This window comes from Mauremys mutica, chromosome 4 (assembly GCF_020497125.1).
Source record: "Mauremys mutica isolate MM-2020 ecotype Southern chromosome 4, ASM2049712v1, whole genome shotgun sequence".
Taxonomy (NCBI): domain Eukaryota; kingdom Metazoa; phylum Chordata; order Testudines; family Geoemydidae; genus Mauremys; species Mauremys mutica.
The window spans coordinates 148,868,113-148,969,109 of NC_059075.1; the positions used below are offsets into that span (position 1 = coordinate 148,868,113).

Consider the following 100,997-nt stretch of genomic DNA (forward strand, 5'->3'; position numbering starts at 1 on the left):
GGATTGGTTAGTTAAATTTCAGTAAAATGATTGGTTAAGGTATAGCTAAGCAAAACTCAGGTTTTACTATATAGTCTGCAGTCAATCAGGAAGTAAAGAGGGGGGGAATGGGAACAGGGACTGGGGGAATTAAAATCATGTTTTGCTAAAGGGGAAAATGGGAACAGGGGATGGGAACAGGAACAGGGACACAGACAAGGCTCTGACACTACAGAGCCTTGCCTGAGGCTATGTCTACATGTGCAATTGAACAACAAAACTTTTGTAGTTCAGAGGTGTTAACTTCCCCCTCCCCTCAAAAGAGAAAAGTTTTGTCGCAGCAAGTGCCATTGTGAATGGCGCATTGTTGGCAGAAGCACTCTCCTGCCGATAATGTGAACTCTGCTCATTGGGAGTGGGAGTATTTTGTCAGCAAAGGAGCTGACAAACAGTGGCTATCCTGCCCAACTTTTAGCAACATGGCAGTGCAGTGTACACATGGCCTTAGACGTTTTAGTGTTTTGTTTGATTTTGCTTGGTAATCTGCTTTGTTCTGTTGCTATCCCTTATGATCACTTAAAGCCTGCCTTTCAGTTAATAAACTTTTTTTTCCCACACTAAATCCAGTCTGTGCAATTCATAACAAGGGGGGGAAAGGGTGGGAAATTGTGCACATCTTCCTCCACATTGAGGGAGGGGGCAAATTTATGAGCTTATGTTGTACAGATTTCTCTACAGTGCAATACAATATTATTTAGGGTGTATTTTCCAGAGGGGAGCTGCACTTGAGTGCTGGGTGATTTCCTAGCTGAGTCTTCTCATAGACAGCTGTTTGCAGACTGTATGATTCTACAGTTGTGTGCTGCCAGAGGCTGCAGAGCCTAATTCAGCGAAACAGGGAGAGGGAACCCAGGCTAGTGGAGTAGGCAGGCTCAGTGAAATCCCAGTACACCAGGTGGCATCCCAAATGGGGGTGGGGGGTACAACCTGTCACAACATCTACTGGCTCATATCCGGTCAGTAACCTACCTCCACATGTTACTTTCTGTGGGCTCTCTGCCATGCGCTCGTTTGTCCAACTTTGCATGACTCCACGTTTTTTCCATCAGCACCCATAGCTGTCTGCAGAAATGTCCATCTGGATGTTAGAACAGCGTCTCTACAGAAAGTCTCTTCCCACACCTGGATGGCTCTGTCCTTGGATAGTAATTCATCAGTCATATACAGTGATTTGAATCAATTGCGTGGTCCATGGCTAGGGTTGCCAAGTATCTTTCTCTCTCTCTTTTTTTTTTTTAAACCAGAAAGTCCAGTCAAAGGGGATCTGCAGAGTTTCTTGTCAGATCTACTGACTGCACACCAAAAGTCTGGTTATCATGGGTGGGGGCAGGTGGGAGAGAGTCATCAACCCACGCCAGCCTATGCACACTCAGGGACACCTCCTATTTGTATCTTGTGGGCAGATAGTCTCCACGTTGGGGCTGCAGCTCCCATCCCATCCCCGGCGTAGAGAGAGCTCTGATGGGGAAGAGTGACGATTGAGTGACGAGAAATGCGATGGGACGAGAGAGGTGAAAGTGGGGGGAAGGGTCAGGGCATCAATGAAAGAGGCAGAGCAGGGGCTAGAGCCTATGGGGGGACAAGGTGGGGCAGGAGAAACTTCCAGCGCTCTTGCTGTAGTGTCCTGTTTTCAGAAATTAGAAAGTTGGCAACCACATGGCCAGTTAATGAAAGAATCCTAACAGCTCTACGCACCTCTGTACCAGGGCTTGATTCTTCCCTACATCTCACTGATAACACCAGTAGTGTCGCTTCATATGCGCTATTTCTGGAGGCATTCTGCATTACTGTGCAAGCTCAGAATTCATAGGCCCTGCAGATTTCTTGTCACTGCAGAATAATTGATTTTGGTGGGGAAGCACTGTAATTACACCTTTTGCCCACTAGGGGCTGCTGTGGCACCAAAAGAGAGGGCAGCTGGCTCACGGCTGGAGAAGAGGGAGGGGGTTAGAGGTTCTTTCTTCACAGCACTCTGTCCATGGGGCCAGGTGTGGGGGCAAGCGATATAGGGGGGGATGGACACAATGGGGCACATGGGGCTGCTGGGGCGGTGGTGGTCACAAGAGCCAGTGGGGCGACATTGAGCAAGGGGCTGAATGCAAGTGGGGATGCAGAGACCTATGGGGAGAGGATCAGAGGTGTCTGATTGAATGGGTGAGATCGGGGTGAAACAAGTGGAGGACGGATAGCTCAGTGGTTTGAGCACTGGCCTGCTAAACCCAGGGTTATAAGTTCAATCCTTGATGGGGCCATTTAGGGAACTGGGATAAAAATCTATCTGGGGATTAGTCCTGCTTTGAGTAGGGGGTTGGACTAAATGACCTGAGGTCCCTTCCAACCCTGATATTCTGAGGTTCTCCAACTCTCTATCACCCCCCTCCCCCACAAAAAAACAACCAACCCACCATTCCATACTTCTCCCAACAACTCTCAAAGTTCACTCCAGGCTCCTTCCCAGCAATTACTTCTCTCTCCCTGGCTCCCCCAAGCCTTTGCACCATGTCTGAGAGGCACGGGAAATACATTTCTACATTGGGGTTTCTATGAATTATTACTCAAAGTTCTGTGTTAATAGGTCTAGTAAGGAATCTATTTGTGAAAAATCACTCCCTGAATCTTTTTTAGTTGTTTGTACTGTTATAGACAGTTGCCAACAGGTATTTTGAAATAAATTACCAAAATAATTGAAATTAGCATAATTATATGGTATTATTTTGACAAATAAAATATGCAGAATTTTAAAATATGGTGTGCAAAATTTTGTTTTTTTGGCATAAAATGGGAAACTCTCTTTCTGCACCTGCCAGTCACATGGTTCATGAGGCCTCGTGTTCAGTTAGGCCTTAGAACATTTTGGTTGGTTCATCTTAAAGCTTTACACGTCACACAGGCTTTTCCCCATGACATCTGAAAAGCATCAGCTTGTTTAATAGCAAAGAAACACCTGGTTAGACAGACCTTTGTTACACATTAGGTACATAGTTCTTCATCGCATTTCTGTTTAAAGTAGACAGCATGAGCAGTTCCTGAGTCTTCTTTCAATCACACACACTGGGCTGTCCTGCCCCGCCCCTCAGCCCAATCCATGCTGAGAGAGGACTGCAAATCCCACCTCTAGATGTCACCCAGGAGTCACCCACAGCTGGAACCAGGGTAGGTGTGGTGGAAAGATCCTGGCTGGGTCCCATCTAGACAAGGAAGTGGGGTATGTGTCTTGGCTGCATCCTACCTAGATGGGGGGGGGGGGGGGGCAGGAGGGAAGGAGGGGGACAGAAAGAGAGAGACTTGGCTGGATCCCAGCTAGATGAGGGGAGGGGATATCCTAGGTGGATCCCAGCTAGAGGCAGGGGGTCCCTAATGGAGTAGGCTGTGACCATCTGCTCTAAAATCTCCCCACCTGTCTGCTCTTCCCCACACTGCTCTGCAAAGTCCTCTTCCCTGCCCCACAGTCTCTCTGCTGGGCATCATAGGGAGAGGACCACTCCCTGGTCTGCATCTGCTGGCGCTGTGCCAGGCCCATCGGCTGCCACAAGCCCCTCAGGCCCTGGCAGTGACACAAGGGTGTTGGTGTGAGTGACCTGGTGCCGGGTGAGGTTGCCCAACTGAGAAAATCATTTGCCACAATCAGCACAGCTGTACGGCTGCTCCCCGGTATGAATGTGTTGGTGTATTTTTAGGTGCGAGCTCTGTGCAAAGCTTTTGCCGTAGACAGTGCATTGGAATGGCCGCTCCCCAGTGTGCACAGTCTGATGTTTGGTCACTGCTTGGGCGCTGCTGAAGCTCTTGCCACAATTGGGACAGCTGTATGGCCGCTCCCTGGTGTGTGCGCGCTGGTGTGCTCTCAGGCTTGAGATATACTCAAAGCCCCTGCTGCAGTCAGCACAGCTGTATGGCCAGTCCCCCATGTGTGCGCGCTGGTGCATTCTCAGCTGTGAGATCTGTGCAAAGCCCTTCCCGCAGTCAGCACAATGGTGCGGCCGCTCCCTTGTATGTGTGCGCTTGTGTTTGGTCAGCACAGTGGCACTGATGAAACTCTTGCCACACTCATCACAGCTGTACGGCCGCTCCCCAGTGTGCGTGCGCTGGTGTATTCTCAGGGTTGAGTTGTGTGCAAAGCTCTTGCCACAGTTGGTGCACTGATACGGCCGCTCCCCAGTGTGTGTGCGCTCGTGTATTCTCAGGTGTCCGATCTGTGCAAAGCCCTTGCCACAGTCAGTACAGTGGTGTGGCTGCTCCCCGGTGTGCGTGCGCTGGTGTATTCTCAGGGTTGAGTTCTGTGCAAAGCTCTTGCCACAGTTGGTGCACTGATACGGCCGCTCCCCAGTGTGCGTGCGCTTGTGTATTCTCAAGTGTCCGATCTGTGCAAAGCCCTTGCCGCAGTCGGTACAGTGGTGTGGCTGCTCCCCGGTGTGCGTGCGCTGGTGTATTCTCAGGCTTGAGTTCTGTGCAAAGCCCTTGCCACAGTCAGCACAATGGTGTGGCTGCTCCCCTGTATGTGTGCGCTTGTGTTTGGTCAGCACAGTGGCACTGATGAAACTTTTGTCACACTCATCACAGCTGTACGGCCGCTCCCCAGTGTGTGTGCGCTGGTGTATTCTCAGGTGTCCGATCTGTGCAAAGCCCTTGCCACAGTCTGTGCAGCAATGTGGCTGCTCCCCAGTGTGCATGCGCTGGTGTATTCTCAGGGTTGAGTTGTGTGCAAAGCTCTTGCCACAGTTGGTGCACTGATACGGCCGCTCCCCAGTGTGTGTGCGCTCGTGTATTCTCAGGTGTCCGATTTGTGTAAAGCCCTTGCCGCAGTCGGTGCAGTGGTGTGGCCGCTCTCCGGTGTGCGTGAGCTGATGTATTCTCAGGGTTGAGTTCTGTGCAAAGCCCTTGCCACAGTTGGTGCACTGATACGGCCGCTCCCCGGTGTGGGTGCGCTGGTGCTGGGTCAGTGCAGAGGGGCTGCTGAACCTCTTGCCGCAGACAATGCAGTGATGTGGACACATGGGGAGTCTCTGGTGTGTAGCCAGGTCTGGTCTCTGGCTGAGTTTACCCCAGTGATGGACTGAGTCTTGTGCATGGATCCCTCTGTGGGCTGTTGGATCCTGCTTTCCTGCCGTGCTCTCCCCACACTCAGACTGTGTCCGCATTCCCCCCAGGATCCCGAGCCCTGCTGGAGAGAGCAGAGGCAATCCTGGTGTTAGCTCACGGTTAAGGTTACAGGTTTGTCAAGGATGGGAAAAATGTCACGGATGGAGCGATTTCCCCATTTCTCAGTGACTGTTTTTTGGATGGGTGCCTCACCCTGCAATGGCGGTGCCTGTCCCACAGGGCGGGACCAAACGCCTCACTCTGGGAATTGAGACCTGGCCTGCGGGGTTCCAGTGCCACTCAGATTTGCCCCTCCTTCCTGTCATCATGGTAGGAGGAGGAGGTCAAACTTCAGTGAACAGCCTTGCCACTCAGATCCACTCTAGCCTGCCCCAACCCCTCTGCACCAGGCTGGGGTCAGGGTTGCAGCACTGGGGGACCTGCTGGGCGGTTGGTGCCGCCTGGGCAGGGTGAGGAGGAGGAGGAATTGTTTTATTAAAAATCATGGAGCAGTCACAGTAAGTTTAGTGACCTGTGACTTTTACTAAATTTACAGTAACTGCTCTGTAATTTCTGACACGAAATGCCGTAACAAATCTGCAGCCTGACTCAGGGTGGTTGTACCCTATGTTGTTTGTACAGAGCCTGGTGCCTGTTCCCACGTACGCCATGCACCTCGTGAGTCTTGTTTTGTGCTTAAACTGTGGCCTGCCCGGGCAACAGGCAGCACCTGGAACATCCAGGATTTGGGCCCCTAAGTGCTAACGCAAGTGAAAATGGGTCCCTGGTTCATTTTCAGTCTGATTTTGGTTTTATTTCCATCAGAGGTTTTTATTTTCATAGAATCATAGATTAGGTTTGGAAGAGATCTCAGGAGTTCATCTAGTCCAATAGTTCTTGACTTTCTTTTTTCATGGACCTCTTGAAAATTCCTGAGGGTCTCGGTGGACCACTTAATGAACTTTCCAAATGTTGTTTGTGCCATTAGCTAACTATGGTAAGGCGCTTTGGATAAAAGCGCTGTATTAAAAAAAACAAAACCAAAAAAAAAAACCAACCACTATCTCGCTTGCATCCATATTAACTGCACACATAGCTCAGCTTTAAGATACTAAACAAATCTCTGAGTCAACTAGAAATATTCATTCTCTCATCACAAATATTAATACAATATTTTCTGATACTGAAAAGGAGAGTAAAAGCCATTCACTCAGGCTTACGCAATTTCTCTGAGATGTGTACTGTACATTTGATTAATACCTCACACACACAGAACAGTAAAAATAAATAATAAAGTGACACAAACAGCAAAACAAAAGCACAAACAAACAAGTGACAACACTGAAAATACACCTCTACCCCAATATAACGCGACCTGATAGAACACAAATTCGGATATAAAGCAATGCTCCAGGGAGGGCGGGGCTGCGCACTCTGGCGGATCAAAGCAAGTTTGATATAATGCGGTTTCACCTACAATGCGGTAAGATTTTTTGGCTCCTGAGAACAGCGTTCTATCGGGGTAGAGGTGTACAAAGGGAAGTCAAATATCAAGTGGTTGGTTATGGGTATTTTAAATGAGCGTTTAGGACCCACGCTGTGCAAATGCACCAGAGCCCTGTAGAAACAGGCAACGTTCTCCCGGTTTCACACTGTGTTGTGTGTGTCACCAACTCAAAACTCCCAGAGCACTCACTGAGTTTTTATAGGCTCTGGAGCACATTAACACATGGCTTGGAGTTTGCACACAGATCCCTGCTTCAAAGAACTTGCAAATAAGGTCTTTATTATACAAAACACCAAGCAGTAACCCCACCAAACTAGTGCTGCTTGCTACTTAGGAGTCAATGGGAATACTGTCAGGCTTAAAGGGAGCTATCCACAGACCACCTGAATGGAGCTCGCAGACCAATGGGAGCTTTGGGGGAGGTACCCACAGGCCAGAGCAGCATGGGGAGCCCTCTGCCCTCCCTCCCTCCGGGGCCCCAGGGACGTGGTGCCAGCCGCTTTCTGGAGTGGCGCGGGGCCAGGGCAATCAGGGAGCCTACCCTGGCTCCAGTGTGCTCCGCTGCCACCTCAGAGCCGCTCCAGGTAAGTGGTGTCGGGCCAGAGCCCACACCCCAAACCGCTCCTGCACTCCAACTCCCTGTCCTGAGCCCCCTGCCTGTACCTCAACCCCAAGCCTTGAGCCCCCTGCCGTACCCCATACTCCTCCTACACCCCAACCCCTTGCCTTGAGCCCCCTCCCTGCACCACTGCCCTGAGCCCCCTCCCGCACCCCAATCACCTTTCCGGAACCCCCTCGTGCACCCCACACCCCTCCTTTGCCCCAACCCCTTGCCCTGAGCCCCTTCCTGCACCCCGCATCTCCTCCCACATCCCAACCCCCTGCCCCAGACCTACACTCCTGGCCCTCCATACAATTTCCCCACCCAGATATGGCCCTTGGGCCAAAAAGTTTACCCACCCCTGGGTTAGATGGACACCTGTTAAGGATGATCTAGAAAGATAATACTTAGCCCTGCCTCACTTCAGGGGACTGGACTAGATGATCTACCAAGGTCCTTTCTAGGCCTACAATTTTATGATTCATAGATATCAAGGCCAGACAAGCTCATTTGACTCCAAACTCCATCTTGCTGCTGTGATTTTCCACACTAAGAACAAAGGGGCGCTTCCACGTGGCAGAGGGTATAAAAGGCCCTGGAAACCCCTCCATTTTGTCTTCATTCCTGCTTCCAATCCGTATCTCTGGAGTAACCTCTCTACAAGTGGAGTTTTGAACAAAGGACTGAATGACCCATCCATGCATTGGATGTAATTCCATCTAGCCTGAAACAAGCCTGAACCGAGAACTTTGCAATTGTTGTATGTATTTGATTCCATTTAACCAGTTTCAACTCATTTATATTTTTCTTTTTATGAATAAACCTTTAGATTTTAAAGGATTGGCAACAGCATGATTTGTGGGTGAAATCTGACTTGTATATTGACCTGTGTCTGGGGCTTGGTCCTTTGGGATCGGGACAACCTTTTTCTTTAACTGGGGACACTGGTTTTCATAATCATTTGTTCCTATAAGGCGTGCTACTGGTGGTGATACAAGGGAACTGGGCTATCTGAGGGAATTGCTTGTATGACTTCTGGTTAGCTAGTGGGGTGAAACCGAAATCCGCTCTGTGTGCCTTAGTAGTGAAGGACCCCCAGCCTTGGGCTGTGACTGCCCTGCTCTAACCAGGTCGTCCTGAATTGATACTCTCAGTTGTGTCACCCAAGAGCACCCCTTGTTACACTTCTACGTTAAGGAGCCCTCTGCTAGCAGCTGTGTAAATCAGAAGGGACTGGATTGTTATGATTTACCTGAGGAGGGGCTCTCAGGCCCTGAGCTTTCCCCGGAGTCCTCAGCATCCCAGATCCAGAGCTCTGCCTCCCCTAGCTCGATCCGGTGGATTAAGTCTGGTGTGGAATCTGAATAGCCTGTTTTGGGGGAAAGAATCTGTTTTTCACTAAAGTTTTGGGGGCAGGGAATCATTTATATGTTGGTGCAGCCCAGCACAACAGGGCCCAGATCTCAGTCAAGGTGTGTCTGCGCAGCACTGGGTGCGACGAGGCCCTGACCTCGGCCAGGTGTGTTCACACAGTACCTGGCACAGCAGGACACTGTTCTCAGTCGCTGCTTCAGAGGAAAGCCCAAGAGATCCCAAGTAGAAGAATAATGATATAAACTTTCCTTAGAGGAGATTTCTTCCCATCTCCCACCAGGCAAGTTTGGTTCATACTCTGAAGCTATGGAACCTTCTCAATTTGCTTTGGGGGCTGAGTCATGTGGCACAAGGTGGCTCCATTACACAGACCTATCAGTTCTTTTGCTTAGGATGCAGCATTGTTCGACTGTACGGTTGTTAAATTTATGACGTTCATTCTTTTGGGGGAGGTGTGGAGCTGTTACAAGCAGCAGGAGAGTTTTCTTCCTGCCTTATTTGTCTAGAGTTAGTTCTTGAGGCAGAGTTGCTGCCCTCCATGTCTGGGCTAGGATTCCTGGAAGCGGTTGTTGCTCATGTGCTGTTTGCCACCACCCCTGTTGCAGGACTGAGGTACATAATATGTTAGACTAAGATTAGATCCAGGCTCTGTAGCCCTGATTTTTCCTTTAAGAGGAAGCCAGCCTGAAAGGGGCTGACATTTGCCACCACATGGCAGCTGAGGAATCAAGGGAACCCATCAGAACTCATAGCTGTGAGTAAAAGAAGGGAAATTGGTCCTTACCCAAGGAAACAAGGGCCTGGTAATTCCTCAGCATCTGGTCCCGGTACAGCTGCTTCTCTGGCTGGGATAGGAGCTCCCACTCCTCCCGGGTGAAATACAGAGCGACGTCCTCAAACGCCACCTGGAGCTGCTGGCACAAGCGTTCCACACTCAGCACCTTCCGCCCCAGCCCCCAGCCCGGAGTCTCAGCAGGGGACGCGGTTTCTAGGGGAGCGACTCCCAGGGAGCCCCCCGCCCAGCACCTGTGACCCAGGGACACTCCCCCCCCAGCTCCCCCAGGGACCCGGGGCCCTGCTGGCCGGGACAGGAGTCGCCCTCGGCTCCCCACGGGGCTCTGGGCGGGGCGCTTGGAAGGGCCCGAACCCCAGGGCAGGGAACAGGCTCCGCCCCCGGCCTGTGCTCAGCCCCGCTCCCGCCCCGGCTCCGGCTCCTCTGCCCGGCCGGGGCCGCGCTCGGGGGAAGGGGCCGCGCCCGGCTCCGCGTGTCCGCCCGGCCAGGGGCCCCCAGCCCCGGGGGGGGCCCCAGCGCCGCTCCCCGGCCCCCGCGCTCCGGCTGCTGCAGCCCCCGGCCCCGGGGTCACTAGCGCGGGAGGGACCCGGGTCCCGGCCCCCCTCGGCTCGGCCCCCAGCCGGGACCAGCCAGTGCCCGGCCGGGGAGTCCCCGCCCCGCGTCCTACCTGCGCCGGCCCCGCTGCAGCCATCGCCGGGCTCGGCTCCGGCCCCGGCAGCGACTTCCCGCCCCGCGGCTGCTGCCTCCCCGGGGCCGCCTCTCGCCCGCTCCCCGCCCTGGGGCTGCAGCCGGGACCCGCCTGCGCACGGGCCGGGCTGGGACCCAGGGGGCCGGGCTGGCCCCGCTCCGCCCCGCCCCGCGCCTGCGCCTGCGCCGCCGGCTCCAGCAGCCGGGGGAGGCCCCAGCGCAGGGACCTTCTGGCCCAGCCCCCCGGGCCCCTGGGTCCCGAGTCCAGCCGCCGGGGGCGCTCGCGGCACCTGGAGCCCGGGCGGCAGAAGCCCGTAAGGGGGCAGCCCGGTCCTCGCCACTGGGCTGTGAGTAGGGCCGTGGGGAGTTGGCTACGGGGAGGGCTGGGAGCCCGGATTCCTGGGTTCTTTCCCAGCTCTCAGAGAGGAGCGAGGACCAGTGGGTACAAGAGGGCTCAGGCCAGGCTGCGCAGTAATGGTATGTCTACGTTTTGTCTTTCACAGGCACTTAAAAAAGCCCCCAAAGAAAGACACAAGTGGCAGTGTGAATGTGGCTTTGTCAGCAGGAGCGCCAGCACCGAGGCCAAAAGAGGGCATCCTGCCCATTGGGCCAGGCCTTCCACCCCCGATGGCCACAATAAATGGTCCAAGGTAAAACGCATCAAGAGTCTGCGGGATGCCAAGCACAGCTGGTGTAGCTGTATGTGCTACTTAGGCTGCACACAGCAGGCTCACACAAACAGAGCATGCTCAGTAACATTTGCTGAAGCCACTGCCCTTCACCCTGCCCTTATTAGCCATAAGATTCTGCTGACTGCTTTTTATGGGGGTTAACAAGGGGCAAATTGGAGGAGGGGAGTGGCCAGGGTCTGAGTAGGGTGTGAAAATTGACTGGTCAGGGGAGTCAAGCAGCTGGAGGCAGGGTTAAGGTAGGGGCTGAAGGCAAAATCAGGGATGCGGGGGAGGAGAGGGGGTAAGCCCAGGGGTGAGGTGGTGATGGAGGGCAAAACCCTGGCACAGGTGGGGGGGGGTAACAGTTGCCCCGATGGACTGAGACACCAGTGTTTGGCAAAAAATAGGGTAGGGGGAGGAGAGGGGCTTTTTTATTTCCCCTCGCACAGACTGGGCTTCCCAGGGCTGGGTTCTTAAAGGCATGGACGTTCCAATGTCTTGTCTTAAATGCACAGGTATCCCAATGCCAGGTCACTGCAGCTCCTCTTTGATGTAACTTACTGAGGTGCTGCAGCAAGAGACTTAATTCAGTGAAACCGGGCCTTCCCTACACCCCCCAGGCATTGGGATACCTGTGCACTTAAGAAAAGTCTGGAGGATGTCTGGGGAGCCCCAAGGAGGCAGTGGTGGCCAGGGATAATGGGGGCAATGCATGTGGAGCCTGGGGAGGCAGCTGCGTCAAGGAAAAGGGGGAGATGGGGCAGGGGCGGACTGGGGGAGGCAGTGGGAGCCAGGGGAAATGGGAAGATGAGGGGAATACAAGTGCAGTTCCCTGAAGCTGACAATATTTTATTTCATTTTTTCTAAAGGCCCTCACCCGGCAGCCTACTTCAATGGGCTTAAATCCAAGCACTTGAGCAGTTCCACTGATTTCAATGGGACGACTCACATGCTTATAACTGCAGCAAAGAATCCTGTGGCACCTTATAGACTAACAGACGTTTTGCAGCATGAGCTTTCGTGGGTGAATACCCACTTCTTCTTGCATCTGAAGAAGTGGGTATTCACCCACGAAAGCTCATGCTGCAAAACGTCTGTTAGTCTATAAGGTGCCACAGGATTCTTTGCTGCTTTTACAGATCCAGACTAACACGGCTACCCCTCTGATGCTTATAACTGAGCATATGCTTAAGAGTTTGCTGGATTGGGGCCTTAATGTTGGAATATATTATAATGAGTAATAATTAAGAACTGGAAAGTCACACTATTAAACTTTGTAACGTTAATAGCAAAAGTGGGTCCATTTTGAAGCTTCCATCCAAATTCAAGTTCCTAAACTTCAGATCCCAACCCAAGCCACTTCACAAGAGTGTTGGGATTTGAGTTCTGAAATGGCCCATCATAAAAATAAACCTGAGCTGTGAAGTTGAAATCTGCACCTAGATGTGATTTTCCTCAGGTTTCTGAGTGATTTGGATTCCGTGTCCTAGTTTGGGGTCCATCTCTAGTTAAAAGTGAACTGTAATGAGAAATTGGAATTGCAGGCAAGTTCAGACAGGTGACTGGAACATCCTGGCTCACTGGGCTGGGCACAGAGATTGAGCACAGAAATATGTTTTAATTTACATTCCAAAAATTATTTCAACCCACTCTCCTCCTGCCACGATTCCTGTCTTTCCAGCTTTGCTACTGATGCCCCCTGTTCAGCATTCTGTGACACCACAGATACCAGAAGAGAGACATCAGAGCCACCAGGAAGGTTAGCATGAGATTTCTGATACCTGTGATGCTCAAGAGAGCCACACTTTCCTTGTAAAGCCAGCAGAGAGAGCAGATTCAAATACAGAGGGAAAATAATTTTATATGGTTAAATTAGAACTGATTCCTGACATAATTATTGGGTGCTGATGTAACGCCGACAGACTGTTGTCAGCGGGCAGGGTTGAACTTAGGGCTTCTGGAGCTTAGTGCGTGAGCCTCTACCATGGGAATTAAAAGCTAATGGGCTGTTAGCTAAGGCTGTAGAGCAGACTCTTTAACTCTCTTTAAGCAGTCTCGGTGTCGCTAGAGGGGACAGAACAACACACCTTGGAGGTGTGTGGGTTACACTGATGTTATCACAAGAGCCCCCAAAAGATCATATCAAAGGTTTAGTTTGGAAATATCTCTGTTCTTCAAATTGACATAATACATCAGTGCGATCCAGAGCTGCTTCACGTGTAGTTCTCTTTTAGAACAGTCTGTCTGCTATTACGTAATTTAGTAAAACATGACTGACACTATGCCCCATATTCTTCAGAGAAATATTATTACACGATAATAGCATAACTGAGATGTATTTGATGTCAGAGGGGTTATGTGAGGTATCAGTGGAAAGGTTATGATTTACTGGATATGATTTTCCGATCGGTATCCATGTCTCATTTTGGTATCTGAAGTTAGTAATACTGACTGTGTATCAATTACAAGTGGGTTTTCACCTCGGGAACGCCCACCAGACAATGCAATCAGTCTGGATGGGCCATTAGGAAAAACACTAAGTCTTTGAAGATGCTAATGTCCCACCTTCCTGTAGACCCAGCAAACAGACTTTGAGTTGTGGCTGCGGAGTCATGTGATCATGTCACCTGATATGGGACTCCCAGATAAAATTAGTACTTTTCCACTGACCGGAGGTGGGTGTGGGGCTCACACTGGAAAACAAAGGATTCCGGCCGTATGTAAAATCTATTTAAGGCAAGAGAGTGACATAATCAGTGTTTGTTCTTCACTGAATCCCACTGCTGTGTGAAACAAAGACTGGTGGGAGGGGAGGGACAAGACAGGCTGAAGACAGGCTGGAAAGCGGTCCAGCCTGTGAAAGAAACATCGGACGTTTTAACCTGCAAGCAAGAGTTTTAAGTTGTCTTCAAGAACCTCTGCAATCTGCCCAAAATAAAATTTAGGGTGAGAAATGGATGCTTATAACCAGTTTCTTTAGCATATTGAGCTTAGCTTGCGTGTTTGTTTTATTTGCCAGGTAATCTGCTTCGATCTCTGTGCTATCCCTTATAACAACTCAAAATTGAGCTTTTGTAGTTAATAAACTTTGTTTTCTCTAAAACCAGTTTGTGAAATTCATACCTGGGGGGCAAAAGCCATGCATATCTCCCTCCACAATGAGGGAGGAGGTGAATTTCATGAGCTTCATGCCATATCGTTCTCGCTGCCAAGATGGTGTAATTTGGGGTTTACACTCCAGAGGGGTTGTGCACTTGAATGCTGGGCAATTCCTTAATTGAAGCCTTCGGAGGCAGAGCTGATTTCAGTGTCTGTCTCTTTCTGCAGCTGGGTGTGGCCCTGCCTGTCTGTGGGCTGAAGGAGGCTTGAGGGCCTGGCTCAGAAGGAATGGGTAAGGGAGCCCAGACAGGTGGAACAGGTGGGCTCAGTGGTACCCCAGTACATCAGGTGGGACCCGGGGGGGGGGAACCCGACACAATGACATCAAAAGTGGGTCTAGAAATCAAAACTCCTTTGTCTCGAGTACCAGCCCTGAACCCTGCAGCACACCACCAGAACCTTCACATTGTGCCCTTCCCTGCCACCGTCAGCCGTTACCAGTCACCTCTGCGCATCATCCATTTTAGTCGCCCAGAGGGTGTTAACTCAGATATGAAGCAGTTAGCTCAGGGGTAGGCAACCTATGGCACATGTGCCGAAGGCGGCACACGAGCTGATTTTCAGTGGCACTCACACGGCCCGGGTCCTGGTCACTGGTCCGGGGGGCTCTGCATTTTAATTTAATTTTAAATGAAGCGTCTTAAACAATTTTAAAACCTTATTTACTTTACATACAACAATACTTTAGTTCTATATTATAGACTTATAGAAATAGACCTTCTAAAAACATTAAAATGTATGACTGGCACGTGAAACCTTAAATTAGAGTGAATAAATGAAGACTCGCCACACCACTTCTGAAAGGTTGCCAACCCCTGAGTTAGCTTAACACAGGGGTCTCAAACATGCGGCCCGTGGGCCGCATGCGGCCCGCGGAGCTCTTCCCTGCGGCCCGCGGAGCTCCCCAGGGCCGCCCAGAGGGGGGGGCAAAGGGGGCAATTTGCCCCGGGCCCCGGGCTCCGCAGGGGCCCCCAAGAGAAAAGCGGAGGCTCCCGCCTCCGCCCCTCTCCTGGAGCCTTTCCCTCCCCCCCTTACCCCCCCCCTTACCCGAGCGCGTCTCCGTCCGAGCGCCTGAGCCCCGCCCCGATCCGAGCCGCGTGGGGAGGGGGCGGGGCTGGGAGCTCTGGGCTGAGCGCTGCGCTCGGCGTGGAGCTCACAGCCCCGCCCCCTCACCACGCGGCTCTGAGCGGGATGAAGCTCAGGCCTCGCCGGAGACGCGCTCGGGTAAGGGGGGGGGAAGCGGGAGCCGCCGGGGCTGGGCCGTGGGGGGGGGAAGGGAAGCGAGACCCACCGGGCCGGGCCGGGGGGAGGGGGAGGGGAGCAAGACCCGCCGGGGCCGGGCCGGGCCGGGCCGGGGGGGGGGGACGGGCAGCGAGACCCGCCGGGCCGGGGGTGGGGAAGGGAAGTGAGACCCGCCGGGGCCGGGCCGGGCCGGGGGGTGGGGGAGGGAAGCGAGACCCGCCGGGCCGGGGGGGGGGATGGGAAGCGAGACCCGCCGGGGCCGGGCTGGGCCGGGCCGGGGGGTGGGGGAGGGAAGCGAGACCCGCCGGGGCCGGGCCGGGCCGGGGGGTGGGGGAAGGGAAGCGAGACTCGCCGGGCCGGGGGGGGGGACGGGAAGCGAGACCCGCCGGGGCCGGGGCCGGGGCCGGGCCGGGGGGTGAGGGAGGGAAGCGAGACCCGCCGGGGCCGGGCCGGGCCGGGGTGTGGGGGAGGGAAGCGAGACCTGCCGGGGCGGGGCCGGGCCAGGGGGTGGGGGAGGGAAGCGAGACCCGCCGGGCCGGGGCCGGGCCGGGGGGGGGGAAGGGAAGCGAGACCCGCCGGGCCGGGCCGGGGGTGAGGAAGGGAAGCGAGACCCGCCGGGGCCGGGCCGGCCCGGGGGAGGGAAGCGGGACCGGCCGGGGCCGGGGTGGGAAGCGGGACCGGCCGGGGTGGGGAAAAGAGGGACCCGCCGCCGCCGAAGCGCAGCCCGGTCTTCGGTGGTGGGGGGCCCCTTCTGTTCCGGGACCCGCCGCCTAAGTGCCCCGCCGCCAAGCTACCAAACAGCTGTTGGTGGCGCTTAGCACTTTCCAGGAGGGAGGGGGGAGGAGCGGGGAGCCGCGCGCTTAGGGGAGGAGGTGGAGAAGAGACAGGGCAGGGGCGGGGCCTCATGGAAGGGGTGGATTGGGGGTGGGGCCAGGGGCAGCAAGGGGGCGTGTCAGTGATGCAGCCCTCGGGCCAATGCACTAGTCCTCATGCGGCCCTCGGGGTCATTTGAGTTTGAGACCCCTGGCTTAACACCACCATGTTGTCAGTTCAGTATATATAAATATATATATAAATATATATATGTAAATATAGTTCATTAACCAATAGGTAAATATGCAAAATGACTTTTTTCTACGTATCCATTGACACTGGCATGAAGGTGACTTCGCTAGCTCAGCCTTGCCATTTCAGTGACTGGTTCTAGAGACAGAGAGGGAGTTCACTCAGGTGATTCACTCAAGGTGCTGTGATCACCCAGAGAACAGGCAGATGGCTGATTTCTCAGCTGTTGCCCAACACCCAACTTTTGTCACATTCACCACCTTTTTCATGCAGACATTTTGACTTCAGGAATGACATTCTGAACAACATGGGACATTTTATATCATTTTTGCTGGGTAGTGCAGCCTGGTCACTGCTGGGCAAAACTGGCCTGGGCCAATCAGTAAATGACCTGTACTCATGGCAAAAGCTTGGAACATCCAACCAGGATATGAGTTGCGTCCATTCTCATTGTCCAAGGATCCAGGATGTAATCCAGACATGGGACGGGGAAGGGGGTAATGTCACCGCCTGCCCTGTAAGCTGGGGTGCCCAGTAATGTTTTGTTGCTGTAGCTCCCAACCCAGCCCGGCGGCCCACACACAAACAGCTTCCAGCACTCCGGTCTTACCCCGAGTGTCTGTGTGTAGCTGCTGCCCGCCAGCCACGCTCAGCTCACACTCTGGCTTTCACAGCCTTGGTTATTACTCCAGGGTGACCCCAACACACACACAGTCCCAGATTTCCCCCCAAAAATGTGTAGCCTGTATTGTCCAGCCTTTTCCTGGACAATCCTGATACAATAGGTCCATTGCCCCTCCAAGGGGATCAAGATATAACAGTTTCCCACCCCAAATAGAGATACCCACACAGGTCACAATACTGGACTCATTTCAATTAAAGAAGAAAACAAATTTATTTAAATCACAAAGGTAGATTTCAAGTGAGTACAAGTGATGAGGCATCAAAGTCAGAAATGGTTGCAAGAAAAAAAAAAAAGATAAAAACACTTCCTAGTACTAAACTGAACAAACTAGACTTGGGGCGAAGTGAAGTCCCTTAGCACAGGTTTCCAGTAGCATTGCTGACCAAGTTTTCAGGTCAGGATCAGTTCCTGAGGTCCAACAGCTGCTTTTCTTTTCTTCTTTTTGTCCTCTTAGGTGATAACAAGAGATGAACAGGGAGAAATAATGAGGTGTTTTTGCCCCTCTCTTTTATAGTTCAATCTCCCTTTGAAATGCCTTTTTTTTTTTTTAAGTGACCCCTAGACAAAGTTTTCAGCTGAGTGGGGAGACGTGAACTTTGGTGGCAAAGAGGTTTCATGCTGTTGTTTTCTAAATGCAGGTCTGTTTGTTCCTGATTGCCTCCCTTTCCAAAGAATGGCTACCTGATAGGTGATGGCCCCTCAGCTTTGAGGACACCTTGGCTGGAAGTGTTAACTTCTTTGTTTTTGAGAAACACTTTTATCCACGCCCCAGACGTGTCTGGTAAACACCCTTCAGTTGTGATTTCCGCTTAGACATAGTAGCTGACTGGTATTTTGAAATAAATCACCAAAATAATGGAAGCTAGCATGATTATAGTGTGTTATACTGACAAATAAAATATGCAGAATTTTTAAATAGGGTTTGCAGCATGTTTAATCTTTTAGCACAGCATTCCCCAAGGAGTAATGCAAAAGTCTCTGTGTGCACCTGCCAGTCACACAGTTCATCAGGCCTCATGGTCAGTTAGGCGTTAGAACATTTTGGTTGGTTTATCTGAGAGATTTACACTTCACGTTGGCTTTTCCCTATGCCATCCGAATGCATCAGCTCCTTTAATAGCAAAGACACACCTGGTTAGACAGACCTTTGTTACAGAGTGGGTACGTAGTTCAACTTTCTTCATCACATTTGAATTTAAAGTAGACGGCATGAGCAGTTCCTGAGTTGTCTTTAAATCTCATGCACCAGGCTGTCCTACCCTGGCCCCTCAGAGCAATCCACACTGAGACAGGAATGCAAATCCCAGCTCCAGATGTCCCCTAAGAGTCACCCCCTGGCTGAAACCGAGGTAGGAGTGGGGGGAAGTTCCTGACACAGTCCCATCTAGATGGGGGGGGGGTTGTCCTGGCTGCCTCACAGCTAGATGTGTGTGTGAGGGGGAGCAGAGGGGAATACAGACACGCAGCTAGAGGCAGGGGGTCCCTCATGGAGTAGGCTGTGACCATCTGCTCTAAAATCCCCCCACCTGTCTGCTCTTCCCCACACTGCTCGGCCAAGTCCCCTTCCCTGCCCCACACAGTCTCTCTGCTGGGCATCATGGGGACGGGACCACTCCCTGGGCTCCCCACTGGCTGCCAGAAGCCCGTCAAGCCCTAGCGGTGGCAGAGGGGCGTTGGTGAGTCAACTGGTGCCAGGTGAGGTTGCTCAATTGAGCAAAGCGTTTGCCAATCAGCACAGCTGTATGGCCGCTCCCTGCTGTGAACGCGCTGGTGTATTCTCAGCTGTGAGCTCTGTGCAAGCTCTTGCCGCGGTCAGTGCATTGGAATGGCCGGCCGTGGTGTGCGTGCGCTGAGGCCTCATCAGTGCATTGGTGCCGCTGAAGCTCTTGCTGCAATTGTGATAGCTGTATGGCCGCTCCCTGGTGTGTGTGCGCTGGTGTGCGCTCAGGTATGAGATTATGCACTGGTGCTGGGTCAGCTTGTTGGCATTGCTGAACCTCTTACCACAGTTTGCACAGCGCTGCGGCCGCTCCCCAGTGCGCGTATGTGTTGGTGGTTTGTCAGCGTATTGGCTTTGCTGAAGCTCTTGCTGCAATCGTCACAGCGATGCGGCCGCTCCCGTGTGCATGCGCTGGTGTTTTCTCAGGTGTCCGATCTGTGAAAAGTCCTTTCCACAGTCAGCACAGTGGTACGGCCGCTCCCCGGTGTGTGTGCGCTGGTGTATTCTCAGGCTTGAGCTCTCTGCAAAGCTCTTGCCGCAGTTGGTGCAGCAGTACGGCCGCTCCCCAGTATGCGTGCGCTGATGTATTCTCAGCTTTGAGTTCTCTGCAAAGCTCTTCCCACAGCTGATGCAGCAGTATGGCCGCTCCCCACTGTGCGTGCGTTGATGTATTCTCAGGTGTGCGATCTGTGCAAAGCCCTTGTCGCAGTCGGCACAGCGATATGGCCGCTCCCCAGTGTGGGTGCGCTGGTGTATTCTCAGATATGCCATCTGTGCAAAATCCTTGCCGCAGTCAGCACAGTGGTGTGGCAGCTCTCCAGTGTGTGTGCGTTGATGTCTTCTCAGGTGTGCGATTTGTGCAAAGCTCTTGTCGCAGTCAGCACAGCTGTACGGCCGCTCCCCGTTGTGCGTGCGCTGGTGTATTCTCAGGTGTGCAATCTCTGCAAAGTCCTTGCCGCAGTCAGTGCAGTGGTACGGCCGCTCCCTTGTGTGCGTGCGCTGGTGTGTTCTCAGGCTTGAGCTGTGTGCAAATCTCTTGCCACAGTTGGGGCAGCAGCGCGGCCGCTCTCCGGTGTGCATGCGCTGGTGTATTCTCAGGTATGCAATCTGTGCAAAACCCTTGTCGCAGTCAGAGCAACGGTACGGCCGCTCCCCTGTGTGCGTGCGCTGATGTATTCTCAGCTTTGAGCTCTCTGCAAAGCCCTTGTTGCAGTCAGAGCAACGGTATGGCTGCTCCCCGGCATGTGTGCGCTGGTGCTGGGTCAGTGCGGAGGGGTTGCTGAACCTCTTGCCGCAGTCAATGCAGTGATGAGGACCCCGGCCCATGGGGAGTCTCTGGTGTGTAGCCACATCTGGTCTCTGGCTGAGTTTACCCTGGGGATGGACTGCGTCCTGTGCATGGCTCCCTCTGTGAGCCGTGGGATCCTGCTTTCCTGCCGCGCTTTCCCCACATTCAGCCTGTGCCCTCTTTCCTCCTGTGATCCCGTGCCCTGCTGGAGAGAGCAGAGGCAATCCCCGTGTTAGCTCAGGGTTAAACTACACGTTCAACAAAGATGGAAAAATGTCACAGATGGGACGATTTCCCCATTTCTTTGTGATGGTTTGTTTTTTGGATGGGTGCCTCACCCTGCAATGGCAGCTCCTATCCCACAGGGCTGGACCCAACACCTTGCTCTGGACATTGAGACCTGGCCTGCAGGGTTCCAGTGCCACTCAGATATGCCCCCGCAACCAGTCATGATGGTGGGGGAGGTAGGCCAAACTTCAGTGGATGGCATTGCCATCCAGATCCACTGAGGCCCACCCCAACCCCTCTGCACCAGGCTGGGGTTAGGGTTGCAGTGCTGGGGGAAGGTGCTTCTTTGGGCGGCTAGTGCCTCTTGGGCAGGGCGAGGAGGGCAGGTTTTATTAAAAATCATGGAGCTGTCACAGTAAATTTAAGGACCTGTGACGTTTACTAAACTTATATAACTGCTCTGTAATTTCTGATACAAAATGCCGCGACAAATCTGCAGCTTGACTAAGGGTGGTTCTACCCAATGTTGTTTGTGCAGCACCTAGCACCTGCTCCCATGGGTATCGTTTTATGCTTAAATTGTAGCCTGCCCAGGATACAGGCAGTGCCTCGCACAACTGGGCCCTGGTTTTGTTTTCAAACAGATTTTGTTTTTATTTCAATCAGAGGGGTTTATTTACAGTTTTCACCATAAAGGTAGCAGTGATCGGTTGACTAACATAGTGAACATCATTGTCAATGGGGTAGGATCTGAGCCTAAAATAAGAAAATAAATAGTTATGAATTACTTAGACAAGTTAGATGTCTTCAAGTCGGCAGGGCCTGATGAAATACACCCTAGAATACTTAAGGAACTGGATGACGAGATCTCTGACCATTAGTGATGATCTCTGAGAACTTGTGGAGGATGGTAGAGAGACCTGAGGACTGGAAATATACTACCTAGCTATAGGCAAGGGAATAAGGACAACTCAGGGAATTATAGACCAGATAGCTTAACTTCAGTACCTGGAAAGATAATGGACCAAGTAATCAAACATTCTATTTGTGAGCACCCAGAAGGAAATAAAGTAAGAGCTAACAGTCAGCATGGATTTGCCAATAACAAATTATGTCAAACCAACCTGATATCCTTCTTTGGCAGGTAGCAAGCCTTGTGGATAGGGGAGATGCAATAAATGTCTCATATCTTGACTTTAGTAAAGCTTTTGATACTGTTTTACATGACCTTCTCGTAAACAAAGTAGAGAAATATAGGCTAGGCAAAGCTACTATTGTTGGGAGCAGAGAGAGCGTGTGTGTGTGTGTGTGTGTGTGTGTGTGTGTGTGTGTGTGTGTGTGTGTGTGTGTGTGTAAAACACATACACACACACCCATCCATGTAATATGTTACAGGCTTGTGACAAAGTGGGGATTTCCCCTTGTTATGTTGTAGGTAAGTCTTACTGTTGAGCCTATGTGAGTTTTACCATTTTGCATGAATGATATGTGCCTTGGTTTCCCTGTGTGCTGCACCAATATCTCGGTGGTGGGAATAGGGGTGTGTGACTTTGGCTAAGCCCTCTGGGGCAGGTAAGGCTGCTCCAGCTGTCTGCATGTATGCTATAACCGGTGCCCTTTGTAACCTGAGACCCAGGAGGGGGATACAACCAGGTGATGACCAAGTGACACTCTGCCCAGGAAGTGAGACAAAGACAAGGAAAAGACACAAGGGGTGGGGTCGGAGGTCCAGTTGCTGGGAGTCTGCTTTGGGGGACTGGAAGAGGGGGAGTCCAAAGCTTCTGGCCCAGGACTCCCCTAGATGGACTTGGCTGAAAGTCACTGATTTCTGTGCTAACAAGTTCTGTCCTATGCTATGTTCCTGTCAGCTAATAAACCTTCTGTTTTACTGGCTGGCTGAGAGTCACATCTGACTGCAGAGCTGGGGTGCAAGGCCCTCTGGCTTCCCCAGGAGCCCTGCCCAGGCGGACTCGCCGTGGGAAGCACACAGTGTGGAAGGGGATGTTGAATGCTCCGAGGTCAAACCAGGAAGGTTGAAGCTGTGCAAGCTTCTTGCCCTGGAGACGCTATGCTCAGAGAAGGAGGCTCCCCCAGAGTCCTGACTGGCTTCATACTGAGTAGTTCCAGAGCACTGGCCCGGTGACTCCGTGACAACTAGTGGCAGGAGTGGGATAAACTGCACCCCGTGGACAGAGCATCCTGTAGTGAGTGACTGGGGAGTAGTCTGTGGAAGCAGGGAAAGAATTAACAAGGATTTGAAGGGATCTTAATGCATGTCAGTTAGTTAGCATGAGTTAGGCTAACTGTGACCCTAATGACGTGAGATTTATAGAAGCGAAGATAGTGTGAGGCAGAGAATAAACTGTGTGAAAAGTTATTACGACCTTGCAATGATAACCAAATATTTTTCTAGTAGTGAGACAAATAAGATAGCAGAAAGGCTTATGTATAAACAAATGCAATTGTTTCTCTTTACTGTCTGTATTATTGTTAGTTATTGTCTGTAACAAAGGTATAAATGCTCGCTGTAATTGTTTACCAATTGAGAGAGACCTGTCCGGGACAAGGGGCAACCCTGTTTCCTAGGACACTCCCTCCCTCTATTGTAATTACTAGAGAAAGAATAAAGTATTTGATTTTGCTGCACCCAAACAAAAAGCGAGAACTGAGTTTTTCTCCGACAAGTCGAATGAAGGGGGATTAGCGAGAGACGGGCATGCTGAAGGCTCTGAGAGGTGCGGTTCCAGGAGGCGGAGGAGCCTATGGCTTTACCCCGAGAGAGAGTGGACCCCCGAGAAGGTCTGTCGCACTGAAGGGGTTCCTCCCTGGGATCGCGAGGGGCTGAGAGAGCACAGGCCTGTGAGTCCATGACCAAAGAAGGGCACAGTGGAGCCCAGTGTAATGACTGATATCTTAGAAAACATGTTTGAGAGACATGTACAGCTGTACAAGCCTAATGCCAGTAAAAAGCAAACGGCTATAGTGTGGCTGTTGTGGGAAGCTGTAAAAAAGTCAATAGCACGTAAGGGGGAAATCTGTGCGGAGTTACAAATATTACAAGAGAACAGACACTTTCAACCACACTTCCCTAGTTACAAACTATAGAAATGATCTCTGAAATACTAAGACTTGCCAGGAAAATTTGGAGTGGGAAGTGAGGCAGGCACAGATCATGCAAACTCAGTTAGAACAAATGGGGAAACAAAACAGGGAATTGGAAAAGAGAATGGTGGATTGGGAAAAGATTAAGGCAGACAAAGATAAATTAGACCATCAAGTGGAAGGTATGAAAGGGTTAATTCGAGCCCCAGAAAGGAGTAGATGTGATTCGGAATATTGCTTGGAGGTATTTGAAACTGAGGGGAGCAGATATGGATAAGTGGAATGGAAGATGCACAGATGACAGGAAAAATGTATCATACAGTAGAAAGCTATACCCAGAGAGAGAGGAGGATCTTTGTGGTAGAGAACAAATACTTCAGATAGATCCGGCAGCTGAGCCAGTAATATTGGGGACTCCTTTTTTTTAAGAGGAATCGGTTCGTTTTGGATTTAACTAATGCAGTTCTGTGGCTTGTGCCCGGCTGGATGGAAAGCGTCCTGACAGCAGGGTACATTCCAAGAATCTGGGCTGCAGAAGCAGTGAAGGAGATTATACTGGATCAACAGGATGTGGGTAAAGGAGTTTCCTGATGTATGGATTAGGAATAAAGCCAAATATGGTAAAAATCAAAGCATGTGTTAAAATCCTGGGGGACAGCGTGCCACCGCAGAGACAATATAAATATCCTGTGCAAGCAGAGGCAGGAATTCAGAAAATAATTGAATCATTAGAACAACAGGGAGTGATTGAAAAAGGGAATTCTGCATACAATGGCCCAATTTGGCCCGTATTAAAATCCGCAGGAGACTGGAGCTAACATTGGATTTTAATAAAGCTACTTGCCCATGGCACCAATAGTAACAGATCTACTTCAAGTGATGGCAAGAATACAAGGGTTCTCTGTCATAGATTTGGCAAATTGTTTTCTCACTATCCCATTGCATCCCGATTCTTGGGCCTGCTTTGCGTTGCCTTTTAAGGGACAACGGGACTTATTTAAAAATTCCGCAGGGCCGACACTGCGCTCTGGCTATTGCGCACCGACATGCGGTGTGAATGCTGGATCATTTATCCAAAAAGGATCGGGAGAATGTCACCTCATATGTAGACGACATATTCGGGGATGGGGGGGGACAGGGACTGAGGTGACTGAGCGGACTAAGAAAGTGTCGAAACTCATCCAGGAAACGGGTTTCAAGGCTAATAAAGAGAAAGCCCAACTAGTACAGAGGAGAGTGAATTATTTGGGGGTGACCCTAGGGGAACAAGGAATTCAGGTAGATCAATAAAAGGTGAAATCATTGATGAATTTAACAAGGCCAGAGGATTCTCATGCATTGAGGGTGATGTTAGGAGGATTTAACTATTTAAGGAAACATCTGGAATTTTGCCGCTATCACTGAACCCTTGTGGCGTTTACTAAAAAAGAAAGGAGCATGGGAGCGGGGCCCTGAACAAGAAAACGCTTTCGGTCATTTAAAACAAGCCTTGATGCAAGCTCCAGCACTGAAATTCCCAGAGATAAACAAGCCGTTTGTGATTAAGTTGGCAGCAACCCAACAAAGTCTAGCATTGGTACTAATGCAGGAAATTGACGAGAAGTTAATACTGGTAGCATACGAGTCTAGGAGATTAACCCCTATGGGGCAGCAGTTTGGGATCTGTGAAAGAGACTCTTTAGCTGCTGTATGGGCCAGTGAAGCTTTTAATTTGACTACTGGCACAGCCCCTGTTATAATGCAAACACCTCACTCTCCCGTGAGATATATTTTATGCAGGGGAAAGGAGTATTGAATGCCAGGATGGCCCAGTGGACCTTGATGTTAACTAACAGAGATGTTACTTGGTAGAATAACAGACAAGCCGTGATGTTACCCTATGCCCTCCTGACGGAAGGAGAGGAGCATGAATGCCCACTTCCAGAAACCGAACTGAAGTTAGCTGAAGAAGCACCCCCTGGTAGATGAAGTGTTAAGCCTCAGAGAAAAAGAGTTTTGTTTACAGCTGGTAGTTCATACCATGAGAACTCCAAGAAATATATGGGATATGCGGCTGTACAAATTGATGGGGAAACTATTTCTGGTTCTAGGAGTCTGACTTCAGTTCAGAGCTTTTAGTGATCTGCTTAAACTGAAAAATAATGTTGCAGAGTGTCTTTATGGATTCAGACTTTGTGATACAAGGACTGTTATTCTGGATTGGGAGTTGGAAAAAGAATAATTGGGAAACAGCTGAGGGGGAAAATTTGGTCCAAAAGAAGGATTGGAAATCTATGATTGGTTGAAAAAAATACCCAGGAAAATTAAGAGTAAGGCATTAAAGGTCACCAAAAGCGAGAAAGGAATGATTTTTTTTTTTAAATTAGCAGCAAAGGAACCTTTGGGAGTTATGGTAGTTACTAGAGCTCAAGTCATAAAACAGGAGGTTAAACCTGAGGAAAGATGGGGAAACTGGAATATACAAGGTGGCCATGCTTTGAATAAAAAAAAAAAACAGGAGAGGAAAAGTGAGTACCTGACAAACTTCAAAGAGAAGAGATTATTAACCTGTGTCACTCGATACTGCATCAAGGAATAGAGAATACTCTCTTTAAGGTAAAACAAATTGGAATATGGCCTCAGGTGCGAAAGGACATACAAAAGTTTGTTAAAAACTGCATAAGGTGTGCAGCAGACAGGAATACACCACTGAATTTGAGACCCGTGTTGCACCAAAGAATTGTGGGGCCATGGAGTAGACTACAGGCTGATCATACTGATAAATTGCTTAAGTCCCAAAGGGGGAATCAGTATTTATTAGTGATAGTAGATTCCTTTTCTGGATGCGTGGAGGCGATTCACACCAGAAATCATACTGCACAGACCACTGCCGAAAAGTTGTGGGAAGTATGTTTAGTAGATATGGAAAATTACGCAGGGGAGGTCTAGGGGGAGTTAAACACTATTTCACTAGGAGGGTGGTGAAGCACTGGAATGGGTTACCTAGGGAGGTGGTGGAATCTCCATCCTTAGAGGTTTTTAAGGTCAGGCTTGACAAAGCCCTGGCTGGGATAATTTAGTTGGTGTTGGTCCTGCTTTGAGCAGGGGGTTGGACTACATGACCTCCTGAGGTCTCTTCCAACCCTAATCTTCTATGATTCCAAAAGTAATTGATTCAGAAAATGGACCACATTTTGTAAGAGGAGTAATTAAAAGTTTATTAAAAGCTTTAAGAATAAAGCAACAACTACATATGCCCTATCATCCTCAATCATTAGGGACAGTAGAAAGGATGAATCAAACTATTAAACAAGCTCTATGCAAAGTAATGCAAGAAACTGGCAAAGATTGGAATGATAAATTGTGAATGGTATTGGCGGCCATCCGAAGTACTGATCTACTGGGTACTGGCTACCAGGCTTATCAAATTCTCTTTGGAAGGCCTATGAGATTGTGGAGCCCTTTACTGTACCCAGAAGAAGAGGAGGAGGAATCAGTTACCCAATGGGTAAGCGTGTTACCAATAGAACTTAAGAAAATGGAATTTAAACTGATTGACGCCATTGAAAAAGCAAGAGACTCTGTGGATTCTCATGTGGCTCAGGACAGTAAATTATGGAAAATCAGAGATAGAGTAATGTATTTGAAATTAGCATAGAAAAATAATGTCCTGGAGTCTAGATGGGGCTGGACCATTTTCCATCATGAATAAAATTTCATCTACTGTGGTGCAGATTAACAAGGGGGAAAAGGGAAAGTGAGTCCACACATCACAATTATATTTATGGCCTAAAGATTAAATAATGTTCCTTTCTTTTAGTTTATCTTACAGAGGGAAAGGAATGCCCAGTTGCATGGAGATTATCCTGTACGGATCTTGGATTTGGAGCATGCATACGGTGCTACAATTTTTATAACTGGTTTATTGTTTATGCTTGCTCTGCATTTTGTGCTTAGTAGAAGAATTGTGTTGTGTGCGTTATATTTTAGGAAGCAAAAAAATAATACCGGAGCTCGATTGAAGATAGAAGAGGTTAGTGTAAGTATTTAGAATAATACGTCCGGAAGCATTTAATATTATTCCTATGGAATAATGGCCATGACTTCAATATTGAGGAGCCTCATAATTCAAAAAGGGTGAAAATATGGGTTTTGGCTTTTAAGTTTTTTTGAATATTTGGGGAAATTTAGGGGTACATGGATATACATATGGGAGCACCCCTAGGATGGAGGTATGGATCAAAGGGAAAAATACATTAGACTATTCATGGGACAGAATGACGCGTGCTTGACATGAATACGTGCATTGCAACTTGGCAACCGAAGCAAAAACATACAGTCAAGGACTATTAGAACTATCTGTGCAAAAACAATCTTGTTTTGTTAAGAGAAAAACACGGAAAATGAACAGAAAAGGAAACACCACCAGCTGGACTGATATAAAATTGTACAAGAATTGGAGGAAATGGCACGCCTGGGATCATGGCAGCTTGCCCAGCATTGTCTCTTTGGAATTGTGTGGGTAGAAGGCCTAGTAAACAAAGGCAAAGAACTGAGGACGTGACAGAATGGACTATAAATGGTTGCCTGTGACTTCTGCAAATTGGAGTTGTTTAATGATCCAGAGCCCCATGTGGATACAGATGTGGTTTCCCTGGCTCTCTGCATCTTATGATCGGAAGGAATCTCAACTGGCCATCGGGCTCATTCTGACCTTTGGACTCTGGGATAATATGTTTGGGGTGTGAACATGGAGTGAGTAAGGTTTTGTAATCAATAAAGAGCATTTACAGTATTATACACCAACGCCGTGTCTGGTATCTGCCTGCTTCCCATCCCGTAGGGAGACCTCTACTGAGGGTCTAACACTCCTAGTGATGGAGAATCCATTGTGTCCTGAGGGGAGCTCTCCCAGTGGTTCATTCCCACCAAGATAAACATTGGCCCCTAATTCCCAGCCTCAATTAGTCTCCCTTCTCATAGACTTTAAGGTCAGAAGGGACCATTATGATCATCTAGTCCAACCTCCTGCAAAACGCAGGCCACAGAATCTCACCCACCCACTCCTGTAACAAACCCCTAACCTATGTCTGAGTTACTGAAGTCCTCAAATCGTGGTTTAAAGACCTCAAGGTGCAGAGAATCCTTCTGCTCCCAGCCAGTGGATCTCACTCTGCCTTTGCCTTCTACATCAAGGAGCCCTTCACTAGCAGGTGTGTAAATCAGAAGGGACTTGATTATTATGACTCACCTGAGGAGGGGCTCTCAGGCCCGGAGCGTTCCCTGGAGTCCTTGGCATCCTGGATCCAGAGCTCTGCCTCCCCTACCTCGATCCGGTGGATTAAGTCCGGTTTGGAATCTGAATAGCCTGTTTGGGGTGGAAGTTTTATTACTAAAGTTTTGGCTACAGGGGCTCAATTATATGTTGGTGCAGCCCAGCACAATAGGGCCCCGACCTTGGTCAGGGTGTCTCTGTACAGCACCTGGCACGATGGGACACTGATCTCGGTTGCTGCTTCAGAGGAAAGTGCAAGAGATCCCAAGCAGGAGAATAATGAAATAAACCTTCCTTAGAAGAGATTTCTTCTTATCTCCCACCAGGCAGGTTCAGTTCATACTCTGAAGCAGCAGCGTCTATGACCCGTCTCAATTTGCAGTGGGGGTTGAGTTTTAAATCCTTACTAGGGGAACTCTAGAATGGATGTTCCATAGAAATATCCCATTCTGCTAACATCCTGGCCTCTATGCTACCTTGTGGCACTACGTTCCATAAGACAACTGTGTGACACCGATTTTCTTTAACGAGTTGAAACACCACTGAACACCCATTACTCTCAGACTAAGAGATAGGGTGAGTAGAAAGTCCTCAACCACCTTCTCTCTCGTCATTCACTTACCCAACTCTTCCCTGAAAAATGTACCATGGGGGAAGATTTTGGAAGAAGGGACTTTGCTCCTTTGCCATCTTATAGCTGTTGAAAACAGTTTGCAGTATGTCATTAAGGCATCGGCCACATGTCATGGCAGGTATCACCAGGTGGCGCCATTCAGAGCTACCAGTTCTTTCTCATAGGGTGCAAGCATTGTTCAACTGCACAATTGTTAAGTTAATGTGCTATGTTCATTCTTTTGGGGGAGGTGGGGATCTGTTGCAGCAGCAGCACCATTATTTTCCTGCCAGATGCCGAGGTATGGAGGGAACCCAGACATTTCACAGCTGTTAAAAAGAAGCGCAATTGGTCCTTACCCAGGGAAACGAGGGCCCAATAATTCCTCAGCATCTGGTCCCGGTACAGATGCTTCTCTCGCTGGGATAGGAGCTCCCACTCCTCCCGGGTGAAATACAGAGCGACGTCCTCAAACGCCACCTGGAGCTGCTGGCACAAGCGTTCCACACTCAGCACCTTCCGCTCCAGCCCCCAGCCCGGAGTCTCAGCAGGGGACGCGGTTTCTAGGGGAGCGACTCCCAGGGACCCCCCCGCCCAGCACCTGTGACCCAGGGACACCCCCCCCCCATCTCCCCCAGGGACCCGGGGAAAGGGGTCGCGCCCATCTCCGCAGCTCCGCCCGGCCAATGTCCCCCCCTCCCCGGCCCCAGCGCCGCTCCCGGGTTTGCTGGGGGTGTCCCGGGGCCCCAGCGCCGCTCCCCGGCCCCCGCGCTCCGGCTGCTGCAGCCCCCGGCCCCGGGGTCACTAGCGCGGGAGGGACCCGGGTCCCGGCCCCCCTCGGCTCGGCCCCCAGCCGGGACCAGCCAGTGCCCGGCCGGGGAGTCCCCGCCCCGCGTCCTACCTGCGCCGGCCCCGCTGCAGCCATCGCCGGGCTCGGCTCCGGCCCCGGCCGCTTCCTCCGCCCGGGCAGCGACTTCCCGCCCCGCGGCTGCTGCCTCCCCGGGGCCGCCTCTCGCCCGCTCCCCGCGCTGGGGCTGCAGCCGGGACCCGCCTGCGCACGGGCCGGGCTGGGACCCAGGGGGCCGGGCTGGCCCCGCTCCGCCCCGCGCCTGCGCCGCCGGCTCCAGCAGCCGGGGGAGGCCCCAGCGCAGGGACCTTCCGGCCCAGCCCCCCGGACGCCTGGGTCCCGAGTCCGGCCGTGGGGCGCTCGTGGCACCTGCTGCCTGGGCGGCAGGAGCCCGTCAGGGGGCAGCCCGGTCCCCGCTGTGCCGTGGGGGGCTGGGAGCCCGGACTCCTGGGTTCCCTCCCGGCTCTGGGAGGGGAGCGGGGACTAGTGGGTACAAGAGGGCCCCGGCCAGGCTGTGCAGCGTGTGTGTCACAGTAAGAGACGGGTCGGGCTGTGTTTGTTGCTTGGCTGTGTGGTGTGTGTGTGTGTGTTACAGGGGATCACACCCCCGGCTGCTGTGTAATGTGTGTGTTAGAGGAGAACTGTGTGTGTGTATGAGCGTTACAGGAGCTCACACTTGGCTGTAGTGTGTATGGGGGGGGCTGAGCAGTATGTGTGTTATGTCCGTGTTACAGGAGCTCCCCTCCCAGCTGTGTAACCTGTGTGTGTGTTTCAGGAGCTCACCCCCATGTCCCTGCCCAGCGCCATGGGGAGGGCAGCTGCCCCATACAGGTGCCGTGTTCTGACCTCGGTGCTGGCGCTGAAGGAGCTGGTGCCCAAGCTGACTGTCCCTGCCCCCCACTCATCATGCCGGGCCCTGCACACCTCAGGTGCCTCCCCTGCCGGCCACAACAAATGGTCCAAGGTCAAGCACATCAAGGGCCCGCGGGATGCCGAGCGCAGCCGGCTCTTCCAGAGGCTCACCATGCTGCTGCGCTTCGCTGTGAAAGGTACCCGGTGGGAGAGGTGGCTCCTGGGTGTGACACAGCCCCAGCCCGAGGGAGCGCTACAGAGCCCTGCCAGCCCAGCCTTGACCACTAGCACTGACCCTGCTGCCCCTAACCCCAGCACCCCCTAACCTCTCTTCTCCTCCCTGGTTGCTGGAGCAGAGGATGCTGGTCTGTGGGGTAGTGTCTCTCCCCTTCTCATCCTTCCTCCACTGGACCTTTCCTTTGTCCTACAGCACCTCCTGTAAGGTGGCTGGGTCTGTGTTCCACTCTAGTAGCTGTTTCGCATAAGAGGGGGGCAGGCCAGTCCCTGGGGTAACAGCTAACAGTGGCTGAAGGGAGGAAGGGCCTTGGGACACGTGGTTTGGAGCAGGGAGGGTCACCAGGGACATCAGGATGCCTGGGTTCTATCCCTGGCTTTGAGAGGGGAGGGGAGGCTGGTGGGTTATAGCAATGGGGGCTGGGAGTCAGGACTGCTCTGGAATGGGATCCCAGCCATGTCTCCCTTATGACACCCCCTTTCTGTCCTATTGCAGAGGGGGGACCCAACCCTGATCTCAACACCAACCTGGCCAACATCATCGAGCAGTGCCGGAGCAAGAGCATGCCCAAAGCATCCATTGAGGCGGCCATCAAGGGAGGGGTATGTAGCCAGGTGCTGCCAGCTCAGGTTGGGGGGGCAGAGGGGCTCGTGGGCTGCAGCCTTGCTGCATTCTGTGGGCCGGGCCAGGCTGTGCAGAGGGGTGTTGGGAATCTTGAACGAGACTGGGCTTGTGGCTTCGGTGCTGGGCTGGGCTACAGGACTTGTGGTTTCTATTCCTAGCTCTGCCACTTGCTCTCTCTGTGACCTTGGGCAAATCACTTAGGTCATAGGGAATTGCCAGACTGGACACACCTCTGCTCTGATCCATTCCAGTGTCCTGTTTCCAGTACCAGAGGCTGCAGAGGCAGGTGTAAGAATCCCTCAGTAGCAGATGTGGGGATAATCGTCCTGCTTTGAGCAGGGGGTTGGACTAGATGATCTTCTGAGGTCCCTTCCAACCCTAATAATCTATGATTCTATGATCCTGCGTGAGGTCTCAGCTTGGTTGTAATATCCCTGCCAGAAGTTGTTTGCATTCATTATTCCAGCTCTGGATGTTCTTGTGGTCTGTAGAAATATCCAGTCCCTCTTTGAATCTTGCTAAATTCTTGCCCCCTCATCTCCACCCCAGAGCCCGTACCCCCAGCTGGAGTCCTCACCCCTTGTACCCAACCCCCTGCCCCAGCCCTGAGCCCCTCATCCCCAGCCCCACCCCCGAGCCCACACTGCCAGTGAGAGCCCTCACACCCCCGCACACTAACCCTCTGCCCCAGCGCTGAGCCCCTTCCACAAGAACCCATTGGCCCCACCCACGCCACATGAATTTTGTGCTGTCTCACATCACCTCCATATTGGTGCACGTAACAAAATTCATTCCGCACGTGGGTGGGAAAAATGAGAGGGAACACTGCCATGGGTATGTCTACACAGCAATTAAATATCTGTGGCTGCCCTGGGTCACCTGGCTTGACTAGATGAGAGGGAGGAAATATCGGGACACGTGGGGTCGGGGGACCTCTGGCAGAGCAAAAAAAAAAAAAAAAAAGGGCGAGTGCTGCCATTGGAGCAGCGTGGTGGGGGCAGGGTAGAGGGAAGGTGACTGCTGCCGGTGGGACAAACACCTAAATATCGGGACAGTCCCGATTTTATCAGGACGTCTGGTCACCCTAGGCTCGAGCTCATGGGGCTTGGGCTGCAGGGCTATGAAATTGCCACGTAGATGTTTGGGCTTGGACTGAAGTCTAGGCTTTGGGTGCTGTCAGTGATAGGAGACAGGGCTAGATGGACCTAGATCGTCGGGTTCAACGGGTAGTGATCAATGGCTCGATGTCTAGTTGGCAGCCGGTTTCAAGCGGAGTGCCTCAGGGGGTCTGTCCTGGGGCCAGTTTTGTACAACATCTTCATTAATGGTCTGGATGATGGGATGGATTGCACCCTCAGCAAGTTCAGGGATGACACTAAACTAGGGGGGGGAGGTAGATATGCTGGAGGGTAAGGATGGGGTCTAGAGTGACCTAGACAAATTGGAGGATTGGGCTAAAAGAAATCTGATGATGATCAACAAGGACAAGTGCAGAGGAAGGAAGAATCCCATGCACCACTACAGGCTGGGGACCAACTGACTAAGTGGCAGTTTGGCAGAAAAGGACATAGAGGTTACAGTGGATGAGAAGCTGGATATGAGTCAGCAGTGTGCCCTTGTTGCCAAGAAGGCCAATGGCATATTGGGCTGCATTAGTAGGGGCATTACCAGCAAATCGAGGGAAGTAATTATTCCCCTCTATTCAGCACTGGTGAGGCCACATCTGGAGTATTATGTCCAGTTTTGGGCCCCCCACTACAGAAAGGATGTGGACAAATTGGAGAGAGTCCAGCATAGGGCAGTGAAAATGATGAGGGGGCTGGGGCACATGATTTATGGGGAAAGGCTGAGGGAACTGGGCTTGTTTAGTCTGCAGAAGAGAAGAGTGAGGGGGGATTTGATAGCAGCCTTCAATTACCCAAAGGGGGCTTCCAGAGAGGATGGATCTAGACTGTTCTCAGTGGTGGCAGATGACAGAACAGGGAGGAATGGTCTCAAGTTGCAGTGGGGGAGGTTTAGGTTGGATATTAGGAACCACTATTTCACTAGGAGGGTGGTGAAGCACTGGACTGGGTTACCTAGGGAGGTGGTGGAATCTCCATCCTTAGAGGTTTTTAAGGCCCGGCTTGACAAAGCCCTGGCTGGGATGATTTAGTTGATGTTGGTCCTGCTTTGAGCAGGGGGTTGGACTAGATACCTCCTGAGGTCCCTTCCAACCCTAAGCTTCTAGGATTCTATGACCTTGGTGTTGATCCCATATGGCAAAGCCTACAATCTATTGCTCCAGAGGCCCCCCTCCTTTGCCCCAGTTTCCAGGTCTAACCGGTGCTCCACTCCATACCATACAAATTCAGAGTGTTTCTATGGCTCCAGGTTGCCGTCGGGGCCGTTGTGCCTATGTATCCAGAGGGGAAGCAGGAGCCATTCCTGGGTAGTACAGGAGCCACCAGTAACATATATCTGGGGCCTGGTGATGGATGGAGACTTGGCCTTTACTGTTTAGCCCCAGGCCCTCCTGTTGTATATTGGCCTGTTTGTTAGCCAGGGGCAGAATTTTGGGCTGGACTTTTGATGCTCTTCTCCTTACTAACTCTTTCGATCCTTACTAATATCTGTGAGCAAAGACCCTGGGTGTTACTTCTACCCAGCCAGATGGGCTTGTTAGTACAACGAGAAGAGAGAGAAAGCTAAGTGTTACTGGGTATGGTGGGGAGTATAATGTCTGAGCATAGGCTGGAAGGCTGCCTGGCACTTCTCTCAAGCCAATGTCAAGCAACCAGTTAGGAGGGGTAAGAGGGGATGTGGGGGAGGCATAAGAAACACTAAAGGCCAAAGAGAGGCCTGGCCTTGGCCAGAACACAACCTCACTCCTTACCCCTCCCATGGGATACAGAGGAGGTGGTACCACGACCCCAGACTCACGACCCTCCAAAAAGGGACATGACCATAAATTGTAACGGGTGAGACCAGGGGCGTGCACTGCAGGTATATTTGGGGCTGCTAAGGAAGTGGGAATAGGGAACAGGGACATCCAAGCATCAGAGCCATGGATATGCTTGCTTGAAACTAACCCCAATAAACATTGCATTGCCAGCAATGTTCCCTCTAACTTTTTTCCATCCATGTGCGGAATACATTTTATGTGCACCGAGGTATGTGTGAATGTGCGCCACCAGTAGAAACAAAAAACTATCTCTCTATATATAGTTACCATAAGGATTATTAGTCCAGCCAGGACAGGTTAGGCATTTTAGAACTCACTACTCAAAGAATTAAATTTAAGTGTAAGAGAGAATTAAAAATTATTAAATGAATAGACCAGTCAAAACACTAAAATAACACACTTTGAAAGAATAAAATTACAGAGAATATAAGAAGGGAGTACCAAGAAGTAACGGCAATAATACAAGTATGTGTTGGGAGGTGAGTGTGAAGGAGACTTTGTGTGTGTGTGTGTGTGTGTGTCACAGAGACTCTGGGTGTGTGCTTGCTGCTGGAGAAAGCCATGCACTGTCTCTTTAAGACAGTCCCTGAAAGCTCTCCTGTTCTGTCCTGAGCCCTGTTTCGCTGCCCCTGCTCTAAGGAGATGGGCTACAGGGGGAGGGTTAAGAGTGTGTGTGTGAGAGAGAGAGACAGACTGAGCGCTGGCTGCTGGCGAAATCTCAGGAACCGTGCACTGTCTCTTTAAGAGAGGCACCCAGCCTCTCACCATTCAGACCTCACACTGCAGCCGCTCCTAGTCCTGAGCCAGGCTGTCCCCTCTGCCCTGCTCTGCGGAGATGGGGTATAGGGGCCGGGGGAGCGGGACACCCTGACATCAGCACCCTCCTCTCCCCACCCCTGCTCGGCATCGCCAGCAGGAGCGTCTGGGGAGAAGTTGCAGTACAGAGCAAGGGGAGGGGAGGGGCACCTGAACACACATTGCTAGCTGTGCAGGCTCTCTAATCAGCTGGGCAGCAGTTGAATCTCTCCTGCGTGGCCGCCCAAGTGCGCAGCTCACAGGGAACACAGATTGCCTGCACTTCGGATTTTCAGTCTTCTGTTTTCTGACTGCATGACAAGACCCAGGGGAGGGGGTGAAGGGAAAGCCCCCTAACACCTCCCAAGACATAAGCCCAGCTGCAGAACTGAATCAGCCCCTTCTCGCTGCAGGACAAAGGGAAGAGCTCCTCGTACCTGCTCTACGAAGCCAGAGGCCCTGGGGGATCTGCGCTGCTCATTGAGGTGCTGACGGACAATGCAAAGCGAGCCTCCCAGGATATCCGGCTCATCCTGAGCCGCAATGGGTCAGTCCTTCCCTGCCGGGCCTGACAGTCCTGCATTTCATTCCACAAAGGCCCTTCCTGTGCTCCAAGCAATGACCAAACCCGACACTTCCGGGTCTTAAAACATGAGTGTCTAGTGGTTGAGATAAACACAATGCATTAGTTCAAGGCAAGTATCTGGCTAATGCTCTCTACAGCCTGGCCACAAGTGGGCGACATAGAACATACAGTCTACATGGGGGTCAGGGCTGGTCTGTACATGAGGTTCTAATAAGCAAGGCCTTGGGTTGAATTATCAAAAGCACCTAAGTGGTTTAGGAGCCATAGTCCCATTTTCATAAGTGACTTTTGGCCTTTAGGAGCCCAAGTCTTAGAAAATCAATGGGATTCAGGTTCCTAAGTCATTTAGATTCTTTGGGAAATGTTACCCCTGGTTAACTGGAACAGGTGCATTGGATTAACTGAAACGGGTTTAATTAAACTGGTGCACACCTGTGGCCTTAATTTAGCTGGAATAAATGGGCCAAAGGTGTTAACTGGTGTCACTGTCCAACATTAAAAAGTGTGAAACAAAGTTCAGGGTTTGGTATACAGAGACCTCAAATACCTCACTAAAAATCCTCTTGTTAAAGATTCAGAAAAGAAGGCAAAACAGTTAAAGCCTGTGAGATGTACAGTACTGACTAAGGCTTTCATTTTAACGACTTCCCTTCTAGTTGGAGAGAGTCTTTAGACGTCAAATAAGGGTTTCTCCAGTCTCTTAGATGGCCGCAAAGATGGTGATTACTGGTCTTTGCGCTAAAAGATAAGTTAGTTGAGATGAGCTGAAGCTGTTGCTGCTAAAGTCTGATCGCATTTTATCTCATGTTTGGGGCTTTGTCTGCACTGCAAAGCCAGATTGGGTTAAGAGGCTGTTTAACTGCGGCGTAGACATTCAGGCTCAGACTGGAGCCCGAGCTCTGGGACCCCATGAGGGAGGAAGGTCCCAGAGCTCGGGCTTGGATGTCTGCACTGCAATTAAACAGCCCCTTAGCACGAACTTGAGTCAACTGGCACGGGCGAGATGCAGGTGTCCAATTGCAGTGTAGAAATACCCTGGGATTCAGCTCGAGCTGGTGGTGATGTCATCTGAGTCCCTATCTTTGGCCTGGTCTGGTCAGACATCCCTGAGGATTGGGATGAAAGGGATCTGGGTCCAGTAGTCTCCATCGGGTTCTTCCCATATTTCCTCCAAATTGCTTTAAGGACCCTCAAAATGTACCAATGGGTGGAATAGTCCAGCCCCTTGTTATCCTGTTCAGCAATTAGGCCTAATTTTCGATTCACCAATTTTGGTTCATTAGTTTCTAGTTCCACGTCTTTGGTGTTTAGCAAGGATGATTTCAACATAGCCCTTGAGTTATACTAGTCGGCCTTTTTGTTTTAGACTACGTCATTCATCCTGTCTCTTTCATACCTTTTCCCATCAGCATTTGTTGTTAGGGCAAATATAGTGCCAATCTATAAAAAGGGAAATAAGGAAAACCCAGGGAATTACAGACCAGTCAGCTTAACTTCAGTACCTGGAAAGATAACAGAGAAACTAATTAAGCAATCAATTTGCAAACACCTTGAAGATAATAAGATAATAAGTAACAGTCAGCATGGATTTGTCAAGAACAAATTGTGTCAAACCAACCTGATAGCTTTCTCTGACAGGGTAACAAGCCATGTAGATAGTGAGGGAAGGGGTAGATGTGGTATATCTTGACTTTAGTAAGGCTTTTGATACTGTCTTGCGTGACCACCTTATAAACAAACTAGGGAAATACCACCTAGATGGAGCTAGGTGGGTGCATAACTGGTTGGAAAACTGTTCCCAGAGTAGTTATCACTGGTTCATAGTCAAGCTGGAAGGGCATATCAAGGGGGGTTCCACAGGGATCAGTTCTGAGTTTGGTTCTGTTCAATATCTTCATCAATGATTTAAATAATGGCATAGACGAGTACACTTATAAAGTTTGCAGATGATCCCAAGCTGAGAGGGGTTGCACGTGCTATTGAGGATAGGATTATATTCAAAATGATCTGGACCTACTGGAGAAATGGTCTGAGGAATATAGGATGAAATTCAATAAGGACAAATGCAAAGTACTCCATTTAGGAAGGAACAATCAGTTGCACACATACAAAATGGGCAATGGCTGCCTAGGAAGGAGTACTGCAGGAAGAGGTCTGAGAGGCATAGTGGATCACAAGCTACATATGAGTCAACAGTGTAACACTGCTGTGGGGAGTGGCAGATACACTGAAGGGTAGAGATAGGATACAGAGGGACCTAGACAAATTGGAGGATTGGGCCAAAAGAAATCTGATGAGGTTCAACAAGGACAAGTGCAGAGTCCTGCACTTCGAGAGGAAGAATCTCATGCACTGTTACAGGCTGGGGACTGACTGGCTAAGCAGCAGTTCTGCAGAAAAGGACCTGGGGATTACAGTGGATGAGAAGCTGGGTATGAGTCAGCAGTGTGGTGGTTATTCTTCCATAAGATAAACCAAACCAGCAATAAAATTAAGCTTCTGTCTCACCACACTGGCTAACAAGAAGTCAGAATTGCAGCCTCCTGAGGCATTACAGTCCTTTTTCAAACACCCAGACACTCGACTTACCGATGAGTGGTTATTTAAAACCAATGTCATCAACCAAAGGGTTCTTCTGAGCCCAAAGAAGGAGCCACATACCCAGGTCAATATATAACTCAGCTCTTACCCAATAATCACACTCTTGCCAATACTTTAGTATCTAATGTCTAAAGGTTTATTTACAAGAGAGAAGAAAGAGGTGAGAGTTAAAATTGGTTAAAGGAATCAAATACATACCCGCGTTGCTAAGTTCTTGTGTCAGGCTTGAAATAAACCACTGGCCTGTTAAGTCTCTGGTTGTTTCCAAATGATTGGCAGGTCCTCAGTCCTTTGGATGCTCCTGTTAGTATAAGTCCATAGTCCAGAGATCACAGCAGGAAAGAGGCAAAATTGAGATGTTTCCAGGGCCTTTTATAGCTTCTTGCCCTATGGAGGGAACCCCATTGTTCCAAGCAAAGCCCTCAGCACAATTTATTTAAAAGTACAGGTGCAAGATGGAGTTCAGCACCACGTGATCTAGTTCAGGGGTTCTCAAACTGGGGGTCAGGACCCCTCAGGAGGTCATAAGGTTATTACATGGGGGGCCATGAGCTGTCAGCCTTCACCCCAAACCCTGCTTTGCCTCCAGCATTTATAATGGTGTTAAATATATAAAAAAGTGTTGTTAATTTATTGGGGGGGGGGTTGCACTCAGAGGCTTGCTGTGTGAAAGGGGGCACCAGTACAAAAGTTTGAGAACCACCGATCCAGTCATACGCCCTGGCATGCTTCAATGCTTCATAGCAGGGGCCATTAGCAATATTCTGGCTGGAAAGCCCATCAGGTGGGGATAAGCTTCTGCCATGGCCCATTGTATTTGTTGATGGGTCATCAACTTGAATACTCCATTCACAGTGTGCTGGCTAGACTGGATGTAAATACCATGTGGATGTTACTACGGGAGCAAACATATTTGAAAAACAGATACATAGACAATATTCATAACTTCAGATATTCAAATGTTACATGCATACAAATAGGGTAATCATAGTCAGCAAATCATAACCTTTCCATTGACAGCTTACATGACATACTTGTATAAGATTTATTGCAATTGTATAACCATGGTAGCAACAATAATATACCTGATCATATTTTAATCAGATAACGTCACAAGGACAAGAAACAATGAGCTTAAATTGCAGCAAGGGCAGTTTAGGTTGGACATTAGGAAAAACTTCATAACCACTGGAATAAATTACCTGGGAAGGTTGGGGGGATCTGCATCATTGGAGATTTTTAAGAGCAGGTTAGACAAACACCTGTCAGGTATGGTCTAGATTAGTGTTTCTCAAACTGGGATCCGTGGACCCCTGAGGGGACTCCAGGGGGTCAGCAGGCCCCACTGATCAACTTCTCCCCGTCCCTCCCTCAACTCCTCCCCCTCCCTTCCACCACCTCCTGCACGCTAAAGGCCCAGGGGTGCAGCGGGGCTAAGGCAGGCTTCCTACATGCCCTGGCTCCACACTGCTCCTGGAAGCGGCCGGCAAGTCCCTGGGGCGGGTGGGGCACGGAGTCTCCATACGCTGCCCCCTCCCTGAGCGCCAACTCAGCAGCTCCCATTGGCTGGGAACTGCAGCCAATGGGAGCTGCGGGCAGGGGCAGCACGCGGAGACCCCCTGACCCCTCCACCTAGTAGCGGCTCTCAGAGGGATGTGCCGGTCACTTTCGGGAGCTGCCTGAGGTAAGCGCCACCTGGACAGAGCCCGTACCTCCAACCCCCAGCCCAAAGCCCGCACCCTGCACCCAAAATCCCTCCCCAAGCCCACATCCCGAACCCCATCCCACACCCCAACACCCTGCCCCAGCCCAGAGCCCACAACCCACACCCAAACTCCCTCCCAGGGCCTGCACCCCCTGCCCCACACCCAACTCCCTGAAAAATTTTAAATAAAAATGGGGGTCCTTGGGTTGCTAAAGTTTGAGAACTGCTGGTCTAGATAATACTTTGTCTTGCATTGAGTGCAGGGCACTGGACTAGCTGAGCTCTCAAGGTCCCTTCCTGACCTATGATTATATAGGGTACTGTGACATCTTACAAATTTTTATGTACTTTTTATAGTTGAGCTCACAATTAGGGTACATTTTCCAGCCCAGTTATCACAACACATCCCTGGGTGGACTCTCTTATATCCGTGCAAGAAGGGCTTAACTGGAGGTAGCTTAAACCTCTTCCCAAACCATTTACATTGTTATGGGTTCAGAGAAGAGCTCCAAGAGCAATCTGGGGGCTGGAAAACCTGCCTCATAGCGAAGGACCGAAGGAACTTGATCAATGTAGTTTATCTCAGAGAAGGTTAAGAGGTGACATGATTCTGGTCTATAAGCACCGACATGGGGAGGGGATTTCTGAGAGCAGAGGGGTCTTCGACCACCAGGCAAAGGCAGAGGAAGATGCACTGGCTGGGAGCTGAAGGGAGATGAATTCAGGCTGGGAACAAGGAGCCCATGGTTACCAGGGAGGGGAATGAACCACTGGAACAGCTCCCCAAGGGACAAGGTGGATTCTCCATCACTGGGAGTCCGTCAGTGGAGATGGGAATGTCTTTTTCTGAAAGCCCCCTCTAGCTCAGCCAGGAGTTACTGGGCTGGTGGCAGGAATCGCTGCGGGAGATTCCTGGCCTGGGTTAGGCGGGAGGCTGGGCTGGATGGGCACAATGGGCCTTTGACATCTCTGGGATAAATTCAGTACACTGAGAGCCTTCAAGCTCTTGCTATGAGGCAGGTGAATCGTTCTTGTGGCTCTTCTCTGAGCCGTTCCTCACTCGTCTCCATCCTGTGCGAAGCACGAACCCACTGGACCAGCATCCAAGAATGGTCTCTCTCATGCTATATAGAAGCGACTCCCTGTCCCTTGACGTCCCCCTTTTCTCATGCAGGGCGCAGATGTCCGATGGGGCCCGGCACAGCTTTGACAAGAAGGGGGTGATCACGGTCAGCGGGCAGGACTGTCAGCAGAGGCCAGTGGCCCTGGAGCAGGCCCTGGAGCTGGCGCTCGAGGCCGGGGCCCAGGATGTGTGGGAAGAAGACGAGGAGGAGGAGCGAGCAGTTCTGAAGGTGGGTGTGTGACGGGGGCTCCCTGGCTAACACAGTGGCAAGTCCACTGCTGCAGTGAGGGCTGCTGGGAGAACGCGGGAGATACCATCAGCCAATGGGGGGCAGCAGCTGGTTGATGTAATTGCTCAGGCACCAATCGGGGCCCACCTGGTGCTAATCTGGTTCGGGAGATATGTAGGGGTCTGGCTGGTTCTGATCCAGCCCAGGTGACGGGGGAGATACATGAGGGTCTGGCTGGCGCTGATCTGGCCGGGGGAGGGGAGGAATCGTGGGGATCTGGCCCTACTCCGGCCCAGGGGAGGGGAGAGATGTGGGGGTCTGGCTGGTGCAGCTCTGGCTCAGGGGGATTATATACAGGATGCATGGGAGGCATTGGCAGGGTACGCTTTGTATTTACCCTCGAGAATGCTATGGGAGCATAAGGAGGTTGTAAACAGCCCCCCTCAGGGTCTTCCCTGGCTGGCATTGGCATCACTCGCTGTCCTCTCTCCCATTCCCTGCTTCCCCAGGGGGACTGTGTATAAGTGAGAGCTGCCCCGAGGCTGCTGTAGCATACACCTGGGGGCTCGTCCTGACCTCCCTGTCCCACCAGAGTGACTGCCTGGGCCCCCCTGTGCTGCCGTTATTCCGGGTGTGGAAGGTTAAATCCCCTGGAGCCGCAGTGCAGGGGCAGGGTGAATGGGGGTCAGACGGCGAGTTAGATGGTGGCCAGCACCGGGCATTGGACTAGCGATGATCTGATCTGAAGGGGCAGGCTCTACAGATCGGGTCTGGTGGGGGCGGCGTGGCCCCCACTGTCTGTTCAGCGGGCACCCACGCTGCTCTGCTGCGGCCCTGGGGGCCAGCGGGCAGGTCTGCAGCCCCTCACAGCCCCTGTCCTGTCCTCTCCCCTCAGTTTGTGTGTGAGGTGCCATCACTGCACCAGGTGCGGGAGAAGCTGGACTCGCTGGGGCTACAGTCGCTCTCCGCTGCCCTGGAGTTCATCCCCAATGCCAGGGTGCGGCTGTCAGAGGAGGAGATGGAGCGGGCATCCCAGCTGCTGGCCACGCTGGGCGACTGCCAGGAGGTGATCCGGGTCTACGACAACATCGAGTAGGGGCCAGCGCAGGGGGGTAGCAGATGGAGATCCGCCCAGATAGACGGGGACAAGGCATGTCGTTCCCGGCTTGGCCTAGTCCTGGCCTAAGATCAGCCCATATGGAGGGCAGTGGGTGCACGGTTGACAGCTCAGCTTGAGATCCTCCCGTATGGACGGCAACCGGTGTGTGGTTCACAGCCTGGCCTAGTCGCTTGGATCAGGAGCCCATGGGGCAATCAGTTCAGGACTCTGCCTCATCCTGCCCTGGGATTGGACGCCTGAGCTCCACGTGGTTTAGGGCTTGGCCCAAGATGGGGCTTAATTTGAGATTTCTTCCCAGGGTGAACCATCCCCATCGCTTTCGGGCCATTAGTAACAGGTGCAGCTCTCCAGGTGCCAGCACTGGGTGCAATCTGGCGGCGCTCTCAGGCGCAGAAGCCCTTGCTCCTGAGGATGGGGCGTGTTCTCTGAGGCACCTTATGGCTCCTAACTTCGTCCCCTGGGATTCGTGACCTGAACGCCTCAGCTCCCCTCTTGAATCTGATCCCGCAGGCCTTCTGCAGTAAGGCCTCCCTGTGTGATGCTCTGGCACGTCCCCCTCCCCCTGCCTCTCTCCCACTGTGATGGGTGGAGGGAGCTTCCTCTGCACTCATACAGCACCGAATGCTCCGTGGATAAAGAGTAACACTGTGCCAAGGCGATGACAACCTACGGACTTAACACCTCCCTGTTGTGTGACCCCCTATTCAGCACCTCCAGCAGGAGAACAATAGGGAGTGTACCCCACCCTCCAAATGTACTGTCTGGGGAGGGCGGCCGTTCCCTTACACTGCTTAATAAATGGTTTGCTTGTCAGTGCTGGGGAGACGATCCATAACTTGGCTCTCACCTCAGTGTTGCTACATCCATCCAAATGCAAACACGCCAGGAAGGGCAGAGGGTGCAGCTTTAGGAGAGGGGACCTTTGCGGGGTTACAGAGTGTGGGTGTTGAAAGATCAGTTGACTGGCAGGTAAATGGGATGGTGACAAACTGTTAATGGTTCAAAAGAATTATTTCAAAAGAATGATTTGAGGTCCGGAAAATCTGCTGTATAGTGAGAGAGTGGAGGAGCATGATCTGTTTAGTGACGAGAAGGTTAAGAGGTGACGTGATCCTGGTCTGTAAGCGCCTAAATGAGGAGGGGATTGCTGAGAGCAGAGGGCTGTTTAATTCCCAGGCAAAGGCAGAGCAAAATCCACAGGATGAGAGCTGAAGGGAGAAAAATTCAGGCTGGCAATAAGGGTCCAGTGTTTACCAGGGAGGGGAATTCATCATTAGAACAGCTTCCCTATGAGGGGGTGGATTTTCCATCACTGGGAGTCTGTCAGTGGAGATGGGGTGTCTCTTTCTCAAAGCCCCGCTCTAGCTCAGCCAGGGGTTAATGGGTAAGAGGTGATACCACAAAGATTCCCCGGACTTCATTTTGTGTCCCCAGCTTCCATTTTGAATAGGCAAAAGTCACTCCACCATTAGAAGCTGAAGTTCACCTGGTACTTCACTGCTGAAAGTAGGCCAAAAGGTCGAAAGTTGAGCGGGGGCAGAGGGAGGAATAGAACTGGTAGAAAGCCAAAAAGGTGCAGAATAACTCAATGATAAACAACTAGCGATGAACATGCACGGTAAAGATCCGATAGCTGACAGGACAGTATAAAAGGCAAATAGTTAAGACTATTAAAACAGTTAGGAGCAGAGGGAATGAAGAGATCGAGTGGAGAGCCGACCTGAAAGAGCGGAGCCAAACGGAGTGAAGCAACCTGGAAAACCAGCAGCAGAGTCAACACAGCAAAATCAGCAAATAAGGTGAGTCTCTTAGTTACAATGATAGTATAGTGTAGTATTAATGTGTGTGTGAGAGGATGTATGAGTGTTAATTGTGCTTTACAGATGTAAAACTCAAAGTACATTTTAAGATTCCTATCAGCACAAAAAACACAAAAAAGAAGCTTACAAGAAGTGGAAGACTGGACAAATGACCAAGGAGGAGTATAAAAATATTGCTCAGGCATGCAGGAGTGAAATCAGGAAGGCCAAATCACACTTGCTGTTGCAGCTAGCAAGAGATGTTAAGAGTAACAAGAAGGGTTTCTACAGGGATATTAGCAACAAGAAGAAAGTCAAGGGAAGTGTGGGCCCCTTACTGAATGGGGGAGACAACCTAGTGACAGAGGATGTGGGAAAAGCTAATGTACTCAATGCTTTTTTTAAGTATCAGAGGGGTAGCCGTGTTAGTCTGGTTCTGTAAAAGCAGCAAAGAGTCCTGTGGCACCTTATAGACTAACAGACGTTTTGCAGCATGAGCTTTCATGAGTGAATACCCACTTCTTCTTGCATCCGAAGAAGTGGGTATTCACCCATGAAAGCTCATGCTGCAAAACGTCTGTTAGTCTATAAGGTGCCACAGGATTCTTTAATGCTTTTTTTGCCTCTGTCTTCACGAACAAGGTCAGCTCCCAGACTGCTGCACTGGGCAGCACAGCATGGGGCGGAGTGACCAACCCCCTGTGGAGAAAGAAGTGGTTCAGGACTATTTAGAAAAGCTGGATGAGCACAAGTCCATGGGGCCGGATGCGCTGCATCCGAGGGTGCTAAAGGAGTTGGCAGATGTGATTGCAGAGCCATTGGCCATTATCTTTGAAAACTCATAGCAATCCGGGGAGGTCCCGGATGTCTGGATAAAGGCTAATGTAGTGCCCATCTTTAAAAAAAGGGAAGAAGGAGGATCCGGGGAACTACAGGCCAGTCAGCCTCACCTCAGTCCCTGGAAAAATCATGGAGCAGGTCCTCAAGGAATCCATTCTGAAGCACTTAGAGGAGAGGAAAGTGATCAGGAACAGTCAGCATGGATTCACCAAGGGCAAGTCATGCCTGACTAACCTGATTGCCTTCTATGAGGAGATAACTGGCTCTGTGGATGAGGGGAAAGCAGTGGATGTATTATTTTTGTCTTTAGCAAAGCTTTTGATACGGTCTCCCACAGTATTCTTGCCAGCAAGTTAAAGAAGTATGGGCTGGATGAATGGACTATAGGGTGGATAGAAAGGTGGCTAGATCGTCGGGATCAATGGGTAGTGATCAATGGCTCCATGTCTAGCTGGCAGTTGGTATCAAGTGGAGTGCCCCAAGGGTCAGTCCTGGGGACGGTTTTGTTCAATATCTTCCTTAATGATCTGGAGGATGGTGTGGACTGCACCCTCAGCAAGTTTGCAGATGACACTAAACTGGGAGGAGTAGTAGATACGCTGCAGGGTAGGGATAGGATACAGAGGGACCTAGACACAATAGAGGATTGGGCCAAAAGAAATCTGATGAAGTTCAACAAGGACAAGTGCAGAGTCCTGCACTTAGGATGGAAGAATCCCATGCACTGCTGCAGACTAGGGATCAAATGGCTAGGCAGCAATTCTGCAGAAAAGGACCTATGGGTTACAGTGGATGAAAAGCTGGATATGAGTCGACAATGTGCCCTTGTTGCCAAGAAGGCTAATGGCATTTTGGGCTGTATAAGTAGGGGCATTGCCAGAAGATTGAGGGGCATGATCATTCCCCTCTATTTGACATTGGTGAGGCCTCATCTGGAGTACTGTGTCCAGTTTTGGGCCCCACACTACAAGAAGGATGTAGAAAAATTGGAAAAAGTCCAGCGGAGGGCAACCAAAATGATTAGGGGGCTGGAGCATGTGACTTGGGAGGCTGAGGGAACTGGGACTGTTTAGTCTGCAGAAGAGAAGAATGAGGGGGGATTTGATAGCTGCTTTCAACTACCTGAAAGGGGGTTCCAAAGAGGATGGCTGTTCTCAGTGGTAGCAGATGACAGAACAAGGAGCAATGGTCTCAAGTTGCAGAGGGGGAGGTTTAGGTTGGATATTAGGAAAAACTTTTTCACTAGGAGGGTGGTGAAGCACTGGAATGGGTTACCTAGGGAGGTGGTGGAATCTCCTTCCTTAGAGGTAAAAAAGGTCAGGCTTGACAAAGCCCTGGCTGGGATGATTTAGTTGGGGATTGGTCATGCTTTGAGCAGGGGGTTGGACTAGATACCTCCTGAGGTCCCTTCCAACCCTGATATTCTAGGATTCTATGATTCACTGGAGAATACACTAATAGATTTTTTTAAAGTAGCTATTTTTACAGATTCTGAGTGGGTACTAAGAGCCCACCGTAGTGGACTGGGTGTCCCAGTGGCAGAAAAGTGAAATGAGATTAGCAGATAACAAGCCTGTTGCACGTGCCAAGAAAGTGTCTTACCTTTGGAATTTTGCACAGCAGAGAGAACAGCCAGTACAAATGGGAAAGGTAAGGGGGCCATAAGAAAGAGACTGCAGAGGCTCAGTGGAATAACAGTGCACATGAGGAGGCTAAGGAAGGAGCTAACGAGGGGACATTGTGGCAACCGCAATTCCAGTTAGCTCCAATAGCAGTAGTAGAAGAGGATAAAACAGACCAAATAGGTCTAATATCCCTACAGAAAAAAAGATCCAGCAGTAAAAAGGCTTGTAGCTAAACGGGAATATCAAGGGTGGAAAATTTGACTGCATAATACAGGATTAATTTTAGCTACCCAAATGGGGAAAATGTTGCCAGTGTGGGTTGTCCCAACTGAAATAAGATCTGAAATGATAACCCTCGTCCATAATAACGCACATCTAGACAAGGAGAAAACTCTCAGCAGGCTGCAAGCTGCAGCTGGTGGCCAAATGCGAGAACCGATATAGCAGTATGTAAATAATTGCTTGCCTTGTGCTGCCAATAATGCAGCTGGTATAATGGACTGGTAGAAGGACCCCCCTGAGTCATCAAAGGATAGAGGGTCCCTGGGCCAGAATACAAATTGATTGTATCGGTCCATAACCTAAAACTGCAAAAGGAAACCAATATTGTCTGGTTATAATTCAGTGTGAGACCAAAGGAAAAGTGACAGAAGGAAAAGTGAAGTGAAAAATGGTGTTTCTCTCCTGTCACTCGCCCCTGGGGGTGTCACAGCCAGATGGAGCTTTGGGACGGGCACTGAAGATGAATCCTGCATCCAAATAGGACTGCCGAGGGGCCAGAGGAATCAGAGAATTCCCAGAATTGGGAAAAGGCAAGAGGACCCTGCCTTGCTCCCTGCAGCATGATGCCCCCCCTACCTGCTCCCTGCAGCACAGCACCCCCTACTGAGCCCCCACCCCACTCCTGGCAGCACAGTGCCCCCTACTGAGCGCCCATCCCACTCTCTGCAGTGCCCCCTAACACCACATTGGGTTACTGCATTGAGCACCACTCTCACTGCCCTCCAGGCTGTGTATTGTGTGGGCCCCTGAAAGCAGGCCAGGCTCAAGGGTCGAGCAACCATGCTGGGGTGGCTGCATCTGCCTTCTTCCCTGATTCCTGTCATTGCATGTGCTCCTGGACCCTGCCCACGGGCCAGGCTAGGCTCAGCATGGCATGCAGGGTCCCAGAGCAACAGTCACACCCACAGCAGGGGGCCCACTGCGGAGCAACAGGGGTGCCCTTCCCAAGCACCACCTACAACGCAAGCTTGTATTTGAAGACAAACAACAAGCCCCACCTTTTCAGCCATTGAAGATGTGGGTTATTGTTCATAGATGGGAATTCATTGGACTTGAACTAACTGTGTTTGTTTGTACCACTGTGTTTTAGTTAATAAAACATGCGATTTGGGATTTCATTTCATGTCAATATTCCTTCACCCTGGGCACTTTACAAAGTTGAGAAGTTGATGACGATGACTCAAACCATGCCATTGCTATGGAAAAACTGGTATTTTGTTTTGAGTTTTTCCTTCAATTTATTTACAAGCTCCAGGAAAAAAAACAACCCTCACAAAGCAAATTTTAAAAGTACAAGTATTGGGAATGCAACATTTCCATCACAGCCGGTCATCTCAATACCGTCTCCATGGCTCAGAGCATAGAGGTTAACCAATGTGTTATCCACAACACAAATACGGGACGTGTGACTCTAACTCACAGCTTCCTTCGCATCCCAGTGAGTGCTCAAATCTCCAAGCAGCCTGGCACGATCTCCCCAGTGGAACTATGGCCAACTTACTCCAGTGAAGCTACAGCCAATTGACACCAGCTGGGGATCTGGCCCCACTGAATCTGTTGGAACTATACCTGATTTATGCCCGCTGGGAATCTGGTGTAGCAGACTATACCCCTTGTGTTGTTACATCTGCAAGCTGAGACCTCAGAGACATAGACTGTTACTAGTAACCTGAACTCAATGACTGAATAGTTTAAATGTTTTGATTCCAGCCTTTCAACCTTCCACTGGATGAAAAGTTTTTGCTCTCCCAATGCAATTCTGCCCGGGGAAGCTCCCAGCCAGCGGATCATTTTCTGCCTTTGTCTGTGAGATTAAAGACCCCTCAGAAATCGAGAGAGATGAATCTAGTTGAGGAGTGAATTCTAAGTGGATTATGGGACAATACAGCACAAGAACATCTTTTTTGACATTCACGGTGCACGTCCGACTGGGTGCCACCACAGGTTGTGTTGGCTGGGCCATGTATAACTTTCATTGAAAAGAGTCGGTTGGAACTCTTCTGATGGCATACGTCTCCTTCAGAAAATGCCATTTCATTGAAACTGCCATTTCCTTGCATGGAAATGCATCAATTTCATTTAGGAAAAAACCTGGAACAAAATGCTTTGACCTTTAGTGGAACATTCTGATATCCCATTTCCAAATGACGTTTCCTTTCAATTTTTTAAATTGCGTATTCCATAATATTTTTTAAATGGTATATTATGTTATATTAAAAAAAATGAAAAAGTCTAACCCAGAACAAATTGTTTTGGTCAACACTAGATGTTCGCTCCTCCTCCCCCACAGATTTTGTTTTAGGGGAAGTTTTAAATTTGTTTCTTTTCATTCTGTTTTGGAAGGGATGTTCCTCCCTCCCCCCCCAAAAATCACAGAATTCCCCATAAAATGGAAAACCATCCAGATCCATCTATGAATCCACCGTGTCTCTGCTTTAGCCCAAGCAGAAGAGGCAGGTGCATGTCCAACTGTGTGTAACCCTCTGCTGCCCGGGCAACATATTGTGGTTTGTAATTCCCATCGTGTCTCTGAGTTAGCACAAACATTGGAGGCTTGTGATGTTAGACCCATAGTCCCCATGGCGAGCACCGTTATGTGGGTGTGGTGGAGGGCTGGAAGGCTGTGTGGGTCCTTTGGTGCTGCAGATAGCCTGAGCTCTGCCGGAAGCTCTTGCCGCATTGGTGGCAGCGGTAGGGTTTTTCACCGGTGTGGATGCGCTGGTGGGTGAGCAGGTTGGAGTTCTGGCTAAAGGTCTTGCCACACTGCAGGCACTTGTACGGGCGCTCACCGGTGTGAGTGGTCTGGTGCTGGATGTAGGTGGAGCTCTGGCTGAAGCCCTTGCCGCATTGGTGGCAGCGGTAGGGTCGCTCCCCAGTGTGAGTGCGCTGGTGGGTAACCAGATGGGCACTGCGCCCAAAGGCGCGCCCACAGTCCGGGCACTTGTAGGGCCGCTCACCGGTGTGTGAGGCCTGGTGAGTGATGAGGTTGGAGCTCTGACTGAAGGCCTTGCCGCATTGGTGGCAGTGGTAGGATCTCTCGCCTGTGTGGGCCCGGCGGTGCTGGGCCAGGGCCGAGCTCTGCCCAAAGCACTTCCCACACTCACCGCACTGGTATGGTTTCTCACCAGTGTGGATGCGGAGGTGCTGGGCCAGTGTGGAGCCCTGTGTGAAGCTGCGCCCGCACTCGGGGCACTGGTATGGCTTCTCCGCCAAGTGCACGCCTTGGTGCTTGAGCAGGGACGAGCGCTCCACGAAGACCCGTCCGCACTGGGGGCACTCGTGGCGCTTGACCCCTGCGTGCACCCGCTGGTGGGTCAGCAGGTTGGCATTCTGGCTGAAACCGCGGCCGCACTGTGGGCAGCGGTAGGGCTTCTCGCCCGTGTGGGTGCGCCGGTGCGTGGTCAGGTTGGAGCTCTGGGCGAAGCGCTTGCCGCAGTCAGCGCACTGGTAGGGGCGTTCCCCACGGTGAATGCGCTGGTGCTGGCACAGGGCTGAGCTCCAGCTGAAGCGCTTGCCGCAGTCAGGGCACTGGTAGGGACGGTCCCCGGTGTGGGTGATCTGGTGCTGCAGCAGGTGGGAGCTCTGCCCAAAGGTCTTGTCGCACTCGCTGCACCGGAATGGCTTCTCGGCTGGCTGGGAGGCAGAGGTGAGATCTCCAAGCACATCCAGCTGAGGGGCAGGAGAGGGAGCCCCAAACTCCTCTTCTTTGTTGCACCGGACGGGCTTCTTGTCCTGCTGGGGGTTAGCAGTGGGATCCCTGAGTACCTCGTCCCCACAGCCAGTGGAGTCTGCCAGGTTCTCCCAGAGGGGGAATGGGCACAGGGGGCTGTGGGCAGAGGGGGCAGAATGGAACATCCCTACAGTGTTGGCACCTTCCTTGCTCAGCGTCCTGGCAACAGCTAGAATGAAGAGACAATCCACATCAGAGTCAATGCCTGAGTCAGTCTGTTGTTATAACATCTACTGCAGGGGCACCTATGAATGGGGATGGTGCAGGGCTCATGGCACTGGACCAGGAGTCAGGAGATCTGGGTTCAGTTTCCTGCTCTGAAACGGACTTCCTGAGTGATGCTGGGTGAACCTCTCTGGGCCTCAGTTCCCCACCTTTAGTCTGATCCTTCCCGGCCTCACAGGGGCTGTGTGTGGCTAAACTCATAAATGACTGTGAGGTGCTCAGACCCGGCACTGGTGAGGCCAGATAAATAACATGGATAGATACATGTGCCCCGCTGGGCCGGGCACTGCAAAGACAGAGTGATGGAGAGTAGGACCCTGTCACACTGGGTGGTGCACAGGCACCCGGGAAGTGAGATTGGGATGCTGGGCACTGCGCGAGCACAGAGTGACTGAGTTCAGTAGGGTGGGTGAGGCACCGGAACCAAGATCAGTGTGCCAGGCACTGCACAGACACACAGTGACCGAGATCAGGGCACCGTCACGCCGGGTGCTGCACAGACACTCAACTGAGCTCAGGGCCCCATCACGCTGGGCGCTGCACAGATACACAGCGACTGAGATCAGGGACCTGTTGTGCCAGGTGCTGCACAGACACACACTGACTGAGATCAGGGCCCCGTCATGCCGGGCGCTGCACAGACACACAGTGACTGAGATCAGGGACCCGTCGTGCCAGGCGCTGCACAGACACACAGTGACTGAGATCAGGGCCCTGTCACGCCGGGCGCTGCACAGACAGACACTGACTGAGATCAGGGACCTGTCGTGCTGGGCGATGCACAGACACACAGCGACTGAGATCAGGGACCCGTCGTGCCGGGCGATGCACAGACACACAGCGACTGAGATCAGGGACCCGTCGTGCTGGGCGCTGCACAGATATGCAGTAAGGGTGGGGGATGGAGAAGTGATTTGTTACCCGTTTCAAGGGGCTCCTCTTTTATGTCACAAAGCAGCTCAGGTTGGTGTCCTGTTTCCTGGAGAGGTTGGGGCTTCTCTTTGGGGATACAGAGCCGCTCACAGTGGGGTCCTGCTGGTTCACCCTTTCCCTCCTCCTCCTGGGATAGCCACTCAGGACGGAGCTGCGGCTGGTCCAGCTGGGACCCCGGAGATTCCCATAATGCCCCAGGGGAGGCCATCTTCTCCGGGGTCCCTCATTCAACCTTCACTCGCACGCACGGCGACCTGGGGAAGAGCCGGACAGGTCACCGGGGCCTGGGACGGAGACTGCAGGGGGTGGGGGAGCAGAGCACACACCAGCAGGGGGCGCTGTGGGGGCTGGGGGGGAGGGGCCAGTAGCCTTGGCTAGAGCCAGGCTGGGTCTGTCGGTGCTTCCCCCAGGCACCGCTCTGCCAGTGCCCCCCCACCCCGCCCCAGCCCCCTCCCGCCCCAGCCCTGTTCCCAGCTCAGCCCGGCCCGGGGCTGCCTGGGGCGGCGCGGGGGGGGGGGGTGTCTCTCCAGCCCGATCCCCTCCGCCCTGCAGCGGCTTCTCCCGGACAGCGATTTCCTGCCTCCGCCGCGGTTTCGGTCCCTCCCTCCCCGGTGGCGCCCGCGGCCGCCTCTCGCTGCAGCCCGGCACCCCCCACTCACCGCCCGGCGGGGGCGACCCCCCCCCCAGAGCCCGCTGCTCCCGACCGGGCTGCAGACCCGGGCGCTGTCAGGAAGGTCCCTCCGTTATCCTGTCCCCGGCCCAGCTGCCTGCTCTGTTAAGCGGCAGACTCAGGATTCACTGGGCTTAACCCTTCCCACCCCAGCCATGCTGCTGCAGGAGCCGCTAAATGCAGTGTGAGAAACGGGTCGGATGGATCCCCTCACTGGTGTAAATTGGCCCCATTTCCACTGGAGTCAATGGGGGCTAGGGGTGACCAGAGAGCACATGTGAAAAATTGGGCCTGGGGGGTGCAGGGCAATAGGCACCTGTATAGGAAAAAGGCTCTGAATTTTGGGACTGTCGCTATAAAATTGGGACAGATCCCCAGCTGGTGTAAATCAGCAACACTCCATTGTGGTGACACTGATTTACACCTAGGGTGACCAGACAGCAAGTGTGAAAAATCGGGAGGGGGGTGGGGTGGGGAACAGGAGCCTGTGTAAGAAAAAGCCCCAAATATCGGGACTGTCCCTATAAAATCGGGACATCTGGTCACCCTATTTACACCAGTGAAGGATCTGACCCTGGGACATCTTTTGACATCTCTGTTAGGCAAAAGCTCCCCAGATTATCTTGTCACTCTTCAGGCCTTTTCTCTGTCCTAGCCTTTCAGCCTATTGTCTGTCTTTCCGCTATTCCGCTGGCCAGATCTCATGGCAGCCTCCACACGTGGACTGGAAGTTTCTCCCTCAACACCTGAGAGACTAGACCCCCTCTTAAACTCCTGGCGTATTCTGTGGGCAACCTTGGCCTCCCCTCCCCGCACCCTGCCATTACAGTAGTTTATAATAGCTTGGATTTAGAGTCATGGAGTTCAAGGCCAGAAGGGTCCATTGTGCCCATCTGGGTCAGGCTCCTGCCTAAACCAGGCCAGAGAATCTCCTCCAGGATTCCTGCCTCTGGTCCAGTAACTCCTGGCTGAGCTAGAGCGGAGCTTTGAGAGAGAGACACCCCATCTCCACGGACAGACTTCCAGTGATGGACAACCCACCTCCTCCCTAGGGAAGCTCTCCCAATGGTTCATTCCCCTTCCAGATAAACACTGGCCCCTAATTCCCAGCCTCAATTTGTCTCCCTTCTGCTCCCAGCCAGTAGATCGTGCTCTGCCTAGATTGGAGGATAAGGAGCCCTCTGCTCTCAGCAATCCTCTCCCCATGTCAATGCTTACACCCCATGTCAGTCACGTCACCTCTTAACCTTCTCTTGAATAAACTAAACCCATTGAACTCCTTTGGTAGCTCACTACTGGCAGGCTTGGCAGAATTTTATTTTTTAAAATAATGTTGATAGATCACATCAGTTTGGTTTGAAGCAATTTTTTCAATATTTATTTATTCAATTTTTCACAGTTGTGGGAAATTAGAAGGGTTCCAACAAGGGTGTGTGTGTATGTGTGTGTGTGGGGGGGGAGATGTCAGACAATAATTATTTAATGACGGTAGACTTTGAGATTTAAAAAGTTAAAGCCTTATATTTACCAAAACACTAATGATCAATGTCACATGTCAAAATAGACAATGTACGTAGCCTTAAATCAAACTCTAGTTCTCAAGCAGCATGTTTTTTGCCTTACCTATCTGTACATTTGTATTATTAGAACGGAAATTGTTTTTCATCTGTGGGTGTGGGTGGATGGTGAAACTGACATTTATTGACATTTACCAATAAACATATTATCTTAACCATAGAGCAGGTTTTCCAGCCGTTGAATAGCTCCTGTAGCTCTTCTCTGAACCCTTCTCCAATGGTGGGAGAGCTTTGCTTTGCCAGCAAAGGCCCAAATGCCGCTCTCACTTCCCTGGGATTTTCCCCAATAGACTTTTGTGAGAACAGTGTTGTGACACCAATAGACAAGGTGCCTGCTCATGCCAAGGCCCCTAGGCCTCACTGAATACTGACAAATGCAGAGCTGGAAACCAGACTGGTTCACCTGTGTGTTAGCATTGTTAAAGTATATATTAGCGTCATAGAAATATGTTCTGGGTTTGGACTTTTTAAAACGCTTGTGAGTTGCTGCAGGCATTGAGCTCAATTATAATATCTCTATCCTCTGTTATAAGGTACTATTGAAGTGTTTGCTCTGTAACTAGTAAAGTGTTTGCTATGAAACTGGAAACCCTCAGTCAGGAGACAAGCATTACCAAGTGTGTGATACTCGTTTACCACGAGAGGTGTCACCTCCTGCCCAACAGAAGAAGGCCCATAGACACCAGACAACCCATTGTGGAGTGGAACATCAAGTGGACACAAGATTTTGTTGATTGTTTTCCCCACAAAGAGGGGACTGGCAGAAAGGATCGTCCCAGCAGGGTTTGAACTCTGGGGGAAGGGAATAAAATCCCCATCAAGAAGAAATTGTCAACACTCTGCTGCTAGGAATGTGGAGAGGGCAATATTACTGAGGTTAAGGACTCTGCTTAGCTCCAGAGCACTTATAGTGCTTGTACATTACAACAGCTTTTATCACTTTTTGGAACCTAAGACTGTAACTCATCTGTGTGTAAGTTACCTGCTTTAACTTTGTGAATAACTCTCTTGTTTCCTTTTTTTAGTTAATAAACCTCTAGTTAATTACAGGATTGGCCACAAGTGTTGTCTTTGGGGGAAGATTTAAGGTGCAATTGACCTGGGGTAAGTGACTGGTCCTTTGGGACTGCTAGTAACCTGACTATTGTGTCAAGTATCAGGGGGTAACCCTGTTAGTCTGTATCCACAAAAATAAGGAGGAGTCCGGTGGCACCTTATAGACTAACAGATGTATTTGTGGGTTTTCTACCCACAAAAGCTTATGCCCAAATACATCTGTTAGTCTTTAAGGTGCCATCGGACTCCTCGTTTTTTCTGAATACCGTTGTGATTTTTGGTGTCAGGGACTCTCTCTCACAAAAGCAGGTTTGCCCGGGTGGCAAGCTAGACGGAGCACCCACAGCAACTGCTGGTGACTCCAGTTAAAGCAGTTATTATAGCGCTTGAGGAGTTCACATGTGGTGCTTGGTTGGCGAAATCTACATTATAGAACACACACCCGGTCTGGGGTTTGTGGCCTGGTTTGCAGCACTCTGCCCTGAGACTGGCACCCACCTTGATGAGCCGCTCCAAGCGGCTTGACACCCTGTGTGATCTGTGCCACCCAGCCTCACTCCCGCAGGCAGCCAGAGGCCCGAGAGGGAGAGAAATCCGCTCCCTTGCGTCTGGGGAGGGATGGGTTAAACCCACCGAGTTCCTCAGCCCGGGTCAGAGCAGGAGAAGCCGGCCCGGGATGGGGACGTAATAACTAGAGGGACCTTCCTGTGCCAGCCCCGACCGACACTGGGGTCCCCGGCCCGGCTCCCGGCCTGCGTGTGCGCAGGGCGAGTCCCCGGCTGCAGCCCCGGGCCCCGGCAGGGCGGTGAGGGGGGCGCGGCTCCGGGGCGGGAGGGAAACAGCCGCAGAGGGAGGAAATCGCTGTGGGGCCGCAGGGCCGGGGGATCTGAGCTGCCCTGTGCCTGGGACCAGAGGGATCCCCCCTCCCAGCCAGCTGGTCCTATAGGAGATCTAACCGCCCCGCCCCTTGTCTCTCTGCTGGTCCCCTGGGCAGCGCTAGAGACGTCTCCGTTCCAGCCCCTGCTGCGCTTGGAGCTCGGGGCATGTCTACACGACAGGGGCGCAGGGAGGGCGCTGTGCTGGTAACTCCACAGCCCAGGCGCTTCCTACCGCAGGGGCGGGGGTGTGGTTTATGTACCTCTCCCAGAGGCAGTAGCTAGGCCCAGGGAAGACTTCTCGCCTTGACCTGGCCACATCTGTATTGGGCCTAACTACACCAGGCTGCCCCTGAAAATGTTCACGGCCCTGAGTCATGCAGCTGGGCCCATCTAATTTTTAGCCTAGATGAGGCCCCCGGCTTGGAAGCTGGTAGCTCTGGCCCCGAAGATCCCTCGTTTGATCCCTGTTGCCTGTCACATTAGCACTTCTTCCTCCCAGATGTTTTGTCTTCAGGACCCCCATGCTGTGCCCACGGGTCTCCTGGCCCTTTTCCCCGTGTTCCGCGATCATATGTCCCTCCAGGCAAGAAGTTCAAACTCACAGAGCATCCTTTGTAACAGCTGTTCAACCCAGCCCTGGTCTCCCCTCTTTTCTGTCCTCAGGGCTGGATTTCCACCCCCCAGACCGGCCGTGAGTCCCAGATGGAGCCAGAGGTAGAGCCGGGCACGCTGGATCCCCAGCGCTCCAGTGACAGCCGCGTCCCTACAGGCACTCCTGCAGGTGAGAGACACTTCCTAACTAACCCTGGCTCCCCAAGATGCCCTGAGCCCATCCAGTCCCGCCTCATCTCGTCCAGTTCGGCACTGGAACCAACAGCTGCCACGTCAAAGAGACAGGGGTCAGTTGTGACTCCAGCTGGATAAGTAATCGGAGACATACGGGATGGATTTGTTTTTTCAGACACACTTCTGGTTATAAATGGCAGGTAAAGTGTTAATCGATGAGGCCCAGATGTTCAAAGCGTGGAACAGGCATGTGTGGTGGGTGGTTATAAGCACTAGGAGGTGTGTAGATGGTTTTGTTTGTATAGTTCTAGGACAATGAGGTCTTGGTCCACCACTTGAGCTCCTAAATGCTACAGTAATACAAATAAATCACACTAATAGTAATAATTATACACCATGGTTGTAAGTACCTTATTGAGCTGCTGGACACTCTATCCATTCAGTCACCATTCTTCAAGACATCTAGGAATCCTTTATAAATGGAGCCTTATTATAAAGTGGAACCAATTTTTTCTGCCTTGTGAATTCTCAGATTTGTCGAACAAAATGTTTCTCAAATTTCTCCAGTTAAATAGACACGTGTCATTCAGCCAGGAGTTACTGGGTGGAGGGAGGACTCGCTGGGGAGATTCTCTGGCCTGGGTTAGGCAGGAGAACATCAGAGTGGCCATACTGGGTCAGACCAATGGTCTATGTTGCCCAGTGTCCAGTCTTCCGACAGTGGCAGGTGCCAGATGCTTCAGATGGAATGAACGGAACAGGGCAACTTAATGAGTGATCGTCATCCCTGTCGTCCAGTCCCAGCTTCTGTCAGTTGGAGGTTTGGGGGCGCCCAGAGCATGGGGTTGTATCTCTAACCATCTTGGCTAATAGCCACTGGAGGGTGGACTGGGTGGTTATGATGGGCCCTGCTGGCCTTAAATTAATTCTTGGTTGGCAGATCATGCTAACAGTGATTGCTATAGAAGTGTACACAACTCACAAACTGGGTTACATTGGCGAGTTAAAGGGGGTTCCAAAGAGGATGGATCTATACTGTTCTCAGTGGTAGCAGATGACAGAACAAGGAGTAATGGTCTCGAGTTGGAGTCGGGGAGGTTTAGGTTGGATATTAGGAAACATTATTTCACTAGGAGGGTGGTGAAGCACTGGAATGGGTTACCTAGGGAGGTGGAGGAATCTCCTTCCTTAGAGGTTTTTAAGGTCAGGGTTGACAAAGCCCTGGCTGGGATGATTTAGTTGGGGATTGGTCCTGCTTTGAGCAAGGGGTTGGACTAGATGACCTCCTGAGGTCCCTTCCACCCTGATATTCTTTGATTCTAACCCTGTCAGTCTATCTCCATCCACATTAATCTCTCTGCCCATCTACCCCATGTGTACTTCTCTCTTGGAGAATCCACCCCATTCCTAGGGGGGCTGTTCCATGGGTTAATCCCCCTCCCTGGTAAACACTGGCTGTGGCCAAAAGGGCTAGTGTAGTCCTTGGATGCATAAACAAGGGAATCTTTAATAGAAGCAGAGAGGTTATTTTATCTCTGTATTTGTCATTGGTCCAACCGCTCTTAGATTCTCCATCCCTGACAGTTTTAAAATCAAGTTGAGATGTTTTTCTAAAAGCTCTGCCCAAGGAATGATTTGGGGGCAGGTCTCTGGCCTGTGTTACACAGGAGGTCAGACTAGATGATCACACTGGTCTCTCGTGGCATTGTAATCTATGAAGTATTACAGCCAAGGATCTTGATACTGGGTGAAGTTCTCTGGCCTGGGTTACACAGGAGGCTGGACTGGATGAGCACAATAGGCTCTTCTGGCCTTGACATCCACAGGTGAAGTCCTTGCCCCATTGTAGCCCATGGAATTGTGGATTCCAAGGCCAGAAGGGACCACTGTGATTATCTCGTCTGTTCTGCTCTATCACACAGGCCAGAGAACTTCCCTGAGTTAATTCCTATTTGAACTAGGCCGGATCTCTTAGAAAAACCTCCACACTTGCTTTAAAACTTGTCATGGAGAATCCGCCACAACCCTTGGTAGGTTGTCCCTATGGTTGATTACTCTCACTGTTAATAAAGCATGCCTCATAAGCTCTATGGGAGCTGCACTCTGGCCTCCAGCACATCCTGGATTTCAGCCCATGATACCTCTCCAAGCCTGCGTGTCGTGCTGGGACGCTGGCTCCCAGCCAGCTCCGTCTCTACAGGGTGGGTTGGGAGGCTGTTTTGCAGCTCAGTGAGTGGTGATCTGTTTCCATGTTGTTCCAGCTGGCGACGAGGCACAGAGCGGGGACAAGGAGGGGAGTCCTGGCCCGGAGGACGGGGCGCTGTCAGGCGGGTCCGAGTGGGAGTTGTCCCCCAGCCCCGACCGGGAGTGGCTGCCGATGACACTCCCCACTGCCAACTCAGGGAAACCCTACAACTGTGCTGACTGCGGCAAAGCCTTCACCTGGCCCTCGCACCTGGTGCAGCACCGGCGCATGCACACGGGTGAGCGCCCTTACCGCTGTGCCGACTGCGGCAAAGGCTTCGCCGACAGCTCGTCCCTAGTTAAGCACGGCCGGACCCACACGGGAGAGCGCCCCTACACCTGCCCCCAGTGTGGCAAAGGCTTTGTGGACAGCTCGTCGCTCACCAAACATGCCCGGACCCACACAGGCGAGCGTCCCTACTGCTGTCCCAGCTGTGGGCGCGGCTTCGCCGACAGCTCCCGGCTGGCCCAGCACCGACGCACCCATGCTGGGGAGCGACCTTACTGCTGCCCCGACTGTGGGAGGGCATTTGGCCGTCGGGCACACCTGATCGAGCACCGGTACACCCACACTGGCGAGAAACCCCACCGCTGCCACCAGTGTGGCAAAGGGTTCAGCCAGAGCTCCAACCTGACGCAGCACCAGAAGACCCACCTGGCGGAGAAGCCTTTCATTTGTCCACAGTGCGGGAAGGGGTTCTGTCTGCGCTCCCAGTTGGCCAAGCACCAGCGGCTGCACAGCCCTGACAACCCCCACCGCTGTCCCCAGTGCCACAAGGGCTTTGTGGACCGCTCACCGCTCCTCAAGCACCTGAGGATCCACACCGGGGAGCGGCCCTTCCGGTGCACTGAGTGTGGGAAGACTTTCAGCATGAGTTCACACCTCACACAGCACCAGCGAGTCCACACCGGTGAGAAACCCCACCACTGCCACCAGTGCGGCAAGGCATTTGCCCAGAGCTCCAACCTGACGCAGCACCTGCGCACCCATACTGGGGAGCGCCCATACAAGTGCCCCAAATGTGGCCGGGCCTTCAGTGATAGCTCCAGCTTCTTGAGGCACCAGCGGCTGCACAGTGGGGAGCGGCCCTACCGCTGCCACCAATGCGGCAAAGGCTTTGCTGATGGCAAGGTGCTGCGGAAGCACCAACTGACCCATAGCAGTGAGCGGCCCTTTGCCTGTGGGCAGTGTGGCCGCGCCTTTGCCCAGAGCTCCAACCTGGTGCAACACCAGGCCATCCACACCGGGGAGCGGCCCCATCGCTGCCACCAATGCGGCAAAGGGTTCTGCTTTCCCTCACAACTGGCGCAGCACCGGAAGCTCCATGCCACTATTATTGTGGTGGACGATGGTGATAACGAACTCCCCTCTCCATCTGCCAACTAAGCCCCTCCATTCCCCAGCTGCCCTGGGTGGGGATTGAACCCGGGACTCCTCTGTTGCTTGAATTACCGGGCGAAGAGGGTGATACAGACTTGTAATCCTTTATCCAGCCACTAGAGGGGGACAGGGAGCAGATTTAGTGCTAGAGCTGATCAAGGGACAGAAAGAAAAACAGTTTCACTAAGTCAATCTGGCTCTGGAACAAGACACTTTTTTTCTTTTAATTGAAATTGTTGGTGATATTTCCCCCCCAAAAGTCATGTGACTATAGGAAAATCTCAGCTTTTAAAAAAAGTAATTTTCTGATCCTCATAGTTGGGGAGAAAAGCTGAGAAAATTACTCCAAATGGCTCAGAATCGTGTCTAAACAGACCTTTACAATTATGATTTTCAGCATCTCATGATGTTTTTAAGCCATGACTATTCTGGAGGCTGGCTCGTGATTTTTGAATGCTTAGAGCGGCCATGCTGCTGGGGTTAAATTTTGGAGATATTTGTGAACCCACTCCAATCTCAATGGAGTTGGTGGAATTTGTTCATGTGTCTCGCAGTTGTGAAGGGTTTAGGAATCCAACAGAGGCTGAATTTATAGCCAGGATTCTAAGGCTCTAGTGTAATTCATTGACTTAATGCCTATTGCCAGGTCTACCTCTAGTGCACAACCCTGGCTACTACAATCCCACTGCTCACTCTCAGCTGGGGGAGTTACCCCTTTAGCTCAGGGTAGCATGGGATCATGCGTTGGGGTTGGGGCTAACGGACAAGAGCTGGTCAGGAAATGATTTGTTTGTCCCCATGAAAATTTTTTAATGAAAACATGGTTGGGAAAAATGTGTTTCCTTGAAATTTTTCATCTAAACTTTTGTGGGAAATGTTCAGGGTTTTTGTCAACAAACCTAAAGCTGAGAAAATTTGGGTTCCCCAAACCCAAACAGTTTCCAAGTATTTTTCAATGAACCCCACCAACTTTTCCATGCAATGGAAATTTCTAGGGGAAAGAAAAATGTTTTGTCAACAACAACAACAAAAGACCGGGGGGGCGGAGGGGGGGAAGGGGACGACGACATTTCCCACCTAAAAGCCTTTGGACGTCCAGCATTTGATCAGCTTTGGAAGAGAGTCATGTGCCCAAATTCCTTCAGCTCCTGTAATAATCACCTTTGGGGGCTGAGACCCCATGGGTTGGATATACAAGAATAAACAACACATCACAATCGAATTGGCTCCTTGCTTTTCAAGCCTTTTTGGAAATGTCCCACTATTGCTCCTATTTGATTTAAACCTCCCTGGTTTTATATATGTAATATGAAAATTAACATTTTCCTCCATTCTTTTCCCAAAACTTTTATGTGTTTATTTTTTTAGAAAACCAACACTTAAAAATAGAACTTAGGGAAGATTAGAAATAACAACCTACATTTTTTGTTGTATTTGTTAAAACACAAAACAAAAAATAAAAACCAAGGAAAGTTTTTTTTTCACCAGGCAAAAAACTTTGTTAACTACAGGATTCTAACAACAGTATCACAAATTAAGGGATAACCATTAATAACCTTAACTCTGCCCTTCAGGACGTGTTTTGTTACAGACTGGGCTACTGTTGTTAGGACTCCACCACTTGGATTTGGATGTTAGGAGTTAGACTTCCCAGCTGGGATTTTTCAAAGGAGTTGAAGAGAATTTGGTTTCTAAATTCAATGGGATTAAATTAATTAGAGTGAATTGACATTTTGTAAGCAAAACATATTCCTGGCAAAAAATGAAGTTTAGTGAAAAATGGGAGTTTTTCTCATGAACATGTTATTTTCAACAAAAAATGTTGACTAGTGATTACAAAATGCACATTTCTGTTTCACTTCAAATTGGATTTTTTGCTTTGCTCTCCTCTCGTCAAACACACTTTCTGTCTCACTTCTCCTTTCACCCATCATTTGCAGTGAGGAAAAAAAGAGGGGAGAGAAAATAACCCCAAAATCCCCAAAGTGAAAACTTTGTTTTTTAAATCCAGACCAAAACTGTGATTTGAAAGTAAAATGTTTTTACATTTCTTTCTCTCTCAAAAAAATGAAATTTTTCATGGTGAAAACTTTCATTCTTTTAACCAGTTCTAGATCAGATTTCCTGAGGGGATTTCAAGATCTTTTGTATGCTGGAAATCTGCCCCGATTCAAGACATCAGCCGCACCAATAGAATTAGTGATTTCCATAGTCTTCCCTAGGGGTTTACATTGGGACAGATACATGACGAGCAACTGGAATCAGCACAAATCCCAATTTAGACAATGCATCTGAAGAAGTGGGTATTCACCCACGAAAGCTCATGCTCCAATACGTCTGTTAGTCTTTAAGGTGCCACAGGACTCTTTGCTAATTTAGACAATGTTTGGGTTAAACTCTTCTTTCCTGAATCCTCCATATTTATTAGGCGCCACTTTAGAGACACCTGTGAACCTCTTCTCAGATGCATCCAGGACCTGGCTGCTTCTTGTGAAGCGTTGATAGAAGCCGTAATTGCTCTGATCCTTTCAGAATTGGACCTCTGTGGCCTAAAAGGTGACCCAGTTTGGGACATCTTTAAAAGGGCCTGATTCTGAATAAAGTGCTGAGCACTTTTCCTCCCAAAATCAGGCCCCCTTTAAGGTACTGAGCTGGGGCGCACACAGCCTCAAAATCTCTAGTCACTTCTGAAAATCTTGGCAGAAGGGATTAAGTCCAAACTCCCAAATATCTGGGGTATTTGTTTGCTTTTAGCTACAGGATTTTAACAACGCCATCAGAAATGGAGGGATGTGCGGCCATAACCTTAACTCTGCCCTGGAGGATGAATTTTGCTTTTAACTCAAGGACTCTAACAATGAGGCAGCAAATTAAGGGATATTTGTGATTAACCGTATCTATGCCCGTTTTAGGTTATATTAATCTGTGGGTTTAGCAACAACTGCTAGCATCTGATGTAGGGTTGCCAATCTTCCCGGATTGTCCTGGAGTCTCGAGGAATTAAAGATCCATCTTTAATTAAAGATTATGTCATGTGATGATACCTCCAGGAATACATTCAACCAAAACTGGCAACCTTAATCTCATGAGGAGGTGCAACTTAGATGTTACCACACTGCATTTGGAGACCTTAATGTGTTTGTAGCAGGGTGAAACCCTGCTCCTGCTGTGAGGGGTTTAAAAGTGGCCTGGCAGGGCTTGAGAGCGGCTGCTCAAGGCTGGGCTGATTGAGGAAGTGGCTGCAGCTGGGCCACGCCCCAATCAGGTCCAGCTGGCCCCTATAAGAGGCTGTGAGCCAGAAGCCCAAGAACACAGTCTTTCTCTGCCTTCAGAGAGAGAAGGGAGCTAGAGACTGGATACCTGAGTGAAGCAGGGCTGGGGAAAGGCTGGGTAGCTGGGGAGCTCTAGCCTGGAAAGCCCCAGGCTGCGGCCTAGCATTGGGCTAACAGGTACTGGGGGTTGCAGAGGACAGCCCAGGGGTAGGCCAAGGCAGCAGGTCCAAACCCCTTTGTCTGTGATGAGTAGGCTGATACTGCAGTCTGCCCCAGAGTGTGGGGCTAGACAATGACTGGCAGTAGCCATACACTGAGGCAAGGTGGGGATAGAGGGTGAGGGTTCCCTGAGGAGGGGAGACCCAGAGAGAAAGGGGTTACTGCCAGGGGGCAGCACCTCCATGTAAAAGGGCACCGGGTCCAGGGAGGGACACGGGGGCCTGAGGACAGGTGGATCACCAGCCTGCAGAGGGCGCTCCAGCGCTGGAATGAGCTAATTCCCAGAGTCACCAGCAGGAGGCGCCGCAGGGGTGAGTCCGACCTGTCTACAGTGTTCTACTTGCCAAACCCTCTTCCAAACTTCTTTTCCTTTGTAACATTTTTCAGTCCCTCCTTCATTTGCACCTTGTCATAAATCCTCTCTGGTTCAGTTACTTGGGTTTTTTTTTCTCTCTCTCTTTATTCCATTGATAAGACTTGCGATTTCAATAAGCAGTTCCCTACATTTTAGTCCTGCTTCTGGGTTGAGTTTTTATTTGTTTCTTTCTTTCTTTAGTGGTTTTTGTTATTGTTTAACAATTTTAACGCAGACATCTTTTCTCCAAACTGCTGCTTGGTCATTTGATTTCCCAAAAGAACAAAAAAGGTGTAAACAGTCTGATTCACAGTCCCTTCAATGATCAACTCAGCAGGTGTCATTCCCAGGCCAGTGTCCTTGCTGCTAGCCCACGCTGTCAAAGCGACTGAGAGAATGTGGCAGTGGTGAGGGGGGCAGAGTCAGAACTCTTGGGGTCTATTCCCAGTCGAGGGATGGGAGTAAGCGGTACAGGAATGTCTGTTCAGTTGTGATCCATACAGTGAGCTGTCAGATGCTGTGAATTCTCAGGCATCCCCAGCTCAGGTTCCCAACACATCATAACTGGTCTCCTGGGTCTGACATGTTAGCAGCTCGTCCCTCCCCGTAGCAGCATCCTGGCGTTCATCCAAACTGGATCAGCTGCTCCCTTCCAACCTCAGCACAAACAGATCCTTTCCACATTGGAATGGGGCTCAGACCCAGATCTCCCCCACGGTTGTTCAGAGTGAATGAGCCAAAGCTATGTGCCAGCCAGACCCCACCAGCACCCCAGAGACCCCTGGAGCTAGCTCCCCACGCCATCTATAACACTGTCTCCCTGAAAGAGCAACCCCCCACAAATGCTCCCTGTCATAGCTTCCATTTCAGGAGCAGACCCCATCTCCATCGATCCAATTATTCCCAGCTCTGGGAAGGGAGTGGGGTCTAGTGGGTTAGGGTGGTCACTCACACCTCCCCAGAGTACTGGATATTCCAGTACTTCCAGGAATGGGGTGCGCCCCCCCTGCCAGCATGACCTGGGGGGAAATTCCTTCCTGACCACAAATTTGGTGAGCAGTTATACCTCGATCTTCAGTTGGGTTCTGCTCTCTCTGAGCTTTGTGACTCTTTCGTTACAGAAGATCGAAGTGCAGGGGCTCTGGCCCAGGGGGCTCTGGGATTGAGGGCTTTGGTAGGAGCGCAGGGTCCTTCCAGATTTCAGAGCTAACCCTCGAGAAAGCCAAGGTCTGCTGAGTCTGCAGGCAGTGCCGCCAGCCACAGTGACTCCGGGGGGGAGTGCAGTTTAGGAGAGTGTGAAATAAAGTGCAACTAGGATGAGCATGGCTCAGCCGGCAGCTCGGGGGCTCAGTGTGTCGGCTGACCCCACGTTTAACCTGGTAACAACAAAAAAACACGACAACGGGTTGTGGGCTTTTGTTTTTAATATAAACAAACCTGCGTAGTCGTGTGTGTGTGTGTGTCCATCCCCTGGGCGAACTGCAGCACTGAGGGCAGATCCAGCCTGCCTGATACTGGTCCATACAGCAAAGAAGGGCCGCTCTCCTAGAGTGGGATTGCCCCTGGGGCACCTCCGAGTTTGTCGCCATGGCGCAGCCCTGTGAGAAGCAGACTGGAGCCAGGGGCCAACACTGGCCCTATCTTCCTTGGGGTGATGAAAGGAGAGAGCTCTGCCCCAGCAGGCCTGGCCTAAAGTGGTGGTAATGGTGGGAGGAGCATTAGGAGACGGCGCTTCCTATTGGACGGAGAGTTCAGCACCACGGCAGGGAAGAGAGGGCAGGTGCGGCAAGATGCAGGAGCCACCTTCCCTGGTGAGCTCTGGTCTGAGCCATCTGATCCTGCTCCAGGGGTGCTGCTTGGCTCAGGGCTGCAGAGAATCCAGCCACCAGCTCCTGCCTTGTGCCCTGACCATCTCAGCTTACACCTGCCATGGCCCCAACCCCAACCAACCCCCCACGGCCTTCGGCTCCACCTAGGCCTATGCCCCCAGTGACCCTAGCTTTGTCCTGCCCGTCCCAGCAAGGGAGTATCTCCACACTCGGTGACCACCAGCCCCTGGTGGTGAGTCCTCTGGTGCCTGGCCAGGTTGGAGCTGGCCCGGAAGGTGCGGCCGCAGTCCTGGCACTGGTAGGGCCGCTCCCCGGTGTGGATTCTCTGGTGCCGGATGAAGTTGGAGCTGCCGGCGAAGGCGCGGCCACACTCCAGGCAGCGGTAGGGGCGCTCCCCAGTGTGGGTGCGGCAGTGCTCAGCGAAGGCAGTGCTCTGCCCAAATCTCTTGCCACAGTCGGGGCAGTGGTGGGGCTTCTCACCGGCGTGGCTCTGGTGGTGCCGGGCCAGGGAGGAGACACTGGCGAAGACCGCCCCACACTCAGCACACTTGTAGGGTCGCTCCCCTGTGTGGCTCCGCACGTGCTTGACTAATGCAGCCCGAAGCCGGAAGCGCCGGCCACACTCGGGGCAGCCGTGAGGTCGCTCACCACGGTGGATTAGCTGGTGCCGGCTGAGGTGGGTGGCGCGGGTGAAGCCCTGGCTGCACTGGTGGCAGCGGTAGGGGCGCTCCCCGGTGTGGGTGCGCTGGTGCTCCACCAGTAGGGAGCTGCGGTCAAAGCTGCGCCCGCACTGGGCACAGGAGAACGGCCGCTCCCCCGAGTGGCTGCGCCGGTGAATGGTCAGGAGTGAGTGGCTGGCAAAGCCTTTCCCGCACTGGTGGCAGAAGTGGGATCTCTCCCCTATGGCATGTGTTCTTCGGTGCCTGGCCAGCCCCGTGCTCCCTGTGAAGCTCTCCCCACACTCGGGGCAGCACCAGGGCCCCTCGCCTGCTGCATGGAGGCTCTGGTGCCGGCAGAGGTTGGAGCTCTGACTGAAGCATTTCCCACACTGGGTGCAGCAGAAGGGACGCTCCCCTGTGTGGACCCGCTGGTGCTTCGTGAGGTTCGACCTGCGGCTGAAGCCCTTCCCGCACATGGAGCAGGCGATGGGGCTTGGGGTGCCACCCACTGACCCGTCGCTCATGCCACTCTTCACGCAAATGGAACCCAGAGGTCCGGGATCCTGCTGCCCTTCCACCCAGCCATCGCCCCGCTTGGGTCTACAGGACACATTCCCTTTGCATCTGGCTGCTTCCCTTTCATGCTGCAAAGTCTCTTCTTTGCTTCTACGCGGGATCTCGGCACCTGGAAGATGAGCCAGATGGGAGTGCCGGAGGCAGATCAGGAGTGGCCTGTAATAATCTATGGCCGCTCTAGAGGTTTGTCTGCCTAATGTACGGAAGGTTCCTGCAGCATCTAGCGGGTCAGTTCCATATCCTGGCAGTCAGGACCCGTGACTGGACAATAGCCCAGGTCAGAGCTCTTGAGCTGCACACTCAGGACTAGCTACCTCTGCCCTCCCACATCTGGTGGGCCAGACCCACCTTCCTAGGGCTGAGATCCAGATCCTCAAAAGTACTTCAAACTCCTAACCTCCACTGAAATCAATGGGAACCTTTGACAATCTGTGCCTGAATCACCCCCACCCCCATGAAGTGGGGAGGGGACAGTCAAAAGACCAAGGAGGAGCGAGGGGTTAAAGAGACACACACTTCCGGAGAGACTGGTTTTGCATGATGGTTAAGGGGGAAAAACTGCCTCCCTGGATCTCCAGAGCTGGGGGTGTCTCAAGGAGGCTAAGCCTGCCTAGCATGGAAGATGAGGGAGTTAGCTACCCTCTCCTCTTTATTCACCTGCTGGAGTGCCAGGAGTGAAATCAAAGGGTGGCCCCTCACAGATGGTCTCCGAGTACCCTCACCTTCGTGGGTGCCTCTTGGCATCTCCTGTTCCTTGGAGCACTGGGGATCTGGGACTTGCAGCTCTTCCCATCGCTCCATGTGGGACACGAGGTCGGGTTTGGGAACGGGGACGCCTGCCCCTGGAACAGCAGAGAGGAGGCATCGGAGATTATCACAGCACTGAGAACTTCTTATTGTCACTAGCAACAGTAGGACCTAGAAATCCCAGCAGAGATCAGGGTCCCATTGTTTCAGAGACTGCACGAGCACCCAACAACCGAGTTGGGGGCTCTGTTGCCCGGGGTGCTGCACGGGCACGCAGTGGAAGACACTCCCTGCCCTGAACAGCTTACTGCTGTCTACTCTAAATAGACAAAGTGCAGGAATATGAACCGAGGCCCAAAGAGGAAAAGTGATTTGTCCGAGGTCTACAGCAGAACCATGAATTGAACCCAGGAGTTGGGAGTCCTTGCCTAGCACTCAGCCAGTGTCTGTGTCACAAGTTCCGTCCATTAAAAGTTGGGCTGTCAATTAATTGCAGTTAACGCAAGCAATTAACAGGAAACAAATTAACTAGATTAAAAAATAGTCACGATTAATCACAGTTTTAATCGCACTGTTAAACAATAATAGAATGCCAGTTTAAATGTATTATAAATATTTCTGGATGTTTTTCTACATTTTCAAATATATTGATTTCCGTTACAACACAGAATACAAAATGTACAGTGCTCACTTGATATTAGTATTTTTGATTACAAATATTTGCACTGTAAAAAAGATAAACAGAAGAAATGGTATTTTTCAGTTCAACTCATACAAGTACTGTAGCACAATCTCTTTATTGTGAAAGTGCAACTTACAAATGTAGAATTATTATTATTACTTTAGAACCTACAAGTCGAAGCATGAAGAGGCATACTAATGTTTAGCATATTTGGCACATAAATACCTTGCAGCACCAGCTACAACAGTACCATGTGAATGGCTGTTCTCACTTTCAGGTGACATTGTAATTAAGAAGCGGGCAGCATTATGTCCTGTCAATGTAAACAAACTTGTTTGTCTGAGCGATTGGCTGAACAAGAAATAGGACTGAGTGGACTTGTAGGCTCTGAAGTTTTACATTGTTTTGTTTTTGAGTGTAGTTTATGTAAAAAAATAATTCTACATTTGCAATTTGCACTTTCACAATAAAGAGGTTGCACCACAGTAGTATGAGGTGAACTGAAAAATAAAGTGAGCACTATGAGCACTCTACACGTTGTATTCTGTGTTGTAATTGAAATCAGTATGTTTGAAAATGTTGAAAAACATTAAAAACTATTTATAATAAATTTAAATTGATATTCTATTATTGTTTAACACTGACTAAAACTGTGATTAATCAGGACTATTTTTTTAATCTTGTGGTTAATTGTAATTATTTTTTTAATCATTCGACAACCCCAGATAAAAGATATTACCTCACCCACATTGTCTCTCTGATATCCTAGGACCAACACAGCTACATTGCATATCACAAGAGACATAATGTCCTCCTAAATTGGCATTACTTGGGCACAGGATGTCCAGGGCATTGCTAATGGGTAGGGCGTCTGATTTTAGGTTTTAGCTGATAAACACCCCAAAACAAAGAAAAGAAATCAAACATTGGAAGGGTTATAAGGGCTTGTCTAGACGGAACAGTAATGTGCACTACAGGAGTATGATTTCTCAAATGAACGAATATGTTGAGCATTAATTGGTCCACATGGATCCTGCTGGTGCGCACTAGAAGCTCCCTAGTGTGCTCTAACATAGTGCTGTTTGAAACACTGCTAAGTAAAAGCGCACAAGGGTCCATAGCAAATAGATTACTCATTACAATATACACAAAGCGAAAGCCCTGAACACCCCAACCCCCTGCTCCCGGGGTTTTGGATATCTACACAGAAGTCAAAAATTGTTTAAAACACCACCCAAAAAACTGATGTTAGTGAACTCCAAAAGCAGAAACCCCACTAACAGGTCACTGAGGGCCCTCAGTGCCAGCCCAGCTGCTGTTCCCACCACGTGGGCATCTAGAGGAGTTGGGCGAGTCCCAGCTCCCACACCACAAACTAACTCTCCCTTGGCAGCCTGTGCGGCCAGGCAACAGGAGAGGGAGTCATTGCTCCACCAGACACCAGCCCCCCTCCTTCATGCCTGCTCCACAGCTGAGCTGCCCCTACGCTTCCTCCCCACAGCCTAAGTCAGCCCACACCCGGGATCATCGCTGGCACAGCCGCTCCCCCGGGCAGGGCAGGGCCCGTCCTCGCCTGCAGGACAAACCCCGGGGCTACCCAGGTGTGTGGCGGGGGGGGGGGTCTCCGATCCCACCCGGCCCTGCCGCCGCTTCCTCCAAGCAGCGATTTCCTGCCTCTGCTGCTGTTTCCCTCCCTCCCGTGGCCGCCTCGCCCCCACTCACCGCCGGGCCGGGCCGGGCCGATCCCCGGGGCTGCAGACTGGGACTCGCCCTGCGCACACCCTGGCGGGGAAGGGAGCTGGGCTCGGGACCCAGGTGTCCGGGGCTGGCACAGGAAGGTCCCTCCGCTATCCCGTCCCCCTCCCCGCTTCAAGCTCCACTCCAGGAACTTGGTGTCTTTAACCCATTCATGCCCCGGCTCGCCGGGGAACGGGGCTGTAAACCAGGAGGGAGCCTCCGGGGGGGAGGATTTGAACCAGGGGCAGGGAGCGCAGAGGCGGCAGCGTGGTACAGAGTCAAAGGCAGCCCGTGGGTTATGGCTGCCACAGCTAGGAATAAAACCCAGCCCCCGCTGCTCTAATCAACTAGACTCCACTCCCCCAGCAAAGAGAACCCAGGAGTCCTGAGTCCCTCCCAACCCACTAGACCTCATTTCCTCCCAGAGCCAGGAATAGCCAGGTCAGCTGAGTCAGGGTCAGCTGGGGGGGATTGACGGGAACTGCAGGGCGGGGGAGACATTGTGTCTCCTGGGAGATCAAGCAGTGTCAGCACAACAGGAAGGCACAGGGTTATAGACAGGCAGGGAGCCAGCGCTGGGGGAAGGGGAAGGGGTCTGGCTGGCACATCGCTGTGGCACATTTACTCTGGTGGATGTGGGTGAGATATGGGTCTGAGCCCTACTCCAATGGAGGAAGGGCCTGTTTGTGCCTCGGTTGGATAGGAGTGGCTGAGTCTAGTTTGGAGGGAGTGGGCAGCCCCAGGATGCCGCTGGGGAGGGGATAGGCTGCCCCATCTGTCCAAACCCCGCTGCCCAGCTTTGGGTGGCTCTTAAGCTCACACCCCACATGGCTGAGTGCACAGGGGTTGGGATCCAGATTCGGATCCCACTGTTAACACTGGATAAGCCACAAGAACAGGGCAGGGGTAGCTCACCCATCCAGCTGCCCCTCCCTCCTACACCCAGAAAAGGGAGCAGACAGAGCCAGGGATGTGGCTTCCACCACCATCTTTATTAGAGAGCAGAGTGTTCACACAGGGTGGGGACAAGCCCACCTGGAGTCAGCTGCACAGGTTCCCACAGAGAGCACCAGAGCCAGCACAGCTGGCGGGGGAGTGTCATGCTGTGGTGGAGAGGGAGAGCTCAGTGGGAGGAGCCGTGAGGATCATGCCAGGGGCATGTGATGCCCACACGGGGGGAGGGGGCTCAGTGGCAGGAGCTGTGGGGGCCATGCTGGGCTGGGAACTCTGTATAGGTTGGGGGAAGGACGGCTCCATGGGAAGAGCTGTGCAGGCCGTACCAGGAGGGGTGGCTCCACAGAGGCCACACCAGGGTTGAGGGGGAGAGAGGGGCTCAGTCGTCAGAGCCATCGGGGCTGCCATGGCTGGGGGACTCGAGAGGGCGGCTCAGGAACACCTCCTCATAGGAGCAGGGGGAAGTGAAGGCCTGGGCAGGGGTCAGCCCCAGTGCACGCCCCCCAGCTCCGCCCCCTCCGCGGTCCCGTTCCTCCTCCTCCTGGGCGCGGCGGCGGAAGGACTGGAAGTCGGTGGCGGCGCAGTTGTCGGGCAGCCCCTGGGGCACCTGCCCATCCCCGGGACGACACACCTCGAAGCGCACCCAGCGGTAGGCCGCGCACTTGCGGGCCCCGGGGCAGCTCTGAATCAGGTTGTGCACGGCTGGGTGCGAGAAGCCGAAGAAATCAGCCCCGGCTGCCTCCAGCTCAGGGTAAGGCCGCCCCCGGGCAGCACTGATGGCCGCCAGCAGCTGGGCATGGCAGGTGTCGGCCGTGGTGCCCGCCAGAGCACTGCCCGGCTCATCCTCAGGCACGATCTCAAAGCGGGGGCCCACGCCGCCATCTTTGATCTGGCAGGTGTAGAGGCAGCGCTGGTCAGGGCGCCGCATGCTGGCGTAGACCCGTGTGCTGCAGAAGCCCACTGGGTAGATGGCTCCCTCGTCGTGGAAGCCTGGCCGGTCGGCCACGATCTCACCCAGGCTGTAGACCGTCAGCCCACTCAGCGCGATGGGGAAGACAGGCCGGCCCGAAGGGTCCAGCGGCACTGGCTGCACCAGCCGCCGCACCCCCCTGTCTGGTGCTGCCCGTCGCTTGGCCGCACGCCCATTCTCCTTGCCCTTCTTGGGCCGCTTCCCCGCAGGCGCTGGCTCATCTGGGCCAGGCATCGGTGCCATGCCGTACCCTGCTGAGATGCCCCCCAGTGGCACCGCCGGGCTCTCCTCCTCGGTTGACAGCGCCTGCAGCTGCAGCAGCTTGGTGAAGAGGAATCGACGCTCCTCTCTCGCCCGCAGGAATTTCTCCTCCAGCCGGGCAATCTCATCGCACAGGGCTGCATTCTCGAACACCATGGCCTTGGCCGCCCGGCGCAGCCGGCTGTATTTCAGCCGGTACTTCTCATTCTGGCTCTTCCTTGACACCTTCTTCATCCTCGGCTCACCACGCCTGGAGGGATATCCGCCTTCAGACCTGCTGGAGCAGAAAGCCCAGGCACCATCACCTCTATGGGCACACACAGACACACACATTCATAGATTCACTCTCACATGGACGCTCACACCAAGATCGCTGTTTCCCATCCATTCCCAGAGCTCCCTCCATTAGCTCTGTCCCTGCAAAGGCCGCTGGACTCTGCAGAACAGCACATTTCATAAACGTTAAGGCCAGAAGAAAGGCTCATTTTGCCCCTCCATCCCAGCCCTCCCCCCCAACAATTCCTGCATCCTGGCTGAGTTACCGACATTGCAATTTCAGATGTTTATTGCTTTGTATGATCTGTGCTCTTATGCTCTGTATGATTAAGTAAAAGAACATTCAGGTATTAGGCTTGGTGCAAAGTGTCTCTCAATGGGTGGCATCACTATAATGACAGCTGTATAATTATATAGCTATACCAGTACATTTTGCTGTATAGACAAGCCCTTAGTCTCTCGCTTTAAGGCAGGTTTTCCAGATCTCAAATCGGTCTTGTAGCTCTTCTTTGACCCCTTAGCAATTTGGCGACACCCTGTTTGAAGTGTGCACACCAGAACTGGATAGAGTCTCCAGTAACAGTCTTACTAGTGCCATATACAGAGGTAGCCCCCCCCCCGCCCCGCCCCGCCCCGTCCCTGCTTCTCCTCTCCTCAGACAGCCAGGGACTGCGAGATTCCCTCTCAGCTACACCCTCCCACTAGCAGCTCATGTTCAGCAGGCTTTCGCCATGACTCCTAAGCCCTTCCCAGAGCTTCTCCCTTCCAGGATACAGCCCCTCCTCTGTTACGTGTAGGCTGCCTCCTCTGTCCTAGAGGTGTAACTGGGCATTTGGCCTTGTTAACACACACGCTCAAGAGGCTGCTCTGGGGGGCTCTGTATAACTGACCTGCCCTTAGTGCTATTCGCTGGGGAGACCCTCTGGCCTAGATGATGCAGGTGGCCGGGCGGGATGGGCTCAGTGGCCTTGAGTATCTATGAAGAAGGCACGTGGCTGGGTCCCTTCACTCACAAGCCACTACTGCTGCTGGCTGGTTGGCTCTGAGCAGGACTGCCTGGCTGGCTCGGGGGTGTGGGAGAATACTGGACATGGGGCCGGTCCTGGCTGGCTCGGGGGTGTGGGAGAATACTGGACATGGGGTCGGGGTGGGGGGTGGTCCTGGCAGGCTGGGGGGGTGGGAGAATACTGGACATGGGGCCGAGGGTCCTGGCTGGCTCGGGGGTGTGGGAGTATACTGGACACGGGGCCGGGGGGGGGGGGGTCCTGGCAGGCTGGGGGGTGTGGGAGAATACTGGACACGGGGCCGGGGGGGGGGGTCCTGGCTGGCTCGGGGGGGGGGTGGGTGGGAGAATACTGGACATGGGGCCGGGGGGGGGCGGTCCTGGCAGGGTGGGGGGTGTGGGAGAATACTGGACATGGGGCCGGGGGGGGGGGGGGTCCTGGCTGGCTCGGGGGTGTGGGAGAATACTGGACATGGGGCCGGGGGGGGGGTGGTCCTGGCTGGCTCGGGGGTGTGGGAGAATACTGGACATGGGGCCGGGGGGGGGGGTCCTGGCTGGCTCGGGGGTGTGGGAGAATACTGGACATGGGGCCGAGGGGGGGGTCCTGGCTGGCTCGGGGTGTGTGGGAGAATACTGGACATGGGGCCGAGGGTCCTGGCTGGCTCGGGGGGTGTGGGAGAATACTGGACATGGGGCCGGGGGGGGGGGGGTGGTCCTGGCTGGCTCAGGGGTGTGGGGAATGGGACACGGGGCCTTTTCCTTGGCGGGGGGGGGGGGGATCTCTGATCCAGCCCCAGGGGGACTAGCTGGCTGGGGGGCACCGCTAATATGGTTGGTTCGGGGGACCCTGCAGGGCTCAGTGCACAGACCCCCCCCCAGCCCGTGGTGCCCCGGAGCTGGCTGAGCGGGGGTGTCTCTCTCTGCCCCCCCCCCGGCTCCGATCCCCGCCTCGCTCGGCCGCTTCCTCCAGGCAGCGATTTCCTGCCTCTGCGGCTGTTTCCCTCCCGCCCCGGGGCCGCCTCTCGCCGCGACTCTGGGGCTCCCCGGCGCCGCCACTCACCGCCGGGCCGGGGCGACTCCCCCGGGGCCCCGCTGCAGCCGCGGCCGCTCCTGGTGCACACACGGGCCGGGAGCCGGCTCGGGAGCGCGGCCCCAGCTGCTCCGGGGCTGGCACAGGAAGGTCCCGCTGTTATTCCGGTCCCTGCCTGCGCTGCCAAGCGGAGGATTTGGCTGCTCGGTTTTTAATCCTTTTCTCCCGGGTTAGGATGGTGCAGGTCAGGGTTAGGGTCGTGCGGATTCGAGGCGGAGCTGGGGACAGGCGGATTAGGTTTTGGGTTGGGTTATGCAAATTAGGGCGATGCAGATGAGGGAGCTGGGTTTAGCATGGTGCAGAATAGGTCTGGAGTTAGATCTGAGCAGATTAAGGATGGGTTCAGGTTCTGCAGGTTAGGTGTGTGGTTAGGGCTATATAGCTTATGGGTGGAGTTGTGCACATTAGGGTTTGGGTTCTGCATATTAGCCTAGTTACCCGGTCTTTATTCCATCTAACTCCTTCTACGTTGATTTGGCATGGAGCTCGGGTTTTAATCAGAACACGGTGCTGCACCAAGTCATAGACCCCGTAGAAGTCAAGTCTATTATATCCACACAATTACACAGATCAGCTAAAACTGACAGCTTGTTTTAAAATTATTAGCAAGTTTGTAGAGACGGTCAAAATATAAATGAAAAAAAAAATTCAGTTCAGAAGAAATTCTGAAGTTGTTTTCACTCCAAAGTTTCAAGAGATGTTTTTCATTTTTCATAAAATTAATCAAACCATTGTAAAAATAGTTATAGCCATTTTTCATTTACAGTAAACAATTTTCTAATATTTCAACGTCATTTATAGCATTATATTTTGGATAAAACATTCAATTAAGAAATGTCACAATGTTTTGTAAAAAAAAAAAGACATGCAAAATATAATTTTGTGTGTGTGCGAAATATTTCATTTTTGGGAAAAAGGCCATTTTCCACCAACATTTTCTGTGAAAATTTTTGACCCTAGTCAATTGTCGTTTAAAAAACCCATTCTGCTGTAGGACGCCATGTTGTAGAGCACCTTGTACATGCACATGACATCACATGCATTGTATATGTGCAGAGCAAAATGGAAACCTCTGTACACTAGGGATCAGCACAACCCCATCTGCAGTTTGGGAACTGCTGAGAGAGATCTAGGTATATTGATTTCTATAACGTGTTTGAGAAAAAAATGATTAAAAAGTCAAATTTTTCACAGAAGACAAAAGTGCCAATAATTGTTCACAATTTCTTTTGTTTTCAACTAAAAACATTTTGTGTTAAAAAAGTTGTGACCACCTGTACAAGCCATGTGATGAGTTATTTCCATTAAACCATATTGATTGGCATCAATTATATCTACATTTTCTCATTCCTCAGACAATTCTTTGAAAACTCTTGGGTGCAAATGATCTGGTCCAGCAGATGTAGGAACATGGGCATTGCCAAACGGGATCAGAGCTGAGGTAGTCCAGTCTCCTGGTTCTGATAGTGCCCAGCATCAGATGCTGCACAGAAAAGTGTAAGAATCTAGCAGATGTGGGATAATCTGCCACCTACATAAATTTTCATCCTCACTAGTCCCCTGCTCATACAGCCAAGCACCTTGAGCCTGAGCTTTTCTGACCCGGGTTATGCAGGAGGCTGGACTGGTATCTCACCCCCACTTACAATCACAACTATTTTCAAAAAAAGAACAGGAGTACTTGTGGCACCTTAAAGACTAACAAATTTATTTTAGCATGAGCTTTCGTGAGCTAAAGCTCACTTCTTCGGATGCTTTATCTCATGGAAGCTCATGCTAAAATAAATTTGTTAGTCTTTAAGGTGCCACAAGTACTCCTGTTCTTTTTGCGGATACAGACTAACACGGCTGCTACTCTGAAACTATTTTCACTTTCAGGATAAAGAAGTTCACTCAGCGTGACGCTGGGAAACTCAGTCCTGTTTTATTAGCTCCAATTCAAAGTAAGAAACCAAATTAAACCATAAACTTAATTTAGTGCAATCTGTCAGATCCAGATCCAGTGGCCCTTGAAGCCAATGGAAAGGTTCCTGTTTTATTCTATTCATGCATGATGAGGCCAATAGATCCCAGAAAACCAGATGGGGTGGGGGGGAGGGGTGCTACAGTTTAACCAGAGTCACAGAGTCTGGGATTACTGTTGTTAGTGCTGTGGAGTGTTGTTACAGCTGCAATGTTGCTAAGGCTGCTAAATGCTGCAGTTTCCGCAGCTCCGATGTCAGCTGCACTAGCAGACAGTGCAGCTGCTGATTCAACAAACCTCCATGTTGTCCACAAAGAAAGACCACAGGCTCGGTTCGGTGGTGAAGGCGCTCGGCCAGGTTTATTTTCGACACAGCACAGTACTAGCGTCCGGTAAGAGCTACAGCGTACACTAACACATGTATGCCTGTAACAATGGTACCTGCTTAATCAGCACACCAGGATGCCGTCCCCTTGGCGAGCACACAGATACCCTCCTATGACTTCTCCTTTTATACACTGATACAAACATCCATGTACTCCAGATGTTGTTAGTTACCCTTATCCCCTGTACCTGATAGTTTGAAGAAAACATTCTCATCCATTATCCTGTCATTCCCTGATTTTACAAGGGGTTGGTGTGTTCTTGTACCATCTCTTAAGAATGTGTTGACATAGTTACGGTACTTGAGGGATCTGTGTGTTTTTATACTGTCTTCTCTGGTCAGGAATGTGCTTATTTGGTTAGCTGGCACCTGACACGTTGCTATTTTACCAAAGCCAGGCCTCCTCTGGTTCACAGCTTTTGATTCACATTATTACTGACGCTTAGGGCTCCAGCAAAGCATACAATTATTGGCCATCATAATGGCTACCCCTCCTCTGCCAATATCTCGTCTTGTGAGGCAGGGTGCAGGGCCCGTGTCTCAGACCCATCAGAGTGTTGTCATTGTCGCAGCTGCTCTCACACGGGGTGAACATCTCCATCTAAGTCTGACAAATGCCAGGTGAGCAGGGGATAGAGAGGCCCAGCAGCAGGGTCTGGCTGGCAGACAAGCTCTGACCTTGCCTCTGCAACGGAGACCACAGCACACATATTCTGTGCCACCAGGTGGTCTCTCTCTCTCTTCCCCCCACACGTGTTCTATGGTGTTAGGGGGTCTCTCTCTCTCCTTGTGCAAGTTCATAGATTCATAAATACCAAGGCCAGAAGGGACCATTGTGATCATCTAGTCTGAGCACCACAAGCCAGACAACTTCTCCAAAATAATTCCTAAAGCAGATTTTTTAGAAAATCATCCAATCTGGCTGAGTTGTCTGGCTTCAACTTCCAGCCACTGGATCGTGTTATACCTTTCTCTGCTAGATTGAAGAGTCCATTATTAAATATTTGTTCCCCATGTAGGTTCTCATAGACTGTAACCAACTCACCTCTTAACTTTCTCTTTGTTAAACTAAATAGATTGAGCATCCGAAGAAGTGAGCTGTAGCTCACGAAAGCTCATGCTTAAATAAATTTGTTAGTCTTTAAGGTGCCACAAGTACTCCTGTTTTTTTTGAGCTCCTTGAGTCTCTCTCACCATAAGGCAGGTTTTCTAATCCTTTAATCCTTCTCATGGCTCTTCTCTGAAACCCTCTCCAATTCGTAAACATTCTTCTTCAATTGTGGCCACCAGAGCTGGACACAGAATTCCAGCAGTGATAGCACCAGTGATAAATACGGAGGTAAAATAACCTCTCTGCTCCTACTTGAGATTCCCAGTTATGCATCCAAGATTTGCATTAGGTCTTTTGGCCACAGCATTGCAAGGGGAGCTCATGTTCAGCTGATTATGCACAAGGGCCCCTAAATCTTTTTCAAAGTCACTGCTTCCCCATCCTGTAAGTCTGGCTACATTCTTTGTTCCTAGACGTAGATGTTAAAACACATTTTGTTTGCTAGCACCCAGTTTACCAAGCAATCCAGCTTGCTCGGAATCAGCGACCTTCTCTTCATTATTTACCCCTCCCTCAATTTTTGTGTCACTTGCGAACATTACCAATGATGACTTTATGTTTTCTTTCAGGTCATCACTAAAAATGTTCAATAGGGTAGGGCCAAAAACCGATCCCTGCAGGACCCCCCTAATAATACACCCAATTCAGTGATGATTCTCCACTTACTATTGCCTTTTAACACCTATCAGTGAGTCAGCTTTTCATCCATTGAATATGGGCCAAGTTAATTTTATATCTTTCTAGTTTTTTAATCAAACTGTCATGTGATACCAAGTCAAATGCCTTACGGATGTCTAAGTCTATTATGTCAACGCTATAACCTTTGCCAATCAAACTTGTAATCTCATCCAAAAATGATATCAAGTTAGTTTGACAGGATTTATTTTCCATAAACCCATGTTGATTGGCACGAATTATATTACCCTCTTTTAATTCTTTATTAATTGAGTCCTGTATCAGGTGCTCTATTATTTTGCCTAGGATCAGTGTCAGACTGACAGTCCCATATTATCCAGTCATCTCATTTCTCCTTTTTAAATAGTGGCACAACATCAGCTGTCTTCCAGGCTTCTGGAACTTTCCCAGTGTTCCAACACTTATTGAAAATCACCATTAATGGTCCAGCAAGCTCCTCAGCCAGCTCTTTAAAAACTTCTGGATGCAAGTTATATATTTAAAAATGTCTGACCTTAGTAGCTGCGATACTAGTGGAATGGAATGTTATCATATGATATGACAACATCATTTATTTTTTTCCCAAATACAGAACAGAAATATTTGTTGCACATTTCTGCCATTTCTGCATTATTATTGACAATTCTACCGTTTCCATCTAGTTATGGACCAAGGCCATTGTCAGGATTCTTTTTGTTCCTAATATACTTTAAAAACTCCTTCTTATAGTTCTTAACTCTGCTGGCCATAGGTTTTCCCTTGCATCCCTTTGCTTCTCTAATCAATTTTCTACAATTACTACCTTCTGATTTATATTGATCAGCTTCCCCTTTCTTCCATTTGTTATATACAGGGGAGTTGCATATTACGCGGGGGTTAGGTTCTGAAGTCAGCGCGTAAGGCGAAAATCGCGTCTAGTCAAACGCTCATTGACTGGAATGGCGGGCGGAATCGCCCGCACTACAGGTACAGTATTTAAATTGTTCTTTTTCTCTTTTTGTTTTTTCTTTTGCCGGGCGCGTATAGTTAAAATTGCGTAAGTTAAATGTGCTGATGATGTGACTCCACTGTATTTTTTTTTCTATTTTCTACAGTTGTCTTCACTTCCCCTCTGAACCAGATCAGTGGCCTTCTTCCTCAATTGTGGGACTTTGGCTTTCTAGGCATCTAATAAAGTCTTCTTAAACAATTCCCAATTATCAATCATATTTTTCTGATTCAATTCTTCTTCCCAGGTGATTTGGTTCATAATTGTTTTCAGCTTTGTGAAATTGGCTCTTTTAAAGCACCAAGTATATATATCACTGGTCTGGACTTTATTCTGTTTGCACAGTATAAATCTGATCAAGTAATGATCACTTGTACCTAAGTTACCATTAATTTTTAGTTCTGTGATTATTTCCTCTTTATCTGTCAACCCCCATGTTGGATGCAATACTTTTTGAATTAGGACATTATCTATAACGTTTAGAAATTCCAAGGATGTTTTAATACTGGCAGCATGAGACCTTCAGCATACGTCACTCAAATTGGAATCCCCCAGGACCACGCAGCATTTTTATCTACACATTATAGATAGGTGTATAAGGAGCTGGTCTCCCTGTTCCCTAGTGTGATTTGGTGGTCTGTAGCAGACACCAACTAATACCGCGTCTTGTTCTTTATCTCTGAGGACACTGAGTCATAAGCATTCAAGATAATTTTCTTCCATACCATGTTCTGTGCCCTCAGGTGGTCACTCTCCCCCGTGCATGTTCTGTGCTGGCAGGTGGACTCTCCCCACACATGGACTGTGCCCTCAGGTGGGCTCTATCTCCCTGCACATGTTCTGTGCCATCAGGTGGTCTCTCCCACGGCGTGCTGCCGCCGCTGATGTGCCAGGAGGTTGCCGCTGCGGGTGAATCCCCTCCCACACTGGGCACAGTGGTAGGGCCTCTCCCCGGTGTGGACCCTGCGGTGGGCCAGGAGGTTGGAGCTGAGGCTGAAGCTCTGGCCACATTGGTGGCAGCGGTAGGGTCGCTCCCCAGTGTGGGTGCGCTGGTGGGTTAGCAGGTCGGCGCTCTGCCCAAAGCTCTTGGGGCACTGGGCGCACAGGTAGGGCCGCTCCCCGGTGTGGGTCCTGCAGTGGCTGACGAGGTCGGAGCGCCGGCTGAAGCACCTCCCACACTCCCCACACGGGTAGGGCCGCTCCCCGGTGTGGCTGCGCTGATGCGCCAGGAGATTGGAGCGGCGGCCGAACCCCTTGCCACACTGAGCACAGCGGTAGGGCCGCTCCTCGGAGTGGCTGCGCTGGTGGGCCAGCAAGTCTGAGCTGCGACCAAATCCTTTGCCGCACTCAGCACAGCTGTAGGGCCGGTCATTTGTGTGCAGGCTGCGGCGGTGCGTGGCCAGGTTGGAGCTACGGCTGAAGCGCTTGCCGCAGTCAGTGCACTGGTAGGGGCGCTCACCCGTGTGCAGGCTGCGCCGGTGCAGTGCCAGGGTGGAGCCCAGGCTGAAGCACTGCCCACAGTCGGCACAGGTGTAGGGGCGCTCCCCTGTGTGCAGCCGCCGGTGCTTGGCAAGGGTGGAGCTGAGGCTGAAGCACTGCCCGCATTCCCCACACTGGTACGGGCGCTCCCCTGTGTGCATGCGCTGGTGGGTCAGCAGGTTGGAACTGCGACCAAAGCTCTTCCCACACTCAGGGCACTTGTAGGGGCGCTCCCCAGTGTGGACCCGCCGGTGCCGGGCCAGCCCCGAGCTGACTCTGAAGCCCTTTCCACACTGGTGGCAGCGGTGGGGTTTTTCGCCTGTGTGAGTTCTCTGGTGGGTAATGAGGTCTGAGCTCTGGGTGAAGCCCTTCCCGCAGTCAGGACATTTGTAGGGCCTCTGCCCTGTGTGAACCCGCTGGTGCTGAATGAGGTGGGAGCTCCAGCTGAATGCCTTCCCGCAGTCAGGGCAGCAGTGGGGCTTCTGCCGCAGCTGGGTTCTTTCCTGGGCCCTATGTTCTGAGCTCCCACTGTGGCCTCTCCCTGGCTCAGCCCATGTGGCTGGCTCCTCCCCTGGCTGGGTGCCATCCTGGACATTTAAACTTCCCCTGACAGCATCAGGATCGCCATCTGCCTGCTCTTCCAACCCGCTGTGATCCTCGCGGGCTTCTCCCTGCCCAGGACTCTGGTGTTCCTCAGCTTCAGAGATTCCTGAGGCGGTCCCATCCGGATCCATGGTCTCATCATCTCCTTGCTGCCGATTCCCTCCTCGTCCTCGCTCTTAAATCTCAGCTCCTGCTGGGACGAGAAAGAATCTGGATGAGAGTCATTCCCTCCGCTGGGCAATGCTGGGGGACACAAAGGAGATCCTCAGAATGGGGAATGGCCAAGGCGGTGAAATCAATCATTGTTGGATTGATCAAATAAGTTGCCAGGGGCGGGGGAGAGAGGACGACCACGCCCCCTCCAAACACCCAGGGGAAACGTAGCTGAGCGGGGGAGCAGCTGCCAGACTTCCAGTGATGCTGCCACAGTTGCTGGGTACAGTCCTAGCCTGGCTGAGATGGGGGCAGAGCTGGAGTTCGTGGCAGGTCTGTGGGATCCCAGCTGTTTCAGGGCACTCACAAATACTTTGAGCTGGTTTCATTTTTTGTACCTCTCTGCTGTCTCTAGGGTAATAGATATCTAGGCCTGAAGGCCCATTGTGCCCTTCCACCCTGGCCTCCTATCTCCCCCAGCCATTCCTGCCTGTGGCCCAGTGACTCCTGACTTTGGGAAAGAGATGTCGCATCTCCATTTTAACAGACTTCCAGTGATGGAGAATCCACCCCGTGCCCAGACCCTAGAAATCCAGGACACGTAGCTCTTCCCTTCCCTCTGTCTGGGGAACCACGTCAGATTTGCTGTTGGGAATCCTGCTCAGCGTGAGGGAAAGAATCAAGGTGAGTTCAGGGCTTGTTAGGTGTTTCAGGGAACGTCCCAGGGACATGGAATCAAACATGGGGAGTGAGAGGTCAGCTGGGGCTGGGTACGTGCCCTGTGGGAGGTACAGCTCAGCCAGGAGCTACTGGGCGAGATTCTCTGGCTTGGGTTAGGCAGGAGGCCTGACTGCATGGGCACAATGGGTCCTAGTATGTGCTGTTCTGCAGACCTCAACAGTCTGTCAAACGGACGGAGCTAATGGAGGGAGCCCTGGGAATGGACAGGAAACTGTGATCTCTGCCTGTGTGAGTGTGGGTGGGTGGGTGCCGGAGGGGGTCTGTATAAGTTTGTGTGTCAGACAGTGCATGTGTATGACTCGTGCATGTGTGTGTGAATGTGTCAGCGTATGTACATGTGCATGTGTGCGTCACGGTGCACGAGCGTGTCAGCATGTGAGTGTGCTAAGGTCCATCAGCCTCTTGGCCTGTGTCGGTGTTATAGCAGCAGGTGGGTCAAAACGTGTCTGCATGTCAGCATGTGTGAGCGAGTGTGTGTGTGTGTCACTGTGTGAGCGTGTCTGTGCGGAGTGTCAGTATGTGAATGTGTGTCAGTGTGTGGTGAAATGCCAGGGGAGATGGTGGTGTGTGTGTGTCACTGTGTGAGCGTGTCTGTGCGGAGTGTCAGTGTGTGCAAGTGTGTCAGCGGTGGCGAAATGCCAGGGGAGATCGTGGTGTGTGTGTGTGTCACTGTGTGAGCGTGTCTGTGCAGAGTGTCAGTGTGTGCAGGTGTGTCAGTGTGTGGTGAAATGCCAGGGGAGATGGTGGTGTGTGTGTGTCACTGTGTGAGCGTGTCTGTGCGGAGTGTCAGTGTGTGCATGTGTGTCAGTGTGTGGTGAAATGCCAGGGGAGATGGTGGTGTGTGTGTGTCACTGTGTGAGCGTGTCTGTGCAGAGTGTCAGTGTGTGCAGGTGTGTCAGGGGTGGTGAAATGCCAGGGGAGATGGTGGTGTGTGTGTGTCACTGTGTGAGCGTGTCTGTGCAGAGTGTCAGTGTGTGCAGGTGTGTCGGGGGTGGCGAAATGCCAGGGGAGATGGTGGCAGCAGATTCCCTCTCTCCACTTGTTTCTCCCCTTTCAGTCTCTCTCTCCCTGCCCCTCCCCAGGGCCATGAGCTCTGCCTCCCTCAGGCAGCCGCTCTGGGGTCTCGCAAAGGCAGGAGCTCTGCACAGCGCCCCATCCCCAGCTCTCTCTATCACCTGGTCTCAGGAGCTAATGTTGGCAGAGCCCAGGGGGCCTAGGTCCAGCCAGAGACGGTCCCTACCGCAGCTGGGAAGCTGGGCATCAGATCCCACTAGGGAACAGCAGCCAATCATCAGCCCAGCTCCAGGCCGGATGCAGCAGCGGCGGAAGCTCAGTCAGCCCTGGTAAGCTGAGCAGAGAGAGCAGACTCCTGCTCCTGGGCCATATCCAGGGCCCTCTAGTGGCTGCAGCCACTGGATCCTTTCCAGGCACTGGGCACAGTCAGATCTAGCCAGAATCCTTCCCTCCCTCGTAACACCAGAGACAGAGCCCCAGGGAGCAAAGGCTTAGAAAACAGGCTTTATGGTGACAGGCTCAAGGAGCTCGAGCTATTTCGTTTAACAAAGAGAAAATGGAGGAGTGACTTGATCCTAGGGTGACCAGACAGCAAGCATGAAAAATCCAGACAGGGTGGGGGATAATAGATGCCTATATAAGAAAAAGCCCCAAATATTGGGACTGTCCCTAAAAAATCAGGACATCTGGTCACCCTACTTGATCCCAATCTAGACCTACAGAGGGAACAAACAAAGGGCTCTTCAATCTAGCAGAGGAAGGTATAACATGATCCAACGGGACAAATTCAGACTGGAGAGAAAGTGAACATTTTCAACAGTGAGAATAATTAACCATTGGAACAACTCACCCAGGGTTGCGGTGGATTCTCTATCACTGACAATGTTTAAATCAAGACTGGATGTTTGTTCTACATGCTCTGCTCTAGGAATGATTTGGGGCAGATCTCTGGCCTGTGCTATACAGGAGGTCAGACAAGATGACCACAATGGTCCCGTCTGGCCTTGGAATCTATTAATCGAAGACCTTGTCTACATTAGAAAGTTGTCCGGCTTTAACGCTGGGTATAGCTAACGTGGTACCACTTCCTCCCCCCGAGGGCGGATGCAGCGATATCAGTACAAAGATGCTAATAGCCGTCTAGCTGTTCCAATCGTAGAACTGGAAGGGACCTTGAGAGTTCATCAAGTCCAGTCCAATACAGGAAGACGAATGACTATACTGGTAAACACCACATTTATACCAGCGTAGCTGCATCCACACTGGAGTTTTTACCTGTATACCTGTTTCAGAAAAAAAAATCACATCTCTAACAAAAGTAGTTATACTGGTAAAACTTTTAAGTGTAGACCAGGTCTTAGGTATTTATCTGGACCCCATCACCAGAGGGGGATTAAGATTTATTGGGGCCCCCTGGGCATAAAGAACATTGGGGCCCACACATCCCCCCTGCCACAGGGCCCCACACCCTGCTCCTCTCCTTCCCATAAGGCTCTGCCCCCTGGCCTGGCCAGAAGCCAGGGCCAGGGTAAGAGCTACCCAGGAAGCCTGGGGCACTATGGGGATCCCTGGACCCTCTATCTTTCCTGGGCAATGCATCCTGGGGGACAAGGACACGGGCTGGGGCTGCTCTTGCTTCTTGGGCACCCTGGTCCCCCACCCAGGGCAGCTGGAGGGCATGGTCTCCCCACAGCTGCCTGGGCTCTCTGGGTGACTTTTACCACAGCCTAGGAGGGCACGGACGGAGGGACATTTGGGTCACTGTGAGTGCAGTGGGGCCTGGGTCAGCCCACACTGGGGGCCGGGGGACTGCAACTCATCCTTGCTCTGCCCCCAGGTCTTCTCTGGCCCCACTCCAGCCCTGCCCCCAGCCCCAGCCTCACCTCCTGCATCACTCCCAGCCACGGCCCCACTCCTGGCCCCTGATTGCGGCCCCTGGCCCCCTGCAGCCCCCAGCTCCCACTCCCGACTCAGGCCCCAGCTCCCGGTGGGTGTGGGCCAGGAAAAGGGGGGCACAACCTAAAATATGTGGGGACCCCTGCTAGGGTAACCATAGCTACCGTTCTGGCCCTGGATGGATGTCCCAACTTTTCTGGCAAAACTGGATTTGTCCCATTTGCTCTTGTCAACTGATCGCCAGGTGGCACGAGCCATACAGCATAAATAATGCAGTGTTGGCAAAATGGGGCTTGGGTGGGGGGGAGAGCAGTGGGGCTCTGGGGGGGGTGTGGCAAGAGGCAGGGCTCAGGCCAGCCCTGCATAGGGCAGGAGGGGGTTTGGGTAAGTGCCTCAGGCTGGCTACATGTGGGAAGGAGGGGGGGAGAGAGAGGGGGCTCGGGCCGGCTCCACACGGGGGGCAGGGGAGGAGGGCAATATATTCATTCACTCTCTATACAGGTTCCCGCCATCTTCCAGCCTGGCTGGGGGCGAAGAGGAGGTGCAGGGCAGAGGACCAGGGTTGGGGGCGAGAGAAAGGAGCAGCAGGGGGTGGGGCCAGGGTGCCAGTGCACCTGTGGGGCCTATATGGTAACCCGCCACTGCCCATCACCGTAATATCCTACTCACCTTTAAAGTCTTTATCCTCACAACACCCTTGTGAGGCAGAGCAGGGCCATTAACCCATTGCTCAGATGGGGAACTGAGACACACAAGGCCAGATTGCGTTTAGGCATCTATTTTCTAAATCACCTGGGTGCCTACAACTCATTGATTTCATGTGTTTAATGGGTAACGAAATAGGTGCCTGGGCACAAACCCGGCACAAATTTAGCTCTGGCTGGGTGGCAGGAGAGCGCCGGCTGCTGGCTGGCATGCTGCCATCAGCAGCAATGTGGAAGTCAGGATGGCATGGCATGGTGGATTCCCACCCTTACTTTTGCGCTGCTGCTGGTGACAGCGCTGCCTTCGCTGCGCGGCCAGAGAGTGTCAGCGGCTGGCCAGGCACCCAGTTCTGAAGGCAGAAGCAAAAGTGGAATAAAAAAGGCCCAAATAAGTGATCTTCAGCTAAAACAAGACCAGAAAACCATAACCTGCAACTTTCCAAAAATTAAAGTGGGAAACAAGCCCAGTTCCGCTTATTATAAAGCAGACTTGGACACTACTGTGCCTTTTTTCCCTTTACTTTCTTATGCCAAAGAACTTCCTTTGAATTTGTTAAATCAGGGAATGAATCAGAAAGTTTAGGAGCCCAGGACCTTGGTCTAGCTAACATTGTCATTTCTCCAGCTCTCCAGCAAGTTCAGACTGTTTTGCTGAACAAATCATACCAGCAGAAAATCATGAGATTGACTTAAAATCATGAGTTTAAAAACAACAACAACAAAAAAAACCAACTGTGGGATTGTGTTTATTTGCCTTCTGGTGATGGTGTCTTTAGGATGCAGGTTTTCAAGCTTTTCTTTGCGACCATGAAGGGTAAAAACTTGCTTTTTTCTTTAATGAAAGCTGAGAAATTTGTCCAGCAGAATCACAGGACTCTGGGAGCTTTAAGAAAAAATGCCAAATACTGCAAGAGAAGACTAAGTGGTCATTTGATCACAGTCGACATAGACAGCTCTGTTAAGATCCAGCAGACAAAAGCAGGAAGCGAGCCAATGGCTGGGAACGGATGTGAGACAAATTCAGACTAGTAAGGTTCAACAGGAGGGGCATGAACCATCGAAACATTTGCTGTGAACAGGGTGGTTCTCTGAATAAACATGGAGTTTGTCAGCAAGACTGAATGTCTTTTAGGCCAAATAGAAACTATTGAACTAGATGCAGAAATTAGTGGATGAGAATCTCTGGCCTGGGTTATGCAGGCAGCTGTGTTGGATGGGCACAATGCCAGAAATGAGGCATCAGAACTAAGTGACGCCTGCAGACTGGATTTGGATCTGTTTTGTACGTTATACTTCAGAAGGAGAATTGCTAATTGGTTGATTTATTCAGGGCTCTTTCTTAGTCGCTCATCCATATCAGAGGAACAGATAAGGTGTTAAAATGTATCCACTCTCTTCAAATGAATGAAACTTGCTTCATTCATCTTTCACTTTGGAGAAGTTGCCAGCTATTGCGATTTGATCATAAGTCTCACAATAGCTGGTGTTTTTATTAAAGCCCTAGGTGTTGGAGTCATGGAGGTAAAGCACTGGACTGGGTTCTATCCCAAACTCTGCCATTGGCCTGCTGAGTGACCTTGGGCAAGTCACTCCCTTGCCCTGTGCCTCAGTTTCCCTAACTGTAAAGTGGGGATAATTATACTTCCTTCCTTTGTAAAGTGCTTTAAGATCTACTGATGAAATGTGCTCTACAAGAGCTACATATTATTATTAGCTTTTTCTTTTTTTATATAAATACATTTCTAGCCCTCATGGCTATGGTGAAAAGTTTGAGGGCATCTGAAAGCTTTAAAACCCAACAGGCAATTAGAAAGAACCCAAAATTTATTATTATGTTTAAAACACCTCTTGATTAATCTCAGGTTTTTGAACACTAGGGAGTTGGTAGTACAGTGAATTTCTGAAGTGAAGTGAATTTCCAATCCACCAAGCTGAGCCTGGTTCTGTTATTTGATTGATCAGAAAAATGTGCCCTGGGTTAAAGAATGCAACTGCCTTAACAAAAATCCCTTCCCTGATCTCCCTAAGTAGGGCTGATTCTCATGACTTTCAGAGAGAGCTAACAGCTGTACTTCAGAAAACTCAGATGTCTGTTCACAAGAAGCACTCACTCCAATTAGCCACCACACACCCCACCCAATGGTACAGGAAACCCACATCAAAGGAGTAACGAAAGACCAGCTAGGTTATATTGTTCATAAAAGCCAGCAGAAGATGGAGAAAGACTGGCATGAACTCAGATTGTTCTGGGGAAAGGAACCACGAGAAGAGGTTTAAATTTTTAACAGTGAGGATAATTAGTCACCAGAACAATTTACAAGGGTCTTGGTAAATTCTCCATCACTGTCAATTTTCAAATCAGGACTGGATGTTTTTTTCTAAAAGATCTGCTCTGGGAATGATTTTGGGGCAGTTCTCGGGCCTGGTCCCGCCTGGCCTTGGAATCGAAGGCAGCTCGGGTTGGCAGGATGGTGAGATGGAAGGTTCTAGAAATGAGAGGAAATGTTCAGAGTTATAATCAGCCCCAGATTTGTTTGGATTGGATCGTGTTCCTGAGATGATGCTGCCGCCCCCTTTCTGGATGTTGTTTGCGGTCGAGCAGCTGGAGATGTGGGCTGGAAGGAGCAAACTTCAGCACAGGGGAGTAGCCACAATCTCCACCCTCACCTTTGGACCCTGGGATCCACCCTGACACCATTGGGCCTTCACTGTCCTGACCCTGAAAGGTGCCCTGACCAGAGCAGGCAGAGAGTAGGAACATGACATTGCCACCTCCACTGGCTCTGGCTAAATCAGTGAGTCTCAAACTTTTTTACTGGTGACCCCTTCCCTATTGCAAGCCTCTGAGTGTGACTCGCCTAATAAATTAAACTTTTTAATATATTTAACACCATTATAAATACTGGCGGCAAGCAGGGGTTGGGGTGGAGGTTGACAGCTCACGACTCCTCATGTAATGACCTCCTGACCTCCTGAGGGGTCCCGACCCCCAGTTTGAGAACCCCTGGGCTAAATCCTGACCAACACTTGAGATGTGAGGCTGTGTCACCTTGCACCTCTCTCCACTTCCCTTTCTGCCTTCTGTGTAGTAAGAATCTGGATGAATCATCAAGAAACACTTCACTCCACAAAGCTGAGAGCATGACTGGATAAGAAGCTGAAAGCAACACCTTAAACAGCCTGGTAACAGTATGGCTCTTCCAGTCCTGGCGAGACCAGCTATAAAAAATGGTTCAGCGACTGACATACCATCGTAGGTTGTCCTACAATACAGCCTCTAACAAGACCAGGCTGTCCCGGACACCAGGTAACAGGATTGTTTACCTTTACACCAAGAAAGTTGGCAAAGCACCGAAGTCTGCATGTGGTGTGTGTCCAGGAAGACTTCGTGGTGTTCGTGCTGTGCGCCCTAAAGTCCTTATGAGGTTGTCAAAAACAAAGACGCATGTTAGCAGAGCCTGTGGCGGTTCCATGTGTCCTAAATGTGTTTGTGACAGAATCAAATGAGCTTTCCTTATTGAGGAGCAGAAGATTGTTGTGAAAGTGTTGAAGGCACAAGCACAGAGTCAGAAATCTAAGTGAATCTCTTTGTATTGTCTGCTTAATAAATGAAAATTCAACTTTAAAAACAAAAAAAAACCAGTATGTCTCCTATCAAATGGCTCAGAGCATAATGCTGGGCGTGTCTTTTTCCAGCAGCGAGGCTACAAGTGTGCATCAGCACCAGAGACAGAAACTGCATTTTCCAGCTTTTGACCTTTCTCGCCGAACAAGTTGGTCTTGTTTTGTATGAAAGGGAACAGGATTAGACTCCAGCAGCCACTGCAGATCATTGCAACTGACAGTTTTCTCCCCAAAAGGACAGTTAATACCATCAAATGCTGTGAAGCAGGGGTTTCCCCCCAAGAAAACCCTTCTGTAAGAGAAAGGGGGTAAGGGATAGTATTACAATGAAAGCCTTACTCACCGCTTTACATTTCAAATGCTTCAGCTTCATTCTTATGTGTGTTTAATAAGAGTTTACCTTTGGGGAGGGTTTTTGGCAGAGGCAGTTGCCCTGGCAGCCACCAGCAATGACTTGACAGGAACTGCAGATCACACCCAAGGTTTAACATTAAAACAGTCAATAAAGGGTTTACAACACAGATAACAACAACCCTGCTGGACTTAAAAGGTTTGCCAGTCTAAAACCCTCTTAATGCAGATGCAATTTACAGCGGCAGAATCCTTTTGCTGGTAGAGCTTATGCCAGTTTCCCAAGTGAAATAAGCTATAACAGTTAAAGTTTATGCCACTACAACTGCATCTACAGTAGGGAATTTTCTAGCACAGAAATGTTGCAAAAATCACCTGAAATCAACATTATACAAGCAAAAATTTCTAGTGTAGGCTCCTAATTCACTTAGGGGACATCTGCAGTGCAGTCAGCGAAGTGACCACAGCTCAAGGGGACATAAGTACATAAGAACGGCCAATTTCTCAAACTTAATTGCACCGTGACACTCTTCTGACAACAAAAATTACTACACAACCCCCAGCAGGGGGGATCTAAGCCTGAGCCCGGCTGCCCCCGAAGGCGGGGCCAAAGCCTGAGCCCTGCCACCTCAGGTGGGGAGGCCAAACCCGAAGTCTAAGGGCTTTAGCCCCAGCAGGGGGCCTGTAACCTGAGTCCTGACACCCAGGGCAGAAGTCCTAGGGCTTTGGCCTTGGCCCTGAGCAGTGGGGCTCAGACTTTGACTTCAGCCCTGGGCCCCAGCAAGTCTAACACCAGCCCTGGTGACCCCAGTAAAATGGGGTGGTGATCCACTCTGGGGTCCCAATTCACAGTTTTAGAACTGCTGGGCTAGCAGCAGCCAAATATCTCAGGGACATCACGGGCAGGGGCAGATCTGGTAAAGACCAGAGGCCCAGGCGTGGTCAAATGGACCGGTGCAGCAGAATAAGGTTTTGCACGTCTGACAGCCCTCTGCAGTAAACCCAGTGCTAGTAGCTCCAAACGTGGAGAAGGAGTTCATCCTATAAATGGATACCTCTGAAGTAGGGTGGGGAGCCATACTTTCTCAGCTGGGAGGAGAGGAAGAACACCCCGTCTTGTACCTCAGTAGAAAACACCTACCCAGAGAACAAGGGTACATCACAGAGAAGCAGTGCCTTGTGGTAAAATGGGCCATGGAAACCCCCTGGTATGATCTGCTTGGACAGAGGTTTACCCTGGTTATGGCCCATGCTCCCCTTAAGTGGATGTGCCAGAACAAAGGAAAAAAAATGCAAGAGTAACAAGATAGTTCCTGTTGCTACAACCCTTTCACTGCAAGGTGCTGCCGAGGGCAGGAATCAGGCCTGGCAATGCTGGGAGGGTAAACTGTTTCTCACATAGCCCAACCGCATAGCATTGTGGGGGAGGAGGTGCAGATAGGTGACAAATTCAGAGCTGGCAGCTAGAGCTGGTGAAGGAAGGGCTGTCAGTCCTAGAACGGTGAAGGCCCTTTTCCCTGCGAACTGAAAAGAGATTACCTCAGGCTAATCAGAGACACCTGAGCCCAATTAAGGGGCCCTGGTGACGGTCAACCCGCCTCCCCTCTTCCAATGAGAGAGAGAGAGGGAGGAAGAGGGATGAGAAGTGACTGCAGCAAGGTTTGAGGAAGTAGAGAGAAAAAGCCTCTGCAAAGAGCTGGTCTCTTCTCTTAGTAAACACTGAGTTGACCAGGGAGGGGCTGGAGGCTAGAAGCCAGTGTATGTACTAAGGCCTTGTCTCCACTTTACCATGCTGAAACTGTCTCGCTCAGGGGTGTAAAGGAACTACCTGGGCGTACCCTGAGGCTCACCTTGTAAACATCATAAATATACCAAAGTTAAGAATGAGGAACCTCTGGAGTAGGACTGATTTACTCCAGTTACCTCCCTGCTGCCAGAAGTAGAAATGCTGAGGCTGACATAAGGAAAGAGTTGTCTTGCCACTGTACATTTTAGTTTAATACTATAGTAGGTCTGATATGAAACTGGTCGGGAAGTAACAAAAAGCTCAGTAACAGCTCCTGGTAAGAAAGGCTGGAGTAGAGCTGGGTGAATATTTAATGTTTGGTTTGCTGGCCGTGCCCAACACACAAATTCAGGTCAACTTGAAGTAAAATAAAATAAAATTTAAAAAACCACAAAAATTTCAGTAAACCAAAAAGTAAAATAAATAATTCCTTTTGCATTGAATGAAACATTGTTTGACCTAAAACAAAATGTTTCATTTCAGCTTTGAGTTTTTAAAAACATTATCTTTTTAAAAATAAAATGTAATTAAGTTTTATAACAAAAAGCTGCTTTATATAAAAAAAAGTTGAAACATTTCATTTAACATATTGAAACAAATCGCTTTCTTTGTTCTTTACCAACTAAAACAATTCAACACAAACGTGCAATTTTTCAATAGGCCTGAATAGGCTTTTTTCAGTGGAAACATCTTTTGGTGCAAACAGTTTGCCCAAATGTAGTCAGGGAGTGAGATGCAATTCCACTCTGCTTTGCTAAGGCTGGGAAGTAACAGATCTAAAGGAGCAAAGAGTCCTGTGGCACCTTATAGACTAACAGACGTTTTGCAGCATGAGCTTTTGTGGGTGAATACCCACTTCGTCAGATGCATGTAGTGGAAATTTCCAGGGGCAGGTATATATATGCAAGCAAGAAGCAAGCTAGAGATAACAAGGTTAGATCAGTCAGGGAGGATGAGGCCCTGTTATAGCAGTTGAGGTGTGAAAACCAAGGGAGGAGAAACTGGTTCTGTAGTTGGCAAGCCATTCACAGTCTTTGTTTAGTCCTGAGCTGATGGTGTCAAATTTGCAGATGAACTGGAGCTCAGCAGTTTCTCTTTGAAGTCTAGTTCTAAAGTTTTTTGCTGCAGGATGGCCACCTTAAGATCTGCTATTGTGTGGCCAGGGAGGTTGAAGTGTTCTCCTACAGGTTTTTGTATATTGCCATTCCTAATGTCTGATTTGTGTCCATTTATCCTTTTCCTTAGAGACTGTCCAGTTTGGCCGATGTACATAGCAGAGGGGCATTGCTGGCATATGATGGCGTATATTACATTGGTGGACGTGCAGGTGAATGAACCGGTGATGGTGTGGCTGATCTGGTTAGGTCCTGTGATGGTGTTGCTGGTGTAGATATGTGGGCAGAGTTGGCATCTTTTTTTGAATGGTTGGTGACACTGATAACTCCTGTCTCTCATGATTTCCAGATTTATTGGTTACACTGTAACCTCCCTGACCTCAGCAGCTGGAGCTACAGTTTCATCTTGAAGGCAGAAGTAACTGAAAACCCTGCATATTGGCCTGTTGGAGACTACAAATGTTACTGAATTACTTTCACTTTCAAAATAATAGTTACATCCGTCAAATTTACAAGAAACAGAAAGAGAATAAAGAAATCACGTGTTGGGAAGGCAATTCAAATACAGCATATATAGGCAGACATGAAACAGATGTATTTCCTAGTGAAGATAACATGCACACCCAGGCACCTTTACGGCCAGAGAATCTGATATAAGGTAGGGTAAATGAGTGTTAAGATTTTTTAAACTGCTATATCCTGTATGACTTAGTTGCTTTGTGATGGGATTTATGCCTGAGTAGAAACAGCAGGATTTCCCCGTGCTTCGGAAATTCATGACAAACCCTTAAATTAAGGACAAATAGATGGATCCTTCCTCATGAGCCTGTTATGCTGAAAATAGAATGACATTTCCTGCTCTTGGTTTAAATTGCATTGTTGACTAAAATAGAGGAATGACTATTTATAGAAAGTTCTTTTCTAAATTCTGATTCACAGGAATAATGATACATTGTGGTATAACTTCTGTTATACGCCTTTAACATAGATATGCCTCCTTATTTCCATCCTTTTAAAACGGAGATAATGACATTAACTTCTCCAGAGTCACCCTAGATTTATAATACTGGTGTCACTGAGATCACAATTTGCCCCGATCCCGTGGCAGTCAGTGGCTGAGTCCAGACTGACTCCAGGGGAGCTGAGATCAGAATCTGGCCCCAATCTCCCTGCAGTCAGTGGATAACTCAGGATTTATCCCGAGGTCACTGAGAGCAGAATCAGGTGTAAGAGCTGTACTAATATCACATTGCTGTGATGCGCTATGTGCAATTTTGGTCGCACTCCCCTGTCCTTCACCTTGTGCCATCATTAACTCCAGTGCAAAATGAGGGTGGAGCACTGGACTGGGGCTCAGGCATTTGATTTAAGGCTATTTACATGGTATATTTTGATATGTGAGACTGACAATTTGTGTTTTAATGGTGATAAAGCTTTAACTTTTTGAATAATAACATCTGCATCATTAAATAATTATTGTCTGACCCCTCATCATTTCCCACAAATGTGAAAACTTAAATAGATACAAATCCTTAAAAATTGCTTAAAACACATAATTTTGCACATACATTTTCAGTGAAAACTTAAATAAAAATAGAAAAATGCTTAAAAATAATCAGTATTATCCATCAGAATTATATACAAAATTTTTTGCCAGACCTAATGATAAACATATACAGATACGTTATATGTCAGTAACACCTGTTCTGTGTCACAGATTGACTCACTAGATATACTACTCAGAACTGCCAGTGGGCCAACCAAGGATGGGACCCCAGGGTGCTAGGTGCTGCACAGACACGGATAGCGGGTGGTATATGAAAGGACATGATTTCCTTCAGCTGACTGTAAATTTACTCCTCCTACTCAGTGTTAGGTATAAAACCACATAGAAAAGAGCACAAACAAGTAAAGGTTTCAAAAAAAGAGCAAGGCAGGAGACCAAAAAGATAAAGCAACAGGAAGGGAGAATAACATCTCTGTTCCCATCTGCTAGGGGTTAATAACATCGGCAAATTAAATGGAATATTGAGCTTGAAAATTGTGCATATGTGTTTGCCAGACCAGGGCCTATGTCCAGTGTGCATAATGCATCAAGAGTATTAACTGCATGAAAAAGAAAGTAAAATATTACTAGCTGATGGCCCCACCTTACCGCCCATCTTCCACTGTCCTTCTCATGAGGAGAACAGTTTTGTGTTTAGTGGAAATTATTATTTGCTTGTCTACTGCAAGGGATTTATCAGTTGTCACCCAATTCCATTTGTCTTGATGCTGCTGATTATATCTGACAAATATCATTTTTGCTAAAGCTGTTGTGCTGGTAGAAGGCTGAAAGAAAAGGGAAAGTGAGAATGCATTTTTGGTTTTACTTCTTCATTTTGTGTCCTTAATCATGCAAGCTGAGCGGAATTTGTTAGGTTTGTTTTCACATCTGATACTTTTGACACAGCTCTGTCACGTCCAGGAATCTTCACACGAACAGCTTCTTCCTGGATAGCTTATGCCTTGAAATTCAAATCTTAAAATGAAAAGCTGGGATCAATTGTTGAAGAGAATTAAGGCCAATGTAATCAGAGATTCACAATTAATTACAATGTTAACAAAACCCCTACCTATATCACTTTCTTCTCTTGAAAAGTAAGGGGAAGGCACTGCTGGTTTTTAGGTTTGTATCTGATACAATGTTGGCTTCTCTCATAATTTTATTGTTTTGTGATATTTGGTGCTTTTTTAAAATCCTCAGCTCCTGGAGTCAGGTAGTTATGTGAGACTCTCAGCTTTCATTTAAAAACAAAGCCAGATTCTATCGCTCATTGCTGGGGAGAAAAGCTACAAAACATGATCCCCAAAAGGCTCAAAAACCAGGAGGCAAAGCAAAAAAGATCCTGATATATTATTTTTTAAAAGCCTCATGATTTTTAAAGCCAATCTTGTGATCTTCTGGGAACTGTCCCATGAATCCCTGCTGATACAGCTCTTTGATTGGCTTTCTAGGATAAGCCATAAAAATGAAATGCGCAGAATGCGACGGCAAATGTCTGGAAGGAGGGACACTCTGTTCAGAATGTCAGCAGGCTCTGAAGGGCCCAAATGGATCGCAGAGTCAGACAGATGGTAACGTAAAGTATTATATGTATTATTGGTGGGTTGAAGATTCACTGTCAGTGACTCATTTGATTTATAGGATGGGGAGTTCTTCCTCCAAAGAACCCAGGAAAGTCCAAATAAGCATTGAATAAAAAGAACCCCAGCATTGTTATTTTGTAAAATCTCATGATTTTCTGTCTTTTTTTAAAATTTTCCCTCCTTTTCAGTTTAAAAAGGTGTGAAAAGTCTCCTCCCCCCCCCAACCATCCCCCAAAAAAACTTTCTCGTGCTTTTTAGTTATTTTCCAAGCTGGAAAAAGTAAAAAAGAGAAAAAGAAAAAAAGTGGATTCCTTCTCCACACATTGCCTCTCACTCGTAAAACTTTCCTCTTCCTGTGAAAGTAAAAGGGAGGGAAAACACCAGAAGAGTCCCAAATCAAAATTTTTCAGTTTCCAAAATCTCAAATAAAATACCATTTTGACGCTGAAATTAAATAAACTGTCAATTCAAAATGAAAAAAAAATATTTTGACATTTTCTGCAGGAAAATTGAAAATTGAAAATTTTCATTTTCTTGTGAAAAATTTCATTTCTGACAAAACATTTCCACCTAAATTTTTTGATCCATTCTAATCTTAAGTCTTTTTAAAATAGATTCACATGGTTTGATTTTCCGGTGTAGAGAGAAACCCAAAGATCTTCACCTCCACAGTGCTGGCTTGTACCATTTAAGCTGAAGGAGCAACTCTGTTAGCTGGAAACAATAATAGGCCTTTATCCTCTGTCAGCTAGATTTTCAAAGACATGGATGTTAGGTACCTAACTGCAATTTGCACATATGAAAATCTCCCCTTAAGTGGTTAAGGCACTAAAAAGGGACATGACACGTATAGCTGGTTTATACTTCTGAGCTATGCCAACCTAATCCCTGGTGTAGATGCAGGATGATGGAAGAATGCTTCTACTGAGCTACCCAGGGAGGTGGTTTATGTACAGGCATGGAAAACCCCCTTCTGTCTCTGCAGGCTGCCTGTGTACTATGGGGTTATGCCAGCAGAGCGACAGCACAGTAACTATCCTGCTGTAGCCCCTGTCATGTAGACAAACCCTTAAGCCAGCCAGTGTTTTATTCTTGTGTGATGGCCACCTTCTGGGGTGAGGGGTTGAACCAGGGACCTCCCGCGCTAACAGCACAAGCTGCTACAGTCTGAGCTAAAGAGACAATGCTCTCATTGCAACTGTGGGCTGTAGCACCTCACATTCCCTGTAGACCTATAGCCCACTCAGCCGCGGGTTATACTTGTGCCTTGTGTTATCATTCACACTTTTGTGCAAAGTAGGTGTGAAATGCTACCACCAGTGAAAGCAAGTGAACAATGCTGATCTCCCTTACTTTGCAAGGTGTGGACAGTTAGCCCTGCAGATTGATTATCTATAGCATACAATAGGGGAAGTTGTTTTATAGCAGGATTGCTGTCACTTGCTAACGGAATGCATGCCACAGTGAGGGGTGGGGGGATTTTTCTTTAGCTGTCCAATTTTAGTATTAAAATACTCATTGGTTTTTTTAGAGCAGTTTGATTTGACAGAATTATCAAGTTAAGACTCTGGTGCAAAGCTGAGGCCCCAAGTGTGTTGTGATCGTATTTCTTTCTTTTGGACATGCTGCGTTGTCGATGCTTTACCAAGAGCTATTCATGTCATATTTTCCCAAACCTCATTCAGATATTTAGAAAATGTTAAAAGAAACCACTGCAAAAAGATTCCTACACGTTTGAGCATCTTCCTTAACATCGATTGGCTTTTCCACTCCACTTAATTATTAATAATTATTATTACTCTCAATACTACTACTACTACTACACACATTAAATGATAGAGGGGCTCCATTGTGCCAGTGCTACACAGACACACAGTGACTGAGGTCATGGCCCCATCTTGCTGGGTGCTGCACCGACACACAGTGATTGAAATTTGGGTCCCGTTGTGGTGGGTGCTGCACAGATCTGTACAAAGACACTGGCCATACTGTGAAGAGTTAACATACTGAAAAATGTATGTTTCCCCCTATTACTCAGCAGTGGGGTAAAATGAGGGAAGGATTTTCCCTGTGATAGAGACTCTTAGACGGTCATTTAAATGAACAGTGGGAATTTGCCCTCACACTCAGTGAACAGATGCCATTTTCCTGTTTTTGACTTTTTTCATACCAGGAACTAAACCTTTAGAACTAGATACAAATGAACCAAACCCTCTAAGTTCAGGACTGTCAGAAGATGCCCCTGCTGAACGGGATCCAGGACCTGGACTCCAGCCACCAGCTGGTTCTGCTGAAGCAGCCATTGAGGTGGGGCTTTCATTTCATTAGGATCAGTGGGAATTGAGCTTAGTTTTATGGTGGCTCAGGAATTTTCCAATTATTTTTTTTATTTTGGTATGATTTTTTGAAACTGAAATTCCTTGTGGAAACATTTCAGTTGCAATGGATTTTCACCGAAACACAGGCCTGGTTTCCTACCAGCTGACCTGGTGGGGTATTAGGGGGGGCGTTAGGTGACCTGGCATTTCAGGTTCAATGGAGACTCTGAGTGTGGCAGCTCTGGAAGCTGCTCTCAGGTCTTCTAGGCTTGTCACTTTGCAGCGGGGGATTTTCAGGGCAGTTTCTGACTGTGGGGGATTCCTGGGGCTGGGTGCCCCTCAAAGCATCAACAGCAGCCCGAGGAGTCCGTTGGAGGAGGGGCAGCTGCTCCATATTTTGTTTTGAAAAAGTCAACCTGAACAATTTTGATTTTCCTGAAACAAATTAATTTCTTTTCCATGGGAAATTTTGAAATTTCTAGGCTGTGCCTTCACTAGAAATAATTTCAATTTTCTAACCATCTCTAATATTTGGACACCTCATAAAGACCTGATTCAAAGTCCCAGTGAAATCATGGGGAGTCTTTCCACTGACTTCTATGACCTTTGGATCAGGCCCTAAATGGTCTAATTTTCAGAAGCATTGGGCACCCAGCAGCTCCCAGTAAACGGGATCTACTGGCTTACGGTGTTGGAAATCTTTCCAATTTTTTTTCTTTTTGCTGAAAAATTTGGATTTTTGACTAAACCAAAATTTTCAGGAAAGTATCCACTTTCCTCAAAATCTTTTGATTTTTGGCAGTTTGGGCCAACAATTATTTAGTTTTTAATAGTTATTGACCAAAAATTATTTTTTTTGGCAATTTTGGACCAAAATTATTACAAATTTTGGCCAAAATTATTTTGGTTTTTGGAGGTGTTGGGCTGAGAATGTTTGGGGGCTTAGCAGGTTTTTGACAAATAGCTGTTTTTTTTTCCTGTGAAAACTCCTCCCATTTTCCAGCTCAGTACATCTGAAAATCAGTCCACTTATTTAATTGCCTAACTATGGATGTAGGCGCCTAACATTAGGCTCCTGTTTTTGAAGATGGTTAGCCATAACCCAGCAGCTATTAACCTGCTCAGTTAATCTGTTTCTGCCTTCGGTTAGCAGAGGAGTTGGTCATGCAGCTACCCTCACGCCTGTCAAAGGGCTGCATTTGGCCTAAATCAAGCCTCTGCTACGTTTAAAGAATCACCCCCATTCATGCTTTGATTACCTTCCATTTCCAAGGAACACAAGGTTGGAGCTACAGACCGAGCCACTGGAGAAGCAGAGACAGAGGAGCAGAAAGAGGGGAAAACACTGGATAGTAGAGGTAACCATTTCATTTCCCCGTGTGATTTTTTTTTTTTTAGAGCTGGGTGAACATTTTAGACAGACAGTTTCCATGCAGATTTGTCCAAAATGAAACATCTTATTTAGAAACTGTCACAATGTTTTGTTTTGATAATGTTGTTTTGATTCACTTTGTTTTGACTTTTATATTAAATTTAGTATC

General features: G+C 50.4%; 6 protein-coding genes, 1 long non-coding RNA gene and 2 pseudogenes across 19 annotated transcripts; 4 read left to right on the top strand and 5 right to left on the bottom strand.

Annotated features, from left to right (window-relative positions):
• Positions 1 to 2,607: 2,607 nt before the first annotated feature.
• On the bottom strand, positions 2,608 to 10,100 carry LOC123368310 (gastrula zinc finger protein XlCGF57.1-like). Of its 6 annotated transcripts, XM_045013026.1 has the most exons (5): positions 10,058 to 10,097; positions 9,382 to 9,511; positions 8,476 to 8,592; positions 4,118 to 5,197; positions 2,608 to 4,015 (listed from the first exon to the last, which is right to left on the bottom strand). In XM_045013026.1, the coding sequence occupies exons 1-5, from the start codon at positions 10,079 to 10,081 to the stop codon at positions 3,651 to 3,653; spliced, it is 1,716 nt and encodes a 571-aa protein (XP_044868961.1). In that variant the 5' UTR covers positions 10,082 to 10,097; the 3' UTR covers positions 2,608 to 3,650. The 6 variants fall into 6 exon arrangements, with proteins under 6 accessions (XP_044868961.1, XP_044868959.1, XP_044868960.1 ...); XM_045013024.1 differs by having other exon boundaries at positions 2,608 to 5,197; positions 9,382 to 9,508; positions 10,058 to 10,100; XM_045013025.1 differs by having other exon boundaries at positions 2,608 to 5,194.
• Positions 10,101 to 10,321: 221 nt separating this feature from the next.
• Positions 10,322 to 13,812, top strand: LOC123368386. Its single transcript, XR_006578755.1, has 3 exons — positions 10,322 to 10,424; positions 10,581 to 10,727; positions 12,430 to 13,812. It is a non-coding gene; the product is annotated as an uncharacterized LOC123368386 (long non-coding RNA).
• A 3,278-nt stretch (positions 13,813 to 17,090) lies between these two features.
• Positions 17,091 to 52,501, bottom strand: LOC123369100 (annotated as a pseudogene).
• LOC123368352 (translational activator of cytochrome c oxidase 1) lies at positions 29,389 to 43,578 on the top strand. Of its 2 annotated transcripts, none has more exons than XM_045013110.1 (6): positions 29,389 to 29,405; positions 30,727 to 31,000; positions 31,534 to 31,640; positions 35,815 to 35,948; positions 41,468 to 41,645; positions 42,541 to 43,578. In XM_045013110.1, exons 2-6 carry the CDS (start codon positions 30,739 to 30,741, stop codon positions 42,739 to 42,741), a joined length of 882 nt encoding a protein of 293 aa, XP_044869045.1. In that variant the 5' UTR covers positions 29,389 to 29,405; positions 30,727 to 30,738; the 3' UTR covers positions 42,742 to 43,578. The 2 variants fall into 2 exon arrangements, with proteins under 2 accessions (XP_044869045.1, XP_044869044.1); XM_045013109.1 differs by lacking the exon at positions 29,389 to 29,405 and adding an exon at positions 30,246 to 30,484.
• On the top strand, positions 43,703 to 62,752 carry LOC123368319 (zinc finger protein 497-like). Of its 3 annotated transcripts, XM_045013049.1 has the most exons (4): positions 43,703 to 44,564; positions 55,487 to 55,550; positions 57,044 to 57,161; positions 59,428 to 62,752. In XM_045013049.1, the coding sequence occupies exons 3-4, from the start codon at positions 57,083 to 57,085 to the stop codon at positions 60,795 to 60,797; spliced, it is 1,449 nt and encodes a 482-aa protein (XP_044868984.1). In that variant the 5' UTR covers positions 43,703 to 44,564; positions 55,487 to 55,550; positions 57,044 to 57,082; the 3' UTR covers positions 60,798 to 62,752. The 3 variants fall into 3 exon arrangements, with proteins under 3 accessions (XP_044868984.1, XP_044868983.1, XP_044868982.1); XM_045013048.1 differs by lacking the exons at positions 43,703 to 44,564; positions 55,487 to 55,550 and adding an exon at positions 56,211 to 56,307; XM_045013047.1 differs by lacking the exons at positions 43,703 to 44,564; positions 55,487 to 55,550 and adding an exon at positions 56,544 to 56,584.
• Positions 62,753 to 66,080: 3,328 nt separating this feature from the next.
• LOC123368333 (zinc finger protein OZF-like) lies at positions 66,081 to 81,288 on the bottom strand. The gene is made up of 3 exons (XM_045013076.1): positions 81,269 to 81,288; positions 68,424 to 68,543; positions 66,081 to 67,810 (listed from the first exon to the last, which is right to left on the bottom strand). Exons 2-3 carry the CDS (start codon positions 68,500 to 68,502, stop codon positions 66,633 to 66,635), a joined length of 1,257 nt encoding a protein of 418 aa, XP_044869011.1. The 5' UTR covers positions 68,503 to 68,543; positions 81,269 to 81,288; the 3' UTR covers positions 66,081 to 66,632.
• Positions 71,344 to 75,777, bottom strand: TBRG1 (transforming growth factor beta regulator 1). 3 transcript variants are annotated; one of them, XM_045013089.1, is made up of 2 exons: positions 75,392 to 75,777; positions 71,344 to 73,359 (listed from the first exon to the last, which is right to left on the bottom strand). In XM_045013089.1, the coding sequence occupies exon 2, from the start codon at positions 73,284 to 73,286 to the stop codon at positions 72,201 to 72,203; it is 1,086 nt and encodes a 361-aa protein (XP_044869024.1). In that variant the 5' UTR covers positions 73,287 to 73,359; positions 75,392 to 75,777; the 3' UTR covers positions 71,344 to 72,200. The 3 variants fall into 3 exon arrangements, with proteins under 3 accessions (XP_044869024.1, XP_044869023.1, XP_044869022.1); XM_045013088.1 differs by having other exon boundaries at positions 71,344 to 73,329; positions 75,392 to 75,776; XM_045013087.1 differs by having other exon boundaries at positions 71,344 to 73,326; positions 75,392 to 75,775.
• Positions 81,276 to 89,701, bottom strand: LOC123368328 (zinc finger and SCAN domain-containing protein 2-like). 3 transcript variants are annotated; one of them, XM_045013068.1, is made up of 2 exons: positions 89,566 to 89,701; positions 81,276 to 82,815 (listed from the first exon to the last, which is right to left on the bottom strand). In XM_045013068.1, the coding sequence occupies exon 2, from the start codon at positions 82,754 to 82,756 to the stop codon at positions 81,392 to 81,394; it is 1,365 nt and encodes a 454-aa protein (XP_044869003.1). In that variant the 5' UTR covers positions 82,757 to 82,815; positions 89,566 to 89,701; the 3' UTR covers positions 81,276 to 81,391. The 3 variants fall into 3 exon arrangements, with proteins under 3 accessions (XP_044869003.1, XP_044869004.1, XP_044869005.1); XM_045013069.1 differs by lacking the exon at positions 89,566 to 89,701 and adding an exon at positions 84,760 to 84,815; XM_045013070.1 differs by lacking the exon at positions 89,566 to 89,701 and adding an exon at positions 84,695 to 84,811.
• A 632-nt stretch (positions 89,702 to 90,333) lies between these two features.
• Positions 90,334 to 90,762, top strand: LOC123368372 (annotated as a pseudogene).
• The last annotated feature ends 10,235 nt before the right edge of the window (positions 90,763 to 100,997 follow it).

What these genes read in the sequence shown, in the direction of transcription:
- LOC123368352 (XM_045013110.1), top strand. Translation starts at nt 30,739, where the DNA reads ATGTCCCTGCCCAGCGCCATGGGGAGGGCAGCTGCCCCATACAGGTGC. An exon ending in GCTGCGCTTCGCTGTGAAAG is followed by an intron (nt 31,001 to 31,533) that starts GTACCCGGTGGG and finishes GTCCTATTGCAG; the next exon opens with AGGGGGGACCCAACCCTGAT. An exon ending in CTCATCCTGAGCCGCAATGG is followed by an intron (nt 35,949 to 41,467) that starts GTCAGTCCTTCC and finishes TTTCTCATGCAG; the next exon opens with GGCGCAGATGTCCGATGGGG.
- TBRG1 (XM_045013089.1), bottom strand. Translation starts at nt 73,286, where the DNA reads ATGAAGAAGGTGTCAAGGAAGAGCCAGAATGAGAAGTACCGGCTGAAA.
- LOC123368319 (XM_045013047.1), top strand. Translation starts at nt 56,546, where the DNA reads ATGTCTACACGACAGGGGCGCAGGGAGGGCGCTGTGCTG. An exon ending in GCAGGGAGGGCGCTGTGCTG is followed by an intron (nt 56,585 to 57,043) that starts GTAACTCCACAG and finishes TTCTGTCCTCAG; the next exon opens with GGCTGGATTTCCACCCCCCA. An exon ending in CCCTACAGGCACTCCTGCAG is followed by an intron (nt 57,162 to 59,427) that starts GTGAGAGACACT and finishes ATGTTGTTCCAG; the next exon opens with CTGGCGACGAGGCACAGAGC.
- LOC123368328 (XM_045013068.1), bottom strand. Translation starts at nt 82,756, where the DNA reads ATGGATCCGGATGGGACCGCCTCAGGAATCTCTGAAGCTGAGGAACAC.
- LOC123368333 (XM_045013076.1), bottom strand. Translation starts at nt 68,502, where the DNA reads ATGGAGCGATGGGAAGAGCTGCAAGTCCCAGATCCCCAGTGCTCCAAG. An exon ending in GCCAAGAGGCACCCACGAAG is followed by an intron (nt 67,811 to 68,423) that starts GTGAGGGTACTC and finishes CTCATCTTCCAG; the next exon opens with GTGCCGAGATCCCGCGTAGA.
- LOC123368310 (XM_045013023.1), bottom strand. Translation starts at nt 10,081, where the DNA reads ATGGCTGCAGCGGGGCCGGCGCAG. An exon ending in CCAGGCCCTTGTTTCCTTGG is followed by an intron (nt 8,593 to 9,381) that starts GTAAGGACCAAT and finishes CCCCCAAAACAG; the next exon opens with GCTATTCAGATTCCACACCA. An exon ending in GCCTGAGAGCCCCTCCTCAG is followed by an intron (nt 5,198 to 8,475) that starts GTAAATCATAAC and finishes TGCTCTCTCCAG; the next exon opens with CAGGGCTCGGGATCCTGGGG.